The following is a 141,337-nucleotide window of genomic DNA, read 5'->3' as shown; positions in this document are numbered from 1 at the left end:
ATATTAAATTGCGCATTATATGCACACATGTCACGTCACTTGTCTGACTGTCTTTAAGGCTCATGGGCACCACAGTATAAATAGGAGGCAACTGACTCGCAACTGGGAAAATTTGGTGGTTGAACAGTGATTGCATGTTTTCACATTCATATGATTGCAACTGTTCACCTAGAGGTTGAGCAACACCCTCAAAGGCAACCACTTATGCTCACAAGGGGACTGCACAGCTTACCTGGGGCAGGTACCAATCATGGTCTGATGTGGTAGCTGCACATCTTTTTGCAGTGGGGATTCAACTCAACTAATTACTAACCTGTTTGCATTCTGGTTATATTCCTATATAAAAGCAGGGTTGCTGAGCATCTATGAGATTTTGTTGTTGCATCTCTATTATAAAGGAATTACTATGAAGTTCTGGCTGCACTCACAATCTATGTAGTTTTTATGAATTTCTATGTATGTCACTGGCAATACTTATTCACCAATTTATCACAGTTAATTACCATATTACAACTATTGTTGGTTCTATGTAAATAAAACTCAATTGAATTATGATTACTCAAGAATCTACAACCATGTTCTTGTGTGCATTTCTCTATTAAACCGATGGTTGTAAATCTCCTGCCTGCTTTTTCTTTCACCATCCCACTGTCACATTCAGCTTGTCTTGATGCACTGCCTGGCCTTTTAACATCATTTTGTCAATATACAGGGTATGACCAAATGTGCCCTGCTGGTGTTGTCACTGTGGCAGGATAGATCACCATGGTAACCAAGGAAATAGCTGAAAAGCTGTTTGTTGTAGGTGGGGTCAAGTGGTTAACACTGCGAAGAGGTGATTTAAAATGAAACCTTGTAAAAATGTAAAACCGAACAAAAAGAAATGGAACAAAGATGACAATCGTGTCACAGCAACACCTGCTGTTTTATCTGCACTCAGCTGGTATGGAGGTCTGTGAACATGTAACACCAAGTGGTCCTGAGTAAGCATCAGTACAGGTGCACTTGTCATGTAAGTAAATGAAGCAAATTTAAAACTATAGTTTGTGAGTTATTGCAGTTATGGCTGACAGTCCATCAAGTAAATGTTCAGACATTTTAAGGAACGAGTGAAAATTCTGACCTGCTGTGGAGCTGACGGGGTCTCATTACAGCCACTATGATGTGAGTTACAGTGTGTATGTGAGGTTGACACTGACTCAAGCATTGAACATGTGTACGGTGAAGACTGCAGTTTTCTTTTACAGTTTGCTATGATGTGTTGTTTTAATAGATAAACCGCTAATGTGACTAAAAACATGCTAATATGAAACCACTCTTACAGACTAAGAAAGACCATTTGTCAGGGTCCTGAGTTTGGTGACTCGGTGTTTATGTTTTTGATCATTAATATTCTTTGTTTCGGTTAAATTCTTGTTATATCTTTTGGAGTTTTCTAATTCTTTGGTTTTGTCTCAATGCCTCCCCTGTGTTTCACGCCCCTTGTCTAGTTTCCTGTCTAGTGTCTCCTGTGTCTTTAAAGCCAGTCGTGTCCTTGTGTTGCAGTTTGTTACTCCTGTCTCTGTGCTCCTTGTTCGCTCTGTCTTCCCCGTCAGCCGTGTCCCCTTGTCAAATCTGCGTCTCTGTGCCTATCTCCTGTTTCCTGTTTTACTTTGATAGTCTGTGTCCTATATCAATGTATCCTGCTTTGCTTCCTGTGTCTGGTTATGTCAGATTAGCCCCAGCTGTGCTTACCTCCTGTTTTCCATTCCATCGTTACTCCCTGGTGTATTTAAGCCCCGTGTTGTCCTCTGTTGTTGTCTTCTATGCTTGCTGTGTTTTTCCGCTGTCATTCTGGTAATGTTCTGGTTCTCTGTTGCCTGGTTATGTTTTCTAGTTTGAACTTCATGTTTTGAGTTTCAAACCACCTCTGTTGCCACCCAATATGACCCAATTCCTGCATGCATGCCAAAGAGACGAGCTGCCTAATTGGACTGTTTTGTAGATGAGCGGTGATGCAGATGAACATCAAGAAACCCTTGACAGGTAAACAGTGACAGTGCATCTTTGTTACAATTTTTTGAGCTAGTTCTCATCATAATAGTGGCCAGATTAAAAAAAAAAAAAAAAGTATGGAAAAACAAACAAAGAAAAAGACTTGAGAACTGAGATTTGAGAACTTAAAGCTTACGAGTGGTACAAACAGGACTTTATGACTTTAGGGTGAAAATTGATGCATTTGCACAGAAGGAAACCCAAACGCAGCAAGAACATGATTTGTAAATAAATTCATATGAATAATTCATGAATTAAGTTTGTGTGTATTGCACTCATGTTGCTGTCGGGTTTGTCACTGTGGCTGCATATTAGAAATACATTGTTCTGTTCGAGCACTTGGGTGTGAATAATAAAATTTCCGAATATCGTTCAACATTTCGTGTGGAAAAATATGACTCTCCAGCTCCAGTATGGTGTTTTTCTAGTTGTAAACACACCTATAAATAACTTCCTTGCCTTTGTAGCAACCTAGAACCACATAATACCCTGTGTTAAGATTCAGCTGTGTCATATTTGTGAGTTCTTTGACGTCTACATCATCAGTGTGATTCTTTTTTTTCTTTTTTTTTTAAATGAACTGCAAAAAATGAAAACACATATGTACAAATTTATAATTTTTGTCATAAGATTCATTAAATAGAATTTCAAAAATATTTAATTTGCTGGCAATTATTTCATTGGTTCAGGCTTTACAGGGTTAAATACTCAACTACTCTTCAAAATGACAAAATCATACTATTTGACTTAAATATATACAGCTGTAATCACACAGAACAGTGTTGCTGAGTGATTTCACTGCTTAGTTTAAAGCAACATTTTCCTTGACGATTTACTTCTTGGTGATGAGGGACTAGTGTTGGTAACATTTATGAATTAAATTATTACAAACCAGAAATGAAGCATAGGACAAAAAGTATTCTGAGCTCATACGTTACACACATACATTACTTTGTTACATATTATACTCAAAAATATGGGTTCCAGTGGTGGTCGTGTACCGTAATGGTATGAGGGATATTTTCTTGGGTCCCTAGTCAGTAGTGTTGGTCACTTGAAAATAGTAATTAGTTACTGATTATTTCTCTAAGAAAGTAATCCAGCTACTTTACTGATTACGTATTTTCAAAAGTAATTAGTTACTTCATTACTTACTTTTTAAAAACATGATACACAACCTGAATACCTAATGAAGCAAAACCTTTCAGCCCAATTCTTTTTTTTTTCTGCATTTTCCATCAATTAAAAATGAATCAAATGAAAATGTCTCTTGTTAAAACTTTTTAACAACTTTTTGTGTTTTATTAGTTTTAATCTTTTAACTTTATGCACATTGCATCAAGTAAAAAATTAAATTATATGCAACAGTCTTTGACTTGAAGAAATTTGTTTAACATTTAACCCTATTTTCTGCATATCCCAGCATTTATTTTTTATTCCTATTTATTCTATTTATCCCCTTTGTATATTTTATTTATATTTGTCTCTGTATTTATATATATGTGTGTGTGTGTGTGTGTGTGTGTGTGTGTATATATAACAGTTCTGTAACTGTAACTTTGGTCGTTGCTGTGCTTTTTTTGGAAGTCGAATTTCCCAGAGGAACCCACCCGAGGGATTAATAAAGTTCTATCTTATCTTATATGAAATGAAATATTTTTGTATTTACACTCACTCTTTCAAATAGATGCAAGTAAAACACAGCGAAAAATAAATAAAATCAAAGATTCAGCAGCACTGAGTCCTGTCTCTCTTAAGTAGATTTTCACCTGTTTAGCAGGAGTGGGGCTGTTGGAGGTTTGCCGGGTGCTTGGTCAGATTTGACGTTTTATTTTTCGCTGTAGAAAGAACTTTTCTTCCCACACAGAGTGTACAACAGACACTAGTGTTTTTGTCACTTTTTACGGAATCAAACTCAGAGTAATGTCAGTACTTCCCAGCTTTAAACGCTGCATGGTCGTACTCTCTCCAACACTCCATATTATCCATTGTTGATCTGCACACGTCTGTTGCTGCCAGAGACGTCGCACGCTCGCACGTCATTGTCATGAGACACTCTCATAAACAAAATCACGGTTTAGTAACGCAGTAACACAGCGTGTTTATGGAAAAGTAACAGTAATCTAATTACTTTTTGTAATAGTAATCCCTTTACTCATTACTTGAAAAAAGTAATCAGATTACTGTAACACATTACTGCCCATCTCTGCTAGTCACCTCAGCCTACCTGAGTCCATCCCTTTGTGACCACAGTACACCCATCTTCTGACAGCTCCTTCCAGCAGGATCACGCAGTGTCACAGAGTCAAATCATCTCAAACTGGTTTCCTGAACATGACAATGAGCTCACTGCACTCAAATGGCCTCCACAGTCACCACATCACAATCCATCAGAGCACCTTTGGGATGTCGACGGAACAGGAGATTCGCATCATGGATGTGCATCTGTTGAATTTGCACCAACTGTGTGACGCTGTCATGCCAATATGGACTAAAACCTCTTAGGAATGTTTCCAGCACCTTGTTGAGTCCATGTCATGAAAAATTAATGCAGCTCTGAAGATAAAAGGAGGTCCAGCTCAGCACTAGCAAAGTGCACATAATAAAGTGGTCGGTGAGTGGAGTGTCTGTCAGAGGCACTTGGGTAAAAACTTCAGTTGCACAATTTGATTCGATTTAAGTCTCTCGTTGTGTAATTGAAGTGCAGTTGATGTTGTTGTTAAAGCTGGAGTCATTGCTGAGTGAATTAGAGGCTGCACAGTAAACGATGATGAGCTGCCAGAGAACAAACGGTCACGTAGCATGTTGATAAATCAATAGGTGAAGATTGGTTCACGACTATCTGTTAAACAATGGAGGTAACTTGTAAGGATCACTTTCTCCACAAGGACTTTCTTCAGCTACAGGACGATAATGACCCGTTCATTCCTCATTACTGAATCAATATTTACTCTTTCCGCGCACCCCCAAGAGATACATAATACTGAGAAGCTTTTAAAGTTGTGCCTCATTACTTCATGACCTCTGAGTTATTGCCTTTCCACGCAGCTCCATGGCCAAATCTTATTATGGACTAGCATTTACATTTAGTCTTATTTATACTGAAGGCCACTTTCACCTATCCACATGCACATTAAACACAGTTTTATGCTGCAAAAACAGCACTTTATATTTATCGATCTCACGCCCACCCGCCATCAATGAGCACGCGTGCCATCTTCCTCCACAGTACTCTCAGCCAGACTATGACGGGGACGGGAATATTAATAGGCTGTAAGCGCTCTGAGTATGACAGTTCAAATGCCTTCTTTTACAGTCAGCCTGATCCCCAGCTAAAACCTGGAATTTGGTTACACCGCTTCACTTCAAGGGGCACAAAAATCGTTAAGCGCTGAGGTACGACTTCAAAAAACCTCAAACGCCTTACTTTGTGTCACCGACATTATGTTGTTCAGCAACTCTTAATGATTCTGTAACTTTCATATTGAATCATAAGTACAAGCATTTTTGTGTACTGTACCAAAATGTATTACTGGGAAAGGACTCAGCTTTGACTGACATTAGCAGCCGAAATCTCGTGATCATAACAGACCGAGGAAAGCTGGAGCAGCGCGTGTGACTGCGATGAATTGAGTAAGGATGTGATTTATGTAAAATTTCATTTGTTAGGTAACAAAAGTCGTATGTCTTCTCTCAAAAGTTACAGCGCTAATGTACTTTTAAATGTACTTTAATGAGATAACTATTTTACTTACCCTGAGAAAGCTCACTTAGTGTGTTGCATGGTGGGAATTAATATCCATTCATTTTCTGTCCTTTCTTATCTCATGCAGGCTTACAGGGGGTTTGCTGGAGCCTGTCCCAGCATGCATTCAGCTATACCCTACTACACTCTCAACAGGTTGGCAGTCTATTTCAAGAACACATACGCACGCACACACACACACACACACACACACACACACGCTATTTCTCTACTTCACCTAACCTTCATGTTTTTAGACTGTAGGAGGGCATATTATGTCTCTCTGTGAGTGCCTATGCTTTGTTTCCCAGTCTTTCAGGTGTGTAAAGTGTCCCCAGTATTCCATGGTCAGCTTCTGAAGGACATATTTAAGGGCACTTTGCTTTCACCATTACTCCTTTTCCCTTCTATTCACATTCTCATGTCCTCACCCAATTGAGAGGCTCCAAATCCTCATGCTTCCATTTAAGAGCCTCATTCTTTAACCTCCAGCCAACTGTGCCTGTATGTGCTTTATTTAAAAGAACTTCTTCCTGCCATACTCAGCTTTACTCCAGCCTTGAAAACAGCAGATTTTTTAGTATCAAACGCAGTGCATTATCAAACTGGAGGTGCACTGCACGCTGTGTGAAGATGCACAAAGGGACGGAATAAATGGCATGAGGTAGAAGTGGCGAATATTGCACAGACAGAAAGTAGCTTTTTGTGTCATGGTTATATATATTCACATCATCTCTTGGTATTTAATTAATTAGTTTTGATTTCAAGAACATTTACTTGTAAAAGCTAAGGAAATGAAAGCAGAAAGGTCTTTTTAATATTTAATGTGACTTACTGAAAACGACAGGCTTACACATTCTGCGCCTCACCGCGTTCTTGAAAGTTGCTAATTTAAACAAATTAAACGGAGTCATATCTAACAGCATTAGTGTCAGGTCAGTGACTATTTAATACTCGTAATATAAATAAGAATATATTCATATTTGACAGGGCCGTGGATATGTACACATGGTAACCATGGTAATTTGCAAGCATTTTATTTTAATGAAAAATCACAAGTCATTAAATCTGCTAATTATTTTCGACACACACTCTGAGTCACAGTAACTGAATCTATATATTAATGACCACCACCGCAGTTTTTCTTTCTTTTCCCTTTGTAATAAAGTTTTTAAAGCTATTTGCTTTATGTAGCATATATTTGCAACACGTCAAATTGTAAATGGGCCATATTTAACTTGGTGTGGTTTTTTTATTTTTTTTTTTTTTGAGGGTTTTTTTTTTTTTTAGGTTTTCCAAACAACTTTGTCCAGATTCATGATAATCAGCCAGCATCAGCCTACACTTTGATGGCTGGTGATTCTAATGATGTTCTAAATCATTATAGGTCACTACCGGAGCACATTAAGTCAGTTCTTTATTCATCAAAAACACTTTAATGAGACCCAAATGAATTGTGCTAACTAGAGCACGAGCTATTTGGAATAACTAATAAGATTTAGGACTGTATCATGGGCTGGAAAAAGCCAACAAACTACACTGTAAACATTATGATGAGCTCTATAACCTAATGAGGTAAGCTGCTATGTGGTCTTCGTGGTGGACATTAAGGTTTACAAGCTCAATGTAAACACCACTGATGAGCTTTGAGCGTTCACTTTGATGAAGGAACCATTTTTCCCCATGACTTTTTATTTCAGTTTTGATTTGTGAACTCAATTCAGTCTCCCACACATAAGATGATTGCTGTTATAGATCACTTTTTATTATTTATTTATGAATTTTTTAGGCAGACAAAAGCAGCATCCTTTGGTTTTTTCTGACGATTGCTAATTTTGCTTAAGTATAGGAGATTTTTTTCAACATTCAGCTGTAGCTAGGTAGTCAGCCAATCTCAGAATAGCCTCTCTGAGTTCATTCAAAGGCTATGTCTGGTTTTGAGATTATGCTGCAATACAAATACAAAGCAGGTCGAAACAAGCTCATTTAACCCAAACGGCATCCAAGTGTGCTAGTCATTGTGCTTTTTTAAAATAAATAGGTAGTGAGATGGACAAGCTGTTATTTATTCTTATTATTCTGTTATTTATTTATTCTTATATTTATATTTTTGCACTTTTCTGTTTTCATTTTGGTTCACAATTAGCTAAGATCTGATGGAGCTAGACACAGCAACTACTGAGATGCTTTGTTTACAAGAGCTGGTTTTCACATTAGGTACTGAAACAACCTCTCAAGAGTGAAATCTAAAGAACATGTCCAAGTAGAACTGTGACTCCAAAAAGGCCGTACAGAGAAGCCACACACCGAGGAAATCCTCAAGACAGTGTGATGAATAATGGCCGTCAGGTGTGCGCATCCAGCTCTTTCATGAACTTAATTACTGTCACGCCTCCTGAGGCGGTAACCTGCCATGCACATACCCATTCTCACGAGATAAGAGAGAGAGAGAACACAAGAAAGGTGACACTGAAGACATGCGGACCACGACATGGACCTGCTTTTCCTCATTTATCCTGTCACTGTCATATATACACTGACTCACTGGCCACTTAATTAGGCACCCCTCTTCAACTGCTCATTAACGCATATATTTTAATGAGCCAATCACATGGCAGCAACTCTACATTTACACATGCAGACATTGTTCAAACTGAGCGTCAGAATGGAGAAGATTTAAGTGATTTCAAATGCAGCATGGTTGTTGGTGTCAGACAGCATGATCTGAGCATGTCACAAACTGCTGATCTGCTGTGATTTTCCCACACAGCCATTTCAAAGGTCTGCAGAGAATGGTCCGAAAAAGTGAAAATATCCAGTGAAGGACAGCTCTCGGAGCAAAAATGCCTTGTTGCCAGAGGTCAGAGGAGACTGACCAGGCTGCTACAAGATGATAGAAAAGCAACAGTACCTCAAATAACCACTCATTACAACAAAGGTATATAGAAGAGAATCTCTGAACACAGAATAAATGGAACCTTGAAGCAGATGGGCTACAGCAGCAGAAGACCAAACCAGGTGGCTCTCCTGCCAATTAAGAACAGGACAGAGGCTACGATTCACACTGGCTTACCAAAATTGGACACTAGAAAACTGTAAAAATGTAACCCAAATGCTGTGACATTCGGATGGCAGGTTCAGAATTTGGTGTAAACAACATGAAAGCATGAATATTCTTTGCCTTGTATTTATGCTTCAGACTGTTGGTGCTGTAACAGTGTAAGGGATATTTTCTCTGCACACTTTCAGTACAAACTGAGCATCAGCCCAGCTGAGTATGTTCATCCCTTTATGAGCCCAGTGTACCCATCTTCTTATGGCTGACAAACCATGTCACAAACCTGAAATCATCTCAAACTAGTTTCTTGAACACGACAGTGTGTCCATTGTACTCAAACAACCTCCACGATCACCAGATATCAATCCAACAGAGCACCTTTGGGATGTGGTGATTCACATCATGGATGTGCAGCAGCTGCGTGATGCTATCGTGTGAATATGGACCAAAATCCCCAAAACCAAAAATGTTTCAAACATCTTATTGAATCCAGGCAGTTTTGAAGGCAAACAGGTTCAAATGCATTACGAGCATGGTGTACCTAATAAAGTGTCCATTGAGTGTATGTCTGTGAAGGTTCTCAGTCATCCAGGTCATCGTAGTCAAAGGAGCTTGCAAAGAAAAGCGTCTGGACTTCTTTAAGTTGCTTGAAGACGTTTCACCTCTCATCCGAGAAGCTTCTTCAGTTCTAAGGTCAAATGGTGGAGAGTCCCAGATATAAACCGAGTGGGAGTAACCCCCCACAGAGGGACAAAAGGACCCCCTGATGATCCTCTAATCGCCTGAGCCAAGGTGTGAAACTGGGTGTGGGTCCCAATCAGCCAGAGTTTCGGGTGTGTTCATTGTGAGCGACCATCTTTGAACAGAGGCGGGGTTTACGACACCAACTCTCTGCCATCTATAATCCAGTTTTGAGATCCCTTCCCAGACGCCTTAACGCCCACTCACATCCTGGGCCATCTGACCTCAGGAATTCGCATGATAAGGTGGGGCCAGGTTTCACAATGAACACACCCGAAACTCTGGCTGATTGGGACCCACACCCAGTTTCACACCTTGGCTCAGGCGATTAGAGGATCATCAGGGGGTCCTTTCGTCCCTCTGTGGGGGGATACTCCCACTAGGTTTATATCTGGGACTCTCCCCCATTTGACCTTAGAACTGAAGAAGCTTCTCGGATGAGAGGTGAAACGTCTTCAAGCAACTTAAAGAAGTCCAGACGCTTTTCTTTGCAAGCTCCTTTGACTCCATTGAGTGTAGATTGTATGGTGGCTGCTTATTTTCTGCTTAATTTCAGATCAGCATATGTGCAAGTATTCACAACGAGCCAGAATCTCAGGATCCATATGACTCTCAATCTGGAAGTTTTTTCCATCCTTAAATGTGTTTGATTTTAAAAAAAGGGAATTAATATGGTCTTGTATTGATCAGCAGAGTATATATAATAGCTTACTATGTTATATAATAGACTGAAAGCACAGCATAAAAGATGTATTTAGCTAAGCTGTAATTTATAATTCTACACAGGTTTTCAAGCTGTTTTGTATTTGAGAAAGCTATTATAAGCCACAGTACAGGGAGCTACCAGTCACCACCACATCAGATAATATTCAATATTTCCAGACAGCAGAAGTTCTCAATTTTAACCTTTTTGGTGCATTTCCCTCGTGTGTGCTGATTAACTGAGATCATATCAATACTGTCTAAATGTAATTAAAAGACTAAATCCAACATTAGCTCTCAAAATAAGCAGGTAATGGGCCTCTGTAATATTAATTGCTGTGGATGTTTGGGCTGTATGCTCTCATAGTTTGGATCAGATTTGGTAATGTAGTGTATTTTGAGAAAGGTGAAGAGGTACTCAGAAACACCAGGTTGTGTTTGGGGCCATGATGAGGATGGGCACTAAAAGGGCTTATTTCAGGCAATGGGTGAGCTGATGACCTGAGGGGGCTTCACCAGGGCTTTGTATAAGTTCAATAAGGATTTTGTTAACTGTGAATAATGATTCTTTTTTAGACACAGAATAAGAATCTAGAACTGGAAATTGGTGTAATTTAAATGTCAGGGATCACTCGAACTACAGCCCCATAGACATGTAAGAAGTCAAGGGCTTGACTCACCTCTGAAGCAGTGATTGGATGATTGGATGATGACTGTTCAGGGCAGGCAGCCAGCAGACATTAGCTGAATGACTCCTGCAACACAACTCCAGTAATAGTGTTTACTGTAATAGAAAGATGACTTTTATCATTTGTGGACTAACTCCTAAAAGGTGCAGCCTGGTGACACTAGTAATACTAATTTTCATAAGTACACCACAATGTTTAGTTGGGCCATATATAAATCATATATATACCACATATAAATCAAGACTGAAGAAGGAGGGTGTTACGGCCAGGATAGCCGGTGTGTTTGTGGTGCGGACCCAAGAGCAGGAAAACAGGAGAGAACAGGATTTTAACAAAAAGCGAGCTTTTAATTATGGCTGATAGAGGAACATAGAAAGGCAATGGCGAAACTAAACTATAAGCTGAACTGGGGAAGCTATAGGATTAACTATGTAAACTGTGGCTTGAAACAGAAACATGAATATGAACCTAAGCTTGAAAATAATCCTGCGACTTGAAGTACATGACGCTAGACAACCCGACACTGAACAGAGGAAGACAGAGGACTTAAACACACAAGGTTAATGAGGGAAGTGGAAACACCTGGGGAAACACAGCTGACACAAATTAACATGACACGACAGGGGAAGTAAAACTAAACACACTGAACATGGAAGGCTTTCAAAATAAAACAAGAAACATAATGGACATGACAAGACAAGCTTGACAATAGACATGGAAACACACACACGTGACACAAGAAACACAAGGAGAGACACATGGGAACAGATAAGGGAGGCGAAAGCACGGGCATAACTAAACATTAAACATAGAGGACAAGACAGACTAACACAGAAGACAGGAAAAGACTCATAAACACGGAGACATGAAAGAAACATAAACTGGAATAAATCACTCAACTAAACCTTAACTAATTGACACAAAAACTTAACATAAATGCAATCTAACATGAGAAAAACAAAAATACAAAATAAACTCAAAACGCCGGGTCACAGACCTGGGCCCTAACAACAAACAGGAATGGCATCATAGTTAATGAGTCGTTCATTAACAGTAATAACTCCTAATACAGGAATTTCAAGCATACGCGCATTGTTTAACAAAAGATAATACTGTAGTGATCATTAGGGAAAAAATTACAGCTCCATTTACACAACAACAAAAAAAGTTGTCACATTGCTGCCTAAACAAAAACAAATTGCAGTAATGTTAAAATCATTAAAGTCTTATATTTAATTGAGAGTCACTTAAAAACAACACAATAATGGCTGAAATTGATACATTTGACAGTCTATTTTTTTTGTTTTGGAAAAATATATGCTTATTTTATGAAAGATGGGGCAGAAGCATGTCTATCATTGTGTTGCATCACCTGTTCTTAAGGAAATATTCTCCTTTATTTCTGAATGTGTGAATGTTTTCAGCGGGCGAGAGGTCTGCGGTCAGGTCAGGTCATCTCCTGGACACTGTTTAGACGGCATCATGCTGCTGAATCAATTCATAAGAATTCCTGATTAACACTGATGTGTACTATTTATTCCAACCATTACTCTTTTTGTGCCACCTGAATCATCATACTTTAATTCGGTCATTATTTCAGAATTACTCATCATTACCTTCTGTGTCTGTGTCCCCTCAAGTAAAGTGAAGCATGACATTTGTATCATTTTAATCAGGAGAGACACATGAAAAAAAGGTGATGAGCGATATCGATTTATGTTAATTATGAACCGATAATTACCCAATGATTCACTAATGTAATATCCTCCAGCTGGTTACTTAGTAAATAATCATTACCGGCTATAACGTCCCGGGTCAGGCGTTATTAGGGAAGCGCTGATGAATGACTAATTAACCGTCCTGCCCATTTGTATTTCACTCCTCCCTCGTTCTCTGGTCACCAAGTTTTTGTGTCGTTTATTGCAAAGTTTGACTGTAAATTCAATGTTGGCTGTTAAGCCATCTTAACTAATTCTCTCCTTCAGTGACAGATGGTGAGGTTTTTTCTAAACAGATGGTTTCTGTTACTAAATCAAATGCAGGATTCATGTAATCATCAATTAAACACAAGTACTATACAGTCTAATGTTTACTTACTACAGTGTAATGTTTCTGTATAAAATGCTATCCTTTAATGACTGAAAAAGACTTCTTGTATTTAGTAAAAGTAATATCCTGAGAATAATATCAGCTAAAGTACCAAAAGATGTAAATTAACTGTGAGATGTGGGATGAAAAAAAATGCTTCCAAATGAAAATGCAGAGTACACAGTCGTGCCAGTGTAGGAGTCTACTCTTTGGCCAGTGGATAGTTTTATCTGTGACCTGGTTTCCTTGCATTTTAATTATGCTTCCATCTCCATGCACTCACAAGCAGAGGGATTTCACTGATAACGGTCTGTTTGTAGTGCACCGATCGTGGCCGCAATGTGCTTCACAGACCATTGGCCAAATAATTCAACGTAATTAGACTTGCGTCATGCAAAGACGAACAGGAGGGAAGAACTTTTTAGAGATTGTGTGTTCTTTTGCAGACAGGATGAGATGCAGAGAGGACTGGAGAAAGGGAACGAATGAGTCATGAAACATTCAGACCTGACAATACTTCTGACAGAGACATGGGGAGAGAGGATGGCAAGAACGCAGGTGGCATTTCATTTTTTTCTTTTTCTTTTCTTTTTTACCATAAATAGTCTAAATGAAAACATGATAATGTGTAATTACAGATACAATAACGCAGAATGGGATGAATGTGACTCGCATTCTCCAACGTGACAAAGAACAGATCGGGACTCAGAGGAGAGCTTTCTGCACAGCAATAATGTTCAATTAGGCCTTGTATTGATTTACAGCTGACATAACAACTGCTATAGGAATGAACATTACCACAGATACTTTGCAAAAGAATTTTTGTATTATTACTGTTCATGCATTTTATTTATGCTGTCTGTTTGGAGGACATATTGGGCTGCGAGGTAGCACATTGAGCAGGTTACTGACCTTTGCATCAGAAGACTCGGCAAGAAACCTTCTTACCATAACGTCCTTGAGCTTGACACCGAATCCCTACCTGCTCCAGGACTAGCGGCCTGTAGCTGACTCTGACCTCTGACCTTCCCACAGAGGTAAGTAAGTGAATAAAAAACATTTTTTTAAAAATCTCCTCGCCTTCAGGCGTTAAACACTATCTCCTTTTTGCCCCTGCATGAGTAAGATAGCAGCGCCAGGAAAAAACTGATTTGGTAAGAAGTAGGAACGTTCAATCAGAATTAAATATGTGAGAGATTAGCATTCATTTAAAAACAGCTAAAGTGTGTCTGTCTGTGGAGGCTAAATTGAAACGCATTAGTATTCATACCTAAAGTAAAAAAAAATGACAGACAAATACAAAAAAAAATATCTGGCTACAACCAGTCCAACTTAGTGGTGTTACATTATCATTCTAGGAAGGCACATGAATATGTTATTTTTACATAAAAAGCAAATGGTACATGTAGGACGGCAGAGGACTGCACAAACTGACGGTCCAGCAGAAAAACTCTTCGCAACTTCAATCTGAGTCACAGCATGAGTCTGTTCTCTCATCGTCAGGCAGTCAAACATGTATTACATTTCTAGCCATGGAGATGTGCTGAGGTCGCATGTGAAATATCAAACATCTGACTGCAAGGATTTAGTAGTCCAGCAGTGTCCAGGCATGCTCCAGCATCTGTCATGGCTGAAATAGGAAGGCATCCTCTTCATCCAACCAAAGCAAGCCCTGCCATTTGTTGCTCCTCTCTCCGGCTTAATCAGTGAAGCAAAATGCTCTCAGTTAATTGATTAAAATGATCTCTGTCTCTTAGGAGCAATGTCATCAGCATCCTTGTAATTTGTGTGTCCCTGCCAGAATTTGCTTTAGGTCTGATTTCATTAGCGCCCTATGTAACAGTTTGGAGTCAGGTTAACGCCACGGCATCCTGAGGTGAGAAAACCCTGTTCTGTTTACGTACACTGACAGAAAGTACGTGACAAAAGTACTGAGAGGTCACCCCATTTATGCATTTTCTCATTTTTCAATACAAAAGGTTGATCTGATTACGACGACAGGCTCGCAGATGGAGACTCTCCTCAGGAGTAAATGTTTATTGATCAAGAAAGACTTGGGCATGTAAATTCTGATTTGTATGTGCGTGTTGTCTGCAGGGTAGCTGCAGAGCAGAATCCATCACTATTGGCATGTGGACCTGATTACTGGAGAGACTCTGAAAGTCTCATAGACCTATGATAAAGAACTCTGTCCGGGCCTCTTTACAACCGCATCACTCAGAGTGTCTGCACAAAGGAACAGTGCATAGCAAAAAAATAAATAAATAAAAAAATCTTACATTCAGCACAATTGCCTTAATTCAGCTCTATGCTGGCACAGTTTCTTGTATCTGGACTGCAGGAATACATTTAACGCCCTCAGTAAAAAGGATGGCCACAGAATATTTTTAACAAAGAAAATCAGCTTGAATTGGGGTGGGGGGGTGGAGGGGTATTTAAATTTAAAATCACATTAAAAGATTAATGGCTTCAAAATGTGTTGCCGTAAACAAAACAGATGTAATATTTATGGGGCGGCAAGTGTGGTGGAAAGTGACTTGCATTTGATTGTCATTTGAAATGGTAGAAGGATTCAGCAGAGACTTGTTGGTGAGAGTAGGTGGGATGATCCATTTTGATTTCAAGCACCACACCGGCAAAAGAGAAAAAGAATATATAATGTGAAAAACAATCACTCCTGCAGCGTGTATGATAATCGGGATGAGGTTAGCATTTTGCAGCTGCAGGCAGAAAAACCCCGTCTGACTAAGTTCCTGGTGCACGAATATTACATCTTTTATGTGTCATGTGATAAACGGTAACTTCTTCAGTATATCTACCAAGTGTGTAGCAATTTTATGTTTTTTATATAAAACAAAATGTTAGACTTTTACATGTTGTGATGATGCTCAGCTGGTTTTATTTTGATTCCCCAACACATCATGGGGAGGCAGCACTGAGTCTGCTTTGACAGTCAAAGCTCTTTATGTTGCGCTCATGTGCAAACTGGATGCAAGATGATGGCCTGTGTTGGCTAGCAGGTAAACAGATGCCCGTCCAGTGGCCAACAGATAGGTGGGTGTACATTTTTTTAAAAGACTGACTTTGGGTAACATAGTAATTATTTCCTTTTGTTTGAAAAATAACTTTACTGAACATGATCTGATCATACAGACACAGACACAAGTGCTTTTAATCACGTGAGGGTTATAGCTTCATATTACTTAAAAGTCAGCAAAATGGTGATGAAGTCATGATGTAAAACTTCCAAGCTGGTTCAAATTAATTTTATGAAAGACTTACAGTAATGTTTAAGAAAAAAAGCGAAAACATTACCAGGTAAAATCCTCATTTAGATGCTGTTTCAGGCAAACATTCTGAATTTCATGCTGAGAAATTTCCCTGACCACAGCCGCTTCATGTTAAGCTACGTAGTGTCAAACTTTTTTCTCACTTCTGTACATTCCCCTTTTACTTACCGAGGCAAGCCAGTGATTTGCGCTGAAACGCAGTACGCCTTTCATCTGTGAAGAGCGCACCTGTATGACTCACTACAGGAAAATTATGTCACCAGATCAGAGCGCTGTTCCTGTGTACGGCCTCTGTTGCCTTTGCAGCTAATTTCCCGGAAACTCACAACGTTCTTGTAAAGTCTAATAAGGGAGATCCCACGCCTTCATAAAGCTGTGAACTGCGCAGACTTATGAAAGTGTTTTAAAATGGACAGCGTGACTTTATCCTGTGAGTCTATATCACAGCGACTTAGAGCAGATAAAAACAGATCAACAAAATCTGAGCGCACAACTGATCTTATTATTTAGACTAAAAAGCATTTATGAGTTGATAAGGATCCCTACAATCTGCTCATACACAAGCTGTAAAGCTAAAAAATATAAACAGCATTCTGTAATAGTGAATTAACTGAATAATGTGACATATGAACGTGCAGCCCATTATTTTATAAATCTTGAACCTTTGACCCCAACTGTAAGAGGAAAGAGTTCAAACCTTTACTTTAATATGTCACATGTCTGTACTTTGGAGGACACTGTATATTTAAATAAGACCCCTGAGGCGCCTTATTAGATCCAGCAACTGAAACTAACATGTTCATGTGAATTGTCCCATCTGTAAAGTGGCTAATGGCCTGGACAAGTTGGTTCCAGAGGCACTATCAAGTGGGTCGCATGGACCACGTCTGTGTGAATTTAATTAAACTCGTGAGACAAGACAGGTTCAGTTTTGCCCGTCAGGTTATATATATATAACCTGTGACTCTTTGTTCTGCATTCACTGCACAAGCAACCCTGCCACCCAGCAGGAGTGATTAGTGCAGCAAAGCCATCTGCACAACTGCAAGCGCAAAGCTGAACAGCACCTCAGCTGCGTATTGGATTCAGTTTTCTGCAGTGGTGGGCAAATGCTCTTGTTCCACACCGCACACAGGCGCCAACCATAAGAAGGCTGACTATTACTCAGTAATCGGTATTAAATAACATACTGGATGGGAGTGGCGGGGAATTGCAAATAATGACTGATTTACAATTTAGATTCAGCTGCAGGCCGGCTCATGTTTAACCCACACAGTAACCAAGGGAACCCGCTAACTTAGTCGTTAGTGACCCACATAGGAAAGAAGACGTGTATGTTTTTATTAGGTACATCTGTACAGCCTATCTGATGCATTTTTTTAATATATCATAAAGCCTACTTGCATTATGCTTGTTATCTTTACTTCAGACACTGTTACTGAGATGGTTATTTAATAGTTATATTAGAGTGAGGTGTTAATGGTCTTCTTAAGCCTTTCATCTATATAAACATGTAAGAGCGACAGACAAAAAAGAAAAAGAAAGCTCTTTCATTTTTATGTAATCAAATGTAACACCACCTTTACATGTGGGTCACCTGATGTGTAAAATAAGTTACCATGTGAATGTACCATATGTACAATTATTGAACTGGATCTAAGCCTGGATCTAGGTGCTCCCTGTGTGAAGGGGGAAGCTGATGATGACTTTCCTGCTAGGGGAATTGTAGACTTAATGCCTATAGGAGGATTTGGCCAGTGAGTGTAGCAGCAGACTTCATTTATGAGGAAAAGGGGGAAATCTGTCTCATTTAAATACATTGTTGAACAAAAGCTTTAATAGTGGAATAATGCACATTCTGCACTTTTGTTCCATATCTGGAAGTACAAAAAGGTTTAAGCACAAGGAAAGATTGTGGTATCGGCAAGGAAAATATATGCAACTAACTACGCTTTCCTTAGTTATTATCAGATATAAATCAGATTGTGAGGTGCTCAATATTGCTCAGTATCAACAAGGCTGCATTTGTTCTCAGCCTAAATGTCTTTAGCTTAAAATTTCTACATAATCATTCATAATCTCATTCAAAAAATCTACTCTGTTTGGTGTAACCAGGGCCGCCAACACCAGAGGGCAAATTAAACTCATGGTTCTCTAGTGATTTTGTATAGCTAATGTAAAGGTGCTTCCTTGTCTGCTAACAATGAAATGGCTGAAAGCTGCTGTGCGGTGGGATACAATATTACAGATGCTACAAAGATTGAGATAGCTTCGGAAAAATAAAGCTGGCCTCAAACCTGCATTCTGTCTGAAGACCAGCAAAAAGACTGGATTATAAAGAAGTCTACAAAACAGCTCTCTAGCTTGATCACTGTAAACACTTTCCTGATGAGTTTATGGGCTCAGGCACTTTTTTGTTTATGATTTGTGACATTAGCCACTCGCTCATTGGCTAACAACCTATTCAGTCACAAGCCACTGGCCAATAACTGAGCGGTTTTACAGTCAGACCGGCCTCTACTTGTCACATCGGTTACCGTTTTTGCAACAAAGGCAGAGATGGCAAAATCGCTCATCTTCATATCAGAACTACAAAAACAAGCATGTGGCATCACAGTAGCTACCTCCATCTGTTATATGGTCTATGCACATTTACCAACAGCCAACAAGGTGGAAGTAACTTTAGTATTTTACCCTGTGTGTTTTACATGGTGCAGAAAACTTTTATTATTCTATAGTTTACATATTTTTATTTACTTTTTATTTGCATGTTTTTATTTTGAAAGTTTAGTGTTAACTTCCGATCCATATCTCTCCAGTTAAGACAACGATCTATACCTACTCAATGACCTGCTATAAAAATGCAGGGAGACACAGCAAAGCAGAGAAACCAACAGAAATATATGGCTGCAAATATTACTTAGAGCTCCTGTGAGCAAACCATGCTGTTTGTCTGTTTTATAAAATACTCAAGCACTGCAGGCAGATAGCCAGAAGCAATCGGGTCCTTGTGAAGTGCAACAAGAACGGTAAAAGAACGACTGGCAGACAGGTGGAACTCGGTTTCAGTCGTTCTTCTGCATGGCACGTCAGAGTGGGAAGTGTTAGAGTATTTTAGAACTTGTTTGTACTTGTTTTTGTGCCTAGTCTGGCTTTTATGTAGTAAATTCTTTTTTTAATTACTAATCAGTCACCCCTCTTCCTTTATATTCAGGGGCATAATTTCCAGGGGGGTTAGGGGGGTTATTACCCCTCCCATAATCAGACCCAACGAATATAACCCCCCAACCCAATAAAATTATGAATTATCTTGCATAAATAGGCTGTAGATTCTCTTAACTCATTTCAGGTATTACCAGCAAAATAGTTGCATGTTTAATCATCTAGGAATTTATTTATTTAGACAGAGATCTTGACCCCCCCAATGTTCAGCACAAAGTTATGCCGATGTTTATGTTCTCCACCCGATTAAAAAAGTCCTCATTCAAAATGTAGAATTCATTTTTGTTTGCATTATTGTTTTGTTTTTTCCTTTTTTTAAAATTATTTTTTAAGCTGCAAATAGGAATGTGGTTAGCAGTGTAGCTAATGTAGCTTGCAACATTAGCTAGCTAACAGCTAATAACAATTGGAGCTAAAAATTCCTTTGATGTAAATGAATCTAGTATTTTTAACCTGCTAGAGGCATTTTGTCACAGTTTTATCTCAGGGCCAAGTATTTAAACCTCTAGTGTGCGTGCTTTTCAGATTATGACATGTTGAGCTCTGTGCTGGTGAAATATGAGTTTTGAATTCCATAAAATGAAACTTGGCTCTTATCTTTTTGTGAATGATTAATGAAATAATGAGTGGCTAGCACAATTCTGATATCACAAATGGGAAAGAAGAATAATGATTCAAAACTGATGTCATTAAACAGAATGTTTTATATGGTAGATGATGAAAAGAAGTGGAAAGTCTTCAGTCATCTGTCCTGGATTGACATATTGTACCCTTGTAGAAAAGATCAAGGCCTGGCCTCTCCTCTCCAATGAGCACCCAAATGTCTCTTTTCCTCATTCTTGCATGCCCTATTTTTGGATAAAAGCAATTCCAGTGAGGCATATTGTTATGAAAATAGGAGCATGACGAGAATGTTGAAAATAATTTTCAAGCCTTAGCACCATTGTTGTGTTTGTTGTGCTTGTTTGCGGTCTGTAAGGGGGTTCCTGCTGATTCACTGAAGTCCGTTATACTCTGACACGTCTGTTGATTCATTTTGTTGTCTGACTTCGCTTTGTTTTCAGCCAATGTAGAGACACAAAGTACAGACTGAACTTGACGTGAAAAGGCGCTTTCAGGCAGGAAGTAACAACACCCCTTCTTCCCCCCTCACCCATGTCAGCACTTTGCAGTTTCGGTTCAATCGCTTCCCTTTTTACCAAGCATCCAAAATGCACTCTTAAATGTCAATTTGCATATCATCATTGTCCACACATGCACAGCTCTGTATGTTTGCACTGCAGCACAAAAACAACAGGTGGGGGGAGACTCTTGCGGTGTTGGGTGTACGTATGAATTTTGCCAAATATACCTCAACCAGACATCACGTGGTTTCATATCAGTTTCGCCGCTGTGAGCCGATAATGTTATTTGTTTAGTTCGGTGATACTTTAAACACTTCTTCTCTGACAAGAAATACAGAAGCGCAGTCTTCCCCCTGTTTATTAACAGATCACTGCATGAAATAACTGCTACAATACTCCGGTGAACCAGTTACATAATTACAACTGTAAATAGGAATATTATTTCAAAATGATCAAATGAAACAGTTCTAATCTTTTGTCTCCAGCTGGCAGCAGAATCTTCTTGGCTCAGTGTGTGTATTGATTTTGTTGGTTCTCTCATCTGGTATGTTGACAAGAGGCAAATGCATACAGAGAAGCTAAATGACAGCTATTTAATTTGGTTTCAGTGATTGTGCAGGCTGCTGTTACCTGAAGAGAAAGGATGCTGCAGGTTCTATTTATAGGACTCATATGCATTTCCAGAAATTGTGTCTTTCATTCAACAGGTTTTCTGTTGTTGTTTTAGTTGTTTTGGGGTTGTTGTTTTTTTAATGTGAGAATAGAAAAAGGTTTTGATATAGCTTGGTGCAAGTTTCAAGGGTTTTACAAATAGACTGTGTTTACCATTGCGTTCCTTTGATTTCTTTCTAGGCTGGATAGTTAAACCTTAACTACAAACCAAGTATCAAGGTTGAATGTGCCTTTATTGCAACTTTATGCAGGGGCAGAGCTAACCGGTGGCTAGCGACTGAAATTTGGCTACCGCTTTGGTCAACCTACACCACCAATGCTGAAACATGTTAGGGGGTTTGCACCCACCACAGAGCTGCTAGCAGAAAGGCTGAACACAGAATATGGGGGAGATCAACAGGATGTAAACAATGCCACTTTTGCCAATTTGCTGCTGTGGTTTCTGCGAAATGCTGACAAAGTCATCACAGACATGTGATTTTCATCACACCAGAAGGAAAACAAAGCCAAAAGCATGATCACGGCCGGCCCCTGTGACTGATGTGTAGTGAGTAGTCATGACTTTGGGGTGTCACTGTTGCCGGTGGTATCAGTAAATTCTGGGTTGTAGAGGCTCTTGAGAAGATTTATCGCGTCACTTGTGCAGGAGGAGCTGAGTCTACTTTTCTGCTCGACAGATGTGCAGTTTACATCTGCAAATTTTGTGGTCTATCAGAACTTGTCCGGGGTCCACAGTTCCCGCTAACTGTCAGCTGTAATTGACATTTGGAAGCTGGAAGCGCTTTGATATCTTTGTACAGCCTTGCCGATCAAGTAGCTGCAGTTTAGACCCTCAGACAGCTACTTAGAGGGGCCCACGATGGGTGGGAGATAAGGTTAGAGGATTTATCAGCTCTGAACCTGTTATTGACTGACAACTTCAGAAGGCTTGTTCATTTTCCAATTACGTTTAATTAGGACCTTGTTCTTTCCTTTCAACTTCTGTTCAAACTAAAGAAACACATACGCATTTTATTATTCATTACATTGTATTCTTTCCAGCACTGCAGTGTCTGGCCTTGCTGGCGGTACAAGTGGAATCACAGAACAAGTGACCTCTTTTATAATTCACACTCTTAAACGTTTTCTATGTGTTCAAGGTTGATATTATTCATGCAATGTCGAACACGTAATCAAACACGAGACAGTATAAACACAGATATTCAAATTGATATTGATATTCGGACAACATCAGAGTTTTTCTTAAATATTGGGTCCAAATTGCTTAAGTGCAACGCGTCACAGTGTGAAAACGATTGTTACAAAAAATCAAGACAAAAATATCACCTCAAGTCAAAACAAACAGAACTAATGAATGATACAAGTGAACGTAATGAACATAATCACAGGTGTCTTTTTCAAGTTTCCTAGTAAATAGTTACAGCAGGATGTTGAACCCAGAGGGGTTTTCTATATCACAGATCAAGCTGATGGCAGTAAGCTGTTATACCGTTACAGGAAGTAGAGCGAGCATGGGAAATGAAACGCGAGCGCCGTTTATAAAAGACGAGGTGGTTCAACGAGTGATGGGTTAAACATTTTTCAGAGAGTTATTTGTGGCCTGCTGCTTTGCACGCCACAGACAGCATGGAGACGCTTCTTCTTCTATTTCCTCAATTCAGCTACATGCCCCCAAAGGAGGAAGCATATTTCAAAATGTTTGGTCCAGTAGGCTTACAGACACCAAAGATGAAGGACGACAGTAGCAGGTTGGTGTGTGATTTTCCGTCATTTTTAAATGTTTACCTGTTTTCTGAAGTTGAATATTTTCAGGGGGCTTTAGCAATTTCTAACAGCTATTACAAGAAATTGGAGCAGTACAACTTTAATCAACCAGAAATAGATTCAGCAAGCGTTTTTGTACAAAGAAGAAATATTTTAATCTGTAATATTCACGACATGTCTCCGTACCTTGTAGATTTGCCTTTTCTGTGCTGCTCAAAGCTGCTATAGCTGACACCATATAAGGCTGTTGAACTTAAAAGCTGCCGTCTTCCCTCATAAGGGTCTCCACGCTTTTCTTAAAAAACACGTCAGCTTATGTGACTGAACTTGCAATCTGTACTATGCTGCAGAGCTGTTGTGCAATTCATATTGTGCCATGAAAGCCACTTCAGAAAGTGTGCCTTTAAGGAGAAAAGTTTGCTGCAATTGTAAGTGCACCTTCTGGTCTTTTATATTTGTTCTCCCTTGTTTGCAGGCAGAAAGAGAAAGAGAGGAAGAGTCGGCTTAGCCTTTTTCTCACCAAGTCAGGCTCTCACGAAAACGTCAGTCCCAGTAAAAAGACAGCTACGACACCCAGCAAGTGAGAAAGAAAAAAAAAAATCCATTAACTTCTCATGCAGGCCGTGGTATTTTGCACAAGCGTTATCCCTTTTTAACCTCAGATTTCTGTACCCTCCATGACTCATTACACACTCACAGATAAATGACATCTAGTACGTCTCTGTGAGAATCCAAGACATTTTTTTTTTTTTGCTGCATCATTAGAGGAGAGCTGACCGCATCTCTGATTTGTTTCACAGCATCTCAACGGAGGCAGCTTTGCAATGGAGCGACTCCTTTGAAGAACTACTAAAGCACTCAGGTCAGATTAATGCCTGAAACTTTTCAAAAATGTTGTGTCGAATTGCCGTCTAAAACCGTTTCTTGTGCTGTCAAACGCTTTGCTTCATTTGAATTGTAAACTGTAACACAGTGTTCGAAGCGCTAAATAGTTAATGGGGAGTGCTGTGAGAGTTTCACTACATCTTTTAATGTTTGTTAACACAGATAGTAATACAGAAACTGTGCAACTTCCTCCCCTCGTCACAGATGCCGCACAGAAACACTGTGACCTGCTGTCGTTTTGGCACGGTTAACAGATCCATGTAATAACATCCACACTTTTGAGCACACTCACACATATTATGGTTAAGCTGTTTCGGGATAGTTAAACTGACTATAGAGCTGAGACTCATAGATTATGAAGTTTTGGCAGGTTTCCACAACACACTGAAATGTGGAAGCTACATGTCCTTAAACAGCTGTAGTTACAAGAGCGTGACTAACAGTGTTTCTCTGTTTCTCTGTTTCTGTTTCTTTACATCAGATGGGGTGGAAACCTTCTCTCAGTTCCTCAGGACAGAGTTCAGTGAAGAAAACATTGAGTTCTGGTTGGCCTGTGAAGAATACAAGACCACTGATTCTGAGACAAAGCTGCTGTCCAAAGCCAAATATATTTATACAATTTTTATTGAATCCGATGCCCCTAAAGAGGTATGACATATGCCTTTTTTTACATCACAAACGGCATGGATGTTGTGTTGCTAAGCTGGGCTTCAAAAGCTTAACCCCCCCTGGAGTGCAGTTTACCGTTTTTCTTGGCTTATTTGTCAGTGAGGGCTGTTGACAACTTGAAATATTTATATTATCGTAATAAAAAAATAACAGTAGGCGAATTCTAAAGTGCTGTGTAGACAGGAGCCCGCAGCAACTTGACCTTTGCGAACAATCATTAGGAGCAGCAGCTCGTCGAGGTCATGTACACGGCTGCAAAGCAGGTTGAGTTATTTCTGTGCGAGACAGTTGTGGTTTAAAAGGTTTCCACTCACTTTGCAAAGATGATGCGACCACCATCTGATATGCTTTCAGGGCCCATAGCATATTTGACCGTTAAAGAGTTCTGCGTCTGGTTTGAGGTTTTCACATTCCTCTGCAAGAGTGGAGAGAGCATCTCCCACACACTTTCAGTCTAAGATGAGTGCATATGTAAATCTGAAAGAGGGTTTTCAGAGCAGCGCTGCAGTGGCATTATTGCACACAAGTACACAGCTCGAGCGATTTGAAGGGAGAAACAAATGTAAATGAATGCAACCTTCAATACTGATGGTAGACGATAGCGTAGTTTCACACGCATGCATATTTATTTTGAAAGCTGCTGGTAGTTTTTCAAAGGAAAGTATCTTAAGAATATTTCAGTCTATAAAGGGCATAAATATGGTTTTGCCGCCAGTAATTAAACATTAAAAAGCCAGTCACGAGAGTAGGAGGCAGAAAATTAACCTCTATCTGTGATGATATCTAAGAAACTGATGTGTGTCAGTGACTGTTTAAACTCAGATTATCTAGAGTTGAAATATAGTGTCAACAAAAACACGCACGGGGAAAGAAAACTCACGCTCTGAGCGCAGTTATGAATAACTCACATTTTGGCTTTGGAAAGCGATCCATTAATGTCAAGGTGAGGTTTGACATTCTTAACCTTTTTTAAAAGATCCTCAAAAGCAGGCACAGCAGAATTATTTTCTCTTAAGAAGAGCATCTTGACATTCTGAAATTGACTTTTATTTGGTGTCGCGTGTGTGTGTAACCTTCTGAAACATCGAGATGTGGAGTTTCTCCATTGTTGTAAACGACTCCACGCAGCGCTCACTGCGGGTTTCGGGGTTTCCCCTCTCTTATCAGTAACTTGCATATCTACTCAGGCCTTTGTCTAACCCACTGTCTGCCCCTGCTGCAAACCTACGCAAAAATCCCAAACTCGGGTTGAAATGTACGTGGGCAAGTGTAGAGTTAACATGTGTCCCTATTTTTCATTCAGATCAACATTGACTATCACACCAAGACGGCCATCCAGAACAACATGGCAAAGCCCACAACGAGCTGTTTTGAAGCAGCTCAGATAAAAGTCTACAGCCTGATGAAAAAGGACTCCTACCCCAGGTTCCTGCAATCTGACATTTATCTGCGACTCACCAGGAGGAAAGGGCCCGGAGCCACCATGTTTCGCAGAAGGTCACGCTCCTGTGTATTCAACGACAGAGGGGAGGCCACGACCGAACCCTCAGCCTGGTAGCTTGGAGGAGCAGTAGCTCACTCTGTGCGATGGATTAATTATTATATTGCAGCACAACTGCTGAAATATAAAGTGTGGTGCGGAAGTTTATTATTTTCCACAGGTTTGCTTCTGCAGAGTGCATTATTTTTTTATAACCACCGTTGCCACAGTGGATTACTCCACATGCACAGCACTGTGACAGCATGCCAGCAATAGTAATCTGAATAACATTTTGGGAAGTACATTTGTTTGCTTTCTTGAATGCACAGACTGCTACAAATCTTAAACGCGTGTGCGGTAAATGCGTGGCTACAGCTAGAAGCTGGCTAGTTTAGCTTAGCATAAAGGCCGTTAACAGGAGATTATAGGCACAGAAGCTCTGTTTCAGAGTCACAAAATTCAAGCGCAGTTCCTCTAAAGCTAATTTTGAAAGCTTTAAGCTTTATATGTTAACAGTTCATTCTGTGGAGAGAAAAAAAGATAGTATTTAAAGAAGTTTCACTTCATTCTGAGTCTTTGTGATGGGATACGCTAACGGGCTGCGGGCGGTAGCTTTATGTCATGCAGATAGGAGAGTTCACAGGATTAACCTTCAGCTACAAGAATAATCTCAAAGGTTACGTCACAGCCATGTGGTTATCTGAAAATAATGGACGCCCCCTGGTCAATCAGAATTGAATATTCTCAGTGGCCATTGTATGAAACCAGGTTACTCCGCAGCATCTGTGGATTGATCTATTATCCATTCTTTTCCTCAGAGGCGCTTTACTTGTGGATTCAATCTTTATTGATGATTTTTAGATATATTTTTTTTAAATCTCACAAAACTTGAATGACAATGTGATAGCTAGCTGGAGACAGAATCTCAGATGAGACGCCTCCTCCCCACTGACAGTATCCAGCCAGCCGTACAGGCAGCCACACTGAGGCAGCCCTCGTGACTTCAGACTGGGTATACTTCATTTGGTTTGTTTTCCGATCCAACAACAGCACCTTAAAACACCATTAATGCAGTCAATGCAGCATACGAGCCAATTTGAATGTGTCTCATTAAAAGGAATTCATGAATTTATCCTTCTATCGCACTGCCCACCTGTCTCAATACTAACTTGCAGTGACAGCCTGCTGCAAAAGTACAGAAACCTTTTGTTTTTTTACAGATCTCTTATTTCTGCTGTTAATCAAAGACTCATTTTTTTCACACCAAGAAAATGTATCTGTGCTATTTGAATACTAATATTATAAATTATGATTGCCTTTTTTTCCGTTTGCTACCACCTAATAATTTATGTATTATTCATATGTCATCATACGTGTTGACTTGCTGTAAATGATGTGGAGTAACTCAAATAAACACTTTCTTATAAAGCACTTTTAATGAGGCCTTCAGTGGCATTAATTACTCTGAATGACCGCATCTAAATGTGAAAAATCGAGCTGTAGCGTGTGCATATTACACTAGTGGGGGAAATTGTGATCTTGTGTAGCTCCCTATTCCAAATCACTGAAAAATTAACAGTCCGTATCAGGTCCCACCACTCTAGCACGAAATTATTCATGTTACTGTATATGTATGCACAAGCTATACTTCTTGTAAAGACAAATGTGTATTAATTCAGAATTGTTGCCCCTGAACTCTTGAATATGCATGCAGGGGCAGGGATAGCTCAGTAGGTAAAGTGGTCGCCCCATGATCGGAAGGTCGGCGGTTCGAATCCACTTAACGGCTACCCTGAGGTACCCCTGAGCAAGGTACCGTCCCTACACACTGCTCCCCGGGCACCTGCTTAGTGGGCTGCCCACTGCTTCACTGAGTGAATGGGTCAAATGCAGAGAAAAACAAGTAATTTCCCCATGGGGATCAATAAAGTATCCATTATTATTATTATTAGACAGACTACATCTAAGTACTTAAAGCGGTACATACACACATAGTGCTGGTTTAGCTCATTAACACAGATGTCAAGGATTCAAGAATGCTTTAAAGGGATAAAGTCAATCTCAGCCCAAGTACCTGTCACTCTATAAAACCTGTGCAGAATACCTCACATTTCCCATTAATTATGCATCCATCTAGATGGCAGCAGCAGCAGCATGCATACACTGCAGTTCCTGCTGTCTTCTCATACCAATAGTCAAAGAAGGAGTGTGGGGTGTGGGATTTATTGTAATGGTCTTTTAACAAAGGTAGTAGCTCTGCTGCCCTCCCAAATACATCACAGCATAAGATTAGTTGCCCGCTAAGACTTTGCTGGCAGATTCCGTGTTTCTTTCCCCATTGGCATTTAAATTCGAAGCTCTGTCTATGCTAAAAAGCCTCTAAAGTCACCCACAAGTTAAAGATGTATTGTGGAACTGCTGAAGGGAAACAAAAGAGTAAGAAAGCAGTTTGCCTGGAGATATGAGGCTTGTAAAACACAATGAATACCAGTCTAAGAGGAGTTTAAAATGAAAAAGATGTGTTATAAGGTGGCTAACAGTGGATTTTACAGACACTTTCTCCAGTATGTTTTTGTTTTAAAAGATTACTCAATGTAGACCGAAGAGCGTCAGCAGTTTATGTACCTGCCGGGCTCTTGTCTCCTTTTTGAGAACAAGTTTGTCCCGTCTCCGGAGCCTGTGTGGCTCAAATTTAGCAAGAGATTTGCTGACACCCAGGCTCACATATTGAGTTGCGAAATCTTCCCCCGTTAGAAATCCATTTGCACTTGATGTGGTTGACCTGCAAAGATATTGACACACTTCAGTATATTTCACTGCAAACAGAGGGCCATGTCGAGTTTAAAAATCTTGAGGTGAGAGTTTGTATTTTGTATTAAACCTCCACTGAAGTAACAGAAGCAGCGAGGCACCCATTTATGCTGGGAAAAATCAGCACTGCTGATTCTTAAAGTGGCTCCATGTTTATCAGTGGACTGGGGGCAGGTTTCTGGAGGAAGTAGCCTAAATCGTTTTTAGGAATAATGTCAGACTGAAGGCAAAATGAAACATTGAAACACACGTTGTCAAAAAACATGTCAGTTGCATAAGATCTATAGGAGCAGGCTGAAATAAGTAGCAACTGTACGTATAAGTGGGAATGTAACATTTAACAATTAATAAAAGAAAAATACATAACATGTTTCACCAAGGACAAGTCGATGCTCTGTCAAGATTTTTACTGTTGTTTATAGAACAGTTACATTTGAAGGTACATGAGCAAGAAAGAAAGGCAGAAAGCCTGCTGCTGTCTTTTAATATCATGTAAGTCAAAAGTCATCACCTTCAAGAGTTCGAAATCTCATTTAAATCAAGTGCTGATCGCATCTTCGCTCTGCACCAATCTCTACCCCACAGTCTTGAGGAGAACAGACAAACCCCCCGTTCGAGTTCAAATGAATAAAGCAAGCGGAGCGCACAACAAAGGGAGACAGGCTGAATCAGAGCCGTCAGTAATTATACAGGATGGTTGACACAAATGTAAAGATAGGACAACTAGAGTGCCCCCATGTGTATGGTGAAAAAACTGCATCTCTACTTGCTGTGGGAGTAGTGAGACGCTGCATACATTCTAGGCCAATTTATTAGGTACACATTACTACTGGTGGGTCAGGCCCCCTTTTGCTTTTGGAACTGGCTTACTTCTTTGTGACGGAGATTCAACAAGGTGATGGATGTGGTCAGCAATGGTACTCTGTGATGTTTAAAAGATGCTCAGATGGTACTAAGGGACCCAGAGTGTGCTAAGATCTCCTTCATCACCCTCAACCGCTGATACAAAGCAGGATGGATCCATGCTCTCATGTAATTTATGTTAAATTCTGATCCTACCATCTGAATGAAAGACTCACTGGACCAGCAACAGTTTTCCAGTCTCCTGTTGTCCATCTATCCAAACTATAGCCTCTGTTTCCTGTTCTTAGTTGACAGCAGTGGTACCTGTTGCGGTCTTTTGCTGCTGTAGTCCATCTGCTCTTCTGCATATCTTCATTGTAGCCAGTGGTCACTGGGATTAATGTTGCCTTTCTATCAGCTCGAAGCAGTCTGGTCATTCTCCTCTGACATCTGACATCAGCAAGTCATTTTCACAGAAAGAACTACTCCACACTGGCTATTTTCTCATTTTCTATAAACCCTAGAGATGGTTAAGTAGGAAAATCTCAGTAAATTAACAGTTCCCGAAGCATTCACACCAGCCTAGCATCACCTTTTAAGTCTATGTTAACGAGCAGCTGAATAGGTGTGCTTAATAAAACGGCGAGCTGGTGAGCTAGTCAGTATTGCATTATTGATGAACTACCCATTAGTACCTATTAATATCTTAACAATAACATAGGGCACATTGAATTTCTTTCCCGTCGATGCCTTTTATTCAGTCATCTATCCTCTGGGTTAATGCTGCTGTCAAACAGCACCTTTGTATTTACATGGTGATATATTAGATTTATAACTTTGGATTTAGATTTTATTATGTTTTGTTTTATGATATTTTAGTGATTATGGTTATATTCTAACACGGAGTGGAAAAATGTCTTTATTTTATTAAGTTATTTATGTAAAAATTAGACAGAGAACTTCTCTATTGCACCACTGCATTTTCCTTTTCAAATATAAACTTCAATTTAAAAAGACTTTTCATGTTTTAATGGATACCATTTCTCAAAGAGTTTTACTGCAGAAATGAATAGTCCACAGTTCCACTGGCTCAGGATGAAATGTACCTGTTTTCCTAAAGGATGGTACCAATCTAACTCTTCGTCCCATTGCTTCAGTTTGCATGTTTTCCTCCATCTGTTCTAGTATCTGTATCTCTGTTTTGAAAAAAGATTTGTTTTGTTAAATATAATTGCAATTTTTGTGTGGTCCATACTTATAACATATGAATATTCCAATTTAAAATCCTGGTTTTCACCTTCGGGGCTCTGTATGGTAATCACCTGCCTGCTTCACAGGGTTAGGGTCTTGCAGCCTGTGCTTGTTATCATCTCAAAATCCAGACTAAAAGCTAAAGTAATGAAGTCTTCGCAGCTCTAAGGACTCGTGAATGTGAAAACTTGTCTTGTTAAACCAGCATTTTTGTAGCTTTTTACTTTGTTTCTGTCTTATTTCAGTTGTTTTTTTTTTTTTCCTTTTGATGTCCTGGTGTTTTTTTTCTGACATACAGCATTTTGTGATTTATGTCTTGGAAACTGCTCAATGAATATAATTTACTTACTTCCTTAGTTACATGTAAATACTGCAATGTAATACGTCAGCCTTTTTTTTAACTGTTTCCTTGCTTCGCTCCTTCCTTCTTTGATATGTTTTCTTTGCAGCATGTAAGGAGTTTTAAAACATCTCACATTTTGCTTTTTGACTTAATTAATAAAATACAATTTCAACAAAGGAATTGTTCTTTGTAATAAAAAAGAAAAACATTTGAAGACTTCTCCACAGCGTTATTTCTGGCCGCATTTTGGACCTTTTTTTTTTTTTTATCCTTTCTGTGTCTGGTAATTATTTATCAGTAACTAAATCACTGTAGCTCACGGCAATTGAAATGGCTTTTCAGCACAAGTGGCCAACTTTTTAAAAAATCTCATCAACACAAGAGGGTGTTTTTTTTAGCATATTGTAACAAATGCGTTCTCTTTTACTAAAAGAGCCTTTTTAGGCTTGCGTTGAGCCCTTTTATTCTTGGATTCTCTTAACTTTTCAGAACTAGAAAAAACATCCTGGATGCAGTGAATGCGCAACGAGAGCACACCTCAGTATAGTCCACACGTCTTTCAGGCCATGGGCTCTTTTGAAAAACAAATTCCTTAACCTGGTGTGTCTACACACATGCAAATAAGGGCAGCCTGGGTGTTTTCCATCACCTGTGTGATCACCTTGTCATTTACATTCTTGGTTTGTTTCGGCCCATCACATTTGAGCCAGTGGTCAACAAGGTCAGCAGGCTAAAGCATTCTAGAAATACTTATGATGACATCTATATGTATGACTTGTATGCAAGCAACAAAGTCAAATGAGAAGAGGACTCCTCCATATATAGCTCCTGGTCCGTCATGCTGTTCTTTGATGCATTAGAAAGTGAGAATGACCGCCCTGGGGTTGATGGGTTTGAACACACAGCAAAATACATTCATACAGCTGCCAAATGCTATTATTTACATTAAGTGAGATGCATCATGGAAATGTAAAATATGAAAAACATTCTCCCTCAAACAACAAAGTAGATATTAAATGAAAAGCTTAAACATTCTATTTGTGAAAGACGAAAAGTATGTAATGGACCTAATGTGAAAACAAACCTCTTGGGGTAGTTTATCACACTGTTAATGTGTGAGGGTGAAAAACTAATTAGAATTGTTTGCCCCCGATTTGTTAATTGGTTGTTTTTTAAGACTTCTCCAAGTTTTAGAGCTAGAAACGTCAATGCAAACTTGCACACACGGTTGACCAAATTAGTTACATCCCCCCAAAAATGTCTCTAAAATACGACACTGTTTGCAGTGTGTAAGTCAATATTTTGTATAGCCGTCTTTATTCTTCAACACAGCCTCTTCTTTGGATGTTGGCAGGATGTGGGGCTCGTGTTCCAGATGAGATAGAAGACAACGTTCTTTTAAACCGTGTTAAAAGTCATTGTGGTTTTGATTTGACGTATGTATATATTCTGTCGGTGACGTATGAAGGGGCGTCATTAATTCAAACCCTGATGCTATAAAAATCTGTGTATGCTTTGATTAAGTCGAAGATTAATTCCTGTCTGCGTACAGAGTGGTCTTCCCACGCGTGTATTCATTAAAATCAATTGTTTGACCAAGATCTTCTGGACCAATGGTTGTTTGTACTCTCCTTCCTCAATATTTGAACCTTAACACTGTCTTTTGTATTCTTCCCTGTTAATGTGATCCCACATTGCTTCAATAATATTGAGGTTCGGGCTCTGGGGAGGCCAATCCATGACTGTTAGTGTTCCACTGTTTTTCTATCCTGTTATGCTTTTTCTGCATATACTGTGTTTGTCATGTCATTGTCATGCTGACAAATGAAGCTTTTCAATCAGTTGCTTTCCAGATGCTATTTTTGTGTTAATAATTTTAATTTTGACAAGCTCTCCAGCACTCCTGGCTAAAATGCAGCCCTAAACCATGAGACAACCTCTGCCACATTTTACAGATGGCTGTAGACATCCCCAAGAGTTGGGAGTTTGCCTTGTAATCAGAAGGTTGCCAGTTCGAGCCCCAGCTCGGACAGTCTCGGTCGTTGTGTCCTTGGGCAAGACACTTTACCCGTTGCCTACTGGTGGTGGTCAGAGGGCCCGGCGGCGCCAGTGTCCAGCAGCCTCGCCTCTGTCAGTGCGCCCCAGGGTGGCTGTGGCTACAATGTAGCTTGCCGTCACCTGTGTGTGAATGTGTGTGTGAGTGGGTGGATGACTGGATATGTAAAGCGCTTTGGGGTCTTTAGGGACTAGTAAAGCGCTATACAAATACAGGCCATTTACCACCATTGTATCTCTCTCCTGACCTCCTCTGTCACCAATGATGACAGTTTAACCAAAATTTTCAGTTTTGGATTTACCACTAAATTTTCAGTGCAGGTCTTGTGTGATCGTTAAAAATGGCTTCTTGACAGCCACCCTTACACTTAGACCTTTCTGATGAGGTTTCAGTGAACAGCAAATGAATCAACTGAAAGGCCAGATGACTCTCTTGGGTCCTTTGTCAGGTCTTTATTGGATTGTTTTCCTATTTCTTAAGGACACAGCTCTCAGATACTTTTCATCTGCCACCTCTTCTTTTGTCCTCTACTTGTCCATTTTCCTCAGATTTTTAAGTAAACACTGCACACCATGCTCAGATAGGCCACTTTTTGGTTAATAGCTCTTTGGGAATCATTTTTTTATTGCAAAAATACTATTTTATTGCTGTAAACTGTGTTATCTTTGGCATTTTTTCACAGAAAGTAATGAAAACAAACTGTGTATTTTGGCTCTTTGCTAAATATGATAAGTTATGTTATGTAATATGTTAAGTACCTCTTTCATGGTTGAATGATTCATAAGTCAGTGTTATGTACTGTAAAAAAAAACAAAAAACAAACAAACAATGAAAAAAATCCTCTGAAAATTATCAGGTAAAAGGAGTGAATTGAAATATCCAAAGAAAAATTTAAAAGGCCCATCATAAAGCCTGGAAATGTATTTCTCGGACTGCATTGGGAAAATCACGCGGGACTCTGGCTTCTTGGAAGCATAATATGAAGAAATGAGGGGTAGCTCAAGACTTTTGCACAACACAATATAGTAATGGTTACACAGCATCTGCCCAACACCAGCATGTTAGCGTTCCCACTGTTGGCATTCCAGGCTAGCATTAGCATTTAGATTGAGACTTTAATTTTCTGTCAGCACAGATTGGCTCTTGCGGTAGACTAATCTAAGAACATAAAACATTTCTATCACAACACTTGAAGGCATACCAATAAATCAGAGCTGACTTGTGCTATTGTCACATAACACTGCTAATATGCAAATGGAAGGATGACGAGGCTTCTCCTTAACAGCAGATTTGTTTATGGATATTTGCATATGGCCAGGATCTTCCAGAGCTTCCTGATCACCGATCATTAGTTTAGTTAAATCATATTCTAAATCTCGCATGTTGTGCTTTGCCACAGCAGGCCCTGTATCCTATATTCTTAATTAGGCTCATTTTTGGTTTTTTGGTTTTTTTTGTAAAGAAAAGAAAAGAAAAGAAAAACAACTTGATTGCAGTTCTTACTAAGCAGCAAATAAATGACTGTAAGAAATTCATGTGCTGGAATTATTTATTTATTCAGCCTTGGTGTGATGCAAGTATCTCCCATGTCTAGGTTAATGTTGGTCAACAGTTAGTAGAATTGAAATCACAGTCAAGCTCTCTCTTCCTCAAGGTACCGCAGACATGGACGGATGCCCTGTCTCTCCCAACAATAACACTTTGCATACAGATTTCCATATATTCCACTCGTGCTGGGCGTGGGTCATTTAGATTTGTTCACTCACTCGACTCTCTCATTTCCAAACAATCACAACCCCATCTTCAGTCTGGCAGGATCTTATCTCTGTCTCCCTTTGTAGAGGACGAGGAGATGGCGATAAAGTGAGTTACTGCATATTTGATTATTCGGCCTTTACCATTTTCAGCAGGAAACAACTTACAGCAGCCATGTGGAAAATGCCAAAAGGCTTTCCATTCACTGCAAGTCTAACTTTGGACTGTGTCTATTTCTGAAGGGGTCTTGTATTGATAGGAGGTTGCTCTCAGGTGCTTGATGCATTTAACAAATCTTTGAGATGTCTTAAAAAGACCCTTTGCAGGTACGGTTTGCAGGCGGGGTGTTGTAATGTGGGGGGTCACAGACATTTGGGCTAGTGATAGATCTTAATGCTCTTTTCAAGGGTAGATTCTGTTGCTTTCCCACGGATCCACTTGGGGATGTTGAGACTTGGAGTGAGTCTGTGGACAAAGTCCTCAGCTGTAAAGGTGAGAGTCTCTTCTGATTCTGTATGATATATATTTGCTTGCATGTGCATGGTTCCCACTCGCTTACTCTGGTCTGTGACTTTTAGCCGGGCAGATAGCTTTCCGGGAGTTCCTGAAGTCAGAGTACAGCGAGGAGAATATACTGTTTTGGCTCGACTGCGAGGAGTACAAAAAGATTAAGACAGTCCCAGAGATGATCTCCTCCGCCAACCGGATCTACTCTGAGTTTGTCCAAACAGAAGCACCAAGACAGGTAAATAATCTGAGCATATAAAACAGGATTTTGCTGGAATTAAATTTTCATATTAATTTTTTAGCAGTTAGTAGATCTATAGTCGCATAGCATCTGCAATAAAACTGTGCATTTCATGGTGGTAAAATTGCAGAAATGTAAGCAGATTTCTGTGCAGACAGACAGCAGGTGATGATGGAAGGAACAGCTGTAATGTAGTTTTTGTATGACATTGCTTGATTCCAGATCAACATAGACTGCAGTACAAGAGAAAGCATTACAAATAACATCTCCAAGCCGACCCTGACTTCGTTTGATACAGCTCAGAAGCACATTTACAGTCTGTTGGCCAGGGATTGCTACCCGCGGTTCCTAAAATCTGACATCTATCAGGGACTCCTGAGGAGAAACGATTCAAGGTGACTGTATTAAAAATTACGGCCTCTCAGGCCGAGGCTCATGATGTCTTCAGCTCAATTCTGATCTGCTGTAGCACTCTTTGATTTCAGCGTGGATAACAGGTTTATCCTATACAATCCAGATCCTTAGTCTAGTGGAGGTGGGGAGTTTTCTTAGTCTGTGTGATTTAGTAGCTTAAGTTGAATTTACAGCTTGTATTATACTTTATCCCTTAATTAAGTAAAAAAAAAAAAAGTGCCTATAAGTCTTTTCTTTTGTTTTCTCCCCTCCCACATACAGTTAATAATGAAGATAATTCCTTTATTGTAAAGTATTATCAACGCTTTATATAACACTTCGTGCAAATATAAACTGTCTTACGCTCTGAGAACTTCCACTTTCTTATGCGAATAAATATTGTTACATTTCTGCCTCAGTTTTGTGTTCTATGGAACGTTTTCTTGTCTGCTTTGCATGCACTTCTTGAAATATCAAAAAACAAAACCTGACATCCGGGTGTGGTCTTTTTGTATGCAATGCAAATCACCTGGGTTACTGTAATGTGGTCATTTGTCACACAAACAGCAGATGGCAACAGAGTTCTTTACATCCTTCATTAAACAAGAAGCACAGCCTGGGGACAATGAAATACTTGAGACTTCCACTAAAGTTTGTGTGTCATCTGCTCGGCAGTTTTAAGAAGTCAGAGCGTTTACGTGAAGAGGAACTGCATGAATCAGGAGTCTGAATCTACATTTGTCTCATCAGACGCGGGCTTGTGGGTGTGCACTTTCAGTCACAACTAAGTTAGTTTCATGTTATCCCTAAAAAGTATTTTATATCCCTTCAAAATGTTGTGAGGCAGTACAGTTTTTAGAAAGTATGACACAGTTCTCCTCTGCGTTTGTTTATTTCTGGCAGGGACAGGGTGAACTTTACTAGCTCATATAATAGTCTATGCAAAAATAATGCAAATGGAAGAGAGCACACTAAAAAACAGGCTCTCTATTACTTTGTATTTAGACATAATGTTCAGGTCCACAAAAACAAGATAAAAAAGAGAAAATGTTCATATGAAGGTAATATGAATCAACATAATGAATGTCAAGTACAAAATACCACTTTTTCACTGATGTCCCTTTTTTTGTTTGGAAAGTGGATGTGGGCGCAGCATGGTTTCTCCGTGTGACTACTCAGTGGTGGATGGACATTTTTTTTTCAGTTTCTGTTGGTGGTACTGAGTGTGAGGGCTGGCGGGGGGATTTATTTTAAGAGCTGTTTCAGATGTTTGAAAGACAGCGTTCTGTTTTGTGCAGACATATTGCCGCAACTTCCTCTTCTTTGAGACAACGCTGGTGGCTCTCACCTCTTTGTGGGAGGAAGACTAAGTTCACTGCGTTTGAAAAACAGGGTGTTTGCTCTACACACGCATTCATGAAGAAATGTGTAGCCGAGCAAAAACTGCAGGAAACTGAGCGCAGGAAGTGATAAAGACAAAAACGAAAGGTTCTGAAGAAGGTTTGGGTTCTCACAGTCACAACATTTGGAGGAAATTCACGGATGGGTGTTGCGACCGGTAAAGAAAATGAGATAACAATAACAGTAATGTCACCACAGGCACATCTGCATTTTGACAGAAAGTGTTTCCTGTCACTCACAAGAAAAGTACAGACAAAGCACTGTATACCTCAGGAGAAACTGATTACATTTACCGCTACACATGAATGAGGTTATGTACAGCTCCTTTTTTTTTTCACAGACAAGACTGTTGTTAGTTGCTCTTTTCCCCTCCATGCATTCTTAACATGTTCTTAACATTTGTTAACTCTTCAGCAGCCAGCGGCTTTCAGTTGATTTCACAACAGAGGGAATCTTGTGAAATCGTGCGAACATCTAATGTCAGCCTAATGTCATTATGGCTGCCATAAAGACATTAGGATTCATTCTTTTAGCTGAGAGCGTAGATTTACTGAAACTTTACAGGAAAACATTACAAGTGAGTGAGGTGAAAGAGTAGTATGACGCTGAAATCAAAAGCAGATGATGAAAACAAATGAAAAGTTATCGTTAAAAATCTCCAATAGCAGACTACCAGGTACAGTAAAGCAGCTGAGAGAGGCTTTTTGCTATAAGCCAGGCTGCTACATCAGTACTAAACTAAAATACTTCAGCAACTGCTGGGTGATTTTTTATTTTATTCATTTGTTGATGCTTGTTGATGATTTCCAGACAATAAATTCAACTCTATCTTTCTTCCCACGTTAGCTTTCTGTCTTAAGAACACACGAACGACAACAGATTAAAATTAGCTTGTAATGCTAACCTTTTCTTTTCTTTGGCGCTATCATTAGTCATATGAGCAAATAAATGAACTTAAAGTGCCCCAATGGCACGGCATGTTTTTCAATACTGCTAGACAGACTGCTGTGGGAACAGACAAGAGCCATATTTGTAGCATACTGAATAGCATTAGCATTGCAGTCATGCTAGGATGCTGAAAGTGGCACTCTTGGTTCAAACACCATGGGTCCTGATGACTGTCACTTTGTCTTTGCCCTTAAATGTGGCTTTTAAACAAGTGAAACAGCAAAGGGGTGTACCAAGAAACTAACCAACAGTGTTCATCTGTGAAGCACGCTTATATCTGCTGAGTCATTTTACAAGATACAAAAGGAAGACAGAGAGCAACGCTGACCCATTTTTTAGAGCAGCTAGAACCCTTAATAACTGGTTTCCAAGTAAAAAGGATTTTAGAGTCAATTAGTGAATGACAGCTGTAAGGAAACCTCAACTCTTCTCAGAGATGCAGGGTTAGCAGCTGTTTGGCCTTCTCCTTGTTGAGGATTTAGTTATACACTACAAGAACTATGATGCAATATGATGAGGCATAACTGGAGCATAAGTGGACAATCTTCATTCATACATTTTTTGTACATTTCACAATAAAATCTCATCTGTTTAATGATAATAATAAGCTAATAATAGAAAGTACTACTATTTAATATTTGACACACCAAGTGGCTCCAGAAATTAAAACATACATGAATTGTCCAAAGAAAAAGAAAGAAAAACAGGAAACAACTGTTAAAGCAGTTCATAAAATGTTATTAAGGTCTCATAAAGGTGTAACCTAACTGACTAGTATTTCATTGTAAAGTTAACAGTCATCAAAAAGGGGGGGGGGGGGGGGGGGGGGGGGGGGAAGAAGAAGAAGAAGTTGACCTACATCTCCCACATGAAGTGCTTATCTATGTTATCTGTTGCTGACATCACTGGGATTAAACTGGGGCACAAAAAGAGAGGAACTAAAACTGAAATGTATATAAATTTATGAATGCAAAGGGGTTACTGGAATTTTAAAAACACTTTAGACCTCCAGAGAACAGATGAAAGGTTCCTGTCAACAAAGAAGCAGGAAGTAAAGAGTGAAACAGTTTCACGACTTGTTGTCTCTTAAGAGGTTTTGTTGGAAGACAGGGGAAAGCCAAACTGTCACAGCTCACAGGCCTGGGGAAGGATTAAGGATGCTAATCGAGGACGTTAGTAGTTTTTCCTCCATGATGTTGACCGATGTCAGGTTTTAGATCAAAATGTTTCCCGAGCTTTACGTTTCTAAAACAGAGATTGTGTTATACTTTCTGTGCCTGAGCTTCAATTGTGTCTAAAATGGAAACACTGAGGGGGCTTAGTGGTCTAAGCATCACACCACATAACCCACACTGTCCGTGGTTTGGTTCCGACATGTGACCTTTGTCGTCCCCCTCTCTTTCCCCCATGTTTCCTCTCTGCCTCCACCGGCAAGAGATTGTAAACAGAAACAAAACCCGTATTACAAAAGTCTGCCAAAAGACACAAGAGAAATTTACCACAAAGTGGTGCATAATATATGAGGCAGTGTTTGAGCCGCAGTTAAAGTAGATACAAAAGAGGCAGCATGTCAGCTGTTCTTGCATCATCTGACATTGAATCTTGAATTTTTTCACCATATGGGCGTTAAAATACTCATTTATAGAAAGGTTAGGTGTCATGTGGGAGATTTATGAAACCATATAACATAGCTGGTTTGATTTGATTGCACAATCAGCTGCAAACACCAAAGGGGGGGGGATAAACTTTTACTAAGTAACTCCCACAATGGCAAATTCAGTTCAGTTTGGTTCAGTTTAATAAAACTTGCTTTAAGGTGCTTTGTATTGTAATATAGAGACCCCACAATAATAGAGAGAAACCCCATCAATCAAGCGAGCCCCTCTGTGCAAGTATAGTGCGAGTATAATAACTTCAGTTTTATCTGAATTTAGAAGCAAGTTTGCTTAGGCTTCTGCCCCCGCAACCCAGCCTCGGATAAAGCGGATGAAGATGGATGGATGGATGGATGGATGGATAGAAGCAAGTAGCAAATGCTACTAAAGAACGAAGGTCTTCAGTTAGCTTTGACAAATTTACAAATAGCCAAAGCAGAACTATGATATTGCGTCAGGTCAATTTATGTTTATTTAAGATTTAGCAAATAGAGCCGTGGTGTCAAAGTCACTTTAGTTCCTGGTTTAGATGTACCCCAATTTGATATTAAGTGGGCAGATCAGTAAAAGAGCTGCACAATAACCTAACTTTCTTTTCATGTGATGCAGTACAAGGAAAGTTCACATTTAATAAGCCATTCATATTAAATGTGAGATATCTTATTACCTGTAGTTTAAGGAGCTTGAAAAAGAGAGCAACTTGACTTCTTCAAGCTTTTGTGAAGACATTTCAGCTCTCATCCAAAAGGCTTCTTCAGTTGTAAAACAAAAGGTAGAGGGTCACAGGTATTTAATACCTAGTGGCGGCTGTCCCTAAGAGGTACTCACTATTAATCACATGAGCCAAGGTTTGAACAAAGGCGTGGGTGATACCACTGGAGGTTTCAGGTGTAACCACTGTGAGATCTCGCGCTTCTCTATCATGTGACCTGTTGAGGTCACCTGATGCAAGATGTGACTTGGGGTTGAGACACCTGGGAAGCGAGCTCATGACTGCACTGTAGGTGGCAGGCAGTTGGTGACATAATCCACTCCTTCTGTTCAATAATGGTCGTTCACAGGGATGTAGATGGCCTCTTTTACTTGTCTTTCTCTGTCCAAAATGTGAACGTTGGCGTCCTTAAAAGAGTGACCTTTGTCAGTTGGGTGCAGATGTTCAACTGAGTCTTGTACTGTTGAAGTGGCTGACCGCTTGGTTTCTCCAGTGTAGAGGTCCGAGCACTCCTTGACGCACTGCACAGCGTGGACTGGATTCCTTAACTTGTGTTTGGAAGTTTTGTCCTTGGGATAAACCAGTTTTTGTCTGAGTATGTGGCTGGGTCCGAAGTGCACTGAGACGTCGTGCTTAGAGAAAACTCACCTGAGTTTCTCTGATGAACCTGATGCATAAGGGATGACAACATTGTTCTGCTTGTCACTCTGTTTCTTGCTAGTTGTTGTCTGACCTTTACTGTGGATCATTACTGATTTGATGAAGGCCCAGTTGAAATTACGACATGTTGTAAGTGTTTTCTTTAGGTGTGTGTTTCTTTTTGTTTCCTTCGGGCTCAGAGGTAATGTTTTCTGCCCGGTGTTGCAGGGTCCTGATAACCCCAAGTTTGTATTCCAGAGGGTGGTGGCAGTCAAAGAGTAGCTACTGGTCTGTATGTGTGTTGGCTTCCCGTAAACTTCAGTGTTGAGGCTTACATCCAACTTTTTTCACACCTTGCCTCATGTGATGAGGCAAGGTGTCAAAAGGGACAGCCCCCACTTAGAACTTCCATGTCCTGGATGACTGAGAATCTACAGAGACTTATTAACCATACATAAGAAAAGTACAAACCTTCACATGTGTTGTAAAACTATTCTTTTACTTTTTATGATTGAAACAGTTTGTCAAGATCTAGACATATCTTTTTATTCTTTCCATGCATTTTCATAACCATGCTACAAGATCATTTTTACACTTGCAAAGCCAATGGGCTGAGTTTCACTCTTTGTCCATGTTTGACATTCCTGTATTAGAGGCTAGAGCTCATGGTGGTGTACGCACAATTGTAGCGCCAGACTCTCTGACTGTAGTGAACTCAGAGGTTATCATTTTCAAATGCAGGAACGTGTTTCTTCTTTAAAAAATACAATATATATTTCAAGAGAGCAGAGGAATTTCTGCATTTAACTGGACACCGCTGCTTTAGCTAATGCAAAGATGCAGTCTTTCGTTATCTCAGTGGATTTTTTGGCCCATATAATGCAAATGACCAACAAGGCTAAGGAGCAAGAACATGCTATGTTTAAATTTGACTGTGAGAGCTGAAATAGCCTCAGCATCTAGTTCACTAATGTTTCCAAAAGTTAGAACAGTGGTACTGGCTCTCGAGGCAAAGTGGAATAGAGATTAAAGCATTTGCTTATCTGCTGCAGAAATTTCCACTGGCCTATTTGCATCCACTGACTTTAAACCAAACAAGTAATGATGCACGTTTGAGTACAGTATGAACAGAAACCTGTAGCTATTTGCTGTCTGTCTGTTTGCTCGTTTGCGTCATTCCCCAACTTCCTCTTTGTCGTGTGGTTGCTGCAGAATGTGACGTTCGTCTCTGCAGATATATAAAGGCAACGCTGCGCGGGCTCGTCAAACAGACGCAGTTAGAGATCTCATAACTCTCTAAGAGCCCAACATTTAGTCATACATGTGCAAAGAATTGTTGCCATGCCAGGTTTAGTCACATCTCCAACAAAGGAGCTTCAGCAAATCAACATGGACACTGACAACAAGAAGACAGAGAAATACAGGTAAAATTTATTCTGGCCAATCAATATCATTACATCTTGTCTTGTTTTTGTTTGAATATAAGTAAAATAACTTTTGTTCATTTCTGTTTGATTAACCAGAGGGGGAAACCTGAAGTATCGGCTGCAGCGTAAATCATCCCAAGCCACAAAAACTGAGGGGTAAGTGAGAAAAAACTCAACTACAAGCTAAAAGCAAACCCTGCTCATATTTTATGCTTCATGTATGGATAACTGTGCTAACTTTATTCTCCTCGTTTACAGGCTTTGTTTTGAAGATATGTCTCAGTGGTCACAATCACTTGAGAGGCTTCTTTCATCCAAATGTAAGTTAATCAATACACTGTCTCAGACTCATCTTAGTCACTAAATGTCGAAAAACAATGGCTAACTGCAGATCTTTTTTTTACCATCTTTAGATGGAATGAAGATATTCCAGGCATTCCTGAAGTCGGAGTTCAGTGATGAAAACATTGAGTTTTGGGTGGTTTGTGAGGAGTTTAAGAAGATAAGAAATTCCTTCAGGATGTCATCCAGGGCGAAAAAGATCTTCAAACGCTACATTCAAGCTGAATCTCCCAGAGAGGTATGTAGCTCTTGATAATCCAGACAGATTTATGGCACTTTACAGAACAAGGAGCGCTGGCTGCTTTAGTTTTTCTTCATTGGTCCTCATTATGTTTCCTCTGCTTCCAGATCAACATTGATCAAAAGACGAGGGAAAGGATCCAGCAGAACATAGAGGCGCCTTCTACAGTGTGTTTTGATGACGCTCAAAAGATCGTCTACGGGTTAATGGAGAGGGACTCTTACCCACGTTTCCTCAAGTCTGACATTTACAGGACTTTAACGGACTCCACATCACAATCGGTGAACATGTAAAAAGAAGTGGAGCCTGAGACTTTGTGTGTGTAAAAGCTGGACTTTGACGCTACGCCCAGTACTGGACTACCTGAGAGGAGCCGTGACGTCTGCTTGTTTGTCCTGAGACTGGTGGTGATGGACACCAAAACTAAACCCAGTTTATTTCCATTACATTCATACTTTTCTAAAGAGTTGGAAAATAAATTGGGAGTGGCTAAGACCTCATCTGAACTTGTTAAAAAGACTTAGCCGGCACTTTAGTGAAAATCTGTGAGAAGAGTTTGCTAAGAAGCAGACAGTGTGCTTGGAAATGCTGTGTACAGGTCACGACTGCTTTCCCAAAATGCCACAGTTCTCTAAAGAGAATGCTGGGGACTTTCTGAGTGAGGCACCAGGAAGCGTGTGGTCAACGCCATCCACACAAAATGAAACTGCACAATCCGATATCTGCACATGCACATCATCTGAAGTTTATTGTTATTTCACTAAAGCAATAAAAAAGTAGATGTATCTAGATGTGGATATTATGCACAGCCTTGTGAATTTAACATTTTTTACATAGTGACATCAGTGCTGACACAGTAAGCCGATACATTGTAATGATAGTAATCTATTATAAGCTATATGTTAAAAAAAATGTATTCCAGTTTGCGAATGTGAATAATAAATGGGTTTGTGACAAATAATAAAAACAAACTGTTTTAAATGTACATTGTGACTACATGGTTTTTTTGAGACACAAAGAAGAGCTGCTTAAGCTTTAGTTAAACACCTTTTTAAGAATACAGGAAGTGACTTAGTCAGCAGTTCATTCATTTCTTTTTCTCAGTCATTCATAAACTGTCTCACAGTTATAGTATTTACTACCCAGTGGGTTTATGATATGTAGAACAGCACAACGTACCAGGACACCTAATCTTGAAACTGTGGCCTCATTTCTTTTCCATGTTATATAAGTAATTCTTTTTAACTGTTTTTAAGAAAAAATCCTTTGCACAGGATGTAAACAGGAAGCAGCTGGCCTCATATAACTACGTTAGCTTAGTTTAGCTCAATGCAAACACACTGAAAATTAGGAGGACCTCGAGAGCCTAATCGTTTTGTTTGTTTCCTTTGTTTTGCTTTTTTGACAATTATTTTAAAGTAGCAAGTTTAGTAATCATGTTTTGCTGAGCCAGCAGGGTTTTTAAAAAATCCCTTTAAACTCCTTAATATACATTTTTCCCCAGTGAAAAGGGGATACCATCACAAAGAACTATTCATTTTAAACTGTCCATATAAAAAGCATTCTATATTGTATCAGCCTGTTGCAGCTGCACTATGGATTGTTTACACTGACTGAAGAATGCCGGCCATGCCATTAAACCAATAGAAGCCTTGCACGTTTTTTTGTGCAGCCGAGGATCTTTGGTGTCTTTGAGACTGCCAAAGTTACTACTATAGTTCAAAATCATGATATGCATCGAGCATCAGTGAGGTTTCAGCAATTTCGAGTGCTACGTGAGCAGACAGGTTGTTACAAAATTCTTCCACCTACACACGGTCTGTTCTTACATCAGCCTTTCATGTGTCATCGGCCTTTCATGTTCTTAAACGGGTTATCGTCCCACCATCCTGCAAGTCGCTCAGCCTTTCGCCACCCAGTGTCTCATTCCTTAGTGTACCAGATGTTGCCGTTGCATGTTCCTGTTAATGCAGCTAAAAGTTTTAAACTGAAACTGGATTTGTCGGGGCTTTTTTAAAAAAAAGAAATTTTGGCTTTTTTTCTTTTTTTTTAAAAAAAAGGAAGTTTATCTGTGAGAACACATCAGGTATCACTCTGCTAAAGGTTACAGAAATTAGGAAGATCTGTTTAGGCCTAACTGCTCCACCACATCCTCTTTTAATCTCACTTGTGTACTTTTGAATTTGCGCAGACACACAATGAGAGAGAGAGAGAGAAAGAGAGAGAGAGAGGCATATATGTAAGCAGTCATGACCCTGAAACACCTTTTGGGTTGTCAGGTGAGTAAAACACAACAAACTAAAGGTTAAGCACCACTAATGCCATGTTGTGTTTTTGTCAAATAAACTTTCAAAAGGATCTGAACTTTTTGAAAAATTCTTCTAACTATTATTTTAATCTTTAGTCAGTCATGGCTGACATGGATGGACCGCTGTCTGCTAGTCATTTCCCTTTTTACACTGGTCTGTGTGTTGGCAACAAGATGATCCGGTGATACGTCAGTCATATGATTATAAGCCACTATCAGAAAAAGTGAGTTAGGGTGCTTTTTTAACCACCCTGAGATACTAATCACCAATGCGTTATTGATGACTATCTACTACCCATTAAGAATACTACTCAGCAACTAAGACTAAAAGTCACCAATGAAACTCTTAGCCACCATATGTGTCATTAGATGGAAGCGATCATGCTTTCAGCACGTGACAGATCTTGCTCAACCAGTTCAACAAAGAAGGCTTTGTTTTACATCTATTTTAATGACATGTAAACACGTTCCACAGAGGAAACATTCTGCCAGGTGCAAAAATTTGCTTTTACCAAACGTGATGCATAGCCCTCCTGCCATCCTTTAAAAAACTCACACCCATCACCCTAGGGACCATTCTCAGCCACGCCATAAAAAGACCATATATCCATATTTTATTCCACTTTAAATTAGCCAACCTTGTAAAACTACTTCTCCCTGAAATATTCATGTAAAGTTTTAATTATATTTTCGTTGTTTTAACCCTTCAAATCCCAGTGTTATTACATGAGCGCCCTGTGTTATAAGCCCCAAAAACCAAAAAACGAAACTAAATATTTCCACAAAAAACCAGTTGAAGTAATATGTGATTGTCATTATAAGTAGGCCTTTAGATGGACCAAAGATTGGCACCAACATACATTTTGACCTGCCATTATTTTTTTTGCATTTTTTTTGCAATTTAAAAATTAAAACTTCAAGGCCCTGAGTCTTCATTGACATCCAAGAAAAGAAGAAAAAATAAAATCATATGATGATAATTTGGGGTTGAAAAATAGCGTTTATAATGGAAGTCAATGGGCAGAAAATGGTCCCCAGGGTGATGGGTGTGGGGATTTCTGCTGCTCAGCCATTTTAGGCTGATTTAAGGAATTCACACTGGAATATTAACATTGACAGGTAAAAACTATCCTGTGGCAAGTTTGGTTATATTCCACTGAACACAGTGGAAATGGCAGCCATTTAACACATAGCAGTGGCACAAAAAGGTCCCAAGAAGGCAGGAAGGTTAAAAATAATCTGCGCTTGGAGGACGACAGTGAACCTCACGGTACAAAAGTCAACTCACCTGAAGTGGCTTGCAGACTTTAATTAAAGCTAATTCAAAAGACAGTGAGCTGAGCTGATACTGGCCTCCTTAAGATCATGCTGCTAACATGACTAAAGGACAGAAGTATATGTTCAGCTCATTTTTCATTTTTTGTTTAAATCCAAAGCAGGCCACACTGTGCATATGCACACACACATTCATACATATTTATATATATATATATATATATGTGTGTGTGTGTGTGTGTGTGTGTGTGTGTGTGTGTGTGTGTGTGTGTGTGTGTGTGTGTGTATGTGCTGTCAGCGTTAATCTCGTTAAAATGACGTTAACGCCATAACCGCATTAACGCGGCAAATCTCCGTTAGCGAGTTAGCGCGGATCACCCCGTATGTGGGGCTGCACGGCGTCAACGCGTTAGCATGGTTAGCTTGTTAACGCGTTAGTGCCGTCCAACCCAACGCACCAGGTGATCCGTGCTAACTCACTAACGGAGATTTGCCGCGTTAATGCGGTTATGGCGTTAACGTCATTTTAACGAGATTAATGCTGACAGCACACACACACACACACATTATATAAATTTAAAAAAAAAACACCCAGCACGCCCCTGCGGGTGGTTTATCCTTCAAGCTCGGGTCCTCTACCAGAGGCCTGGGAGCTTGAGGGTCCTGCGCAGTATCTTAGCTGTTCCCAGGACTGCGCTCTTCCGGACAGAGATCTCTGATGTTATTCCCGGGATCTGCTGGAGCCACTCGCCTAGCTTGGGAGTCACCGCACCTAGTGCTCCGATTACCACGGGGACCACTGTTACCTTCACCCTCCACATTCTCTCGAGCTCTTCTCTGAGCCCTTGGTATTTCTCCAGCTTCTCGTGTTCCTTATATATATATATATATATATATATATATATATATATGTATATTTCCTCATCCCCACAAACATTGCAAATCTAAAGAATATAAACGTAGACACAGACAGTTGATGTGATAGGCTTTTTTAAACTCAGTAACAGTAAGGGTGAAGTCTTAAATCTATTAAATCTGCCCTAGTTCGCATCAGCCAACTCATACAAAAACCAAATTTGAGGCACAAAATGTCTCAGGTTATTCTGACCTGCAGGTCAATGGACCGCGAAAGAAAACAATAACCCACCGCTATCTCACTGCGCTGATGTGAATTGCAAATAAAAACTTGTAAAACTTTTTTCATCTTCCATACTTTCCACTGCTGCACTATGTAAAACAATAACAATTAAACACTGCTGACCATGACCCTGCCATTCAAATGAAGGCCCCATGTTTAGATCTGGACCATAAGAAGGTTATATATAACTTTTTTTACAACAGGTGTTAAAGAAATTTGCAGAATTATCTGTGAGTGGCTTGCACAACAGAAAAGCTTTCAGGGACTGTGATGTCTGTAACTAATGGAGTTTTACTCATATGTGAAGCAGTCACAGTTTTGTGTATTCTGCAATCAACGTACACATTTGTGTCCTAAATACGTGTGAATTAACTGCTTTTATGTAGATAATGGTGTAACACGCAGGCGAGGGCAGACCTGGTTATGCTGTTTTGCTCGCCTACTCTGCTTCTGTTTACATACTTCCCCAGTAATGACCTTAATAAAAAATCATCTGCCCCACAAAGCATCCATATTTAGTCATGTGGTCCTGTTCTTGATTTTCATGTCAACCATGTAAGTAGGAAAGATCATTTAATCTCTCTTCTTTTGGGTTCTTTTATTAAAATAAATGTCTATTAGTTTAAACAAATTGTTGAAAGCACACTGAGTTAGCTGCTTTCTCTCTGTCAGCTACTTCCTGGTCACAAAAGCACACTCTGGTCAGGCAGACCACACGCAGATAACGTGCATCATGTCCTAGTTTCAGTCACAAGTTCAACTTTAAACTTGTCTGTACCGGTTTGTGTTTGATATGTCTGGTCTTTCAGGTCTCTTATTTACAGCGTATTAACTGTTCATACAATCATTCCCTGATAAACAAATGCAAGCTGTTTTTTTATTATTCTCTGTTAAAGGAACCTTTACATCTACATTTTATCATACTGACGGCTAGTTGAACTTAAAGAAAAAGTTAAAGAAAAAAAGAGGAGCTAATTAGTTAGAGATAGCTAAGTTAGTTAAAGGGGACATGAAATGCTACACATATAACAGCTAATATACACCATTGAGCCCTGCTCTCAAAAACTGACATAGATGTTAGACTGTCTGTGAAGCTGGATTTAAGAAATCAGAGCTAGAAGTTAAAGTTTGGCTGTCTTCTGTCAGTACTCAAACTAATAGACTCAAACAGGCTCTCCTCTACACAATCCTCATTTATAAAGTGCTTTACAAACAGCATTTTGATTTTTAGTTTTAGTGTTGTTATTTTCCTCTGAGTCAGCGAATCTGTCTCTAGTTAGCTAACATAAGCTAATGTAAGTCTATTAGCTGCAACAGACCAACCGCATGACGTTACGTACCGTACTGACAGAAGATGGCGCTAAACATGTTTTTCAAACTTGAACTTTGAGCCTCGATTTCTTAAATCCAGTGTTACATCTATGTCAGTATTTGAGAGCAGGGCTCAGTGGTGTATATTAGCTTGTGTGTGTCTAGCATTTCTTGTTCTCTTTAAGAGTCAATGTTGTAGTTTTTGTTAGTAAATGTATTTTCATGAAACCTATTGTGTACTTTCACTGTGTCCATATGAATGTGTTGCTCTGCTCTGACGTTTCCTCCACCAGCAAACCAATATTTCTGCTTTCAAATGTAATGCCTGTTAAATAGATTGTAATGGCTAAAATGATGTAAACATGCTACAATCATGTTTTCACAGGATTCTGTGCAGTCCTCTGAATAACTAAGTGCATCCCTGTCATGCTCCGGGGTCTGTTTTCTGATCTTGCTGCGTTTTGGGACTTACCGATTTAGTTATTTGAATATTATGAGATTCCTGCATTGCCTAGTCTTAATGTGTTTCTTATTTTTGTACTATTCTGTGAACATAGTCTTGTTCTTGGTTTCCAGTTGGTTTAGTTTTTCCTCCCTTTCTGTTCCTCTTTCTCTCATGTCACTTCCTTTCGTATTTAGTCCTTTTGCATGTATGTTTCCCTTATCTACTTATTTCCCTTCCTGTTTCCTTCGTCTCTTCCCTGTTTTTCGCCCTTTTGTATTTCCTTGTGAAGTCAGTCTCATCTCCCTGTTGATTCAAGACCAGAGACCTGGAGCTGCAAAACATGCCCAAATCAAATTTTGAATGCATAAATGTGATCACAGAGTTGTATAGTGGTGCATGTTTCACACCTCAGTGGTTGTCATCAGCAAACCATCTGACATCCAGTAATAGAAGAATATGTCACACCAGTCATGCCACTGCTGTGTTATTCTGACTGCGCATGTAAACTTGAACCTGCATGTAAGGAAACGTTCCAGCCAATATGACATCAATGGTTTAAATGCATGCATGCCATCATTTGCTGTTTGTACATATTTTGAAAAACATGTCCATTTGAGAATTCAAATATTATTTGAATGACTAAGCAAGTTTAAAACAGACGTATCCAGAGTAACTTGCTCCCATGCTGTCAATGAGTATACTCTATTCAAACTCAAAGTCATATTGTCCTAATTAGAGTAAGTACATTTTAAAAGCAACCCCCTTGCCTGCTAACAAACTTCTACATAATCACAAAAGAAGGCATCCCCTGCCTCAGTATGACAGTATGATATACTATATATATTAGACTGTTCCCCCCATTCCATGCAAGGCCACCTGGGTTGGCTGGAAGACTGTTTACTTAGCCTGGCAGGGCGAAGGGCACTGTCTCAGCTGAACTCTGGACACACACACACACATACACTGATATGCACACACTGATCCCCCCTCCCTTTCCAAACGTCTTCGATGCTTGTGCCCTACTGGGGAAGATGGCAGTTGACTGGACCAGCGCAGACATGCTGCAGGACCGGATGCGCTGTCTACACCGGCTCTCTCTTACTCCTTACCCGCCCCTGTTGCTTGTCTTGTGTTTCTATGGTGTATTGATAGTCATGTGCTTTTTGTGCTCAGGTGTTTTTTTCTGTTATCAAACTGTTCTCCCACTAGGAGCTCAGTCTGAGTGGAGTTTTTTTTTCTCCTCCTCTTACCTCATGTTATGTATTTTCGTTGTTTTTTTTCCTATCAGCCTACCTTTCTGACATGTCTCCCCAATGTGATGTTTGTGTAAAGTTGGTCAGAAGGTTCCTTTGTAAGTGTGCATGCGCCATTAGCGTGCTGCCTGCTGTAACCCTAATTTCCTTCGGGATTAATAAAGTATTCTGATTCTGATTCTGATGATATGGCAGCTGCACAGCACAGGACAGAAAGGACTTGGCCCCGGGTAGTGAGAATAGTACAGGGGATTTTGGGAATTTCTTTCCGAGATCTGAACTCAAACTATGCTCGCCGTGTCCAGAAAAAGGCTACCTGTGTTGATGTGGACTCCATCCACCTGGGTAATAAACTGTCCCTCTGCCTTCTGGAAGAAGTTATAGGACTATAAAAACAAGAACCACCAGACAGCATAAATACACACCTTTAAAGAGCAGGCGTGTGTCAATTTCACCATGTGAGTGCACAATGACATTAAGGAATCTTTGAACCTTTATCAGTATAGCACTGGTATCACTCCAGGACTTGACAATCAGTGCATCCCCAGTGCTCTGTGTATATTATCTGTATTTGTTGTTTATTTATGATAAATGTGATCATTTTGTAAAGGAAATCATCACTTCCATTATCCTTTCAGTGTTTCTGATGCACATGCTTTCAGCCGAGTTCTTCCTCTCTGCTTAAGTGATGCTATGCTTTAAAATTCTAAAGAGGTACTTCAGTTCAGTGAAAAAGTAATTTGAGTGTTCCCATACTAATTATTCTGGTGAGGAAGAGCGTGCATTGAAATATAAAATCTCTAATTTAGCTTTTTTTTTCTGTTCTCTGCTAGTTGAAATAACACCAGTTCATTCCATGTTATTATTTTACATATATACCAAATAACCAAGATTTTATTTTTATTGAAAATATTAATTCAGCCCAAGTTTCTCCTGCTGATATTAAAGCGTCCCTTCCAAGTTTTAATCTCTTGATCATCTGATGTTTCACTCCAACTATGTCACTTCTTTAATCTTTTAATCTTAAAGTTGTCTCATTTGTAATACAATGAGGAGGGTTTTTAAGGCTTTTTCTGCAACTGATACCGAGTACACCATTTAAATATTCCAGCTGTTATCCTCTCTAGTTTTTCCTTCATGACCTCAGACTGCATTTTAATATTGCCGTATCTGATGTTTTCTTTAAAATGCAAACAAATCCAAATCATGTGCTGTTCTCTTGTCAGCAGACAGGAAACAAATGAAGTAAGCCTCTCCTGGGACACTATTTGAGCACAAAAGTAATTCTGACTTGCATTCAAGTCAGTTTTGTTTGTAGTGACTGTTTTGTTTATAATGAAGTTATGTTTTCTCCGTAAAATTTGGACAAATAGCATTTCATTCTGAAGTCAGAGCTCTTTGAAAAAGGCCTGGACATCCAACCCGCCTGTCAAGAGTTCCAGACGTTTGACAGTCCAGAGGAAAGACAGAAAGCAGCCAGTATTTACCGAATTCGTCCAGGCTGAGTCACCTAAATCAATAAAAACCGTGTTCATGAAAAGCCTGGAAAGCAAGCGTGAGCACTACCCTGTATAATCTGCACGTACAACAACCGCAACACCTAGAAATTGAAACTGCAATCACAGTGTAGGTGGCTGGATGCGATACATTATCTTCTGCATGAGGGAACACTATGTTCAGATATATTATCCGTGTGTTATTGCTATCCAATTTTTGTGATTTGGATTTCTAGTCAATGGAAGCCATTAGTCATTGCTTCCTTCTTCCTGTGGCACATGAGATAATCACAGCCCACTAGAGAATGCTACTTTCTCATGTTTCATTCAATCTAAGCAATACAAAGACCTTTTTGATGCAGCCTCTAAACAGAGAAGCTCTGGAAAGCACTGCGAGGCCTTGAGGATAAAGAGCACTGGAAACATAATACAACATGATTCCGGCCCATCTAGTCTGCAGAGTGACCTCTGTGTCTAGCACAAACTGACATCATTTGTGTTGTTGACAGTGGAAAGTGTTGCACAGACAGACTGGGGAAGTGTTGCTGATGGGCACCATGCAGACACTTCCCCTTCTCTCAAAATATCCCAACAGACTGATGGCCGTGCCACTGAAACTTCCACACTACAGGGAGTACCATCTGGTGCACAGATAACACTTGGATGGAACTAAAAGTAAAACTCTGCTTTTCAATAATGTGATGCTTCTGGGTGAGATAGCCATTGTTTCAAGTGTGAAATTCAATATTTATTGATCGATACAAGTGAAATGTAGATGGCCAGAGGGCTGTTGCATGTATTCTTGCACAATCTTCTCATGTGTGCATCATAAAGCATTGCGATCCCCGAGAGTTTATTGTGATAGCGATATATTTAAATTGTTCAAGCGTTGCAAAAACGGAACAAAAACCCCCATCTGTGTTTTCATGGGTGTAAAAAGTGCATCACGTCTCTTTGCAGTTGGTGTGCTACTGCCACACAGTGGCGACTTGAAAGACGTGCAGGCAAAATTTAAATTTGAGCCACTGAAAAACACCAAAAATGATGCAGCGAAGAGTAAACATTAAATTAATCTTTATGTTTAAACTGTAAATGATTATATATCATCAACCAGATCAGCAATTTTGTTATAAAAAATGTGCCTCCTTCCATGCGGTGTCCGGTTGGTTGCAATTCAATTAATTTTGGAAATGATGATTAGAATTTGTCCATCAGCAGAATAAGTTGTCAGGAAATCATTAAAGTGCATAAAGGGCCAGTTGAAACACTTGTTGGAGGATGTGGAAGAATCCAACTGCATGTGATAACCAGTGATGGGAGACAACAGGAACGTTTATGTCAGGCGCAGTGGCCCGTGGACATGGGATGGACTCAAGTGCAGATTCAAAACCGGAGGCCAGGGGTGAGGTGTAACGAAAAGAGATTTATTTTTACAATGCTCAGAGGCTAACAGAAAGTGCAGACTGAATCAATGAACATAAACTAGGTGTCTGAGGCGAGAGAAAAATACTGTGGTGATAACTAGATGGCAGGGATAACTGGGTGCAGGTACTGGGCAGGGGAAACTGTGGCGGGCCAGGGCACTGAAACAGAGGACAGAGCAGTCAGGGGAATCCCACAGAGGTTTGCGAGTGAATCCAAGGATAGTACACTGAGCTGTCTTACAAGCTTGCAGGTGGGGGTTGCGTGGAGGGGGGAGGCAGGAGAGGTCCAGGCGGGTGCTGCATGCAATGCAGGGAGGCAGGCAGCAACTGGTATCCAGGAGAGCTTGGTAGGTGGGTTTCAGAGGCTGACGAGAAAAAACAGAGATTCGGTTAACACACACGATTAGTCACCAAGGAACGGACGTGAGGCCGAGAACTGACTAAAGTTGGCAGATAATCTGGCGAAGACCAGTTGAGTGCGCCGGTCATAAATACTGCTGGTACGATTGCCATCAGGTGAGGAGCAACAAAGACTCCACCCAGTGGGGAGGAGCTGATGCTGTGGAAAACCACCCAGACCACGACAGTTTAGGTATCTAGGCAAACATCTGTCAAGAAAAACACAATTAGTGTGCCAAGTGGTGGGAGGTATTCTATCTTGTTATTTCTATAGTACACAACTACTGTACTGTGCAAAAGTCCTGGGCCACCCCTCATTTATATTTTGCTTTCAAGGTGTTAGGTTTTCTGAAGGTCTTTTGTTGTGGATTTTCGGATGACATGTATACCTATATACACTATATATCTATCTGGACTGAACAGATAGATATATAGGGGCGATCGTGGCTCAGGGGGTTGGGAAGCGCATCTGTAACCGGAAGGTCGCCGGTTTGATCCCTGGTCGTTGTGCCCTTGGGCAAGACACTTTACCCTACTGCCTACTGGTGTTGGCCAGAGGGGCCGAGGGCGCGATATGGCAGCCTCACTTCTGTCAGTCTGCCCCAGGGCAGCTGTGGCTACAACCGTAGCTTGCCTCCACCAGTGTGTGAATGTGAGAGTGAATGAATCGTGGCATTGTAAAGCGCTTTGGGTGCCTTGAAAAGCGCTATATAAATCCAATCCATCATTATTATACTGTAATGTTTGCATAGACTCTTAAGCACAAGACATTTTGCCCTCACCATAGTTTATTGAGGTGGTACAGTAATAGGGAGGTTAATGCCAGGGAGAGTCCTCCTGAACAATTCACTCTCCAGCTCCAGTAACTAGCTCTCCCTTAAGGATCATGACAACGCTATATAATCACATATACACACATACATTATAAATCTACACTGGAATGTTTTTATATATGAGAATCACCATGTTAAGCATTTAACTTATATAGTTGAGCACCTGTTGATGCATACTGCTTGTTGTACGATTTAACAATTAGCATTAATGTGCAAATTTTGACCGTTTTGTGACCTATTGTGATAAAGCAAAGCAAAGGGTTAATCCAGAGCTTCCCAAAGTGTGGGGCCCGCCCCCTAGGGGGGGGCGCAGAGCCATTGCAGGGGGGGCATGGTATGAAAAGGGAAAAAAAAACAAAAACGCTTGGACACTGCTAGCACAGGGCGCCCACACAAACGCAAAGCAGGAGATGCAGCAACTTCATTCTAAGCCAAAGACTAGGAAATATGGTGAAGCATATCTTCCCTTTGGCTTCACCTGCACAAGTACCAAGGTAGGTCTCCCCTGCAGAATTGGTTTTCCCTGCGTCAGGAGCACGCGCTGGGCAAAAAAAACAACTGCACGTAAATAATTACACTGTGACGCCTCTGCTTTTCTTGCTTTGTTTGGACCCGGAAAATGCCGCATCAGGCCAAAATCCTTTCCACGCCCACCCCCGTGACATCACGCTCCAAAGCCCTATAAGCAGTGTTGGGAAGGTTACTTTTAAAATGTATTCCACTACAGATTACCGAATACATGGCCCAAAATGTAGTTTTTAATGTATTCCGTTAATTTGTGTATTTACGTTACACAATGTGAGTAACGTATTCTGAATACTTTGGATAACTTGTTATATTGTCATGCTTTTTTAAAACTACATGAACTACAGTGATCTTGTAGAGAAAACTATTTCTGTATCAGTAATATGTTTTCTTTCTGTCTGCTTTGAGAACTGCGCATGATTATTTGCAGCTAGCAGGTTGTAACGTAGCCCTCAGTAATAGTAATAAATCACACAGCAACAGTACATCGAAGATACTGAAGTGGTACATAACCCAGGTAGCTACCACTAAAACAAGGTAGCTGCAGTAGGCAGTTTTTTTTTTTTTTTTTTTAAAGAACTTACTTCCAGATGTTTGTTTAGGTTGGAGGTGGAGTCTTTAGAAGCTGAGAGCAGCTTGGTTGCTGGCAAACAGAGTCTGGATTGAACAGTCAGATTTCGCCCATCCCTTTCTTTAAATGTGAAGTGGTGTCGGAATTTCCAAGTAAGAAATGCATTCCTGCCCGTGCACTGCTGGATCTGTTGTGCTGGCTCCGGGTCCATTGTGCAACTGACGCCACCAACATTAATAGGATGCCTACATTAGAGCCTCTTATTTTGTTTGGGTTTCCAGCAATGCGTGAAATTACCAAAATTAGAGAGGGGATAGCCTAACATATGAAGCAGAAAATGACCGCTGTGTAATCCATTAATTTCAAGAAAGTAACTTTATTCTAATTATCACATATTTAAGTGTTAACTGTAAAGGAATACAGTTACTCATATTTTGTATTTTAAATGCATAACGCCGGTACCTGTATTCAGTTACTCCCCGGCACTGCCTATAAGAGATGGGTCGGAGGGGCCACCGGGGCTCTTCTCTGTCTCTGTGTGGCTCTGCTGTCTGTGCTTAAGGCTCTACATTCCAGGGTTTGCTTTGTTTGCTTTGCTATGGGTTTTCTTGCTGTTCTGTGTATGAACTATCTTGCTGTTCATATGTATTAAACTCTGTTCCAAGAATTCTACTGTTTTCCCGAGGATCTTTTTGAGTGAACTGATTTAATTGGATCTTAAAAAAAACTGGATCTCCACATCGTTGGTGGGATAAGGTTATCATATTGGCTTTAAAATTTACAATCCAACACTTTCAGTGTGATTTGTCTTCTTGAAAAGGGACCAACAGTGCCACCTAGAAAACCAGAAAATGTTAAATGAGCAGGTGATTCAAATGCTGTAAGGTGAACCAGAGGCACTGCTTAGAATTTTATTTTATTTTTTTGCCTGTCCCATTTGGTTCTTTTGCCATCAGAATTGTTGTCTGAAGGCCAAGAAAGATGCCATTACATTACAAAAAATACATATATATATATCACACTGATTCTTGAGATAAGGGACAAAACATGTCCGGCAGATAAAACCCAATTTTGTGGTTAAAAATATGCATACAAGTGTTAATCCAACTGCCTAAAAGACAAACCAAGGCAATGTTTTTACAACAAAAGCATGATTTTGCATTTTTTATACACATATATTTATTTTAAATGGTACAGTACATTACCAGTACCTTAAAAATCCATTGTCCTGAAGCAGGTGTGATAATATTAAAATACAGAAAAAAATTAAAAGTAATGTAAAATTAAACATCATGGCTCTCGTCACTAAGTATTTAAGTCAATACCTGTGTCCAGAGTTTTTGTCAACACCATCAGATTTTTTTAAAAGTACAAAAAAATCAGGAATTATTGTGGGCGGCTTACACTCTGAGGACCCCTTTACCACTTCCTGTTTGATACACATGCCATGAGGTCACTGCTGTGATAACTTTTTTTATTTTTATTTCATTTATTGCACACCTTTCTGATAAAACTGTGTCACAACCACAGTGCGTCAACACCAAAGTCGATGTAATCAAAATAAATTTTTGTAAAAAGAGCTTAATTTAGGTAGATTGTAGAGGCCATAAGCAACTGATGAAAAACAAGATGGCTTCTGTCAGAAAAACATGTAATTATGAGAGAAAGTAGGGTATTTTGTCAACACCATCAGATGTCAACACCATCAGGATTTTTGTCTGACGGTGCTGACCCTTTTTCTAATGGTGTTGACAAATGCCACAAAAGTGTCCTATTAATCAATTATATTAAGCTATTTTTATTAATATTTCAGTCATATTACTTCCTGTGTATTTTAATGATATTTCTGCTTTACACATGTGTCAAATTGTCACAGGTTGCCGGGGCAAGCCGTGTGTGAATTATTAACGGACCCAAGATGCAGACTGTGTAGTTGTGAGCGAGCTTTATTAACAAAAGGTGAAACAAACAGGAGCAAAGTGGACGAAAACCAAAACCTAAGAGTAACCTAAACTGGGAAAAACTAAGCAAAAACAAACCTGAAACCTTGAGACGTGAAACAGAGCTGCGGGGAGATTACACAGAAAAATGGAGGGGAACGACACAGACAAACCAGCAGCTACTACGACAGAAGACACGACTAAAATACACTCAGAGAAACACAGGGAGATCACACACAGGTGGGGGACACAGCTGGGAGTGATTAACGTGAGGAGACCAGGGAGGCAAACTGAAAACACTCACATAAGACGCAGACCTTCACAATAAAACAGGAAACACATACACGTAATGACACAACACACAAACTTAACACTGACTGGGGGACACAGAACATAGGAACATGGGAACATAGGAACATGAAACGTGAAAAAGGAGCGTACAAGAAACCCAGAATAAACAAAACCACAGAATAATAATAAACTAAAACATAAACACAGAGTCACAGACTCCGGACCATGACACAAATATTATCAAATTTGCCTTATCTTGAATCTCATTGTTTATGTATACATTATTAATCCTGTAGGAAAATGCTTAGTCCTCTGCATTTAACCCATTCACTCAGTGATGCAGTGGGCAGCTACCAATCCAGGATAGCCGCTGTTTGTTGGATTTGAACGCCCAACCTTTCGATCATGGGGCATCTACTGAGCTAGCTGTGCCCCGAGAGCTGTTCTTTAAGTGATGATGTATGAATCCTGTTTCTGGGCCTAAACTACTCTGTGTTTATTAAGCCTGTTGTGCTGTTAAAATGTTTTAATGCTTTTTATCGTATTCTATTACATCTGAACAAGCCCCTAAAAACAGCCAGTGATCACTGTCAGCCTAACCATCGGGAACCCTCACGTTAACTTTTATCAAGTGGAAAAAAAGTTAGCATTCATCCTCCAGCGTCACTGTGTTTATATTATGCTAACATAGCTGTGTCGCTAGCGATCATGTAGCACATCACTATATACCAGCTAGCCCAACTTCAGTAACTCTACAGAAGTCACTGCTGTTTAGTTTTCTGTCTTCATTTATGTTGGAAGTGGTAGCAGAGCTGGTATGTTTAGGTGGAAACAAGCAATCTAACTTTAACTCTGTTAAATTTCATATATTCTGTTTTCATGGATGCCTGGATGTTACACCTGGTAGAGCCACACTGATCATTTTATTAAAGATGAAAGAATTTAGACAGTTTGTAACTCTCAGTGATGCCGCAGAGTTCCTTTGGCTTTGGGATCTGCAGCGGAGTTTGGACCTGGAAATGGCTAATGACATCAAACTTAATGGCAGGATAGCATTTCTATTGCTTATTGCATAATTGTGTTGTGAATATTCATCCTTAATCTGTGAAAAAGCATAAGGTTCAGAAAAATTATAGTAATTACAAAATGGTACATTTCAGGCTAAAATAGCAAAGGGGAACCTGTCAGTAGAGGAACGAAAGAGAAGGAACAGGAATGATCGAAAAAGAAGGAGAGAAAAATTAACAGCCAGCCTGAGTTGAAGAAAGAGTTTCTCATAAAGGGAAGGGAAAGATGGAGAAATAGAGTGAAAGAGGGAAAAATAAAGAACACCAGTGATCTGAAAGAAAGAGAAAAAAGGCAAAAGAGAAGGTTTTGGAAGAAAGCACAGAGAGACAAAAGGAGAGAAAGTCCAGCAGGGTCTAAACACACAACCACAGAGAACTTTAGGAATCAAGGAGTAGTAGGCAGCTACTTGCTGGTGAACTATTAAGATGTAGAACCTGAAATGTGCAAAAACAGAATTGTTATGATGTGTCTTGTGATATTACATAAGGTGTTAAGGTTAAATGGTCATTTTGAAAGAAATAATATCTTGTTTTCTACTAGTGCGTCACCACCGTCAGACTTGCGTCACCACCGTTAGCACCTTGTCAACTCCATAATATGGAGTTTTGGTTTATTTTTCTCTTTTGGAGAACCATATAGTTTCCTCCCTCATGATCTTCCAATAAAAATATGTAATTTTCTCAATAAATTTGTAATTTGCATGCTGCTAAATATGAATGTTTCTTATAGAGATTAAATACAAGCTTCTGAAAATATGTATGACTGTAACTTTAATAATAAAAAGCCAAAACAATCTTACTTTTAAATGTGGTATAATTTGAAAACATATGTGCATAAACAATTGAACAGAGAAGCTGCTAATAGTCAAAATAGCTGAAACAACTTAATTTAAAATATAAATTTTTGCATTTCTTTGTGTCTGACGGTGTTGATAAAAACCTTGCACTTCTCCAGCAAAAACTTTGTGTAACAATTATATGTAAATATGTTTTTGAAAAATCAAAAAATATATTTTAGAAAATTAAAACCTGTTTTGTCCCTAATCTCAGGAATCACTGCTCAATCACCTGGATCACCTGTTGAGAGAAAAAAAAGAGAAAACAAGAAAAAAAGAGAGCAATATAATAAACAAGATCATCACGATAACCTATGTGAATATAACAGTAAATACTAAATATTGAATATTATTGTGCAGCACGTAGGATCAACAGCGCACAGTGTGCTTTGAGGTAGCAGCCAAAAGAGGTGTACAGGGTGGACCATTTATATGGATACAACGTAATAACATGGCAATGGTTGGTGATATTAAAGTCCTGTTTGTGGCACATTAGTATATGTGAGGGGGCAAACTCCTCAAGATGGGTGGTGACCATGGTGGCCATTTAGAAGTCGGCCATCTTGGATACAACTTTTGTTTTTTCAATAGGAAGAGGGCCATGTGACACATCAAACTGATTGGTAATGTCACAAGAAAAACAATGGTGTGCTTGGTTTCAACGTAACTTTATTCTTTCATGAGTTATTTACAAGTTTCTCTTTGTTCACAGCCATTGACATTTCGAAGAGGTTAACACGTGAGGAGCGGATCGAAATTGTGTTGATATCTGTTGAACGCAGTAACCGGGTCATTGCAGCAGATTTCAATGCAAGACACCCTACGAAACCACCCATCTACCATGCTACAGTTAGCAAACTGCTTGCTAAGTTTCGTGAAACTGGTTCAGTGTTGGATTTGCCAAAATGTGGACGCAAGAAAACTGTTATTACTGAAGAAACATCAGTGGCTGTCCTAGCTTCATTCAGCAAGAGCCCACAGCGTAGCACTCGTCGCATGTCACTGGAGAGTGGCATTAGTCGAACGTCCCTTTGGCGGATATTAGCTACTCACAAATGGCACCCTTACAAACTCCAGCTACTGCAGCATCTCAACGAGGATGACCCAGATCGGTGCACAGAATTTGCAGAATGGGCAAAACAAAAATTGGAACAGGACCCTCAGTTCACGCAGAAGATTTTGTTCAGTGATGAGGCAAACTTTTATGTGAATGGTGAAGTTAACAAACAAAACCACCGCTGACACTAACCCACATTGGATGGATCCCTCCAAGACTGTTGGAACAACAAAAGTGATGGTTTGGTGTGGTATGTGGGGTACAACGATAGTGGGTCCATTCTTCATCAATGGAAACCTCAAGGCCACTTGATATTTGAAATTGCTACATGATGATGTGTTTCCCTCTTTATGCACTGAAGCTGGCACGTTCCCTGAGTTTTCCAGCAAGATGGTGCACCACCACATTATGGGTGCCAGGTCCGAGCATTCCTAGATGAACAGTTTCCTGGAAAGTGGATTGGTCGTTGTTGGCCAGCTGAATACCCCCCAAGGTCTTCCGATCTGACCCCCTTAGACTTTTATCTTTGGGGTCATCTGAAGGCAATTGTCTATGGTGTGAAAATACGAGATGTGCAGCACCTGAAACTACGGATACTGGATGCCTGTGCTGGCATTTCTCCTGCTGTGTTGCTATCAGTGTGTGAAGAGTGGGAGAAGAGGGTTAGAAGAGGGTTGCATTGACAATCCAACACAATGGGCAGCACATTGAACACATTTTATAAGTGGTCAGAAATCCCTATCTCCGCCAGGTCAGAGGATGTTTGGACTTATTGGCCAATTTGCATGAAGCCCGGGAGGCGGCGCAAGCTCGGAAAATAACGGACAGACAATGGCCACCCCGGAGCAGCCGCGTCAGCCTCACTTGCCGGATGTGGTTTTGCCCGGCTCGTCTGAGCCATCTGCGGGGAGGAAACCAACCATTCCCATTTTATTACGGTGTATCCATATAAATGGCCCACCCTGTAGTTTGTGTCTGTGAGCACCCGTGTGTACACCTGTGAGCATGAGCGCGCTTCATGTAACAATCTGCTAGAGGGTGTGGGGAGCCATAGCCCCGCCCCCCAGGGCATGAGGCAGGTATGGAGGAGATCCAGGCTCTAGACATCCAGAGACCCCCAGAGTGCAAGAGTCCAACGAAAACCAACTGCGGGGCAACCGTGCCACTCTCTCGGAAAGAGCTGAGGAGAGCCCCAGATGAAGGGTCACCCAGCAGCTGCGGAGCTGAATCCAGAGCGCCGGACACCAAGAACCACCAATGCACCGATGTCTGACGGCGTCAGCCACTGGCAGGGGGAGTGGTGGGGGGAGATAGGCCTCCATACCTTGGGGGGCCTGAGATGTCCCTAGAGAAGTGACGTCTGATACCCAACCTGACATATAGACACAGACAAACAGGCACACACAGATACAAACATCCATTCCCACCCTCATGCTCTCATATCAAAGTCAAGTCAAAGTCAAAGTCAACTTTATTTGTCAATTCTGCCACATGTACAGGACATACAGAGAATAATTTCGTTACTCTCAAACCCTAGATGAAATAGCAAATGAACATTTAAATATAAGAGAGTGATTAAAAAATGCAAATAAAATAATTAAAAAGTAAACATTTTAATAAATACAATACAATTTAACAAGAAAGCTATGCAATATACAATATACAATATTCAGGTAAGGGTAAATGACATTGAGTGTAAACCAGGCAGAGTAGTGCAAATAGGCAAATAGTGCAAATGGAGATTTAGTAATATACGGTAAGAGATAGTATAACAACAAAGTCTTATGAGGTAATGGCAGTCCAATGCTCCAATGGCAGTCCAATTTGCTATGCAAATACTCAGCACTCACCCAACGTGAAGACAGAGATAAATAGACACTGTACACACAATCACACTCCCCAAACGTACTCTATGCCCCAGGTCTAGGTACCTTTGCCCCTAGAGGGGGAAACTGCACCCAGACCCATGTCATTATAGAGCTTGCTTTGAAAAACTGGTGCGCAGTCATGTTGGAACAGAAAGGAACCATCCTCAAACTGTTCCCACACAGTTGGGGGCATGAAATTGCCCAAAATGTCATGGTAAACTGAAGCATTTACAGTTCCTTTCACTGGAACTAAGGGCTCACACTATAACCCCCCCCCCCCCCCCCTCCCCCCCAACCAAACTTTATGCATGCAACAGTGCAGTCAGACATGTACTGTTCTCCTGTCAACAACCAAAACCAGACTCGTGGGTTTTTTGTCAGTGGATTACATCTTTAACAGAAAATTTGCAAAACATGACAAAAGAACCCACAAAATCTGTTAAAAGACTGTGATGTGGTCATTTTCTGTGCTATAGAATAAAAATAAAGATGAGCTAAAGTTAATCTTAACCAGGTCAAAGTAAACAAAGTGGTTGTTTTGCATCAATCCTAGATTACCAGAAGAAGAACAGGAAAAGATGGTGGAACGGGCTATTTGTCCTTATGACTTTCTGCTCAAAGCGTTAGAAAGACTAAGAAAGGTAAAGGTTGGAAGAAAAGACTAAAGTGGACTCTAGTAATCCATTAAAAATACTCTCTGCTACAATTTAATGTACATATGTGCATAAAATTAAGTTTAGGGATATTGTGCTCACAAAATAGTTTTGGACGTTAAATCCTTTTGCACATCTGATGGAAAATCCAGTTCTTCCCTTCTCTGTTTTAAGTTGACCTACCTAAGTGAATGGCTCCATAGACTCATGTTTGTCTTTATCTCTATTGACTTTTTCTATTTAATCCTCTATTAAAAGATATTTAATGCAGTTTACCAAATGCCAATGGACACTTCTCCCATTCTTGTCTTTCTTCTTACACCTTTCCCCCTCTCCGAGTGAAGCTATCTCACAGTCTTTTCTTTGTGAAATGAAACACACCAGTAGGCTTTTAGCCAGCAGCAGACTGTGTGGCCAACATACAAACAGTTTATATGTTTGCTGATGTTTGCTGAGCTGATAGAAACGCTGTATTTGTTCCTGCCACTTTATGCAACATTTAATCACGACCAACCGCAGCATCGCACACAGTGCAAGAGTGATGACTTCAGCACTTGTGATGCAGTTTGCTTTATCCTCATCTTCCATGTCACCAGCTGCACCATACAGTGGTTGTGGTTTCAGTTTTAATTGCCTCCCCTGCATTTCTCAGCTTTTGTTACAAGCAAACCTCAGAGCGACTGCAAATTTCCCCCAGCCTTGCAAACCGTAACATTTCCATTACAATCTCTCTATAAAATTTGTAATGTGAGTAATAACTTTATGGTTTGAAACTGTTTTGTGTAACACATCTTTAACTTCATTGACTCTATGTGTCATGGTCCGGAGTCTGTGACTCCGTGTTTATGTTTAGTTTATTATTATTCTGTGGTTTTGTTTATCTTGGGTTTTTGTACTCTTCTGTTTCACGTTTCATGTGCCGATATAGGTGTCCTCCAGTCTGTGTTCAGTCGGTGTGTTTCCTGTTTTACTTTGAAGGTCTCTGTCTGATGTCAGTGTGTTCTGTTTACGTTTCCCCTGCCTCGTCAGCTGTTATGTCTCCCATGTGTGTTTCCCTCCTGTTTCCCATCCCCTGATTACTGGTGAGTGTATTTATAGTGTGTGTTCCCTCGTCCTCGTTGCTGGTTCGTCTGTGTTGTTCCCCTCCATCTTCCTGCGTATCCATCTCTGTCCATCTCTGGGTTTGGTTTTCGGTTTGTTTTGTTAGCTGTTCCAGTTTCGTTTCTTCTCGCCATGCTGTTTCTGTTTGTATGTCATCCTCCTTACTAAATAAAGTTCACTCTCATCACAAGCCGCATCTTGGGTCCTTATCTACAACTCCACACGTCTGCCACGCTAGACGTGACACTATGGCTTTTTTCATTTTTGATACATTACTTATCTTAAAAATACAAATGTAGGGTGGAGGAGAGAGACTTTGTAACACCCAGCAAGTAAGTGCTGGCAGAGGCTCCAGTACCCCTGCCAATAGATAAGAAATTGCATGAGTGGATAGAAATGAAAGTATAAGTCAGACCAAAGTATAAATGTTTATGTGGAAACTCGTTTTTATTTAAAGAAAATTGATTTTTTTGATGTTTAACTTTCACAGGGCATATAAGAAGAAATAAATAATGGTATAAAGAAATGTGACTCAGACAGAGTTTAGAAACACTTCCTCTTCAGCAACAGAGATGACTCCATACACATACACATAGCTGTTTGCTATGTACCAGAAGTGAAAGTACAAGATACAAGCTTTTGTTCTTTACATCAAAGCAAAGCACTGCAACATCAAGACAACATCGCCAAGATGATTGACAATGACATCGTACTTGAAGCACTGGGGGTGATCTGCAATGCTAAGATAACTTCTGTTCAACAAAAACAAGGAGAAGTTGGCATCGGTTCTGGTCTTCTCGAAGCTTTCAAAAATTTGTTTTTCACAGCTCCTGCTACGCAGCTGCCTGTTACGCAGTTCATTTCTACAGTTGTGGATGGAGATCAAACTTGGTAAATGTTATACTAAACCTCTGATAACAACTACTTTAAATGTCATTACTGAAACAGGATTGTAGGTTTTTAAAAGGATTAGGCTTTAGAATAGAATTACTGGTGCAAAAAATGTTTCAAAAATAATTTAGATGACACTAGTAAAACTGTGACTGTGCCGAGACTCAAAGTCAGGTTGTAGTTTCGAAAACCCAAAGAAGTTTAATCGTTTCACAACAGGATAGAAAAATATGTGTGCTCATTTTTACCTGCATTTCACTTTATATAGTGTAAAAAAAAAGTCCAATTAAAATCCACCATTTTCATTTTCAACAGCTAAAATTTCAGATTGTTCAGACTTCTGAGACATAACTCATTAACTTTTGTAAAACAGCATGACCTATAAGCCATGCATAATCTGATTTAAAATATATTTAAGTCGATGACATGAAAAGACAGCTTATCTGCTTTGGAACTTTATGCTTACAGCTCGGTGTCACAAAGCAGTTTGATGAGGATTGATGGGCACGTGTCTTCTGGATTGCCCGGGAATATAGGTATTAAAGGTTTTCCAGCAAATAAACATGTATCAAAATTTGAAATAGAGGAAAGAAATGGAAGGCGTTTCATCATCAACGAGGAAGAATTCTTTGACCCCAGATTTCACTACGACTTTACTGGAATGAAAGACACAGATACCTTTTACAGAGGTGACGAAGAGTACTGGCGTCCCTATGGTTGGCAGCGTTTTGCTATCAAGGTAAGTATCCCTTTGAAGCAGCCATGTTATTCATGTTCAGCATTTAAACTGCTATAACTGGTCCTTAAACACTATCAAGCACTGGATGATACTGATACTCACTGAAAAAGACGCATTATGAATTCAATGATACCACCGTAAAAGTTACTTATAAAAAATGAAGTGTATAATGAAATGAAGCATATAGTATATGAAATATATAGTAGAATAAAATCAAAAGATGGTTCACAATGTTATTAATAGATCATTTAGAAGCATTACAATGACATTGATATCAAAATATAGAGTTGGTTTTGTTTTCTGTTGCTGGCTTTATTAGAAACTTTCAACTAGCGGCTGTGATGAACAAATAAAATGCAGACTTTTTTCTCTTGGTAGATACAGTGGAAGGAGGGCTGTGACTTCAATAGATTGTCAAAAGAATTTATATTATATTTCACGGGAAATCAGAATAATGACAATAATAATTTTACTTTTACTTTTATTTGACTTTTTAAAATTTGTGTGTAAAACACGTGTTTAACTTTTGCAAAGATAATCTATGGACTGTCTGAAACAAACAAAAGCAGTTTTGATGACCTCAGACCGACAGACTGTGTCTTCGTACTCGAGCTGCGCCCTCTAGATAGCATCCTCTGCTCTTATGTCCCACTGCCCCATCCATTCCAGCCTCTAGATACAAAACAAACAAACAGATGCAGAAATAACTACAGATAAAGAGATAACTTTTGGCTCTTTGACCTATCAAAAGCGATAGTTTTTTTGTTGTTGTTTTTTTTTTTGACTGTGTTCTGCTATGAGTTGTGCCCCTCAGCTTACGTAACTCTATGAAGCTATCATCTGTTATAACATCATAACAGATTTTCTTGCATGAAAACATTTGATCACAGGTCCTGGATAAGTATGATGGAAATGAATGGCTCGGCACAGCAGGCTATCGCACTCGGTCAGTGTCAGGGGAGTGGCCTGTGTCCTACCATGGGACATCTTATGACTCTGCTTGTGACATCATCAAAGGACGTTTCAAGGTTTGATTACATCATCTCTGGTACTGCAGTATTTTAACCAGTGAAAATATGATACGATGCTTTAATATGGCAATACTTTTTTACATGCCTAGTAAGCCTCCTCTGTCAGGAAGTCTGTGTCTCCATCATCTCCATGATGACTTCCCATGATGCAATGAGCATTTCATCTCCACTCCAATTGCTGTATAGTTATTTGACACAATATCTTAAAATATTTCATGAATGTTTATCTTCTGTCTGTCTGTGTTTTTGTCCTCTTGTTGTTTGTTGGTCTTTCTCTGCTTCTCTTTCCCTCAGCCCCTGATCAGTATCTACTGAAATTTCAATAGATTTCATCTTCAGTAGAAGCAGAACATAACAGAAAAACACAATACGTGTTAACAAAGACTGTGATGTGCTCATTCCCTATGCTGTAGAATAGAAACGTGATCTACTGTTAGTTATTGTACATCTTTAACTAAATAAATAAATAAAATGGTTAAAAATGACTTAAAGTTTATCTTATTCAGGTCAAAGTAAATAAACTGTAACATTCTCTAAATTATCTAAATCTCTAAATTAATTTCTAATTCCTCTCACTTTATTTAACAGCCAGGTCACCGTGACGTCTATGGTAGAGGGGTTTATTCTACACCTGACATCGAAGTGGCCCTCAAATACTGTAAAGATTTCAAGTCCAAAAAAAACGGCAAGACGTACAAAGTGATTCTGCAGAATCGGATCAACCCCAGATACAGAGAGAAACACCACAATGATAAGTACTGGCTGGTTCCCATCAATGATAGAGTATCAAAAGAAGAAGAGGAAAAGATGGTGGCGCGTGCCATTCGTCCCTATGGCCTTCTGTTGAAAGAGTTCTAAAAGACCAAAACGGTCACTAGAGGTCGCAGAAAAGCCAAATAAAGACTAAAGCAGACTCTAGTAATGCTCTGTGCTGCAATGTAATGTGTAGTAAACCCTAAAATTTTTTATTTACCCGCATGCATAAAAATGTTTGTGGAAAGAGAAGTGAAGTTAAGGGGTTATTATTATGCTCACAAAACTGTTCTCACTAAGAAATTCAGGTAGACGTTCAATCCTTCTTTGTTCTTATGAGCTCTGAAGAACTGGTGGATGATTTGTAATTCCTTGATGAGATCTATTACCAGTGTTAGTCAAGTTACTTGAAAAAAGTAATTAGTAACTAATTACTGATTAATACTCCATAAAAGTAATCCATGATACACAACCTGAATAAATAATAAAGCAACAGACCTTTCAGCCCAATTCTACTTTTTCTGCATAATCCATCAAATAAAATTGAATCTTTTAAAAACTTGTTTTATCAGTTTTAATCTTTTAATTTTATGCACATTGCATTAAGCAAAAATGAAATTATATTCAACAGTCTTTGACTTGAAGAAATTTGTTTAACATTTAAACCTATTTTCTGCATATTCCCACATATAAAATAAAATAATTTTTTGTGTTTACACTCACTCTTTCAAATAGATGCAAGTAAAACACGGCAAAAAATAAATAGAATCAACGCTCAGAGTCACTAAGTCCTGTCGTTCTTAAATCTATCTTCACCTGTTAAGCAGGAGTGGGGCGGGTGGAGGTTTGCCCGGTGCCACAGTAGTCATGTCAGTGGGGGTATCCGGGGGTTTCTCTGTGAATTTCACATTCCTGTGGCAGCGTGCTCGGTGCTTGCTCAGATTTCAAGTTAAATTTTTCGCTGTAGAAAGACATTTTCTTCCCACGCAGAGTGTACAGCGGATGCTCATATTTTAGTCACTTTTTACCGACTAAAGTAATGTAAGTACGTCCAAGCTTTAAATGCTGCATAGTCGTACTCTGTCCTGCACTCCATACTATCCATTGTTGATCTACACAAGTCTGTTGCTGCCACAGGTGTCGCACGTGCTTATGTCATTGTCATGAGACACTCTCACAAACAAAATCACGGTTTAGTAACGCAGTAAAGCGGCGTGCTTACTGGAAAGTAACAGTAATCTATTTACTTTTTTTGCGATAGTAATCCCTTATATTACTCATTACTTGAAAAAAGTAATCGGATTACAGTAACACATTACTGCTGTTAATTCCAGTTCTTTGAATTCTTAGGGCCAAGAAAGACACGGCTCAAAAGTGGTCCTTTTACTTTAAAAATGATCTTTAATTAACATATCCTGGATATGGAGACCTGAACACACGGACACACAAGCTCAGGTCTGAAGCACAAAACAGGAAGCCTAGTCATTTATATACTTGCTCTCTACATCATACCACACTTTAAGTTTCAATCAAACAGCCTAGTTGGTTTCACTTTCACTTCATTCTAGCTGCAAAAGCAGGCTTCTGCAAAAGCATGTAATTTCCTGTCAGTCCTGTCGGCACAAACTGTACTAAGAGTTGGGCCTCTCTTATCCAGAAAAAATATAATAGCAGATAAGCCGATTATATTTTTAAATTCCAACACTGCCCATCTCTGTCTATAATAGCTCTTAATTGCACACGATCACACATTTTTACCAAAATATGTATATATCTAGTTGACCTGCTCCTTTTTTCTCATTTCTCATTTTCACAATTTAAATGCATTAAAAATGAAAAAAACTCCCCATCATTTATAATATTGCACTTTGATTCATGCTAATTTTATAAATAATGTGTTCCTTTGCTTTACTCTTTTTGAAGTGTGAAAAAAAGCATCTCCAGAAATTATTGTTTGTACTTTTTGCTGCAAAAGTGTTTCTTTGATGCTTGTTGTTCTTGCATGAGGGGAGAGAAAATCTAAAGTGTAAAAATTGTTTAAGATGAAATTATGTACGTTTAAATGAAATGCAAGCTTAGAGCAGAAAATTGTAAAAGGTTTGATATTTGTGCAATTTTACTTCTCAGATTTTGAAGATTTTAGATGTTTGTCACTAGTAAATATGCTTTTAACTATGTATATTGAGTTCCTTTAAATGTCCCAACATTCTAATCAGTCTAATTTGTAAGTGGGAAGTTACTGAGCTCTTTTTTGTCACAATATCTATATAAATATCCAGTAAGCAGGAGTTCACTGGGTAAAAACAGCTTGAGCTAGAGGTCAGAGAAGAATTGCCAAACTGCTTCATGATGATAGGAAGGTCATAGTCCCAAGTGAGAGTGTGTCAGGAAGCGTGTCCTGTGTGATATCTTAAGTAAGTCAAACATGTAGATCATCGAGAAGAACATTTCGATAACGGATTAGTCAGATCTGTGGACAACACCAACAACCTCTGATGCTGTTGAAAGGCATGTTCAGAGGCATCAAGAAAGACGGAAAGGCAAGGATGTAAGGAGAGGTAGAGACCAGGTGAAAGGGGAGCAAAGCCAGGCGCTACTAATGCTCTAGTCCGCTGTCGCTAGGAAGAGAGATAGAGCAGGTGTCATCTTGAAGGAAAAACTTGTGTTTTGGAGGTGAAGAAAACAGAGGTGAAGAGGAGGTGTTGGTAGGTATGATGTTAAGGAGAACAATGCTGAAGAACAGAAGGTAGTGGATCTTGTGAAAAAGATGGAAATGGCCGTGATGAACACTGATGGGGTTTGCAGAATGTACTCCACCATACAAAATACACTGAATCCTGGCAAAGGTACTTCTTGACACTGGGCTGTTAGAAAAATGCTACATTTTCATTAGAATTTCTTGCTTTGTACAAACTAAATATAAAAGTGAAAAACAAGTACATTTTTGCCACCCGCTGGGAAACTAGTCAGGTTTTTAATATATAATTTGGTTACTAGATTGTTACTAAATTTGTTAGTAGATAATTGATGAGATACTAGATTATTAACAGACAGTCAAACACCTTCTCCATATACAGATTAGTATTACAGAAAAAATATAACATTTTAAAATATAAACAAGCCAGAACATCCAGACTGGCCAACAGCCTGTATCCACAGGCTGTGAGGCTCCTGAACTCTCTGCCCCCCTCTCACGGACAATAACCATATCCAACTTCTTAATAGCAATGAACTGGTCTGCATTGGTGCATCATATCTTTATTCTCTTCCCCCTCCTGCCCCCCCCCTCTTTCTTAAATAGATAACTATCATATCTGATATCATATCTCACAGTACAATAATATTGAATGGGTTGCATTGTTGTATTTTGTCATGTTTCTCAGGTCTTTGTCTGAATTTCTACGAACATTATTGCTAAGGATTGTCTTATTGCATTGGAGTCACACTGGGTTAAATATGTACACTTGGGTTTTAAGGGGTATTTATTATTTTCTTCTTTTTTGGGGGGGTTGTATGGAAGCCCCAAATGCAATTTCATTGTTCTTGACAATGACAATAAATAAATAAATACTAAATACTAAATATACTATTAATATATTTATATTAACAATATATATTAGCAGTAGATGTGCAGGGAATGGGAGGGAAGGTGCACGAAAAGCAAAAACATGTCATCGTTTCTGTCACTCACAAACAGGTGAAATATAAATTTAAAAAAAGAAATATCTGCAGGGTGAAAGGTATCGGATTTACAGAAATGTTACCAAGAGACAATGGGAAGGAAAGAAAATGCCTTAAGCCTAGGATAGAACAAGTTTGGAAAGTTGGAAAAGTGTCCCGTTTCTGTGGCCCTTTTGGATACATTGAAGGTCAGTTTGGAATTGATGGATGAAAGTGTGTTTGTTTTTTGAAAAGTGAAAATATGTGATGGTAAATCTATCTGGAAGATTGGCTATATGTTTTAATAGCATTCTTCTCATCTGATAGAAATCAAAATCATCCAAATGTATGATTTATTCCTCATGACATAGACATAGACACATAGCACTCCACTCTTTTTGGCCTCAGGCTTGGAGGTGCTGATTCTCGTTCCTGCTGCTTCACATTAGGCTGCAAACCTCTCTAGTGTGAGCTGGAGGCCACCACCTGATGAAGTCAATGGAACCACATCATCTGCAAAAAGCAGAAAGCTATTCTGAGGCCAACAAAGTGGAGGCTTTCTGCCATCTGGCTATGCCTAGAAATTCTGTCCATAAAAATTATGAACAGGAGTGACAAGGACAGCCCTTTGTTCCCATTTATTCTACCTGAAACTATTAAAATTGCCATAAACATTCCTAACAGCCTGAAAGAAGATTTGAAACAAGGAGAAAATTTCATGAGAACGCTGGGCTTAAAATCTGTTGAAACAGGTCTTATGGATTGATGATTCAAAAGTTTTTGATTTAAATCAATGTAAGTATGTACGGAGGAGGTTAGAAGAAAGGTACAACAGTTTTTATACCCATCCAATAACCATGGTGTATGTCACAGTTTGTGGCTGGAACCTGGAGCCTGGAGAACTATTCCTAAAGACATTAAAGAAAAAATTACAAGCTTGTAAAACAGAGTTCAGGCTGTGCTGAAAAATAAAGATGGTCATACCAAATATTGACTTTGAAGCTCAATAGAATAGTTTTTGCCTTTTACTGTACATGTGTATTCCCACCTATGTTTGCGCATGTTTCAATAAATCACTGCACTTATTTTCCGTTTTACTGGCAAAATATAGAAAAAAGAAAGGAGGCTCAAGTCTTTTTCAGTGGATTGTGAACCACTAAAAAAAGTGAATGTGAACGTACGGAGAGAAAGCGAGAGGACCCTGGGTGAACGTGCCTGTGTGATTTTACTCCATATCCCGGCATCCACCGCGGCACCGCCCTGTTATCTCATTGACGGTCAGCGGGGAGGCCTTTCCACATCTAGCTACATTAAAAAAAAACCAACAACAACCCAAAAAACTTGAGCACTGTGTACATACCTGATGGTAAGTGGATATCTATGTCATGTTATTTCAACTCGCAAACAGTATATGTGTTGAGTAAAACCAACACAGTTTTGTTAGGGTTAGCGTATGTTAGTAGCAAGCTGCTCATCCTGGACTAGCTGTATCAAAGTGCTTTCCGGTGTCCCAGCCAGAGCTCAGATTGGGGAGTTGATAGTTTTGTGCTGACGGCTAACATTAATATCATTACTATGCAGCCAAGTCACGGCTGGGGAAACTGAGGAGACTTGGTCTGGCTATGAGTTGCTACATGATTGGTCATATTCCTAACTTTATTGTTAAATGATTAAAACCGCGTAACTTAATTCACCTTGCCCAGACCGCCCTCCTTTGCTAGCTTAACTAGTTAACTTAGCAAACGAATCTCTACCGGGAGTGTTAGCTAAGGCTGACTAGCTCATTCCGCAGCTAACTTAAAATGACGTGCAGGTAACTTCTCGTACCATCTCCTGTTAACAGACCAGCGTGTCTTCTCTGTCTTATGCGTATGATCGTCTTCTGTAATCGGCTTTAAGCTATTTCTGACAGCGCTCTGAGGCAATGAGTAAGTCATGTTTGCTTGCGAAGTTAACATTTTCATGCTTGCTGGCTGGCCTTGAACTCGAGAGGCTGTTGCAGGGACTCAAACATTTTAATGTGCATTTTAACAACGTAGCTGGATAATATATGTTCAAAGTAAGGTGTGCTAAGCGCCACCTTAGCAAACGCTGGGTGGTTTATTAACACTTGCGTAATCCTGTCAAATCCGAACCATGGTTTGATTAACACTGGGGACGCTTTACGTCCCATTAGTGTTGGTAGTTAGCTTTTATTTCATTTCCACTATACTATAAGATAAAATACCACAATCAAATTACAGTGCCATTTCATTATAAAGTTTACAATTGCTTCATTTTACTACAATCTGTTTCAGGACACCTCAAGTGTTTCAATGGAGCTATCAGGAAGTACCACTAGCAACCATACCCTGAACTCAACAGGTGGTGGTTCATGGGAGATCAGTGACAAGGCCAAGCTTTGTCGCTTCCTCTGCTATGGCTCAGAGGGAGCCTTGTACAGTACCAGAGAGAATGGTCACATCAGCGTGGAGAAGACTGGAGCCCTGCAGTCCATGCTGCAGGAGAAACAAGGCGCTGAGGTGTTGGAGGAAATAAAAAGGTTCGCTCAGGATGGGCAAGCTGTCAGACTAGAGCCCTCCATTTTTGCCTTGGCTTTGTGCTCCCAAAACCCAGATGTGAACACCAAACAGGCAGCGTTCAAAGCCCTGAAGGATGTTTGTCGTGAGCCTGCCCATCTGTTTTCTTTCATCAAGTACAAGAAGGAATTAAAAGAGCACATGAAATGTGGGATATGGGGGCGTGCCCTGAGGAGAGCACTGTCTGACTGGTACAATGAGCAAGATGCCATGAGTCTAGCTGCTGCAGTGACCAAATGTAAGCAGAGAGAGGGCTGGTCACACCAGGATCTGCTCAGACTCTCCCACACTAAACCAGCTAGAGATGGTAAGTATAGAGACCCACGTCATTTAGCCTGCAAAATGTTATTAGTAATCAGTTGAATAAACGTCTGCAGTTATCCAGCTTTCTTCTTTGGGGTTTTATTGGATGTTCTCTTTTCTGAGCATATATGTGCATATTTATAAACTCCCCATGCTGAATTTTAATCAGTACAGTGTAAGTTTTTATTTTGTTTCACTTTAGTCAGTGCTAACATGCAACGCCCATCTCTTTGTGTTTTCAGCTATTGCCTTGATCAGCAAATATGTAACAAAGGGGTGGAAAGAGGTCCAGGTTGCTCATGAAAACAAAGAGAACGCCGAAGAGGTTATCAGGGTGCTTTCATATCTTGAAGTGGTGGAAAAGGTAAAGCACAGTCGGGATGAAACTGAGGTCGTCACTTTAATAGAGGAACACAAGCTTGAGAGGGAACAGCTGCTGACCGAGCATCTGAAGTTTAAACAGGCGAGTCTGTTAAATCATTTTAACCTGGTTGCTGTTTATAACATAGACCGTAGTGATAATTGATGAGATGAATCAGTTTTTACACTTGGGATCTTATTAAGATTAGAAATGCACACGAAATAAGAAGATTTTCAGTGTTCTCAGCCCAAACTGGTGACTGACTCGGCTGAGAACACGTAAAGCAGCGCACACTCATAACCACAGTTTGACAAGTGGGGAAACTGCTCACACTGAGTGACTAGACCAGTGTCCAACGCAGAAAACCACGGGGAGATGACCACAAAAATGTTTAACAACAAATCTAATCACTTAAATCACTTTCACCCAGCTGAACATACGAAGCTAGAAAAGGCAAAGTGGCTAAAGGAATACAGAACTCAGAGAAGGTACAAGCTAGCAGCGTCTGTATGAGCAATCAAAGCTTAAAAATGATTATGAGGAAAATTATGAAGGCAAGTGAAAAACAGATAGGGCGTGTGAAGTTCAAAACAAACTGGGTAGTAATGAAAGCAACTCGTATAGTTTTGTTAAATAAATATATTGTACCTGCTGTTGTTTGGTAAAGTAAAATATGCCATGTAAAGGGGGGTGTACAGCAATTTATTTTCAGTTTAGTTTTTAATCTGTACCTCCTTCCAGTGGTGGCTGTAGAGCAGGTCACTGATCAGAAGGTTGGTGGTTCGATTCCTGGCTTCCCCTAGTCTATATGCCAAATATCCTTGGGCAAGATACTAACCCAAAATTGCTCTCCGATGCATCCATCAGAGTATGAATGTGTGTGAATGTTAGCTATAAAACACTTAGAAAGATGTGCTTGTGCGAATGTGTGTGAATGGGTGAATGCACAAGTTGTGTAAAGCGCTTTGAGTGCTCAGATGAGTAGAAAAGCGCTATATAAGAACCAGTCCAGTAGCAGCACAAATGATAGAAAAGTTTATTTTTTCAGTTCTCAGAAGCTTGTAATCAGCAAAAATCTCCCTCAGCAGTTCACACTAAAAAAAATAAGAAAATTGCATCTTTAATTCAAACAGAGCATTTAGAACAGGGGTGTCAAACATGAGGCTCGAGACCCTGGAAGAGCCTGGCAAAAAGTCCAATCCGGCCCACTGGATGTCTTTGACCCACTGAACTTCCACCTGTATTTTCATAAATTTTACAGCTTGTCCTGCTGATGAAGCCCTCCTACTCACAGTCTTACACACTACATCAGATTATTAAATGAACAGAAAAGTTCCTTTTTTCTTTTTGGGTTTTCAGTACTGATAAAAGAATTCCTGTTTTTTACAGTGTGTCCACAGTAAAATAAATAAAACAACAAAACTTTCTGCTTTATAATTACAGGACAGTCTGGTAAATGAGCTACCAGAATTTCTTTATCATGTAGTAAAACTGAGATGCCCTGTTGAAATTGCACCTCTTTATTTATATTGGAGGGATTAAATGTGCAGCTACACGTAGTTACACTGACAGAAAGGGGACTTTCCTAGGTCTGGCCCACTTAGGATTAAAGTTCTGTTTATCTGGCCCCTGATATAAAATAAGTTAAACATCCCTGGTTTAAAAAGTAACTGCTTTCTTGTTTACTACCTAAACACCAAATATCATAAATGATCTTTACTATCTCACGTCCTGAACTGCTAGGACTTTTTTTTTTTTTTTTTTTTTCCAGTTTTTGGCGGTTGGGGTGAGCCCCTTGTAAGTTCCTGCTCACTGCGGAAAAGTGTTCCCTGGAGGGGGAAAAAATCAAAACATTTCTTATCTGTAAAACTGCAATGTTCAAGTAGACTGAAGCCTAATGTAAAGAATGTGGGAATGTATTTTTCTACATCTAACAGGATGTGTGGTGGTTGTTTTCTGCAGGTATGGAGCGCTTTGTTGAAGGAAATGCCTCTCCATTCGGTGGTAAAGATGTTAGGTAGGCTGACATCTGGCAAAGTTCTTGAACCGGGAAGCTCAGAAACACAGTTTTTATGTGACAGAATTCAAAGTGAGACGGCACTAAAACAGGTAAGGCTCACAACTTCTACCAGAAATGTTATTTTGTTTTTAATTATGCAGAGTTCAATATTTAGGAATTAAATGTCTCCTAAAATCACCAGGCAAAGATCCACCCTTTCAGTATACTTTTGGCTACAGAAAACTACAAAAAAGGCCATGGCTATCAGGGTAAACCGAAATGGGAAGCAGACCGCAACATCCTTAAAGCTATGGACTCTGCCTTTTACAAGAGCTTTATGGTATGTTGTTGTAATTTTCAAAACTTTCTCCAGTTGTTGCAGAAGATGTCAGCAGCAGTTCTTTAACGTGAATGTCCTGTTCTGCTGTAACTCTGTCCTCAGAATGTGGAGCCTGTGGGTAAATGCTTTGTTGTGGCAGTAGATATGAGCGGGTCACCGAGCAGCATTGTCCCAGGAACGTCGATCAGCACTGCTGCTGCTGCAGCCGCTATTGCCATGGTAAGACTGTACTACAGCCAGATGATGCTATCTGGTTAGTTGGAACAGCTGCATCTTCAAACAGGGCTCAGGCTGCCCCATCTTTAGAGAGATCCTGGGTGATGGCATGGGACTGTTGACGCATACTGTGAATTCCCTGAAAATTCCTTTCTCAGTATGTTAGCGCATAGGCCCTAACAGTGGTGTACTGTGTGTGAATGTGCATGCAGGATAAAGGCATTTTAGTCAGGGTAACTAAATGGCTTTCTTTTGACCTTGGCTTTGACACAGATTTTTGCAAGGACGGAGGCTGACACACATGTGCTTGTCTACTCTGAAGAGGCTATGGTACCATTCTCTATTTCTGCTGATATGACTCTCAAAGAAGCAACCGATGAACTGGTTAAGGTAAGGCTTTACAGAACATTAAAGGTGACGAGATAATACGAGCGACTGAACAGTTCCTTTCAGGAATATACAATACAATATTTGTTGTAGACGAGCAATTAGAGGCATTTTTTTTTCTTCTTCTTCTTCCACCTTCACATCAAAGTACTGCAAAGCAGTGCTGGTTAGCTCAACTACCACCTGTTTATTGTCCTCTCACATAGAGCACGAGAGAAAGGGGTGCACAGCCATCAGGTAGTGCCTTTATGTTGCAGTTCCAGAGTGAGAGCAGAGACTGCACCGTTCCCATTCAATGGGCCACGGAGAACAGGAAAGCTGTAGATGTGTTCGTCACTTTGAGCAACAACCCACTGTGGACGCTTACTGCCAGCCTGGTGGAGTCTCTGAAGAAGCACAGAGAAGTATGTTTGTTTTTTCACATCTGGGGTTGAATTAAATAATGGCCTTGTGTGGTAAAGATTGTTTTTGAACATATACAATACCAAGCAAAGATTAACGGGATGGGGTTGTTGTGCTATTTTTATTCACATTGTTCCATAGATGGCTGATAGGGCACAGTTAATTTTACAGCATTAAAAGTTCTCCTTTAAACTCCTTTATCTAAAAGGTTACTTAAAATATGTACTAAGTGACGATGACAAATGTAACATTTTTACAATAAACATGGTTTGTGTATATTCTCAACAGACATCAGGAGCTAATTCGAAGCTGGTGATGTGTATCCTGACTAACATTGGAATTGCCATCCCAGACACAGAAGACCGGGGTTTGCTGACCATCTCTGGCTTCGACCTTGGAGCTTTTAGTGTCATTCGTAATTTGGCCCAAGATCTGATCTGATAAGATTTCTGGGACTTTTCTTGAGAAATGTAATGAGTGTAGAATATGAAGGCAAAGAGTGGACCAATGAGGCTCATTTAGCATGTAGAGTGTCCCAAAACAGCACTAATCCAAAAGATGCTGACAATTTCAATTCCAGTTTTTCTTTGTTTTCTCTTGCTCACCATTCAGTCGACAAAGTGTCCAGCAGGCTGGACAACACTTTGGAAATGTAAAATGCATCTATATTTTGTGAAAATTGAATAGCAAGTGATTAAGACATGGTATGTGTTTGCATATCATGTTTTTAAGAGTCTCTATATGATCAGCTGTTCAGTACTTTGGTGGATTTTGATGGATCGTGATTTAAGTGGGGGAAAAATGAACCAATTCAACATTTGTAGCAAGAGGTTGGCAGGTTAAGGGGAACACTGCAAGAGTCAGTCATAGGGTGTTTGCAGATGTAGGTTTACTTCGGGGGGATTACCTGTAGTTTTCAACATGCATGCAGCAACATGCAGTTAGCAGGTTTGATGTAGAGATACTTAACATCAATGAAAGAGAAACCTGACACAAAGCACACAAAGTCAATGGTAAAACTTGGAGTTGCTTTTTATTCTGTTAATTTCACAGATTTCTTAGATCAGAAAAGTTTTTTCAAGTATTAACATCTTGGATTCCTTTTACACAGTCTTTGCTTTAGCTTAGCCACAAATTTTAGTTGTTCTAACATTTGTTTGACCCTAAGCCCAGTTTATTGTTTTAAAGCTGAGTTTTCCGTTTTCTTCTCGTGAGGTTATACTTTAAAAGAAATGTGGTGACACTTTTTAGAAAGTAAATTTGGATTCAGTTTTAACAACGCACTAATGCCAATGTTTGGGGTTTTTTGTTTTGTTTTTTGAAAAGTTTGTGTTTCAGTCTAAATTCTATGCATCAGAATTTACATTTTACTGTAATAAAGTATCTGGAAAGGACCAATCATAGCTCTCTGATACCCGTTACCTTATCTTTAATGTGACATTGTTCATTCTGAAAACTGCTACCTTTCCAGAAAACTTGATATGAATGAATTATTGTGAAAATTATTTGAATGTACTTTTATAAAACCTGTAATGGTCAATTTAAAAAACGTTTTATATTTCTCCAGACACAGAATAAACGTGCACAGCTTAGAGAGTTTTAGAGACAGGGCCTGTTAATTTTTGAGGAAATGTAAACAAATGATTACAGTGGTGCTTTTCGTTTTAGTCAACAGTAATAATTACTGAGAATATTCAGTAAGCTTTACTTATCACGGTGTCATTTAGTCTTCATAGAATTAAAAGAAAAATACACACTGACCATGTAACTGTGAAGGATGTTTGTCCCAACATGCTGATGTTTTCATTTTTAATTTTAAAGCAACATCCACAGTCTTTTTGGTCAACATATAAAATATTTATAACATGACTGTTGACACAGCGTTTTAGGAGATGGACATGAGATTTGGTCGTTCTCAAGTGTTTCACAACCATTCTGTTGTATCTGTCCTGCTTAACATGTACCTACTGTAGCGGCGATGTAAAGCCCTTCCTAATAAACAACTTGCTGCTCTGGAAATGCGCTTTCATTTTACCAATAACTGCCTGAGTTGTTGAACTGATACATCACTGTGATCAAAGTAAAGTTTACAGTTTAACCTCCTAAGACCCCGAACTCTTCCACGGCATGCATCTTTCATATTTGGGCATATTGGGGCCCAATGAATGTAAAAACAAAGAATTACCAGATTTTTTTTTGTTTTTTAACAAAAATAAGAGCCACATATGAGGATATTCATTAAAATTTCGATAGAACAGTAGCAGTATTATGTCCTTGTAAGTGGATATCAGGCCCTTGTAGAGCAAAATTGAATATTTTGGTCTAAATACCCCAAAATGTGCCGTCCACACATGTGGACGCCAGGTCCTAGGAGGTTAAAGCGGGTCAAGATCAGGCATCTAGAGAGGCCGCACGACGTTGATAACTAGGGGCCTCGCAAACACACTGCTCTACACACATACAACTGAAGATGGCGGATGTGTTGAGTGTTCTTCGTCAGTATAACATCCAGAAAAAGGAGATTGTTGCTAAAGGAGATGAAGTTATATTTGGGGAGTTCTCCTGGCCCAAGAATGTCAAGACCAACTACATAATCTGGGGGTATGTCATAAAACACAAAATCTTTAATTATTAGTGCAACAGGAAGGTCTTTCCCATAGACTATTTTACTAGCTTTCATGAAAGTTAATGTATGTCCTTTAAACTTAGCTCGAGAGAGGAAAAGCCAAACTTGTAGTGTTGTGTAATGCTAATTAATCATGGACGTAGCTCAGAGTTGTTTCACGGAGTCAGAAATCCAAAGAGTCGAGTTGAAACACCTGTGTGTTTGTTTGTTTTCTCTTTTAGTCCCTACAGTCATGACTATAAACGTCTTTCTTCACCGTGCAAAAACCAAACTTTGTGCATGTGACGCAGAAACTGAAGTTGCAAGGAGCAGTGCTTTAGCTAGCAGGAGAACCGTTGACAGTGGTTGATAAAGTGACTTTGGCTTTATATTCAAGCCTTAATGCGGTTCACATCAAACCACCTTAAGTGTGCATCACGCAGTAATTCACTTAAAGTTTGTTAGTTGTAAAACTGGACGCCTGCATGCGTTTTAATGTATTTTGCTTCTTTTGATCTTTAGTACTGGTAAAGAGGGGCAGCCCAAAGAGTACTATACCTTGGACTCTATCTTGTTCTTTCTCAACAATGTGCACCTGCCGCATCCATCCTATGTGCAAAGAGCTGCAGTAAGTGCTCTGGAGTTCATGTGAAACAGCCCAGAATCTGTCAGTATCAATCCTTCATTGCTTACCAACGTGTTGTTTGAGGACAATCCTGATTCCAGCCCACATTTTGTCATACATGCAGCATCTTGTAAACTTTAAAGAGTGTTGACTTTTATGATTGTGTGTTGTTTATAGACAGAGAACATCCGTGCTGTCAGACGACCTGATCGAAAGGACTTGCGTACATATCTTAATGGCAAGAGCTGTAAGTAGCGCTTGGGCGCTGAGGAGGGTGCTTTCTGTGGCATCTAGTACAGGTGTTGTCATTCCAGGTTTTGGTTCGCTGAAAATTTGCTTCAAATGTTGTTTTTGTCCATTTGCAGCCACGTCAACGAGCATCGACAGAAGTGCGCCCATGGAAATAGGTCTGCAAAGCCGGACACAAGGTAAAGTTACAGCATTTTTACAACATGATGTGGAATTACTACCGTATTTTCACGACCATAAGGCGCACTGTGCTAAAAGGCGCAGTCTCAGTTATGTGTGCCCTTACTGTATTTAACACACACATAAGGCGCACTGGATTATAGGGCGCATACAAGTACCGTATGCGTATTTAAAAATAAAGCGGGAGCAAACCTGAATTCGGTACCTTACTCACATTTCTGTTGCCGGTAATCGTCACATCAACAACACACAAGCATACAAGTGTGCAGGGACGTTTTATTTAGCTGGATTTAAAAAAATATTACTCATGATATAACATTGTGCAGACATGGCTGGTAAGGATATGAGGAGGAGGAGGAAACAGTAGGAGCTGTATGAGGCTACTAAAGGCAGGGCTATAACATTTTGCTGTCATCATTTTATTATAGATTAAGTGCAAGAGTTGTTAGGTGTGGATAATTAGATTATAGTTTATTGCAATAGCAAGTTGTGCAATAGCAAGTTGTGCCTTGTTCTCAGATAGACAGCAAGTGGAGAGTGATATATGAAATGATGGGAAGGAAGGAAGAAGAGAAGCAAAGAGTGATTCACAGGCAGAGCCGAGTTTATGTCACAGTTTTTCGTTGCCTTATGGTTCCAAGCGCTGTCACCAATCTTTGCATTTTGTTATTATCTCATGAAACTTGTTTAATCAGCTACCATCTCTCCTGTGGACTTTTTAATGTCTACAGTCTCAGATCAACACAGCCCTGCCCTTCCCATATTAGATTCTTGATGAATGTGTGTTGTTGTTATTCAGCATGGTTCAATGTGCCCCTTTTTAACTTTGAGCACCCGCCCCTTTAAACCTCTCTGCACGTCCCTGATAGAGACAGGTTTTAAAGACTAGAAATGAAAACATGTGAGTCCTGTCTTTAAATAAAAATATATAATTCCCTATATTCCTATCTATTCTTGACATTGAAGCTTTACTCTTCTTGATATTGTGACAAAATACTCTTGGGTTAACCACGAGCTTTCTAAAAACTTGCATATAACAATTGTGCACCATTCATTCCTCATCTTTGCTGCCCATCATTACAACTTTGCTAATGATGGGCAGCAGGTTAGTGTCATGATGTCACCTCAGACATAGTTAAAAGCCCTGTTAACGTAGCTGCTTCTCGCCGGGTGCGGTGGCGCGTGCCTGTAATCCAAGCTACCGGGAGGCTGAGGTTGGAGGATCGTTTGAGCTCACGAGCTCTGAGCTGCAGCAGGCTATGTCGATTAACACAAAATAATTATCCTCATTCAAAAGTCATGTAAGAACCTCATTGGCTTACGGAATGTTGATGTTATTTAAAAAATTCATACAAAAACATGACCTCATTCTAGAATGTCATGTGACAACCTCATTGGCTTATGGAATTGTGATGTCACAGGCTTCTGAATCCATAAATAGGGGTGAGGAGGTACAACTTTCAGTCCGTTATTTGCAGCACTTATGTTAGCAGCATTCAAACGTTCACCAGTAAAGCATTTTCAAACATCTGGATACTTTTCGTACTCACGGTATACAGACTCCAACATGTCTCAGAAAGAGCAAGAAAGACAAGAAGCTGACCCCAGCTCTATTCCATGGTATGAGTCCCTAGACCCTTACATCAGCTCTCTTCCTTGGGATGAACAGGTGGAATTAGAGGAAAAGCGATTGGAAGAAATGGAGAAGGAAAATCTCATGAACAGAGAAAAGATTAAGATCCTGACAGAAGAAAATGAGAGAAAGAGCGCTGAATTAGAAAAATTATCCTACCAGCTTCAGGAAAGGGAAGGTATTATTGAGGAGAAACAATGGGCTCTCCAAGATAAGAAGAATCACGAGCTCCAAGAAAAGCTTGATGAAGCTCTAGAAAAAATTAAAGATCTGCTCCAAAATGAGAAAAAAGAGAGCATTAAAGGGGATAAAATGCTCAAGAAGAATCAGGAGCTCCAAGAAAAGCTTGATGGAGCTCTGGAAAAAAATAAAGATCTGCTCCAAAAGGAGAAAAAAGAGAGCATAAAACAGGAAAACATGGTCAAGAAGAATCAGGAGCTCCAAGAGAAGCTTGACGAAGCTCTGGAAAAACTGAAGGAAATCCACCAAGAAGAGAAGCAACAGTCCACACAGCAGAGAGACATGCAGAGCAAACTCCAAGCCATGGAGGAAAAATACAAAGCTCTGCATGTGAAACATGACAAAACTCTGCACAAAAGTCAACAGTTGCTTCAAGACAAGAAGCAAATGGAAATGAAACAGAAGGAAATTGACTCCAAGCTTGACGAGATGGAGGAAAAACACAGATCGCTCCAAATCAAGCTTGAGAAAACAGTGCACAGAAATAAAGAGTTCATTCAAGAGAGAGAGCAACAAGAAATGCTGGAGAAAGAAACAGACTCCCAGCTTGAAGTCTTGGAGGAAAAACTGAAAATGCTGCAACTAACTCTTGAGGAAACACTGCTCAAAAATAAAGAGCTGCTTCAAGAAAAAGACCAACAGAAAATACATCAGGAAGAAATGGATTGCAAGCTGAGGAACATCGAGAAACAAAATGAAGGCTTGCAAGTGATGCTTGATGAAGCTCTGGAGAGAAATAAAGAGTTTCTGCACAAGAAAGACCAACAGAAAATAAAAAAGGAAGAAATGGATTGCAAGCTGAGGCACATCAAGAAACAGAATGAAGGCTTGCAAGTGATGCTTGATGAAGCTCTGGAGAGAAATAAAGAGTTTCTTCACAAGATAGACCAACAGAAAATAAAAAAGGAAGAAATGGATTGCAAGCTGAGGAACATTGAGAAACAAAATGAAGGCTTGCGAGTAATGCTTGATGAAGCTCTGGAGAGAAATAAGGAGAACCTCCAAGAAAAGAAACAAGAGCCCGTAGAGCAGAGAGACCTGCAGAGCAAACTCCAAGCCATGGAGGAAAAATACAAAGCGCTGCAGGTGAAACATGACAAAACTCTGCACAAAAGTCAACAGTTGCTTCAAGACAAGAAGAAACTGGAAATGAAACAGAAAGAAATGGACTCCAAGCTTGACGAGATGGAGGAAAAACACAGATCGCTCCAAATCAGGCTTGATAAAAAAGTGCACGGAAATAAAGAGCTTCTTCAAGAAAAAGACCAACAGAAAATACAACAGGAAGAAGAAAAACTTCATCTCCAGAGGAAAAATCAAGCACTCCAAGAATTGTATAACGAAACAAAGTACAAATCAACTGTACTGGAAGAAGAAAAGAAAAAGCTGGAAAAACAATGCTCAGCGATGCAGAGTAGCATCAATGAGATGCTGAGAAAAAATACCGAACTTGAGGAACTTTCTAAGACCTTGAAGTACAAAAACACTGAAATCCAGGCGCAAAAGCAAGAACAACAGAAAACACATAAAGACCTGCAGTGTAGACTTCAAGAAATCCAGAAGAGAAACCAGCAGCTGGAAGACATGCACACAGATGTGCACAAGGCAAAGCGAATAGAGGAGGCAACAGTTAAAGAACTGAAAGACAAGCTTAAAGAAAAACAAGAACAATTAGAAGACATGGTGAAAAGATGCAACAAACTTGAGAAAGAAAACGCAGAAACAATCGATGAGCTGAAAACCCTCATCATTGAGAAAAAAGTGCTGGTGGAAGAGTATCTGAAAAAGAAGAAAAAACGCTTCCACTGGTTCTGGAGGAGGGGCACTGCAGCTTCTCACCTGATGTAACCTCGTCTTCCTCCACCTCTATTCCATCTTCATTTCCCCCCTTCCCCTCCCTCCTTTTTCTTTTTTCACCCTCACCCCCCGACCAGTCCCGGCAGTTGACTGCCCCCTCCTGAGCCTGGTTCTGCCATAGGTTTCTCCTTTAGGTGTCTTTCACTTTAAAAGGAGTTTTTCCTATCCACTGTCGCCTGCTGCTTGCTCAGAGGGGATTGTTGGGGTTTTCTCTCATCTCTCTCTTTCATTCTTTCTATCCTTTCCCCCCCTTCTGCCTTTTCCTTTACCCAATAAACACAATTGCCCACATTTTACATTTGTTTGAAAAATGTCTTCATTCAACAATAATTCATCTTAGGTATAAAAACAAGAAATAGGTAATAGCTGCATGTGTGTTTGTGTGTGTGCATAATATACATACTTGTTTCCCAGAAAGATTTAATACTAGATGGATAGAGACCAGGGACGTGCAGAGGGGGGGGCTAGAGGGGCTTGAGCACCCGCCCCTTTCCTGATGAGTGCCCAAAGTGCCCTTTTGTTGAGGCAACTTTTAAATTTTTTTTATTTATTTATTTTATGTGTGTGTGCGTGCGGAGTCCTGTCTGTGCCCCTCAACAATAATATTTAACTATTAATCATAGTTTTGCTAAATAAAAGGATCTGGCTTGCATCAGTCACATGATCACATTTAACCAATGATCGCCCTCGACGGCAGAACGCGCTGGTTACGAGCCGGGAACGAGCTCACAAAGAGCACGCGCATTTGTTGCGGTCCGGAGCTGTAGGAGAAACACAAGTTAACTCAGAGACACAGACTGATGCAACAAACCCAGTAAGTAGGTGTACAGCGCACACTGTAGTGTATAGCACCCAGGAGTATTAGCTTATTACGTACACGTTGGTAAGCTGTCTTGTTGCAACTGACGAACTGAAACAAACGAGCGTGCTGTGTGTGCAACAGCGTGACAAACATTACCTGTCCTTTTATTAACTGCACAAGTAGTGCTGGTCATAGCTGCTGGCTACCTGTGTAAGGCTGTCATGGGTCTGTAGCTCTGTCACCGTTTTAGGGAACATATTTAGTTTTAAAGTAAGTTACAGAGCATTTCCTGCCTTTCTGGAGGGATTATATTTCACTAAAAAACGATCTAATATGCATGTCCACATAATAATTATTATAATTATAATATATTAAAAAACACACGCTGTATTTTAAAGAACATACATTAAGAAGCAGATTATATTAGATTTATATTTTAAATAAGACAAAAGTTGGATTTTACAGCAGTAAAATGATTGTATCTCTACAGTTTAAAAATGTAATAAGCTTTGCCCTGCACAGAGTGGATAGTGAAACAAATGGAATCATCATAAATACATTATTTCATATTTATTACTTCCCCCTCCTCATTGCTTTATTATTGTAGCTCTAGTAATAAATAATAATGTAAGGATGCCCATAGTATATACAGTATTCTGAAGAAGGTCTAAAATGTCACTGTGTGTGCATGTGTGTGTTTTATTTAGCTGGATTTAAAAAAATATTACTCATGATATCACATTGTGCAGACATGGCTGGTAAGGACATGAGGAGGAAACAGTAGGAGCTGTATGAGGCTACTAAAGGCAGGGCTATAACATTTTGCTGTCATCATTTTATTATAGATTAAGTGCAAGAGTTGTTAGGTGTGGATAATTAGATTATAGTTTATTGCAATAGCAAGTTGTGCCTTGTTCTCAGACAGCAAGTGGAGAGTGATATATGAAATGATGGGAAGGAAGGAAGAAGAGAAGCAAAGAGTGATTCACAGGCAGAGCCGAGTTTATGTCACAGTTTTTCGTTGCCTTATGGTTCCAAGCGCTGTCACCAATCTTTGCATTTTGTTATTATCTCATGAAACTTGTTTAATCAGCTACCATCTCTCCTGTGGACTTTTTAATGTCTACAGTCTCAGATCAACACAGCCCTGCCCTTCCCATATTAGATTCTTGATGAATGTGTGTTGTTGTTATTCAGCATGGTTCAATGTGCCCCTTTTTAACTTTGAGCACCCGCCCCTTTAAACCTCTCTGCACGTCCCTGCAAGTGTGCATATTTAAAAATAAAGCAGGAGCAAGACTGAGTTTGGTACTCACATTTTTATTACCAATAATCGTCATCATCAACAACACACAAGCATACAAGTGTGCGTATTTAAAAATAAAGCAGGAGCAAAACAAAGTTTGGTACTCACATTTTTATCATCAATCAAACCCATCGAAGTCCTCATCCTCTGTGTCTGAATTGAACAGCTGCGCTAAATCTCCATCAAACATGCCAGGTTCACTGTCTTCACTGTCAGAGTCACTTTCCGTGCCGTGCGGCTCCTCGGAAACGATGCCAGCTTTTGCGAAAGCTCGAACAACAGTGCCAGCAGACATGTTAGCCCAAGCATCTACAATCCATTGGCAAATTGTGGCGTAACTCGCCCGGCGCTGCCTTCCACTCTTAGTGAAACTGTGGTCTCCACCGGTCATCCATCGCTCCCAGGCCGCTCGCAGCCTTACTTTGAACGGGCGGTTCACACCGATGTCCAGCGGTTGGAGCTCCTTTGTCAGGCCTCCCGGAATGACAGCAAGCTCACAGTTCATTTGTTTCACTAGTTTTTTCACATTGGCTGTGAGATGGGCACGCATAGAGTCACAGATCAACAGCGATGGTGATGCGTGGGAAAAACCACCTGGTCTCCTTACATACTCCTCCCTCAGCCACTCTTTCATCATTTCCTCATCCATCCAGCCCTTTTCATTTGCCTTAATGATGATTTCTGCTGGAAACTTCTCTTTAGGCAAAGTCTTTCGCTTTAAAATCACCATAGGCGGCAGTTTCTGTCCATTAGCATGGCAGCCAAGCACAACAGTAAAAGAAGACTTTTCATACCCCGTTGTGCGTATCGCTACCGTGCTGGTCCCCTTCTTCTCCACAGTGTGACTCACCGGGATGTCAAAAGTGAGCGGGACCTCGTCCATGTTTGTGATGTGGCTGGGCTGGATGTTTTTGTCGCCGATGTGTTTGCTGCAGTAGGAGCGGAAGATGGCCAGCTTTTCCTTATACCGTAATCCGCTGGAAGTTGCTGCGCTACCGTAGTCCTGGTCCGGATGGAAAAATGGCACCGTTTCATAAAACGAAAGCACCAAGACGGACCTCCTTGGAAATGTTCAATGTTCATCTCTTCAGCTAGTGAAACTGCTTTTAGCCGAATGGTGACCGTCGAAACGCTTCTCCCGCTCGCTCTTTGCTCGATGATCCACCGCTCGAGTCTTTCCTCCAACTCGGGCCACCTCGCCTTATGTCCGCGGAAACTCAGCTGCGTTTTCTTGACCTGCCGGAGCTTGTTTTCCAGCTTCCTCCATTTGCGAACCATCGATTCGTTAATCTTAAATTCTCTCGCCGCTGCTCGATTTCCATGTTCCTCCGCGTAGCTGATGGCCTTCAGTTTAAACTGTGCTTCGTAAGCGTGTCTCTTTGCCATTTTCAGGGTTGTTAAAACAACGATGTCCTGCATAATGCACATACCTGTTCTTTTATACAGGTATGTGCGATTGTCCCGGTATATACGATCAACGCCCACACTTCACCCTTTAACGTTCTCATGGTGTTCTCTACTACGTCCTCCTTACAACACATAGGGCGCACCGCGCTATAGGGCGCGCCGCACTTTTTGAAGAAAATCTAAGACTTTTAAGTGCGCCTTATGGTCGTGAAAATACGGTACTTATAAATGCTAGTGCTGATATTAATAATGGCACTGTCCTGTCGCTAATAGTCATATTTTTGCAAATATTTTCTATTGAATAAGTGAAGGAATTTATGTTTCGCACAGTGAAATAATGTTTTTTTTTGTTTCCTTTCTCTTTGTTATTGTTGTTTGTTTTGTTTTTTTTAGTCAGAAGAGAAGCTGATGAGGCATTTTCTGAAGCCAAAAAACCAAGAGTTGAGGTAAATTATGTTACTTCAGATGGCTTATGTGGTTTTTCTGTGTGGTATCATTAGAAATGTGATGCTTCAACCCTCCTTTGATGGCTGTGTTTACCTTGTAAACCTTGCATACATACAACTGAAGATGGCGGATGTGTTGAGTGTTCTTCGTCAGTATAACATCCAGAAAAAGGAGATTGTTGCTAAAGGAGATGAAGTTATATTTGGGGAGTTCTCCTGGCCGAAGAATGTCAAGACCAACTACATAATCTCGGGGTATGTCACGAAGCACCTTATTAATTATTATTAGTGCAACAGGGAGGTCTCTTCCATAGACTATAGAGCCAATTTTACTAGCTTTCATGAAAGTTAATGTATGTCCTTTAAACTTAGCTCGAGAGAGGAAAAGCCAAACTTGTAGTGTTGTGTAATGCTAATTAATCATGGACGTAGCTCAGAGTTGTTTCACGGAGTCAGAAATCCAAAGAGTCGAGTTGAAACACCTGTGTGTTTGTTTGTTTTCTCTTTTAGTCCCTACAGTCATGACTATAAACGTCTTTCTTCACCGTGCAAAAACCAAACTTTGTGCATGTGACGCAGAAACTGAAGTTGCAAGGAGCAGTGCTTTAGCTAGCAGGAGAACCGTTGACAGTGGTTGATAAAGTGACTTTGGCTTTATATTCAAGCCTTAATGCGGTTCACATCAAACCACCTTAAGTGTGCTTCACGCAGTAATTCACTTAAAGTTTGTTAGTTGTAAAACTGGACGCCTGCATGCGTTTTAATGTATTTTGCTTCTTTTGATCTTTAGTACTGGTAAAGAGGGGCAGCCCAAAGAGTACTATACCTTGGACTCTATCTTGTTCTTTCTCAACAATGTGCACCTGCCGCATCCATCCTATGTGCGAAGAGCTGCAGTAAGTGCTCTGGAGTTCATATGAAACAGCCCAGAATCTGTCAGTATCAATCCTTCATTGCTTACCAACGTGTTGTTTGAGGACAATCCTGATTCCAGCCCACATTTTGTCATACATGCAGCATCTTGTAAACTTTAAAGAGTGTTGACTTTTATGATTGTGTGTTGTTTATAGACAGAGAACATCCGTGCTGTCAGACGACCTGATCGAAAGGACTTGCGTACATATCTTAATGGCGAGAGCTGTAAGTAGCGCTTGGGCGCTGAGGAGGGGGCTTTCTGTGGCATCTAGTACAGGTGTTGTCATTCCAGGTTTTGGTTCGCTGAAAATTTGCTTCAAATGTTGTTTTTGTCCATTTGCAGCCACGTCAACGAGCATCGACAGAAGTGCGCCCATGGAAATAGGTCTGCAAAGCCGGACACAAGGTAAAGTTACAGCATTTTTACAACATGATGTGGAGTTTAATATTGAATAAGTGAAGTAAAGGAAGGTGGTATGAAGGCATTTGTTTTGTGCTGTGAAATTGTTTGTTTTTGTTTCTTTTTTGTTTGTTATTGTTTTTTTTTAGTCAGAAGAGAAGCTGATGAGGCATCTTCTGAAGCCAAAAAAAACAAGAGTTGAGGTAAATTATGTTACTTCAGATGTCACATGTGGCTGATATTGTTCTCTGTGTGGTATCATTAGAAATGTGATGCTTCAAACATCCCCCACCCCCCAGTCAGGACACTGAAATTGACAAAGTCTGAATATCATAACTTTTAGAATTTTCTGCAGTTTGGGCAGTTAAAGATGTTTGATATTATATCACATTTTATCCTGTAATTTGCTAATAATGTGAAAACTGCTTTCACCCCAAGGATGAGGAATGTGTGTGTCTGGCTGCCCGTCTAGAGGACCATAAAGAAGGCAATGTGCAAAGCTGGTGATGTGTGGCCTGACTTACATTGGAATTGCCATCTCAGACACAGAAGACCGGGGTTTGCTGACCATCTCTGGCTTCAACCTTGGAGTTTTAGTGTCATTCGTAATTTGGCTGATCTGATCTGATAAGATTTCTGGGACTTTTCCTGAGTAATGTAATGAGTGTAGAATATGAAGGCCAATTCAACATTTGTAGCAAGAGGTTGGCAGGTTAAGGGGAACAATGCATGAGTCACAGTTATAGGGTGTTTGCAGATGTAGGTTTACTTCGGGGGGATTACCTGTAGTCTTCAACATGCATCTATGGTATGAGTTAGCAAGTTTAATGTAGAGATACTTAACATCAATGAAAGAGAAACCTGAAACAAAGCACACAAAGTCAATGGTAAAACTTGGAGTTGCTTTTTATTCTGTTAATTTCACAGATTTCTTAGATCAGAAAAGTGTTTTTCAAGTATTAACATCTTGGATTCCTTTTACACAGTCTTTGCTTTAGCTTAGCCACAAATTTTAGTTGTTCTAACATTTGTTTGACCCTAAGCCCAGTTTATTGTTTTAAAGCTGAGTTTTCTGTTTTCTTCTCGTGAGGTTATACTTTAAAACAAATGTGGTGACACTTTTTATAAAGTAAATTTGAATTCAGTTTTAACAACGCACTAATGCCAATGTTTGGGATTTTTTTTTGTGTGTGTAAAAAGTTTGTGTTTCAGTCTGAATTCTCTGCATCAGAATTTACATTTTACTGTAAGAAAGTACTGTAATAAGCTTTACTTATCACGGTGTCATTTCGTCTTCATAAACAAAAGAACAATAAACTGACCATGTAACTGTGAAGGATGTTTGTCCCAACATGCTGATGTTTTCATTTTTAATTTTAAAGCAACATCCAACATATAAAATATTTATAACATGACTGTTGACACAGCGTTTTAGGAGATGGACATGAGATTTGGTCGTTCTCAAGTGTTTCACAACCATTCTGTTGTATCTGTCCTGCTTAACATGTACCTACTGTAGCGGCGATGTAAAGCCCTTCCTAATAAACAACTTGCTGCTCTGGAAATGCGCTTTCATTTTACCAATAACTGCCTGAGTTGTTGAACTGATACATCACTGTGATCAAAGTAAAGTTTGCAGTTAAAGCGTCATTCAGATCAGGCATCTAGAGAGGCCGCACGATGTTGATAACTGGGGGCCTTGCAAACACACTACACACATACAACTGAAGATGGCGGATGTGTTGAGTGTTCTTCGTCAGTATAACATCCAGAAAAAGGAGATTGTTGCTAAAGGAGATGAAGTTATATTTGGGGAGTTCTCCTGGCCGAAGAATGTCAAGACCAACTACATAATCTGGGGGTATGTCAGTGCTAATAACATCTACAAAGTGCTTCAGTAGGCCTGCAGCTGATGCTCATCTGTGCCTTGTGCTGCTAGTAACGACGGAAGGCTCGCTAGCTACGAAATGCTAACCCAGCTACTTTCCTCAAAAGTTAAAGCACCCTTTTAATTGTTGTTAGTGCATCAGGGAGGTCTCTTCCATAGACTATAGAGCCAATTTTACTAGCTTCCATGAAAGCCAATGTATGTCTTTTAAACTTACCTCGCGAGGGGTTCAGCCAAACTTGTAGTGTTGTGTAATGCTAATTAATCATGGACGCTAGCTAGCGAGCGAGTTGTTTCACGGAGACAGAGATTCAGAGAGTCGAGTTGAAACACCTGTGTGTTTGTTTTTCTCTTTTAGTCCCTACAGTCATGACTATAAACGTCTTTCTTCACCGTGCAAAAACCAAACTTTGTGCATGTGACGCAGAAATTAAAGTTGCAACTAGCAGTGCTTTAGCTAGCAGGAGAATTGTTGACAGTGGTTGATAAAGTAACTTTGGCTTTATATTCAAGCTTTAATGCGGTTCACATCAAACCACTTTAAGTGTGCTTCACGCAGTAATTCACTTAAAGTTTGTTAGTTGTAAAACTGGACACTTGCATGCTTTTTCAAAAATGTTTTGTGCTTGTTTTGATCTTTAGTACTGGTAAAGAGGGGCAGCCCAAAGAGTACTATACCTTGGACTCTATCTTGTTCTTGCTCAACAATGTGCACCTGCCGCATCCATCCTATGTGCGAAGAGCTGCAGTAAGTGCTCTGGAGTTCATATGAAACAGCCCAGAATCTGTCAGTATCAATCCTTCATTGCTTACCAACGTGTTGTTTGAGACACCCCTGATTCCAGCCCACATTTTGTCATACATGCAGCATCTTGTAAACTTTAAAGAGTGTTGACTTTTATGATTGTGTGTTGTTTATAGACAGAGAACATCCCTGTTGTCAGACGACCTGATCGAAAGGGCTTGCTGTCATATCTTAATGGCGAGAGCTGTAAGTAGCGCTTGGGCGCTGAGGATGGGGGTGTTTTGTGGCATCTAGTACAGCCTTTGGCATTTTCCAAAATTGTAATGATTTCTTCCAGGTTTTGGTTCCCTGAAAATTTGCTTCAAATGTTGTTTTTGTCCATTTGCAGCCACGTCAACGAGCATCGACAGAAGTGCGCCCATAGAAATAGGTCTGCAAAGCCGGACACAAGGTAAAGTAACAACATTTTTACAACATGATGTGGAGTTTAGTTTCATAACTTAATCCTGAAATGTAAATTTCAGGAATAATTACTACTTATAACTGCTAGAGCTGATACCAGTGATGCAACATACACTGTCCTATTTTTACAAAAACAATTTTGCATAAGTGAAATAAAGGAAGGTGGGATGAAGGAATTTGTTTTGCATAGTGATACAATGTTTTTTGTTTGTTTTTCTTTCTTTGCTATTGTTGTTTGTTTTTTTGTTTTGTTTTTTAGTTAAAAGAGCAGCTGATGAGGCATCCTCTGAAGCCAAAAAACCAAGAGTTGAGGTAAATTATGTTACTTCAGCTGTCACATGTGGCTCATGTTGTTTTCTGTGTGGTATCACACAGGACACAGAAATCACAGTTTTCCTATTCTGACATACTTAACATTGAATTTGTTTACATATTCTTACTGTAATAAATGTGGACCACTCCCAACACCTGAAAATACTACCACTACTAATCATGATGATGATAATAATTCATTTTTAAAAATAATTCCATTAGGAAAATATTTAAATGAATTAACTTAGTAAACTAAATAGTGGGAAACGCAGCTCATTAAATATTCTTCAGTGTTTAGTGTAACTGAATATAAAATGGGTAACTGTGTCATGCATGCAGGTGACACAGTGAGTATTTTAACTTTTACAAATTTCAGCAGTGTGGGCAGTTAAAGGTTTTTGATATATCATTTTTTATCCTGCAATTTGCTGCTAATGTGAAAACTGCTTTCAATCTCAAGGATGAGGAACGTGTGCGTCTGGACAAGGAGCGTCTGGCTGCCCGTCTGGAGGGCCATAAAGAAGGCATCGTGCAGATCGAACAGATCAGGTATGATCAGGTTATGAGCTTTTCCTTATTCTGATTACCAGTTCCTCCTAACAGATAGTTCAGCTTATCAAAACGTTTGTCCCTGTCTTCCAGATCACTGTCTGAGGCCATGTCTGTGGAAAAAATTGCAGCCATTAAAGCAAAGATTATGGCAAAGAAGCGTTCAACTATCAAAACAGATCTCGATGATGACATAACACTGAAGCAGAGAAGCTTTGTGGATGCAGAAGTGGATGTCACCAGGGATATTGTTAGCAGAGAGCGGGTCTGGAGGACTAGGACAACCATTCTCCAGAGCACTGGAAAGGTTAGTGTACACTTTATGCCAGACTGTTTTCTGATGAAACTTTGAAACTAATGAAACTTTCCTTCAGAAGCAAGAGCCTTAAGACAAGTGTGTTGTCAACTAGCGCTGTATAAATGAATTGTAATTGACTTGACACTATAATGCCAGATGTATCATATCATGTAACCAGAAACCCCTTTTAACCCTACGCCATCACCTGACGTGCACCTCCCTAGAAGTCTGTCTAAAACTTGGGTCGACGCAGAAATAACTGAATGGCCTGGAACATAAAAAGGGGTTTCTAGTTACCTTGTGAGTTATGACATAGATTTCCCACAGAAGTCTAAATTATACATTAGCCTCCGGAACCCTAAGAGACAGTGCATTGGGTTGAGAAAACATTCAAATGGCCCAGCCATGAAAGCACCATAAATGTGTACCAGTACATGGACCAGTGTGAACCACTAGATGGCAGCAGAAGCTGAATTTAAATGTTAGGAATTAACTGATAACTACAGATTGTTGAAAAGATGTGCTCACCTATCAGTTTAAATTTGGCTTATCAAAAACGAAACCATCTTATTTAAAGTCCAGCCATCTTTGTTTTGTTTGTTTTAAGGTTGTCAGATATCTGATCTTATCTTAGTTTAACCTTTTTAAAGCTAAATAGATTTGTTTTGTCAGTCGCTCGATAAACTAATTTATTTAATGTGTCTCATTATGTCTAACTGGAGAGAGATATAGGGATAGGGAGGTAACAGTGCACAGTATTCAGTTAAGTATGAATGCCTGTTCAGATTCCACATGTTTAATATTTTTCTTATGATATCCAGAGTATTAAATGATAAAAAATCTAAACAAAAACCAAATATTCATGAACAAGAATTTAGAGTTCACAGTTAAATTAAACTAATCTTTCACACCAGTTGTGCCGTTGAAATTTTTTTTTTCTTTAATGAAATGTTCAAAGTAAGGCAGCTGTCTCACTTTGTAGACACTGAGGGCAAAACTTGGAATTCCACCTGAACATCTGTTCTGTGGATGGATCGCTTGTTAGGAGAGAAATTGCAGAATCATGCAAAATATTGATTTTAATTATTGTACATATTTAATGAACCTGCTGCGTTGTTTATATGCAACAGCGAATGGACCATAACTAGTGAAATTTGAGCTCCTATTTGAATGTTCTTTTTGTTGTTTACATGCAAAGACTTCAGTTTTCTTGGCTCACAGTTCAAACTTAACCTGGGAAATTCCGTACTGAGGTGGGCATGATACGCACACATGACGCTCATCGTTTCTAAACCAAACTAAAGATGTAGACAGACTGTTAACTTAACAGCACACAGTAATTAACTCATTCACTGCCAGCCATTGGCAGTGAATGAGTTAAACCCATTGACTCATTCACTGCCATTGACGGCTATAGACGTCAATGGCAGTGAATGAGTTAATAACTTGTACATTTTAAATGTGTTTTAATTGAATCTCTTCTGTGAGGGAAGTCTCGTTTTTGTTTTTAAAAGGAAACGACTCCTGCTCAACCTATTTTTGTTCCTTTTTCAGAACTTTTCCAAAAACATTTTTGCCATCCTTCAGTCCGTGAAAGCTCGAGAAGAAGGGCGAGCTCCGGAGCAGAGACCAGCACAGAACACAACTCAAGCGGTAAACTGACAAATATCCACTTCCTACAAATTACGTTACGTTATTTTTATTTTTTATTGGACCTTAATCTTTTTTATTAAGTGTTTATTTGCACATGGTTTAGATCTTAATCACACTTTTTTTGTAAATTAATTTCTTTACAATTTGAAAATACAGGAGTAATAAGGACGATTAAGAACCAGTTGATGATTTGTTGGTTGAATAAGCACACACCTTTAATTTGATTAGCTGTTAGTCCTGTTACGTTTGCATCTCATAAATAAATCAAAGTTAAAACTGACATATATTCATCTTATAATGAATTTGTCCAAAGTTATGTGTGCAAAAATAGTCTGTAGGTGTTTGAGTTAGTTGCAAATCCACTATAGTTTAAACTGAAGAGCGGTGTGTTTGTATATACAGGTATTTATTGTTTCGTATCTTTTCCAGGACCCGTCCCTAAGGAACAAGCAACCTGTCCCAGCTGCCTATAACAGATACGATCAGGAGCGATTCAAGGGAAAAGAAGGTGCGTTTTAGAAATGCTTTACTGATCATTTTAGTATCAATCCTTTTGCAAAAGAGTGCTTGTTTGTTTGAGTTAATATAAGTTCACTGATCCACAGTTTCCACATTTAAACCCAGCATCAGTAAACAAATGTGGTCAGAGTATGGAGAGAAATTTGCCACAAATGCATGCGATATGATTCACAAGCGTAAACGAAAGATTCACAAACGCGTACAATGATATGTGTGTAACTTTTGAGAACTCAGACGCACGTGCTTTAATCCACACACACACAAATATCAAGCAATCTGACCACACGTGAAACAATTTTACAAATGCGTTCATCCAAACTTGAATAAATACTGATCATTTATGATCATTTATGCACACTTTATTAAGTTTAGCTTCACGAATCAGATAATGTTCTCTTTCAAAAACATTTCTGTGCGCGCACACATCTAAAAATAATCATCTCTCATGTCCTTCACAAAACCATAAATGCGTAAGCACCAGTCACCTGATACTCACAGACCACGTCACATGCCCACTTGAGATTTTAAGGCAAATTTAATGCTGCTAGCTTCACACAGATTCACAAATGTAAGCTGCTTTCAAGTCCCAGTGTAAAACTGGGACATCTGGGCTTATAAGCGGCGAACACGTTGCATAATATGCAGGTATTAGATTTCATTATACTTATAAAGAAAAAAACCCTCTTTGTTCAGCCAGTGAGCTCCAACTCATAGCATGTTGTTGTCCTAGAAACGGAGGGCTTCAAGATCGATACTATGGGCACGTATCACGGCATGACCCTGAAGTCAGTGACGGTAAGAAATAACTTTTTGCACAATAACTACTAACCAAAACCTCAACCTGTGACGCATGTATACAAGCACGGTTTTCCACAGGAAGTTGAGTAATAAAGTCTGTCAAGTAGTTAAATAACACATTTTAAATGTGCTTATGTATGTAACAGCATTTGAAAAACAGATGCCTGCTGTTCTTTCTAAATAGATTTTACTGTTTCAAAGAAATTCAGCACAAAGTACAGATAACTGGAGACATGTCCTCTGTGTAGGTAATGATGTCGCATCCTTACACGTCACCTGTCACAGCCATTTTTCAAAATAACTTCTTGGACAGTTTAATATAGGGCTGAACGATTATGGAAAATAATCTAATTGCGATTTTTTTGCCCCAATATTGCGATTGCGATGCGATATGCGATTATTTTTTAAGGTCTTTGTCTTCTGTATTATTAAACAAAGACAAGCAATACATCATATAGTATGGCCAATACTATATTACATTAATTTTAAACTGTTCTTTCCTGGAAGACAGACCTCTGTTATGATGACATGAGGTGATGCATGAATTGATGACTGACATTTTTATCTAACTTCTTCAATCACAACAGTATATTTGAACATACACAATAGTTTATTTTTAGCTTACAAACATCTGAGCATAAAGTGCTGACAAGGAACCCTGGTGTAAACATTAAAATGAAAGTCAGTACAATGTGCAGATTGCAGAAATATACATAAAAAAAAATCAGTGGCTTTACCACACTCAGTTTTTCGACATCTGTGAACTACTAGACAGTCATTCAATTAAAAAATAATATTAAATAAATAAAACTAATAAATAAAAAATACACACATCTTACTGATCTCTGCAGTCAGTAACATTACACATAAAGTGCAAACATAATAGCAATTGTATAAACACACACACAAACACGCCTTTAAAGTTTAAAGGCGTGAAATTGGACGGTCTAGCCTTCTGATTAGCGTCACCGCTGTCTCGGTGGAGTTTAATAAACTCGGCCGTCTGCTTCTTGCTATCTAAAATATAACCAGACACTGGTGTAAATTCTCGACTGTCTCATACTTCTGTTTAATAAGTTTTCTGTTTGACGTTTAGTCAGCTGTGTGAAAACCAAGGAGGAACCCACCCGGGGGATTAATAAAGTTTTATTTTATCTAATCTAATAACTTTAATCTCAGCCAAACCGATTTACTCACGAACAAACAAAACACTGAAAAAAGCCCAACAATAACATTTTTAGGTTGTCTAAGTGACTTATATATTACGTTTAACCCGAGCAGCGAAACTCCGCGGTGATCTGAAAATGATGTGCCGGGAGTTGTGCCGTTCTCGGCCGCATCAGTAACCCTCGAGCTCCCGGCTAGCTGTCGAGCTGGTGGGTAGCAGACGCCTCTGAAAACGTCGAAGCACTTTTGCAAATATGCGATATCTTGATAAACCGAGCAGATATTTGATGTTTACACAACTACTTTCTCGCCTGAAAATATGTTAAAAGTTTATTTTGTGACCCAGAAAGATTAGTATGAGTAATTTTAAAACTTAGTAGCGGCCGCCATTGCTGGAAACTGGAGTTTGGCTGGGCCGCGCTATGAATTCTGGGATATGGTAGTAATTTGGACAGCCTTATAATCGCAGTATAATCGCAGCCTTTGCGGTTAGAAAATTGCACTTGATCATGTCGCGATATTATCGCAAATGCGATATATCGTTCAGCCCTAGTTTAATATGTGGAGATGTTTACTTGCACTGTCTGCTTCAGAAATCTAAAAGTCATACAGTAGCTCTGATTATTACAAAAAAGTACTTTATTTCTGTACAGTGAAGCACAGCGTGTTCTTTCATAAAATAAAACTCCAGTAGTTTGACTCAGACGTAGAAATAGTTCTTATCTCTTTTGTACAAAGTTGGCTAGAGCACTTGATTTGATTTTTACATTTCCAACATTTATGCACATTTTGTGTTGTGGATAAAGTGGGTTTGGATTATAAGTAAAGTCCCTTGATATGAAGTTCAAAAAAGAGGATGTGCTGAGATATAAATCTCTTTTTATTTTGTTTTTATTTATTTATTTATTTTATTTTTAACAGTGAGCATGTGAGTGTAACAGTGTCCTTTCACTCAGCTGATTTCTCTCCAGTCACTCTGTGTAAGTGTGTCCTGCCTGCTCTCTCTTTAAATGCGTTGATGCAGGCGTTTCGCTTGTTGCTCTGAAGGTGATGCCAGTATTTCAGGAGCTCATTGGGATGAAACCCATGTGATGTTATCAGATGGCTGTACTTGCAGCTGGAGTAAGATACTCGCCAGTGGTTGAATAAGAACTCATTTGGTGGTGGCGTGGGTTCGATTCCGAGGCTGGCCAGACATATTCCCACAAACACGTCCTCCAGATGCAGATGGCGGATACGTAAAGACACTTGATAGATTTTCCTTGCGAGATCCCCAGAAAAGACGTAACCAGTCCCAGAGCAAAAGGTGGGATACTTGTCACCTGGGTACAGCTCCGGGGGCATGTACCACTTGCTGTTTTTATTTCGGTTGGGTGCGTAGCCTCTCATGTTGTTTCCTGTGAAGTAGTTCCTCCTGGGCTCCAGTTCAGGCCTGAGCAGTTTAAAAATGAGGTACTCTGTGTTGACGAACATGTCGCTGTCTGTCTTCATGACGTAGCTGGTGTGCGGACAGTGCATTGCAACCCAGTTTAGTCCCATCAGTGTCTTTATGGTGAGGTTTTTGTAAGAATCCAGGAAGTCCTGCTGAATGATATCATGATGCCTCCGGCTCTCTGCTTCTAGCATCCTTTGTTGTAGAAGTCCCAGTTCTCCATCTTTTTTCCCCAGCAGAAAGAGCCGGATAAATCCCAGAGCTGGAGCAACACTCTCGTTCCCCCACGTCTGCCGTATAGCATTCCTCGCCTCCACCTGCCGAGCTTCAGTGGCAATCAGCAACACCAGAAATGGCGCAGCTGTGTTGTCTGCACATTTATCAGGCTCGTTAATGATGTAAGGGTACGGTCCGTGGGTTATCACGGCGCTGAGGTCTGCGTCGTCTCTTTGGCTTGTGTTTGCTGCCAGAACGTTCTGAAAATTTGGGTCTGGTTGAGTTGGGTAAACTCCCTGATTTTCACGGGAGCTGATGTTGGCGTCAGCCTTGAAAGTCTGTTGAGGAATGATGACGAACCTCCACTGTGAATGGCGGGTGCTTGTGTTCCATTTGGCTTTGGTGGTGTGAGCTGCTCCACCTCCATACACCAGAGGATGCCCTCTCCACCATGGCATACCAGTGAGCCTCGGCAGCCACACCTGGTGGACTAGAAAGAACAGCACACCCAGCAGAGAGAGCAGATACAGAAGTTTAGCTGTGTGTTTACAGCAGTGGCGTCGTTTCCACTGCATGGTGTCGACACTTCTAGTCTTGACAGTTGTTACGCTTCAATCCAGTTGTCAGCAGGGTTTCAGCTCCTGTTGATGAGTAATATAAATCACTTTGTTGATACCCAGTGATGGCCTAGGAGACAGTGGAAAGAAGAGTATACATTTTCATTGTGAAAAACGAAATTATACTCACAGTTTTCATTCTGATAAGGCTGCAGTTTACAGTAAATAAGCTTGTAAATACCAGCCAAGTTAAGAAAACTTTGCAGCAATCTGGTGAGCACGTTTTCATTTCTTGATTTGGAGAAATACACAACTTGATTGGCCCATCCTGTTGTTTTTAAACATATTTGATATCATATTAATGTAATGAGGGTACATTTCTATAGTCTAAATATAGTTCGTAGGCTTTTATATCGACATTAAAATCTACAAATTACCTGCTTTGACGTCTTCCTCTACCACACTCGTTTGGTTTTAGTTTTCATGTAATAATGCTAGAATGCTAGTTGTGGCTAATTGTAGAATGTCAACAGACGGTGTAGTTTTTGCAGATGAGTTTTCTTTCTTTTTTTTTAAGAAAATTACAAAACAAAGGAGCCTAACATAACAGAGAGGACTTTGAGAGAGTTTAAATTCTCTCCACTGTTGCATGCTTCAGTAGAAATAAGTTTTTCTCCCTTTAGAAAGACACACCCTTTACATCCTGTAAGTTAAACCACAACCAGAGGAGTGAATTATATCAGTCATCTGTTATGACTGTTTTTATGTCGATGTTCGTCTGTATTTTCAATTCTTCACAACATAAACTCACCTTTTTTAGTCTAAAAACTTGTCTCTGTGGTATTCATCGCTGCTGGATAAATTAGTCTTCACACATTCCGACTGGCCTCTCGGTCTCTGTTCCTGCGGTGCTTTTGGCCACATCATAAATGCACACAGCCCCATGTCCTCACTTTTTTTTTTTTTTTTTCCTGCAGCATATGTCAAATTGTCCTCTTCTTTGGCTGGTAAGGTTTCTGTAGTCAGTCCAGGGAAATTAATTTTTCCAGGTAATCCTAGCTTTTTGCCTCATGCGTGCACAAATGTGCTGCTAGTTCATGCGTGCATGCCTGGCAAGAGCATGTTTGAGCGCTCCGGTGTTGCAGTCTCTCAATCTGCCTTGGCGCATTGTCCCTAGAGGCTTGATTTTAGCTGTGGTGTGCTGCTTCTTTTGCTCATGGCCGAAGAGAGAGGAGACACGGTAGTTGACAGTAAGCTGCAGCCCTGGGTCCTTTTACTGTCCCCGCTGTCATGTTGTGTATATCAAAGCAGGCACGCAGAGATGGGATTCACATCTGAATGATAAATAAGCCTACATGTCTCCGTTCAGCTTTGCTCCCCCTTTCTGTGCTTATCCTCGTTTCCTCTTGTTCTTCCTCTTTGATTCACATGCCCGCTGTCCACTGTGTTTCTCAGATCGTTCAGATTTCGGTTTTTATGCTTATCCCCCCTCCCTATTCAGCTGCCTCTCACGCACTGCTCCTTCTAGCTAGAGGGATGAAAGCAACGGGGGAGGAGGAAGATGAACGGAAGGAAGAGCTGTGAGTTGTGAGCTCGCTCTGAAAGGCAGCTCTAGGCTCGGTGGCATTACGCTCTCTCACCACGTCACGCCGTCTTTGCTGCTGTTGCTGCCTGCTCTGTTAAAGGGGAGGGGGTTGGGCTACTGACCTATTTGTATTCACACCCACTTTGCAGAATGAGGAATAAACCATTGTCTCAATTGGCATGCTGTGAGAAAAGGGAAGAGAGGCCATTGTGTACACACTTCCACAAATCTTAGAGGGTTGCTGATTTAAAAGTGGCAAACATCAGCTTACATGTTGTTGACTGAAAAACAGTGGACATTACCACCCAGACCCCAGCAGTCTGTCACCCCCAGCTGTCATCTCACACAAACGTCTTGCATATAGTTAATTAAAATTATCTTTACACTAAGCTCACTAAATCTAATATTTCGCATCTTTGCCCATGTTACAATACATATATTTTATTTGTGTCTGGTAATGACAGAAAAATAAAAAAACGGTGACTTTTCAGGTGACAAACCACAACTGTGATTCTTAGCAGCACAAAGGCACAGAGATGACTGAAAATGCCGGCATAAGTACTGTTGCTGAAGCGTGAACTAAAATTGTAAGTGACCGTTATGTTTTTATGACTGTTCCAGCAGTAGAAATCCCATTTCTGAATTTTACAACATAATCACAGTTTTCTCATCCTGTGAGAAAGTTTGACTCCACTAACTTTTGCAGACTTTTATGTTTCTTTTTTCTGGTTTCATCTAAACATATAGGCCTTTGCCATAGCTTAGTACAGTGGTGGTGCAGATTGAATTACAGAATAGATCGATTTATTGTAAGCTATGCTTTAATGTACAGTTATCACCCATCACACCTGCTCCGCTCCACATTTCTGAAGCAGCAGAGCTCCTTCTCCCTCAGACTGATTCAACCTCACTGCCACAAAGAACCCTTGAGGAAATCATTCCTACTGTTCTCTATAAAGCTGTGTTTAAAACTCTTCATGCTGTGACAGGTGAACACACCTGTCAGGCATAAAATCCCAAATGTACTTTGTATTAAACCTTCATTCAGCTGTTTTTTTGTTTTTTGTTTTTTAAATTTGCTTTTTTATGTAATGCACATATTAATTAATGCAATTTTCACTTTTCTCTCAGGCAATGTCAGTCTTACTATTACTGTTTTTAACTACATTTTTACTTTTTTGTTTTTAATCACTGCTATAACTCTATAAATTCCTGCATAAGGCTTTTATCGTGTATTTCTTTGTTTAATGCGGTCTCTACTATTTTTACTTTTTATGTTTCTGTTCTAACACCCACATTTCCCTTGTGAGGTCAGTAAAGCAGCTATCTGTCTTGTTTTGTAGGTTAGCCCTGACAAGTTTAGCTCTCTTTCACAAGGGTAACTTGTGAACAAACAAATACTAGTGCTAAGAAAAACTACAGCAGTGTAATTAGCATTTGAGAGGTTTAAGGAACTTGCACTCGCACTCAGATGGGGCCTTCTAGTTAACATTAACCCACATTCAGTTCAAGCAGATGAGCTCCAGACATGCAATTTATCTGTAAATGGCACACTTTGTTGTAGAGCTTCAGTTAGATGTTACCTTGCAGATCAGAGGAGTTGGAGTATATTTGATACTTGATGCCCACTAATATTTAACTGTTGGTTGATTGTAGTTGTGTTAAAATGCTGAAAACTTTAGAAAACAAATAACAGATCACGATAAGGATGACTACCAGCTGCTTCAAGAGCAGCTGCTCCTGCTAGGTGGCTATCTAAGCCTAAATATTCAACACTGTTCAGTTATTTCACTGATGAAACACCTTGAACAATTTATTTCAAGTGGCCTGTTGGGCACAACAATCGAAGCTGCACAATTTTTATATTTCTTGTTAACATCAGAAGTTTCTGAAGACACTGTATGATGGGACTGTATATAACCTTGTATTTTTAATCTTGAGGTGTTGCTTGTTTTCTAGGAAGGAGCATCTGCTCGAAAGGCCCAGACCCCTGCACTGCAGCCTGTACCTCGTCCAGGTTAGTGTTGAATTCTAAATGTTCATGTTTAATCATGCATAAAGAATAAATACAGAGTAAAAACCTTTTTTTAGTTTTTGCCCATCGTGCCACAGAGTGTAAGGACTGTTTCTGTTTGAGAGTTTGTACTGGAGTGATGTTTTTAACAAAGACAGACTTGCACTCTGTACTACTACAATATTCTTTTCTGTGCCTTATTTTTCATATAGCAAGGGAAAACCGCTAAAAACACCCTATAGTCTGTACATGCTCCAGCTGAGCCTGGGCTAGTTCCTTTTTCATTCATTTCTCAAGGGTTAAATTGATTCTGTCATTTTTTTGTCCTCCTCCCAAATCCTGACGTAGTCACATCATGACTGTTTTCAGTTTTCAGTGCTCCCAACACTGCCTGTTAGTATGTGTTGATCAGCTCTTTTCATATATCAGTCACTCGGGTCTCTTACCAGCAATTTCTAAAGGGACTGTATCAGAGCGTTGTGTAATAATAACGGTATTTCTTTTATTCACAACGTCGACTGTTTCCAGGCGTGGCATTTAGACACATGACTGTACTAATAAAAAAAGAAAAGAATATTCACATGATTTCTGAATGAAGCTGCATCGCTAAAATAACCTTTTGTCTGTAGAGAAGAATCACATGTTTGTTTGACTCTTCTACAATGGGTCAAACTGGTTCTACTTTTTATTTCTTCCACACATGCAATGGGAAGTTGCTAAGCGTTTGTAGAAAACGCTTAGCAACTTCCCATTGCATGTGTGGAAGAAATAAAAAGTAGAACCAGTTTGACCCATTTGACCTGCAGCAGAGGTTTTAAGCTAAAACTTTGTCTTTGAGTGTGACTGCAAGTCTGACAAAAACTGTCTTTTCTGCTTTATTTAATTATACTCCAATTAGCAAAAGACTAAACGTTTAAATATATTTAGTGGTCTTTCTTTAATTTTTGCCACTACTTTTATAAACTATCTAACGGTTCTCCAGTTGCTCACTCCATGGTGGTATTTCACATGGGATTTATGCATTTGTGTTGCTTTCAGTTTTATCTCCAGCTGCTTCAGCCGGTTGGTAGATATTTATTACTTTAACACATTGCAGAGTTCTTGCAAATCCACAACATCATGAAACTGAACCACAGTTTGATGAAATGGGGAACTTGGAGAATCGGCTACATGTATTTTTAGTCTAACACTTTTTTTCTTTTTTTTATCATTTGACACACTCCGTGTATGCAAGCTTTAAGAGGCAAAGTCGGGTTTCCGTTTTCTTTTCTTTTTTCTTTTTCCCCTTTTGGACCTAAAGGGTTCATTTATTTCATTGGTTAAAGTTAGCATTAGGTATACTGATAGACACCAGATTCTTCCAACTATCATGTGGAAGTACCTCCCCTTTTCCAAACAGTTTTTAAGGATAAATTCCAAAAAAAAAAAAAAAAAAGCCTTTCTGTGTTCAGGTTTAGTGATGTTCGTTCAGTCGTTGGATATTGTAAGTCTTACTATTGTTAGAGCTTATGAAGAAAATTTCTTGTCAAGGAAGTGACTTAACAAATACTTGACGCATAGGAAGCAGTTTTACTGAGGATTGTTGTTCTTGTCTTTGGACTCAATATCCACATGTTTGTATTTATTTAAAAATATATTCTTTTAACTGTTTTCTCTCTAGTTTCACAAGCCAGACCTCCACCAAACCAGAAGAAAGGTACATCACATTTGATCAGAGTTAATCACTGTTTTTTAGTAGTACTGACCAACTGAGCTGTAGTTTTAAACCATTTTTAATGTGGCTTTCTCCACAGGATCCCGAACACCAATCATCATCATCCCTGCTGCCACCACCTCCCTCATCACAATGCTCAATGCTAAGGATCTCCTGCAGGATCTGAAGTAAGTACAAATCATTAGTGCCCTTCTTCTTTCTCTAAAGTGGAAGACAGTGCAATGAATCAATTGCACTGTCTTCCATGCATTGATGTTATTTGGTGGTTGATGTTCTTCAGACACGCAGTAGTGGATTTTTTTTTTGTCAAGTTGCTCAACACTAAGTTTAGGGCAGAGATTGAAAAAGAGCTTGGCGTGCCAGCGGTGACTGTCTGTGGTCGTTGCCATAGAGCAACAACTGTTTGGAGGTTTAATGACTGGATTTAATGTTGGCACCTCTGCAAAATGGGCAGTGCTGGCAAGAAAGGTAAAAATTGTACCCTAAGGAGCAGCAGTGAAATGACTTCCAGACTCTGGCCTGTACCAGGTTTATCACATCAGAAGAGAAGAAGAAGCAGGGCATCCCGCGGGACAATGAGGTTCTGCTACAGAGGCGCAAAGACCAGATCCAGCCTGGTGGCACAACACTGAGTGTCACCGTGCCGTACCGCGTCATCGATCAGCCGCTCAAACTGGCTCCCCAGGATTGGTCAGTATATGTATTTTCTCAGTTATATTAGCATTTTACACCATACAGGAACACTATGGAAACAACAAGCCTGTACTCCCCTCTGTACCTTTATCATGAAATGACCATTCATCAGATGACTCAGCTGTTAACGGGGATATTTGAGTGTTTAGCAAATATGACTCATTATTATGCATGCAGCCTGTGTTGAAACCACAAGATGATTATGTTTCAGAGTCTGAGTTATCATATAATGGGTACACAGTACTGGCCGATTGTTGAATAATTTCAGAGGGAAATGGGGGGGAGAGGTGTGTGTTTCCTCTTCCTCACTTCTGCTGGAGCAAGTCTTAAGCCCATGTATAACACCCACTGGTATTGGCATATATAGCACATTACTGGTACTTGTGTAGCACCTTTCTACTTAAGTTGAGTACTCAGTGCTTCCTACTGCAAGCTGCACACAATCATACTCTAGTTGCTGCATTGGATGCAACTTTTCAGTAACCTGCCCAAGGACATGTGGAGCCGAGGATCAGTCCACCAGTTTTCCGAACCACTCCATTTGACCTACAGCCGATCAAGAATTTCAGCATCGGGCATCCTTGGTTGTAAATCCAACATCAGGAAAACACATATTGTCATATTAATGATACCTGAGATCCTTGCCCTCTGCTGCAGTGTTCAGTGAATGTGTTTACAGCTTATTGCACCTTCTTTAAATGCAGGGCTCTAGAGTGTGACCAATTTGGTCGCAAATGCGACCATATTTTTCAGTGGTGCGACTAAAAAAAAAATATTTGGTTGCACCTGTGCGACCAAATGTTCGGTTAGCAAAAAAAAAAAAAAAATCTGCAACCTTCCAACAACAGACACATATTATGCCCCTATCGTGGACTAAACCAATGAGAGATAGTAAGGGGCGGGACCTCTCTGATGAGGCCTGATCCTTCTGAAATTCATAGCCAGTGCTCTGACACGGTGTCATCAATCTTTGAATGCTGAAAAAGCACAGTGTATCCAGAAAAACACATTATATTATATAAATTATTATAAAATTTGTGTGCGCCTAACTTTTGTGCCGGTACGCCTAACTTTTTAAAGTTAGTCTAGAGCCCTGAAATGTTTAATCCTGTTTTTTTTTTTTTTTTTTTTTTTTTTTTTTTTTTTGACAAGCCTGTTTCTTCCTTCAGGGATCGAGTGGTGGCTGTGTTTGTGCAGGGTCCTGCCTGGCAGTTCAAAGGCTGGCCGTGGCTGCTGCCCGACGGCTCTCCTGTCGACATTTTTGCCAAAAGTAAGTAATATTGTGAAGTCTAAATAGACTATTTAGTCTATTTAGTTTCACTGTGTTGAAACGATAGCAGTAAAAAATGGTTGGAGTCGTGATGTTTGGTTTTCCACTCATTCAAAGAATCAGCAAATTGTGAACTCTGTGCCTGTTGTAGACATATTTATCTGTGGACACCTTTCAAAGCACTCAGTGTTACCTTACAACAATAAAATTAACAAGTAGATCAATATTAAAGAGAGATTTAAGTTTGAGATTCAGAAATGTAAAACATAAGGCGTTGATGGTTATAGGTGATATGCTGATACTAACAGGTAGGTTTTGCGCTGTGCTTTTAAGCTGTGTCATAGTTTGGTTGACGGAGTTAGAGGCAGTGAGTTCCAACGATGAGTCTCAGCTAAAGCCTCTAGTGTTAAAGTCTGAAGCGAGGAGCAGTGAGGAGAGCGTGGAGCACGGGCAGAGGTGTGAGGAGATGAGGGTGCCAGGTCATGGAGAGCTTTGAAAGTGAGGAGCAGAATCTTGTATTGGATGTTCTGGGAAATGGGGAGACGGTGAAGCTGGGTGAGAATAGGTGTAATATGATAAGTGTGGGTGATTATTCTCTCTGCAGAGTTCTGTACAATTTGGAGCCAGTTAAGAAGTTTTGGGTGGAGATCAGAGAGAATAGCATTCCATTAATCCAAAGGCATGGATTATTGGAATGCTGTTCAAGGGCATGAACTAGAACTTGTGTGTAGCCTGAAGATGTTAGGTGGACTTGATGTGGGTGACAAAGAGAGTATTGTCCATCTATAGAGACATCAGATAGTGTGTCCTTTCATTCAATAAAATAACTTCATGACGGCTTGCGAGCAGGTAATGAGGAAAGGACGGGCAAAGGAGTTGTCAACGTAAAAATGAAACTATATTTCTGAGAAGAGATCATTTATAAATAGCAGGGGGTCCAGTACTGATCCTTTAGGGACCCCATGTGTGACCGAGGCTAATAGAGAGCGTACAGTCTTGCCTTGAACTATATCCTGTCAGAAAGGAAGGATGTAAACCATTCTCGTGCTGTGTCCTGGAGTCCAGCACTGGCTCGTCATTCTAACAGAAGAGGGTGGGAAGTGGTATCAAAGCAGCACTGAGGTCAAGGAGGATGAGGATGGTGAGAACAGTGCCATGTGATGTCAGGAGGGATGTCAGTGGTCTGTCTAGAACGGAAATCGCGTTGAAATGGCTCGTAGAAATTATTGTTAACTAGAGCTGTGGTGCCACCGTGTCTTCCAGGATTTTAGAGATGAGGTTGGAAAAGGATTCAGAGGGTTGAATGTGTAGAATAAACTAAGACGTTGAGGAGATATTACTGAAAAACATCCTTACGGTTGCATGAATGCATTTTCCCCTCCAGTACGAGCTTTTCATTTAAAATACGATGAGGCAACGACTGATCCCAATGTGCAAAAGTGGGATGTGACCGTCCTGGAGCTGAGCCGCCACAGACGCCATCTGGACCGGCCCGTCTTCCTGCGCTTTTGGGAGACCCTTGACAGGTACTTAATTTTTATGCACTTAATTAAATTTCTTAATGTAATTTAATTTCACCTCGATGCACCTTTTTTATTTGTTTTTAATATGTAGTTAACGAAACTTTCTGTAATAAACTCTTTTCTTCACTCCCTTTTCTTTCTTGGTGAACAGATACATGGTGAAACACAAATCTCACCTCAGGTTCTGAGCCAGGATCACAGCCACAGACACCGAAAATCCCACAAATCAATTCGTCAGCCTTCCCCTTCTAATTGGTCCAACTCCCTCATCCAAGCTGCCAATCCATCTTCCAACATGATCCCCATTTTAAGAGGAAGAGGAGGAGCGATCATTCCAGGGCTTCCTCCAGGACTCCTAATGCAGTCTGCTGGAATTGTTACTTTGGACATCAGAAAGGAGATTTTTGTGTTTTTGTTGTAATTGTTTTCTAATGTTTTCAGGTAGTTAAAGACAAATACCAAAATAAGTTTTATATAAAAGGTAACATGCTGCGGAGATGATTAAAACACAATACTAAGCAACATGAGCTCAGAGGGAGATGCTTGCCTTTTGTCAGCGGTAAACAGGAAATGTGAGCGTTTTAGTCTGATGAAAACGTGAGAATCTCTGGGTACAACTGAGGCAAGTGCTGAGTTTGAGGAAGAGACTTTCTTTACACTTCTCTTTTTTTTTTTTTTTTTAAATTTTGGGTGTTTGTGGTCTGAATGTACATATGTGATCAAATTTGTGAGAGCCAAAACTCCTTGCGCAGAAAGGGGAGTGCAGGTAAATGTGTTCATATGTTAGATTGCTCCTCTGCTCTCACTCAGTTAAAATGATCTCAGTCAAGCAGTCAATGCCTAGTTCAGTTTTTGACAGCTCTGCACACGTCTTGGTCATGCAATGACCTTGTTAAACTCCTTTTTTGTTGGTGTTGTGCTAGATGAGAGAAATTATGGAGAGTATTGCTTTAAAACATCACATGAAAATAGACAATAAAGCCTCTGAGAAACAAGTGCTTGTGTGCAGTCTGCTGAACGTAGGTAGTGCTTATTTGATTATTCTTCTATCTCAGTAGTTTAATGTTAGTTTCATTTGTCCATGTCACCTGAAATACATTGTGTGGTTAATGAGGCTGAACACAGATGCAGCGGAGCCCTAAAATATCTCTCCAGTTTTACTGTGTGGCTCCAGCACTGTTACATAATGTCTTGTGAAATGTAGCTACTATAAACAATTCTAACACATTTTACTGTTGCAGTTAATAATCTGCTCGTGGTTTGATGACTTCATAATCAAAATACGAACTAAAACAAATCCACGAGTATCAGAACAAGTGATCTGTGACGGCCGTGATTGGCTTCCTAAGGATTAGGAATAACCTCATTGGGACTGGAGGATGTTTAAACTGGATAGAGTGCATGCTTGCTCATGTTCCATCGTATATAATCTCCAGACGCTTTATTAGGAACACCTTAGTACTTCAAGGTTTGACCCCCTTTTGCCTGCAGATCTGCCTTAATTCTTCATGGTATAGATTCAGTGAGGTGCCGGAAACCATGTTGATATGACAGCTTTGCACAGTTGCTGCAGATTTATCAGATGCACATTCATGATGTGATTTCCACATTCATCCACATTCTCCTACATGCCTTCCAGGACCAAGGAGCCGACAGAGGAGCTTTATTAACATGTGAAGAGCCCAACATTTCTGACAGTGCTTAAACAAAGAGCTCAAAGGAAGAGTCGGTATTGGACTCCACCAGGTGGGCAGAAACACAGCAGCACATGAGAAAACAGTGACATAAGTGCTGGTTTCATTTTATTTTACATTAACATTTTAACATAAAAATAAACACGTAATTAACAAAAATCCTGTTAAACCCACTCAAACTCCTCCATAAATGAACTCAAAACCCCATCTCAGGTGGGACAAACACAGGTTCATTGATTTATTTTTTTGTGACCTGAGTTGTCGCCTCTTTAGGCTCTGCCTGTTAATCGTGGTCCCCTGACAGTAAAGCACTTTCGTTCCCACGGCCCTCGGCCTTTCAGACTTCACATAGGGGAATATGCAAGATGCTGTGGCAGGTAATTTCAAATGCAATGTTTCTATCAGATCAATAAACATCAGCAAACACACGAACAGTTTGTGTGCAGTTTGTAGCACAGTGTTGCAAGCTAAAGGTCCAGCTGCTGTTTTCACGGGGAGAGAAAAGAAAGGGCGCGAACTTCACTCAGAGATGGAGAAAGATGACAAAGACAGGAAAGAAAGAAGAAATGTTTATATTTAAAGATAAGGACTGATCAGTGGTGTTGGAAATTTAAAGCTTACATGTAAGTCCTCGTTTTTTTAAATTGGATATCGGGTTTGTGCATGTGACAATATGCTTTTGTTCATGTTGTGAAACCTGCTGCAAAACAAACTGAAGTAGACTCGCTGTGGTTTGCTGCACTGTGATGGGTTTAAAGTAAAGTACAGTGTGTGACCGGTGCACAGTGGCTAAGGTTTCATGAAGTTAAACTGATGATGCTGAGATGCAATCACTGAATTCCACCTTCATACCAACTTTATAGTGTCTAATATAAAGACAGCATAAACTGTGTATTGTATAGAGAATGGAAATTAGCCAGAACAACTCACGAGACATCTGCTGACACCTTGTGTCAGCTGATCACAGCCTGTACACTAAGAAAATCTACTGGAGCTCTCAATAGAATTATTGTGTGCTGTGATTCTTTTGCCCACACTGAGCCATTAAGAACGATTTTAGCATTCCCTCACGTGCTCAATCCCACTTCAGCCCCTGACTGTGCTCATTTTTTGCTTCGATGCAGAGTCATCCTCTACAACGTAGCCAACAGAAAACAGATTTCTTTTCTCTGCTCATGTTCTGCTTCACTGATTCAAACTGAGAATATTTACTAGTATTAAAATTTAGACTAAAATAAAGTTTGTATTTCCATTTCCTAATATTATTTTATTATTACATTAATAAAAAAACAAGGTTCAGTTAGCTTTGCATAGAAGCAGCTGGTAGAAATGTGTTTCAAAGAGCTACTTTTACTCTGAGTACATTTCAGTACTTTTTCACTTTCACTTGAGTAAAGAAGTGGAATCAGTACTTCAACTTTTACTGGAGTATTTTTAAACACTAGTATCTGTACTTCTACTTAAATACAGAATCTCTGTACTTTTTCAACGTCTGGCTAGCTGCAATTCATTTACAGCAAATCCCACTAAGTGTGGGCCTGTCTACCCCAGTATTTCTCCTCCAGCTGTATTGGTGGATGAAACCTACATAGAGGATGCTTCCTAGGTGAATGAGAACCAACGGGGACTTTATCAGCAGCGGTCAGAGTACCCAGTGCCCACACTGTGAGCGATTGAAGAGCTGCTCCAAAGGTTTCTGTCTGACTGTGGTAACACAACATCAAATATGAGGCATCTGGAGTCAATCTGCATTGACCACTTTGTTAAACTTCCTTCAAGGCCGTCTTACATGAACACAAGTTAGAATATTTAACTTTGACCTTTGCCATTCAGTAAACTTCCCTTTCTTCCTTTTGAGCCATGGATTTAAGATTAGTATTATTATCCTACTGAAAGTCTGATTTTTCTCACATAACTATCCAGAGGGAAAAATCCAATGTTTTCTTATATGTTCATTGGCAAACAATTGTTTTGCTGTGCACAGGAGTAGAGTGGCTCCTCCACCTTTTTGGAGGGTTGGTGATTTGATTCTTCAGTCTGAAGTGTTCTTGAGCAAGACACTGAACATCTTATTTTCCTGCTATTCGACTTTGAACATGTGTGATAGTTAGTAAGCGCCTACAAGGCAGAGAATAGAGTGCTGGCTGAAGGAGTGGATGCAACTAGAAGGAAAAGGATTATTGAGTCCGTTTATTCCACCCTAGTGTTCGTTTTGGACAGCAAAGGCTGGAACACTTGGAACACTTCCCATCCCAGTTAAATTTGTCTCTTTGTGACTGGAAATGCATGCAATTTGGCACTGAGATGCAGATTTTCCAGCAGATCCTTGGATCAAATTGAAGTGTCTGGACTATTCTTTCCATCAAACTCTACTCGCAATTTATTTTCTTTTTTCCACAGTGAATGATTTTTATTTATTGATTTTATAAAAGTGACAATTAAATATGAACTGGTGATTCTAAATTGGCAAGATGTGAACATCTGAGCGTGTTGGCCCCTCTGTGGCCTTGTGACTGGCTGGTGACCTGTGCGGGGTGTACCCTGCCTCTCGCCCTGCGACAGTTGCGATAGGCTCCGGCCTGTCAGCGACCCTGAATCGGATGCGCAGAAGAAAATGGATGGATGCATGCAAAATGTTGTTTTTGAGTGTCAGCCCTTTCCGCTGGATACAAATATATTTTTCACACATTGTCGATGCTTCTGTGCAACTGGTGTTGTTTTGTTCTCAGCGTCTGTCTGCAGCTTTGAACCCGTTTCAGGAACTTAAAAGTAATGTTCAAATCATAGCAGAGCTTTTTCCATGAAATAAATAAATAAAGGAGTATCCCAAAAAAGCAGCTCAGAGAGTGAAGTTGTGCTCTTTCATTTCTTCTCGTTTTGAAACACCATGTATGCCATTTTCCAGCCCTGAAATTAGAAAGTTACAGATTCATTAGAATCAAAAGTAGTAACAGAAATGTTGCCTGAAGATGTTCCCTGGATCATCAACAGGGAGAAAAAGGGCGATGCGAGAATACAGTTGCATTTAAAAACACTCAAATCAACCAAGAGCATGACATTATGATACATTTATTTTCCTGCCTTTCTTTGAGAATGTACCATCCTAAAATCTCCTCATTAAAATGTAAAGGTGGTAAAGTGCTTTCATTCAGCCATTGTTTTCTATACAAATCCTATCATTGCATCTGCAGGGTCAGCTAACATCAAGTGGCTGATGCTGAGCCTCAGTTTTTGTACTAATGTGTGCAGTTACAGGTCAAGCTCTAGCATTGCTATGCTTGTCCTGAGCTAAGTATTACAGCATTGCACATATATAATATTTAACTGATTAATTTGATGACATCAGTTGAATTTGTTGGAGCAGAAGCAGCGAATAAGGTCAAAGCAGGACAACCTTTACATATGTCATGTGACACAAAATGATTTCAACATATTCGCTGTTAAAAATATTTGCTCTTTTATGGGATGTTTTATGTTTTCTTTGCCATTTGAAATTATAGCCAGAAATCCAATTTTCCCACCAGCACTTTAATGCAGAGCCCATGAAGATCCAGGAGATGGTGATCACACACAAACTAAAGGATCGCATTACAGTCATCAGTAATAATCTAACTCTAAATCATTATTCCTCCTTATTTTATAACATGTTTTCACTTTTTTGCCTTTCACCTGTGTTACTCCAGCCTGACCTTTGGCTTGGCTGTGTTTGGTATTTCAAAACAACAAAACCGTGACCTCTGATCACGGCAGTCCGGGAAATCATTTTGAAATGCGCACTCTAAACAAACTGTTGTGAGAGCTGTTCCAAACAAGGCTGAATCCTGGACGATATATAGAGCAACCCAGCCCACCACACACACACACATACAAACACAGACACGCTGGCATTACAGTTATAAAACCAAAAGTCAACATTAAATTAGAAATTAGAAGCTCAAACTAAAGGCGCACAGAGAGTCTGCAACTATAATTGTATTTTTGCAATGCTGGTCAGTACATTCCTCCTCGTACAGTTTTCCTGTGCGTCTGAAATCAATTTGAAGGAAGAAAAAATGTAACTCTACAGGTTTGACTTTTCCCTCCAGTTTACTGGATTTTAGATGCTTGCTCCATTCGGGCATGTGGGCAGAGTTACGGCATGATGCCAGAGGCATGGTTAGATTTTGGGGGAATTTCCTTAAATAATTATTAACCACCTCTGATTTTATCTCGTCTCTGTGCTCTCATGTTTGTTGCGTTACTCTGCAGTATTTGAGCTCCTGACAGGATGTGTGCGCGCTATCTTGGATTTGTGCTTCTGATTTGGTTTGCAGGAGTGACGCATGGTAAGAATATTAAATTCACTTCCTGCTATTTTCATACTTAAAAACACATTTTTAAAAAGTGCATTTTCCTCTAGTTGCTTACTTGTTCATCACTTTTTCAGCACAAAATGAAAATGTCTGCAGGGCTCCTGTGCTGAATGGGGGTTATTATGTCCCTGAAAAAGAGACTTACCTTAATAAAGCAGAGCTCACTTACGCTTGTGATTCTGGACGGAAACCGGTGGTGGAGGGTTGGTGGGCGACAAGCAGATGTGAAGATGGGAATTGGGTTCATAAACCACAGTGTATAGGTAAGTGTTCAGTAATATCTCAACAAATTTGTTTCAGTTAGACGCTATAAATCTGCAGGAGTGCGAACTTTATTCAATACCATCGGTTAGCTGTTCATTAAAAGAACAATGTGGAGTGATGCTGTTGTATGAAAGAAGTAATGCATTCAGTTTGAAGCCATAAAAAATTATCCTTATTTGTTATTTGTTTTATTAAATTGTACTCTAATATGTAGTATAATATTTAAAAGTACACAGTAATGTAATGCATACCAAACCCAGCAATTACTTGACAGCTTAGTGTGAGTCTGACGGGTGATATTACTTTCTTCTGTTTACAGAACAGGGTCCTAAATCAGAACAATCGAGGAGCGTGTCAGGATACATTTCACTGCGTGTTGTAGTCGTATAACTATGCATGTGACAAATAAAGAATCTTGAATCAATTAGAGGACAAGAATAATATGAAAACAAGTAAAATACAGTTTAAAGAAAGTCATCAAATGAGTTTGTTGTTTTTTATCTTCTTCAGATCAAAATGCCTGCCTCCCCCCAACAATATCTCATGGGAAATATGATAAAGCAGAAGACGGTTGGTACAAAGAATGGGACTCTATTTTGGTACAATGTGACGATGGATATGAACGCAAAGACAACAGTAGGCCCAGGTGTAGAAATGGAACCTGGAGCCCTTTGCCTGTCTGTGAGAGTAAGTCTGCCAGATCCCACACAAACAAATCACTTTCTCACCACCTTCGTCACCATCATGACAGGTTTTTTTGTTCCTCACAGGAAGGAGAGATTCATGCAGTGAGCCTCCAAAAATCTCTCATGCAGTCATAATTCATCAATACAAGGAAGTGTTTTCTGAAGGTTCAGAAGTGCAGTATGAATGTGAAGAAGGTTATACTCGAAAGGGCAACAATATCATCATTTGTGAACGTGGACAATGGACTGCAGGGCCAACATGCAGTAAGTGTGTAAAAAATACCCTTTAATTTTATTTTTTCTCACCTTTCTAAAACTTAAAACAATGTTACAAAAGTTTATAAGGAACCAGTTTCTGTATACGTTCATCAGAAGAGATTCATACACAGCATGTGTAGAAACTGAATTATTGGCTTTTGAAATTGCAGTTGCACTTTGGGACAGTTTTTTGTTTACTTTTTCCTGGTGCAGGTTGATCAAATGTTGCAAGATGACAAATGACCTGCAAGAATATTTATTTCTGCTTATGACAATAAAAATGAACCCTGCAATCCAAAACAAACAAACAAAACAAAAGCTGCATAATAAATACAACAAGGTCTCACTAAATTGAAAGTGGAAAAAATAAAAATCCATATAATTATCTAAATGCAGTCCAGGTCTGAGAGACATTAAACTTTACTTTGGCAACAGTCTGTCAGCATCATAACAGGGAAGATTTACCTTTTTTTGGGTCTTTTTTCTTCTTTACATGGGCTGCTTAGTTTTTATAGGATGACAACCACACCTTTTATCAGCAGTAACTGAAATTATGTAGGACTTTTGTCTTGTTTGAAAATTTGTATAAAATTTGAGAATAAATCTGATAGGATTGCCACTGTTACTTGAATTGTGCTCTGAATTCATTTGCAAGTCAGCAGGTAAACAACAGTTTATGTGACAGAGCACGTTAGCATTAAAGCTGCTTTTAAGCTGAATAGTCTCAATAATATCTTCGGTTCTGCAGACAAATCATCAGCAGATCAGGGACACTCTGCATCAGACACAGACGTCCAGCCTGAGGGGGGAGGTACATTTTTAATCTTTTGTCCGTGCACGTCATCTCTGTGTTTGTGTATACTTTAAATCTAAAGCATGTTTTTCATTTAGACAGAAGAGAAAGTGGAGCTGGCAGTGGTAAACAACCGGAGGGTAAGTGAAGCATATTAATTAGTGGATCCAGTCATCTCATCTCTCAGATTATTGCAGCATTTTTGTATACAGATACTTATTTTTGACTCTCATTTTTGATTTAGAAACAAGAATTGCAAGAAAACGGAAACTAGTAAATTTCAAATGCTTTGCAGATTATTTGGCTTCAATTTTCACCCCAACCCTTATCACAGATCTGAGGAAGCTCTAAATTATCATGTCATTACTCTCCATCTGTCTGTGAAGGTTCTCAGTCATCCAGGTCATCGTAGTCAAAGGAGCTTGCAAAGAAAAGCGTCTGGACTTCTTTAAGTTGCTTGAAGACGTTTCACCTCTCATCCGAGAAGCTTCTTCAGTTCTAAGGTCAAATGGTGGAGAGTCCCAGATATAAACCTAGTGGGAGTTTCCCCCCACAGAGGGACAAAAGGACCCCCTGATGATCCTCTAATCACATGAGCCAAGGTGTGAAACTGGGCGTGGGTCCCAATCAGCCAGAGTTTCGGGTGTGTTCATTGTGAAACCTGGCCCCACCTTATCATGCGAATTCCTGAGATCAGATGGCCCAGGATGTGAGTGGGCGTTAAGGCGTCTGGGAAGGGATCTCAAAACTGGATTATAGATGGCAGAGAGTTGGTGTCGTAAACCCCCGCCTCTGTTCAAAGATGGTCGCTCACAGTGGACATAGATGGCTTCTTTCACTCCTCTTTCAAACCATCTGTCCTCTCTGTCCAAAATGTGAACATTGGCATCCTTGAAAGAGTGTCCTTTATCCTTAAGATGCAGATGGACTGCTGAGTCTTGTCCTGTGGAGGTGGCTCTTCTGTGTTGTGCCATGCGCTTGTGAAGTGGCTGTTTGGTCTCTCCAATGTAGAGGTCTGAGCATTCCTCGCTGCACTGTACAGCATACACCACATTGTTAAGTCTGTGTTTTGGCATTTTGTCTTTCGGGTGAACCAGTTTCTGTCTGAGTGTGTTGCTGGGTCTGAAATGCACCGGGATGTCATGCTTGGAGAAAACTCTCCTGAGTTTCTCTGATACACCGGCTACATAGGGGATGACAATGTTGTTGCGTCTCTCCTTCTTATCCTCCCTCGCTGGTGTCTGGACTTCTTTTCTGTGCCTCTTTGCTGACTTTAAGAACGCCCATTTAGGATAGCCGCACGTTTTGAGTGCTTCCTTTACATGTGTGTGTGTTCCTTCTTTTTCCCTTCAGGCTTAGAGGGAACATGTTCTGCCCGGTGGTGTAGGGTCTTAATTACTCCAAGTTTGTGTTCCAGAGGGTGATGGGAGTCAAAGAGGAGGTACTGGTCCGTGAGTGTGGGCTTCCGGTAAACTTAAATGTTGAGGTTGCCGTTCTCTTCAATGTGCACAGCGCAGTCCAGGAAAGGCAAACAGTCGTCCTTTGTGTCTTCCCTGGTGAACCTGATGTTTTTATCCACGGCGTTAATGTGCGCAGTGAAGGATTCCACTTCTTGTGTCTTGATTTTGACCCAGGTGTCGTCCACATATCTGTACCAGTGGCTGGGTACTCTTCCTTTGAAAGAGCCAAGAGCCTTCCTTTCCACTTCCTGCAGGTAAAGGTTGGCTACAATAGGTGACACGGGGGAGCCCATGGCACAGCCATGTTTTTGTCTGTAAAAGCCTCGTTGTATTTGAAATATGTGGTGGTGAGGCAGCTGTTAGACCTCTCTAACAGTGTGCAGATCTGATCGGGTGTGAAGTTGGTCCTGTCCTCCAAGGAGCTGTCTTCTTGTAGTCGTTTTCTGATAGTCTCCAAAGCCTCCGTGGTGGGTATGCAAGTGAAGAGAGAGACTACATCAAAGGACACCATGGTTTCATCTGGGTCCAGGGTAAGTTTCTGGACTTTGTTGGTGAAGTCGGTGGAGTTCTTGCTGTGGTGTGGGGTGTTCCCCACGAGAGGTGCAAGGATGGTAGCAAGGTGTTTTGCAATGCTGTAAGTGGCTGAGTTTATGCTACTGACTATGGGTCTGAGTGGGACAGCTTCCTTGTGGATCTTAGGAAGTCCGTAAATGCAGGGTATGGCATCCCCTGGGTAAAGGCGGTGATATGTAAGGCGGTCAATGATTCTTGAAGGCAAGCTATAACTTTCTTTTTGTAGCTGCTTGTGGGGTCTCGCTTTAAGGCTTCGTAGGTATTGTTGTCACTGAGGAGAGTAGTGATCTTTGTATGGTAATCTGTAGTGTTTAGGACCACGGTGCATCTTCCCTTATCAGCTGTTAAAACAGTGATGTTGTGGTCTTTGCTCACGCCCTTCTTTTCCTGTATTGTGAGGTTGGACGGAGGGACTTTGGCACTGGAGAGGGTGGCGGAGACTTTCATCCTGATTTGCTCTGCTTCTGTCTGTGATAATTTATTAATCCGTATGGCGGTTTCTGTGGCTGTGATGAGGTCCACTATGGGCAACTGTTGCGGGGAAATGGAAAAATTGAGTCCTTTGGCTAATACTCTCTTTTCAGGTTCAGTGAGATTCCAGTCTGAAAAGTTCTTTACCCATTTCTCCTGACTGTCTTCAGGTGTGTTTTCTTCCCTGAGTTGTGTAGGTTCAGAATCAGGGATGTGTGTTTTTGAAAGCAAGGTGTGAAATTTCCTGCAGTTGAAGGCTGTTTCTCCCAAAATGTACGGCAATATGTCTGTGAAGGTTCTCAGTCATCCAGGTCATCGTAGTCAAAGAGTGTCCTTTTGTCCCTCTTTGGGGGGAAACTCCCACTGGGTTTAAATCTGGGACTCTTCGCCATTTGACCTTAGAACTGAAGAAGCTTCTTGGATGAGAGGAGGTGAAACGTCTTCAAGCAACTTAAATAATTCCAGACGCTTTTCTTTGCAAGCTCCTTAGACTCTTCTTATGTTTCTTTTTACTTGTTGTTGTTTTTGCAGGAGCGGTCTGTTTGGTGGATCCTGCTAGATATGCTGGTTATGGTTTTGCAGCAGCTCAACCTGCTTACATGCGGGAAGGAGAAGAAAAACATTTTTCTTGTACTGGAAGAGACAGACATATTTATGTTCGGTGTGCTAACAGAAGAATATATTTGGGCAGATGTAAGTATTTATCTCTTTACATTTTAACTCTTTCAGTTTCTATTTTCCTTTAGCAGCAAACATGTATGAAAATTTCTTCTCTGGGACCTGATACACAAACGAGAGGAATAGTGAAAGAAAAATAAAAAAATAAACATTTCCCACACAGGAACACACTGAAAGAGCATTGCTGATTTGTTAAAAGCTGCAGCTGATGTTTGTGTATAGGAATGACACATTCACTTCATGTTGTATTATGTAGAGTTGTCCCCAGCTTCCAACAGCCAAACTCATCTACCTGCCTTCGTCCCAGCACATCACACAAAGCAGGAGATTCACTCTTTATCACAGGAACAAAGTGATTTAGTGTGCAGCATCCACACTTGTTCCAGTTGCCCCCAAATCACCACAAAACAGTTTGTTATGGTTACAAAACACACAATGAAGTAACTTCAACAAATGTTAATATGGAATAAAAGTAAAACATGAGGAATAAAAGCAGTCTGGCTCTTTAAGAACAGAGAGGATTTTCCTCTGTAGGTTTATCTTTGAATGCAGTGAATCAGTCCTCACTGATAAAGTTTATGGATATGAGCTTCTAACTGACAAACTATCTGCTTCTTGTTTAGGCTGTGATGGATATGGATTTCAATATCTTGTAAGTGTTATTCTTTGATATATTTTCAAACAAATATAGTTTCTTTGAAATAAATGTGCTTGATGTTGTTTACTCAGCTGTTGTTTGTTTGTGTTTTAATCAGCCTGATTGCAGCAGAATGACCCTACTGACAACACAACCTTTCTGAAACACTTCAACCAGAACCTGCAGAGCAACAATGAAACATGTTTCTTTTCTTTGTCGAGTTTTGGGGCTGATTGTTCTTTAAACACCAAACTGTCCATAAATGATTTGAACTTTTCATGCACTCAGTACATGATGTGTACACTGAATCCATAAAGTGTCGATGGCTGGCTGAGGTCTGAATAAAATGTTTCATCATCAGAGACGTCTTTGTATTGCTTTGTCTGCTAACTGTGTAGAACAGTTCTTTTATTATACACATCAAAAATGTTGTTCAATAAATAACAATAACGGAAACATTATAGTAAGCACACAAGCACAAGTTTATTGATTTGTTTTACTTCATGATGGTGTTGGCTTTGGTTAGTGACCGAGAGAATGAGATTGTGGATACAAGCTGCAGAAAACAGCTTGGTCTGAAGGTTGGCTGAACTCATTTTTACAGATGAGGTGATGATGAGTTGATGCACCACAGTATCACAGAGAAACGTGTCATACACACACTGATCCACTGTTACACAGTTAACAGTTGTCACAGGTTGACATTTTCAAACAGTCTGTGACGGCACAAAAACCCTCATTTGGTGTCCTGGTCCAAGAAACACACAAAAAACAGGGGCAGAAGATTTAAAGAACTGACCATCAGACACAGAGAAAGTTCTTATATCCAACCCAGCATTTGAGCCAAGCCCAAAGATTCTTGTGCTTCACAATATCAAAAGCAGAAAGCAGCTATTGTCCAAAAGAATGAGGGCTGTGATATCTCCTGAATCTAATGTGAGTCACAAATAATTGATCACCCTCAACAAATCTTTTTCAGGAAAAGCTCTGAAGTCTGACTGAAATAGTTGCTGTATCTCATTTGAGAAGAATTCATAACAAAACCACTTTTCCCAACACTTTTGACATTAATTTACAATTTGTAATTTATGTTAACAGGACAATGATTTCTTAGACTCAGCATAAAGGTTACATTTTATTAGAGTAAACCCTGGATTACTGTATTGTTAAAAAAAAGCAGGAACAGTGGTTTGACAAAGTATTTTTGGTTTTTTGTAATATTCAACAAACAAACCTGAATAAATACAAAATCCAGTTTGTAAATGACGATTTCATTTATTAAGGGATATAAAGCTATTCAAATCAATCTGCCCCTGTGTGAAAGAGTAATTGCTCCTCTTGTTAAACCATGAAACAGTAATTAACCACATTTTAACCACAAAAGGTGAATTCAGTTTCAAGAAGCCACAGCCTGCTTACCTGATTACTACCAGGTCGAGAAATCACTGAAATAGAACCTGGCTGACAAGAAACATGTCATGTCCTGATCTGATGAAACAGCTGAGAAACAGATGTCAGTGAATTTGTTTCTCAGCTGTTTCTTCTAGAAAAGGTTTGTCTAGAAATTGAGAAACGGGTGAACCTTCACAGGAAAGATTTACTCCAATTTGGTGGTTATTGGTGTCTGGGGCTGGGCGCTCAGGTATGTACCGGCCTGCCGCTCGTAACTTGGCCAGGCCTCTTCTGGGCTGTGGGGGCCCTCAGGCCTCTGGGCCTGTGCCTCAGTTCACTCTGGCAGAGCCTGCGGGCACGCCACTGCAGCCCCCTCTGACTTCTACTCCGTGGCTGCTGGGTGACCCCTCGTCTGGGGCTCTCCTCAGCTCTTCGCAGGAGGGTGGCACGGATGCCCCTCCAGTGGTCCTCCTTGGGCTCTCGCGCTCTGGGACCTCTGGATATCTGGGACCTGGATCTCCTCCATACCTGCTTCAAGCCCTGGGGGATGGGTCTATGGCTCCCCACACCCTCTAGCAGATCATTACATGGAGAAACCTTTTGAATAGAAGTGTGCTGATCCACACAGGTGTTCACAGACACAAACTACACCTTTCTTGGCTGCTACCTCAAAGCACATTGTGCGCTGTCAGTCCTGTGTGCTGCACTACTCTTATTTACTGTTAGCTAGATTAATGCAATAGTGCTGTGTTTATTATGTTGTTCTCTTTTTTCTATCTTTTTGTCTCAACAGGTGATCCGGGAGATTTTTTTTTCTTTTTAAGTGTCCTTTCTCACTGTCCCCGTTCCCCTCTGTTTTTCTGTTCCTTGCAGGAAGTCACACGAGAACCCAGAACAACATCTTAAGAACTTCAGGTCTCACTTCTCAGTTGAGTTCAGATTCATGATTCAACAATTAGGAACAACAGCAACTCAAACACAAAGTGGTAGACCACGTAAAAACACAGAAAGGGCCGGCAAATGCTGAGGCACACAGTCAGCAGAGGTCACCAATTTTCTGTAGAGTTTATTGTTACAGACCTCCAACCTTCATGACGGCTTTAGATCAGCTCAAGAACAGCACGTAGAGGTTTCATGGAACAGGCTTCTTATTCGAACAGGACTGCGCACCAGTGCAGAAAGCAAGGTCCATAAAGACATAGATGAGCAACTTTGACCTTCACAGTCATGACCTCAATCTGACAGAACACCTTTGGGATGTATTAGAGCAGAGAATATGAGTCCAGTCTTACACCTCCATTCACCACAATGCTAGCCTAGCAATTTAATGATGCTCGCTTAAAATAAAATGGTGGAGTAATGTGACTTTATTTACCTCACCAAGGTTCAACTGCATCACTTTGACTTCTTGCATTAATCCTCACATTAGAGTCATGTACACAGTGAATATATCACCCACATTATCGTTGCTTCTTACTACACAGATATGTTTCTTACAGTCATTTCAAGTAGTGTGTAAACTTTGATGGAAACCATAAAAATGTTAGCAATGTTAGATATACTTTTAGAAGCAGCTGAATAAATTGCACAATCAGGTCAAACATACAGCCTCTGATCCATCGAGTCCGGGAAGTGACTTTGAAATTTGGACAGTAAATAGTTTCATTGATTTGATGTTTCAAAGTAAATGATTCTTGTTGGCTTCAGGGAAAATGCTCAGAACTGCTCCAAACATACGAACCAATGTGTAATGAATAAAATCAATGAAAAATAGATGTTGCTGAGATTTTTCCCATATTTCTTTTATTCATGTTTAAAAAGAACCTCAATAAAAAAATGTGACCACATATTTGAGTAAACAGTATTTTTTTCCACGTTCTTTCTCAAAAGTTGTTTTGGATGTGTACGAACTTTTTTCCATCCCACAAAATGGGAAGGGCCAAGATGATTGCACAAACTTTCGGGTGACAGTTGTGATAAGTAGCTGGTTCTCATGTGGATTACCTTTAACTGCTGGTGCTGCTTTGTTGTTGGACGATTTAAAAATGTGCATCAAATATTTTGCATTTGCTCTTCTTTGGTTTCCTGGAGTGCTGCACGGTGAGAACAACAAGTAACTTCACAGACAAACATTTACACTGGTTGATAATGTTTTGCACTTACTTCAGTGTTGTGTTTCAGCACAGAGCACCACACAGGCCTGTGATGCTCCCACACTGGACGGTGGCTTCTTTGCCCCAAAGCAAGAGACTTACTCTCAGGGCACCAAGCTGAGCTACACCTGCAACGAAGGACGTACGCTAGCAATGAAGGGTTGGTGGGCAACCAGCACATGTCACAATGGAAAATGGTCTCATCAGCTACAGTGTATAGGTAAGTCCTGCCAATAGCTCTTCTTTCTTTGCCTGTTTTTCTTGGTTGAAATATTTTTGCACAGATTTCATGAGACAGTAAGGTAGAATGAACTCCTTTTTACTTTATGTGACTTTTAATTTAATGCCAACATCAGTTTAAAATTTTAATGTGTCAGATTTTTTTTTTTTATGTGTTTCACTAATGTAAAGAAATCTGGTCGCCTTCTTTCCAAGCTCCTTAAACTGCCATAACCTGGATGACTGAGAACCTACACAGACACGATGAGCCTGTTTTTACTGTCAGTGTGATAGAGTGTCCTCACTGAACAGGAGATAATAAAGATATAACTGTCAGAATTATGACTGTTTCTATGACTGTCACAAAGACTACATTTTATGTTAACTTTTAAAAGAATATAATATTGATTACATGTCAGAATCAAAAGAAAATTCCAACATTGCTGATTTTTCAGAATCTGATTGAAACCTATGTGAAATTTTAAAGATAATTCACCTTGTTTAAAAAATAATAAGGTGTGGCAAACATTCTTCAGAAATTGTGGCCATATAGTATCACCTAACACAACTGCTGCAGATTTGCAGATTTAACATTGAGCACATTAACCTGCTGGAAGCAGTCAGTAGAAAGTGGTCGGCTGTGGTCCCCAACAATAGTAGGCTTTGGTGTTTAAATGATGGGACCCAAAGTAGGCTGAGAAAACATCAGTAGACCCTACCAGCCTGAATCATGGATCCATCCTGCCTTAGATGGAAAATTAGTGATGGATGGATGGCTTCAGAACAACAATCAGATGATGAGCAGCGAGCAAGACTTGGGAAGGAAGAATTCATTATTTTACTGGAATGGTGGGGGGGAGAAGAAAGGACGACATAAAGAGACAAGGACAATGAGAGAAAAAACAAAAGATTTAGTACTTACAGCAGGAACAGGGAGCGAAAAGTGGTGACAAAAGAATAAAAGTTCACATCACATGAAATTCTCCAGCAGCCTAAATCTAGTATGTGAGGAGAGGAGTTTCAAATTTAATTCTGCATTTTAAAGGAGCCAATAAAGTGAAGATGATACAGGAGAAGTATGATGGTTCTTTCTAGTCCCTGAAAGTACTCTTGCTGCAGTATTTTGGATTAACTGTAAAGTATCTGTAAGTATCCGGTTGGACACCACAGTCTGCACACTATGATGAAAACTATTGGTCAACCAAATTAATACTGGTCAACACAGAACAAATTCGAGACCAATGCTGTTAATAAAGGCATTTTATGTAGTTTTTGTTTTCAGGTCCTCACAGTTTTTTGATCCATGACTCAACACGCAAAAGTTTTTATGATTAGTGTTTAAGGACTGTAGGTTTTGTGGGTTTGATCCTGTGAATAAGCTACAAACAAATGGCCCTGCTCTGGGATTAATAAAGTCTAAATCTAATTTTACAGAAAGCATGAATGCGTGCAGCGTGCCTCCTAAAATCCCCCATGCAGTCATCGTTCATCAGGACTACCAGGAAGTGTTTGCTGCAGGTTCAGAAGTGCAGTATGAGTGTGAGGATGGATACACTGCAGATGGAGCACACAACAAAAAATCTGTTTGTACACAAGGAAGCTGGACACAAGGCCCGACCTGCAGTAAGCTGACTGTTTACTGAGATCTGCATTTATGTATTTACTTTTTATGAATTGGCAATAATCCACAGTAAGTTTAAAAACAACTGATTACATGACACTTGTATCAGTGCACAAATGAATGAGAATGTTTAGTGAATGATCAGGTGGTCAGAAATATAATAAATAAAAAATAATAAGTAGTCTGCAATCAATCGAAGTTTACAGTCTACAAATGATGCACGTTTAAACAGGAAGTGGACTGTCAGTGTCTGTTTACAGTCTTTTCTGCTGTTCATAGTGAAATTTAATAAAATACAAAAATAAAAAAAAACAGATATTTAATACATATTACAGTGACTTTATCCTTTTATTTCTGGGTGTTTTTGAGCAGTAATAGTTCTTGGATGCATATGTAGTGTGTGTAGAACCTTGTTAACATAAAAATGACTGACAAACTTTATAAAATAATAATAGAGAAAATGTTCAAATTGGCCTAATCTCAAAGCAAAATAACTGTTTTGTATCTTTCAGGATCTTCAAATGAGGGAGACACACGTCTTCGTTATACAACAAGTAAATAAGTACATTATTTTCTCCTTGAATTTATTCATGCTGACCAATCAGAATGTTAAGTGCATTACCTCAGCGACAGTTTGGTATGTTTTCAGAAATATTCCTGCGTTTTCATTTCAGTTCAAAATTGCGGAAACGTCCCTGTTATTGAAAATGCTGTTGCTCAGCAAACTTCACGATACTATTTGATATACCAATGCCAACGTTTGTACAGATTAGTGGGTCCAGAAAGAGTGAAGTGTATCAGCAGTGGCATGTGGTCAGACTTACCTGAGTGCAGAGGTATAAACACATCAATGATAATCATTTTTAAGGATCTCTTAAAGCGTTGGGGAGAAATTTTAATTTAATGGTTGTTTCTTGTGTCCAGCTAACTTCTGTGCTGTCAACACCAATGACAATCCTGAATACAAATCTGTGGGAACTGTGCACATAGAAAATGGTGAGGAAGAGAGAGTGGAGTGTGTGAAACCACACAGCTGGTCGTCTGAATATTATTCTAAGATTCGATGCATCAATGGAAGAGTGGAGGCAACTGAATGTAAGTATTACTGTAAACTCTCTATGTTTGAACGTGTCAGTCAGAAAAGAGTTTTCAGTGCTGTGTTGCCTACATGTTAACAAGTTTTTATTACCTATAAGAAAGATTTTTTTTTTAACAAATAATAAAACTGAACATGAATCATTTTAATAACAACTACTTTTAAAAGATCTGAGCACTTAATGTCAAATCCAACCAAGCTTTTACAACTTTAAACTCCTTTAAACACACACAGAAAAAACTACAGCAACTCTGCTGATTCACTGATTCCTTGTAGCACGTGCTGCAGCCCTGACAGCTTCCCTTTCCCTGCACTAATGCCTGTGATGATTTAAACCTGAAGTTATCCTTGCCTTTTCCACTTGGCAATTTCTAGTGGAATCACAATAGATCTTATAGACCTGATGAATATGTATTTCTTTAAAACATGCAAAAAAGCTTTAAACAGAGTTTACTGTGTGATCACCTTTAATGAGGCTGATAAATATGTTGTTTACTTTGTGCCTCGTGTAAACACAGGTGACTATTTAGTAAACAACCATATCCACTTATATAGAAACTTCTGCCTCATGCAGTGATTTAAACAGTATCCCAGTAAAGTCGATTAAACAAATTATCAAACCTGATAAAAAACTGTCAGCAGCTTGTAGACATGTAGAAAACTGAACACACCTCATCTGCAAATGTTAAGTAACTGAAGTGTTCACACTGAGCTTCTGCATCACTGTTTACAGGTTGTGACAGGGTGGAGCATGCAGTGGTGAGTGTTCCTCTTTAAAAGAAATGCTGTTATTGCTCTGATCTGTCATTTAAAGAATAAGAATTGCATCTTGATTTTTTTTTACACTCGTAAATTATTCATAAAACATATTTTCTTCTAACCAGAGGTGCAAAGCACAGCTGTAGCTGAGGATTTGATCACCACCTTGGAGCTTTTAAAGGAGACACCTGACATATGATCACATCACACCCTGTATCAGCTTTTCATTTTCATCTTTGAAGGTGTCAGAGAAAATGATTTGTGTGTGTGTGTGTGTGTGTGTGTGTTTGTGTGTGTGTGTGTGTGTGTGTGTGTGTGTGTGTGTGTGTGTGTGTGTGTGTGTGTGTGTGTGTGTGTGTCACATATATACAAAAACACCAGTGAAAAGAATAAAGTCTCAGATTTTACCATCAGGACTCCTGCTGCTCTTTATTGTTCTTGTTTGTATCTGAAGAGCACTGATTTTGAAGTGTCAGGGTGACAAGTTGCTAAAGGTTCTCACATGTCCTGTCCTACCTGGAGCCACCAGACACTCAAAGATCCTACAAACTAAAACACATCTTTTGTTTATTTATTTTTCAGTTGTCATTTATTGATTAAGAAACAAAGTTTGGAAAGAAAAAAAAACATTACCACTTTAAAATATTTGGAATATTGAATTCTCAAACAATTCTGATCAAAGTTATAGGAAAACAGTGAAGAAAAGAAAAAATCCCTCTATTTGTTTTACATTTCTTTACCGTTTAACTTTCACTTTCTGAGTGTTTTTAATAAGGTTCTTACACATTTTATTACACTAATAAAAGGCCGGGCGGTCTTTATCCTTCAAGCTCGGGTGCTCTACAAGGGCTTGAGAGTCTCGTGCAGTATCTTAGCTGCGCTCTTCTGGACAGATCTCAGATGTTGTTTCTGGGATCTGCCGAAGTCACTCGTCTAGCTTGGGCGTCGCTGCATGGACTGCTCTGATTACTACACGGACCACTGTTCACCCTCCACATCTTCTCGAGCTCTTCTCTGAGGCCTTGGTACTTAAAGGCAGACCTTCACAGTTTAAACGATCTGTAATTGAAACTAGACCATTTAAAGCTGCTGTCCACCTCGTCCTCATCAATCAATCAATCTTTATTTATAAAGTGCTTTTACATGGTTAAAAGCAGCCCACCCCACCCTCCAACTCACTCCCCACACTCTCATTAACATAAGCGATGTGAATGCACACATACCCCCCCCCCCCCCACACACACACACACACACACACACACACACACACGCACACATGCACACTTAAAGAGTAAAATTGGGCTGGGTACGCATGAGCCAGGTGAGGAAACACTATAACAGGGAGCCGTCTGCACCGGGAGCTGGTCACAGACCGCAGCCTCCAGGCTGGGCACACAGCAGGAGGGAGGCAAAGAAGCCCCCCAGCCAGGCTGAAAGGACCCCAGAGCCACAGCAGCCACGGTCGATCACAGCCCCGGTACAGAGAGCGCCCTCCGAGGAAACACTGGAGATATGACACAATAGGATATATACAGGGTAAAACGATAAAATAAATAAGAACGGGATACAATATAAATATAAATAGAGTAAGAAGATTAAAAAATGAATAAGAATAAAATCAATAAATATTAGGTAAAGCCTAAATTAATCATAGAATAACAGGATAGAATAAATAAGCATAAAATAAATAAACGTTAAGTAAAAGCTAAATTAAAAAGGTGGGTCTTGAGCCTGTTCTTAAAAACATGTACGTTCTCTGCGGCCCTGAGCTCCTCCGGCAGGCTGTTCCACAGACGAGGACCATACCACTGAAAAGCTGCCTCTCCGTGAGTATGTGTCCTGACTTTAGGGACAATCAGAAGGCCAGTACCAGAGGACCTCAGGGTCCGCGAGGGTTCATATGGTAAAAGCAGATCTGAGAGATAAGAAGGCCCAAAACCATTAAGACATTTAAAAACCAATAAAAGAACTTTAAAATTGATCCTGAAACACACGGGGAGCCAATGCAGCGATTCTAAAACCGGTGTAATGTGGGCCCGCCCTCTGGTCTTCGTCAGCACACGAGCTGCAGAGTTTTGTAAAAGTTGTAAAGGTGGAATATTCTTTTTAGGAAGACCAGAGAGCAGGGCATTACAGTAATCAATGCGACTGATAATAAAAGCATGCATCAGCATCTCCATGTTGGCCCGAGAGAGAATAGGCGGGACTCTGGCTATATTCTTTAGATGATAAAATCCAATTTTGGTTACATGTTTAATATGTGGGAGAAAAATGCATTTAGTCAGACAATAACAAACACTGGGTGTCTGTGACAGATTCTGAGATAAAATACATTTTATCATCCATTACATGGTCACATGAGGTCACATGATATTTTAAATCTTTATACAATACTTTATATATGTTGACAATAAACCAAACACTTGTATGAACTATAATTTTTAGGTTAAGGGGTTTTTTTTTGTTGATCCTGGTCCTATAAATCATTACCTCAGTTTTGAGTGTCTTGGCAAAGGCAGTAAACACTTATGTACATGTTGTGTTTTTGTTTTGTATTTTTTAATAATAAATCCATTTTGGAATAAGAATGTAGCAGAGAGCTTCATTTCCAAAACCAAGCAAAACGTTAAGGATTTAGTTCAAGCTGTGATTGGGGTTATGTCATATCATAATATTAATGATGTTTCAATAAGGAGAGTATTGAGATTATCAGCGTGGGAAAGTGGTAGTGATGTAAAGAATAAAAAAAGCAGCCTAACAATGACTAATGACACTTTCCACTGATTCCTTTGCTTCCTTACCTGAGTGAGTCCTGAAGTGCATTTCTAGACTTCCTTTAAATTCTTTCATGCAGACTTGACATGTAAATTCTTTCCTTTCCTTCACATTTTAGCACTTAACCATCAATCAGGTCAATTAGGTGTCAAAACATGTTTGTGTGTCCCTATATGGAGGACGAAAAGAGAACATTCAACAGGTCCAGAGACCATAACCCTGTCCACGTATATATATACACACACAAACATCTTATTTCCTTTCACTGTGTGCAGCTGTCACAAAGCAGCAATCAGTGGCTTTGCGATCTTTGTTTCTTGGACCCAACTGGCACCTCTTTCTCTTCTGCTGTGTGCTTCTTTCCTGTTGCCAGATCGGAGCACTTTTTGTCCCTCCACACCTTCCCATTGCTTTAGTGATGTAGGTTGGTAGGGTCGGGGTACCTTCCAGTCGACTGTTCATGTGAGGTGTCACAAGCGACATCAATCATGTTGTACCAAAGCACCGTGGGCCACCTTTGCGTCTGGCATTTGCAAGTGTAGTTGCCAACCATCTGGTCCATAGTATCTACTCCTCCTTTGGTCTGGTTGTAGAAGAGAACTGCTTCTGGTTTTTGCTTCGGGCTGTTTTCATCCTCCATCTCGCTGTGGTGCATTGTGCTGAGCAGCAGAACAGCCGTTCCCTTTTTTCTCACATAGCTGATCATGGTCACACTGCCATTGAACCCATATTCAGTGGACCTCTCTAGACCTGGAAGCCTTCATAACTGGAGGAGTGTCTGGCTTGTTCTGTCGCAAAGTTCCCACAATAGTAAGACCCTTCTCCAGGAGATGCTCTGCAAGAGGCACACTGGTGAAGACGTTGTCAGTGTTGATGTTGCGACCTGTGTGTCTGAATCCACTACACAACTGATGGACAATGTTTTCCCCCAGATTCTTCTGGATGTCTTCCCCTGGTTGTCTCCCTAGGTACATGATCCCATCAATTGCATATGGGGTGGGTGCATCACACACCCAAAAGATTTTAATGCCATACTTGGCAGGTAGATGTCTAAGGGGGACAGTCAGAGATGCGAAGAATTAAAGGTTCATAGAAGATTCCATAGGAACTGCTCCGGGTCATTTTTGACACCACTTGTGAAAGAGTGAGGTAGTGATACAAAAACTGCAATTTACTTAAATTAATGAAAAAAATACATAATTATCAAAATGGTCTCATGTCACAAACTCATTTTATGAGGAATACCTGGAATATGAATATATTACACTGGACTGAGGTGAAGCTTGTCCAAGGAACAGTTTAGCAAATATAGAGAAGTATAGCTATAACAAAGGCAGATTAATAATAGAGTCTGAAACTTTTGTCATCATCAAGCCTCTCCAACAGTCACTGGACCCATCTGTAGCAGTTGTCACTATGGAAACTTCAACCACAGATGCCACAGAGGTCAGGTCTCTCTCCAGAGAAGAATCAGTCTACTTGTTCTTATTATTAATGATGCAGAATAATCATATAGAAATAAAAAACCTGAAGTTGTGCGCTATTTGAGCATGTTGCCTGACTGGAACACTAAAGGACTCGGCAAGAGACGTCTGTCTCTCCCTAGCAGCACCTGTCCCTCTCCTCCTCTTCAGTTCGCCTCAACATAAGCTCATCATATTCTGTGATATGATTTGAGGTGTTTGACGAGGTTAGTGGTGTTGCCACCGCATCTTGGCTGTTTGTGGAGGTAAAATACGTCCACACATGACTCCGTCACACACACATTGTTGTGAGTGCGCACGCCAAGGGGCTGCGACACATTTATACAGCCATATTTTGCATATGACTGTGAAATGTGTAAGAAGAAGTAGTTCCTTCTAATTTAGACGATCCGAATGATATAGTTTCTTTCCACTGTGTTCCTGTTAATGAAAAACTACAAATTTTCCCCAAAGTACTAAAATATCAATATTTTAATACGAGAATCGATTCTAGAACATAAATTACTGGTAAAAAAAAAGTCAATATTTCAATATGCCACTAACGGGCAGCTGACCCAATCAACTCAATATGGAAAATGATAAACGCACATTGGCCCTCTCAATGGGAAATTTGAGTATTTAAAACATAACAAGATGGAACAATCGACCAACATAAAGTATTATGCACGTTGTGCAAGAAGGAATTTTCTTTTCACCGAAGCACCTCCAGCTTAAAATATTAGTGTATACTTACTTATTAGTACATAGTTTTTTTAAGGTATATTTCACAGCAGAGAACCTGTGCTAAAAGATTGAAGAAAACTACACAAATCCTCTTTGAATTTAAGCATACATTCTTTGTGTTTATTCTGCATTTACTTCATTATATTGCATAAATGTCAGTTACAAGCTTAAATATAAAGTTGAAAAAAAATGTATATGCAACCAGGCTGTTGATCAAGTATATGCCATTAATCGTGATTAATTACAGAAAATTGTGAGATTAATTAAGGTGTTTTTTTTTTTAATCTACTGACAGCAATAGTTTGTTTATACAACATATGTCTAAGAAATATGGACCAGAGCCAGAGTTACTCAGCGCAATGTTTACTGTGTCCTGACTTCTTAGTTCTTTGGGGGAAATTCCCAACAATTATTAACTCGTCCAGCAGAACACGGCTCTTTACTCTGCCTTCACATCGTGCTTTCATTGCTGCAAAATGTGTCTCAGGACTCTTGGATTTGTCCTCGTTTTGTTTCCTGGATTGCTTCAAGGTAAGAAGATTCAATTCTGTTATAGTTTGTAAATGTGAGACTTATGTGGGATTTTAAACAATTTTCTTTATTGTACATCAGCACAGGGTTGTGATCCTCCCAGACTGGTTCATGGTAACTTTCTCCCCAGACAAGAGACTTACTCTGACAGAACCACGATCACTTATTCCTGTGATAACGGATATAAACCTGTAGTGGAGGGTTGGTGGGCAACCAGTACCTGTAAACGTGGGAAATGGTCTCATGAACCGCAATGTATAGGTAGGTCAGTCCCGGGAATGGTGAATTCTTTTACCATCTTTTACCAAAGATGAAAATGAAATTCTGTTCTTAAGGAACAATGTAATTAGTTTAGATTTGCTAAAAAAAAAAAAATCAACTCAATTGAGGAAAAAGAACGATGAAATCAGATTATTTCAGTAAATAAATATAAAAAGCAATAAAATCCAATTGAAGAATTGTGAAGTTTAATTTAATGTTTTTGTGTCAAGTATAAAAAAATTTTATTATCGTATTTTTTAAGAATTACAAACTAGGAATTTCAGTCTCTCACAAGGAATAATAACAAAAACTTTCTTCCAGTAATTCCTTGAATTAGCTATTCACAACATTTAATGCGGCATGTTGCTGTTCGCAATCAGAAAGTTGTAATTATAGTTACTCTGTAAAATCTCAAAGTGTTGATGGTGACTCTGGTCTGTTCTTCCTCAGATGAAAGCGCCTGTTTTGGACCAACTATTCCCAATGGAAAGTACCCTGAAAACTCAAACGGCTGGTATGAGGATGGAAGTACACTAACGATAACATGCGATGGAGGATTTGAGCACCAAAACCAGTTCACCACCATTACCTGTGGAAATGGAAAATGGCCCTCTGCACCAGTCTGTGAGAGTAAGTCTGCCACATGTTTGACTCCAGTTAGCTGTTCAACACTTTTTTTCTGCTTCTATTCATGACTTTTTATTTTTACAGGAAGTATGAGTGCATGCAGTGCACCTCCTAAAATCCCCCATGCAGTCATCATTCATGGATACCAGGAAGTGTTTGCACCAGGTTCAGAAGTGCAGTATGAGTGTGAAGATGGATACACTGCACACACCGAGAAATCTGTTTGTATACAGGGAAACTGGACACCAGTGCCAACATGCAGTAAGTGGTCATGAGTTAAAATTCTTGACTCACTATAACATAATATTATAATAATATAGTAGCCACGTAGTACAGCTCAATGGTGTGACTTGATCTTCACGGAAGAGCATTTAGGCACCATTATTGACAAGTTTGTACCAATAACTCCTCTCAACCTGCAGACAGAGGAAGTATTAAACCATTTATTTATTCTCTTTATAAAATATAGATATACCTTGTAGCAATGTTTTGAAAACACTCATTCACACATCTTTCTTTATTTTGACTGACAAACAAGACTTGCAAATCATTAGTTATAGAACAACACCAGTTAGTAAGCCACAAAAGAAATACAAATGAAAATTGGGGGTGGACTCAAACCATGAAGTAGCCTGGGAGAGAAACAGAATAGGAATGTCCTTAAAGCAAGCACATGTGTATAGTGTTGTGGAGGTGAAGAGAGTGTCAGACAGGGTCCATCCATCCATGCATCCATCCATCTTCTTCCGGGGCCGGGTCACGGGGGCAGCAGCCCAAGCAGAGAAGCCCAGACCTCCCTCTCCCCAGCCACCTCCTCTAGATTATCCGAGGGAATACCAAGGCGTTCCCAGGCCAGCCGACAGATATAATCTCTCCAGCGTGTCCTGGGTCTGCCCCGGGGCCTCCTCCTGCTGGGACATGCCTGGAACACCTCACCCAGGAGGCGCCCATGAGGCATCCTTGTCAGATGCCCGAACAACCTCAACTGGCTCTTTTCGATGTGGAGGAGCAGCAGCTCTACTCAGAGCCCCTCGCGGATGGCTGAACCTCTCACCCTATCTCTAAGGGAGAGGCCAGCCACCCTTCAGAGGAAGCTCATTTTCGCCGCTTGTATCCCCGATCTCGTTCTACTACCCACAGCTCGTGGCCATAGGTGAGAGTAGGGACGTAGATCGACCGATAAATTGAGAGCTTCGCTTTTACGCTCAGCTCTCTCTTCACCACGATGGACCGGTGCACCAATCCGTCTGACAATCTCTCGCTCCCTTCTCCCATCACTCGTGAACAAGACCCCGAGATACTTGAACTCCTACACTTGGGGCAGGAACTCATCCCCGACCCGGAGTGAGCACTCCACCCTTTTCCGGCTGAGAACCATGTTCTCAGATTTGGAGTTGCTGATCCTCATTCCTGCCGCTTCACACTCGGCTGCGAACCGTTCCAGTGCATACTGGAGGCCTTCACCCGATGAAGCCAACAGGACCACATCATCTGCGAAAAGCAGAGATGAGATTCTGAGGCCACCTAAGTAAAAGCCCTCCGCCACTTGGCTGTGCCTACAAATCCTGTCCATAAAAGTTATGAACAGAATCGGTGACAAAGGGCAACCCTGGCAAAGCCCATCACCCACGGGAAACAAGTCTGACTTATTACCGACTATGCAAACCAAGCTCTTGCAACGGTTGTATAGGGATCGAATGGCCCATAGCAATGGGCCAGACAACGCGTACTCCCGCAGCACCTCTATGTCTCAATGAAATATATGCAGCATGTACCATATAACTAATGAGTTATCTGTTCTCATCAAGTAGAGGAACTACTGGACATCAGGGAGGTACAGCTAGCAGCAGGACTCATTTATAAGTCAAAGAAGTTTATAAAGTGATTTCACTAACAAGGACCACATCCTTGGTAACAATGGGCGATGGGGGATAAGGAAGTGTGAATAGTGCTGCAGTTTGGGGAAGGCCTTTTTTTTTTCTTTTTTTTTTGGCCTGTCCCGTTTGGCTCTTTTGCCATCAGAATTGTTGTCTAAAGGCAAAGAAAGATGCCCAACGGATTTACTTTACCAAACTGACCATCCCAGCCTTGCCGTAATGGTCCATTTGATTCACCTTTTATTGTTTATTTTATTTTCACTTACTGAATACGGGACAGACTTGACTGGGGGAAAGGAGGGGAGAAAGAAAGAGGGAAAGAGAAACAGCTGAGAAGAGGGACGGGGGAGAAGGGCAAAAGACAAAAACCAACAGAACGGGCAGAGAAAAAAAATGCATATATCAATCACCTGGATCACCTGCTGAGAAAGAAAAAAGAAAACAAGCAGAAGAGAACAAGAGTAATAGAATAAACAACATCACAATGATATATGGGAATATGACAGTAAATACTAAATGTTAAACATTATTGTGCAGCACATAAGATCAACAGAACACAGTGTGCTTTGAGGTAGGAGCCAAAAAGGGTGTAGTTTGTGGGTGTGATCACCCGTGTGTACACCTGTGAGCATGGACGCGCTTGTTTTTTGTTTTTTTAAAAGGTTCCTTCATGTAATAATCTGCTAGAGGGTGTGGGGGGGCCACAGCCCCGTCCTCCAGGGCGTGAAGCAGGTGTGGAGATCAAAACTCCAGACATCCAGAGGCCCCCAGAACACAAGAGACCAAGGAAGACCAACAGAGGGGCAGCCGCGCCACTGTCCCAGAAAGAGCTGAGGAGAGTCCCAGATGAGGGCTCACCCAGCAGCCGCGGAGCAGAAGCCAGGGGGAGTTGCAGTGACGCGCCCGTGAGCTCCGCCGGCAGCCAGCCGCGCCTGAGTGACCGAGCCCCAGGCCGGGAGGCCGGGGGCACCCCCCCTCCGAAGTGGCCCGAGCGAGCCCCAGGCTCCAGGCCCCGATAAGCGGCCGCCAAGGAGTGAGCCGGTGTGTACCTGGACGCCCATCCCCGGACACAAAGAACCACCAACGCACCGATGTCTGAGGGGGTCCGCCACTGGCAGGGGAAGTGGTGGTAGGGGGAGATAGGCCTCCAAACCTTGGAGGGCCTGAGATGTCCCCAGAGAGGTGGCGCCTGACACCCAACCTGACATATAGACACAGACATACAGGCACACACAGATACAAACATCCATTCCCACCCTCATGCTCTCATATGCACTTACTCCACACTCAACCAACGTGGAGACAGACATAAAGAGACGCTGTACACACAATCACACTCCCCAAGCGTACTCTACAAACCGGGTCTAGGTGCCCCCGCCCCTGGAGGGGGGAACTGCACCCAGACCCAGGTGGTGTTTCCCTTTTCCCTGCGGTGGGGGGAGGCAGACCGCCCCGACTCCGCAGCAGCAGGAAGGCTCCACACTCCAGACCGCAGTCGGACGGCCAACTCCTCCCCTTCAAGGCCTTTGGGGAAGGCCTTGAAGGGGACTGGCGACGGCTCTCGGACCGGGCAGATCCCCATGTACTAACGAGAAATAAATGGAGGAAAGGAAGAAAGGATAGGAAAAGAGGATAAGAGAGGAAAGAAAAGGGGGGGGGGGGGGGGCATGAAAATGAGAACAGCAGGTAATGGAGAAGGGGGGTTTTATAGCCTGAGGCCGGAGGGGGCATGAAGGAGGAGTGGTCCCGCTCCTGAAATTCAGATGATATCTCCAGTCTAACTGATCTGTTGTCTGTTTTTGTACATTATCTGCTCTGAATCCTGCAGCATCTTCTAGCACCTCTGACTCAAATAACAGAGACAACAGGCTTATACCAATAAACAGTAAGTTGCTCACAACCTTTTCCACTTAATCAGCATATACATCAAATTCAGTTTATATATTCAATTTAGCTTTTTTGAATGACAACAAGCAGCTGGATTGGAATTAGAAGCCAGTGTTAATGAATGAATGAAACTGGTTGATCCCTGCAAAAATTTATTAATTTTGATTGGTTGGCTAAGTTGTACAGGAATTGATAGATTTGGAAAACTAAACAGCTGAGTACACAATGATTATTTATTTACACTCACTTTCTTTTATTTTAGTTCAGTCATGTGGAGCCCGCCCAAACATTGAACATGCTGCAGTTGTGGAAGAAGGTCCAATGTATTTAAAATACCAGTGCAATGGCTTTTACAAACTAGCTGGTCCAGACACTGTGAATTGTTACGGTGATGGTAGCTGGTCCAAACTGCCCACCTGTGAAGGTATTAAAAATAATTTTACCTCCAAAGGTTTATTAAAAATGTTCCTAAAAATTCTACTTATGTTTGTTTTTACTTGTTGTTGTTTTTGCAGGAGCGGTCTGTGTGGTGGATCCTGCTAGATATGCTCGTTATGGTTTTGCAGCAGCTCAACCTGCTTACATGCGGGAAGGAGAAGAAAAATATTTTTCTTGTATAGCAAGAGACAAATATATCTATGTTCGGTGTACTAACAGAAGGCTAGATTTCACCAGATGTAAGTATTTATCTCTTTACATTTTAACTCTTTGAGTTTCTTTTTTTGTTTGGCAGCAAACAAAATTTCTTCTCTGGGATCTGATACACAAACAAGAGGAATAGTGAAAGAAAAGTAAATAAAATTTCCCACACAGGAACATATTGAAA

At 40.1% G+C, this 141,337-nt stretch overlaps 12 protein-coding genes across 15 annotated transcripts in view; 11 read left to right on the top strand and 1 right to left on the bottom strand.

The window, feature by feature from the left end:
- Positions 1-22,911: 22,911 nt before the first annotated feature.
- Positions 22,912-27,589, top strand: rgs18 (regulator of G protein signaling 18). Its single transcript, XM_085389821.1, has 5 exons — positions 22,912-23,113; positions 23,605-23,709; positions 23,930-23,991; positions 24,496-24,662; positions 25,987-27,589. Exons 1-5 carry the CDS (start codon positions 22,992-22,994, stop codon positions 26,239-26,241), a joined length of 711 nt encoding a protein of 236 aa, XP_085245947.1. The 5' UTR covers positions 22,912-22,991; the 3' UTR covers positions 26,242-27,589.
- Positions 27,590-35,266: 7,677 nt separating this feature from the next.
- Positions 35,267-36,489, top strand: rgs1 (regulator of G protein signaling 1). The gene is made up of 4 exons (XM_085389499.1): positions 35,267-35,330; positions 35,635-35,714; positions 35,801-35,967; positions 36,193-36,489. The coding sequence occupies exons 1-4, from the start codon at positions 35,320-35,322 to the stop codon at positions 36,367-36,369; spliced, it is 435 nt and encodes a 144-aa protein (XP_085245625.1). The 5' UTR covers positions 35,267-35,319; the 3' UTR covers positions 36,370-36,489.
- A 6,507-nt stretch (positions 36,490-42,996) lies between these two features.
- LOC146648465 (regulator of G protein signaling 13-like) lies at positions 42,997-44,701 on the top strand. The gene is made up of 5 exons (XM_085388668.1): positions 42,997-43,142; positions 43,242-43,301; positions 43,404-43,465; positions 43,559-43,725; positions 43,836-44,701. Exons 1-5 carry the CDS (start codon positions 43,060-43,062, stop codon positions 44,019-44,021), a joined length of 558 nt encoding a protein of 185 aa, XP_085244794.1. The 5' UTR covers positions 42,997-43,059; the 3' UTR covers positions 44,022-44,701.
- A 21,509-nt stretch (positions 44,702-66,210) lies between these two features.
- LOC146648464 (uncharacterized) lies at positions 66,211-69,225 on the top strand. The gene is made up of 4 exons (XM_085390425.1): positions 66,211-66,410; positions 66,879-67,149; positions 68,040-68,177; positions 68,769-69,225. Exons 1-4 carry the CDS (start codon positions 66,211-66,213, stop codon positions 69,036-69,038), a joined length of 879 nt encoding a protein of 292 aa, XP_085246551.1. The 3' UTR covers positions 69,039-69,225.
- A 4,611-nt stretch (positions 69,226-73,836) lies between these two features.
- ro60 (Ro60, Y RNA binding protein) lies at positions 73,837-80,286 on the top strand. 4 transcript variants are annotated; one of them, XM_085390324.1, is made up of 9 exons: positions 73,837-73,959; positions 74,891-75,479; positions 75,718-75,938; positions 77,799-77,945; positions 78,038-78,175; positions 78,278-78,394; positions 78,665-78,781; positions 79,036-79,182; positions 79,469-80,286. In XM_085390324.1, the coding sequence occupies exons 1-9, from the start codon at positions 73,957-73,959 to the stop codon at positions 79,619-79,621; spliced, it is 1,632 nt and encodes a 543-aa protein (XP_085246450.1). In that variant the 5' UTR covers positions 73,837-73,956; the 3' UTR covers positions 79,622-80,286. The 4 variants fall into 4 exon arrangements, with proteins under 4 accessions (XP_085246450.1, XP_085246446.1, XP_085246449.1 ...); XM_085390320.1 differs by having other exon boundaries at positions 78,985-79,182; XM_085390323.1 differs by lacking the exon at positions 73,837-73,959 and adding an exon at positions 74,116-74,406 and having other exon boundaries at positions 78,985-79,182.
- Positions 80,287-80,441: 155 nt separating this feature from the next.
- LOC146648461 (parafibromin-like) lies at positions 80,442-92,397 on the top strand. Its single transcript, XM_085390327.1, has 11 exons — positions 80,442-81,781; positions 82,308-82,413; positions 82,588-82,657; positions 82,776-82,838; positions 90,478-90,530; positions 90,655-90,785; positions 91,321-91,426; positions 91,601-91,670; positions 91,789-91,851; positions 91,995-92,048; positions 92,284-92,397. Exons 1-10 carry the CDS (start codon positions 81,651-81,653, stop codon positions 92,045-92,047), a joined length of 846 nt encoding a protein of 281 aa, XP_085246453.1. The 5' UTR covers positions 80,442-81,650; the 3' UTR covers position 92,048; positions 92,284-92,397.
- LOC146648462 (uncharacterized) lies at positions 84,315-86,560 on the top strand. The gene has a single exon (XM_085390375.1). The coding sequence runs from the start codon at positions 84,323-84,325 to the stop codon at positions 86,558-86,560; it is 2,238 nt and encodes a 745-aa protein (XP_085246501.1). The 5' UTR covers positions 84,315-84,322.
- A 1,138-nt stretch (positions 92,398-93,535) lies between the features above and the next one.
- cdc73 (cell division cycle 73, Paf1/RNA polymerase II complex component, homolog (S. cerevisiae)) lies at positions 93,536-112,468 on the top strand. The gene is made up of 17 exons (XM_085390325.1): positions 93,536-93,706; positions 94,376-94,481; positions 94,655-94,724; positions 94,867-94,929; positions 95,200-95,252; positions 95,713-95,801; positions 95,895-96,108; positions 97,654-97,752; positions 98,182-98,260; positions 99,002-99,066; positions 105,986-106,043; positions 107,701-107,736; positions 107,834-107,921; positions 108,283-108,444; positions 109,617-109,717; positions 111,102-111,243; positions 111,392-112,468. Exons 1-17 carry the CDS (start codon positions 93,576-93,578, stop codon positions 111,426-111,428), a joined length of 1,593 nt encoding a protein of 530 aa, XP_085246451.1. The 5' UTR covers positions 93,536-93,575; the 3' UTR covers positions 111,429-112,468.
- Positions 99,619-104,060, bottom strand: LOC146648460 (beta-1,3-galactosyltransferase 2-like). Its single transcript, XM_085390326.1, has 2 exons — positions 103,253-104,060; positions 99,619-102,571 (listed from the first exon to the last, which is right to left on the bottom strand). The coding sequence occupies exon 2, from the start codon at positions 102,457-102,459 to the stop codon at positions 101,185-101,187; it is 1,275 nt and encodes a 424-aa protein (XP_085246452.1). The 5' UTR covers positions 102,460-102,571; positions 103,253-104,060; the 3' UTR covers positions 99,619-101,184.
- A 4,696-nt stretch (positions 112,469-117,164) lies between the features above and the next one.
- On the top strand, positions 117,165-122,970 carry LOC146648458 (complement factor H-related protein 2-like). The gene is made up of 7 exons (XM_085390208.1): positions 117,165-117,259; positions 117,361-117,549; positions 118,061-118,237; positions 118,321-118,500; positions 119,243-119,305; positions 119,386-119,427; positions 122,323-122,970. Exons 1-7 carry the CDS (start codon positions 117,202-117,204, stop codon positions 122,535-122,537), a joined length of 924 nt encoding a protein of 307 aa, XP_085246334.1. The 5' UTR covers positions 117,165-117,201; the 3' UTR covers positions 122,538-122,970.
- A 3,511-nt stretch (positions 122,971-126,481) lies between these two features.
- LOC146648457 (complement factor H-like) lies at positions 126,482-130,740 on the top strand. The gene is made up of 8 exons (XM_085390211.1): positions 126,482-126,598; positions 126,680-126,871; positions 128,305-128,493; positions 129,004-129,045; positions 129,166-129,327; positions 129,416-129,586; positions 130,321-130,346; positions 130,472-130,740. The coding sequence occupies exons 1-8, from the start codon at positions 126,544-126,546 to the stop codon at positions 130,490-130,492; spliced, it is 858 nt and encodes a 285-aa protein (XP_085246337.1). The 5' UTR covers positions 126,482-126,543; the 3' UTR covers positions 130,493-130,740.
- A 5,018-nt stretch (positions 130,741-135,758) lies between these two features.
- The window catches only part of LOC146648456 (complement factor H-related protein 1-like), a 6,410-nt gene continuing 831 nt past the window's right edge, over positions 135,759-141,337 (top strand). Inside the window, exons 1-7 of the mRNA XM_085390206.1 lie at positions 135,759-135,859; positions 135,941-136,120; positions 136,571-136,750; positions 136,832-137,008; positions 140,453-140,509; positions 140,774-140,935; positions 141,027-141,188. Coding sequence (XP_085246332.1) covers positions 135,805-135,859; positions 135,941-136,120; positions 136,571-136,750; positions 136,832-137,008; positions 140,453-140,509; positions 140,774-140,935; positions 141,027-141,188 — 973 coding nt within the window. The 5' untranslated portion in view covers positions 135,759-135,804. The remainder of the gene's footprint in view (positions 135,860-135,940; positions 136,121-136,570; positions 136,751-136,831; positions 137,009-140,452; positions 140,510-140,773; positions 140,936-141,026; positions 141,189-141,337) is intronic.

This window comes from Rhamphochromis longiceps, linkage group LG18 (genome assembly GCF_057381845.1).
Source record: "Rhamphochromis longiceps isolate RC_006_pf linkage group LG18, R_longiceps_female_GT1.1, whole genome shotgun sequence".
Classification (NCBI taxonomy): domain Eukaryota; kingdom Metazoa; phylum Chordata; class Actinopteri; order Cichliformes; family Cichlidae; genus Rhamphochromis; species Rhamphochromis longiceps.
The sequence above is the reverse complement of the archived record's forward strand: the minus strand, read 5'-3'. Positions and strand labels throughout refer to the sequence as shown.

Excerpts from the sequence above, each read along its gene's own strand:
- LOC146648458 (XM_085390208.1), top strand. The coding sequence starts at position 117,202 with ATGTGTGCGCGCTATCTTGGATTTGTGCTTCTGATTTGGTTTGCAGGA. Across the intron at positions 117,550-118,060 it reads TCATAAACCACAGTGTATAG|ATCAAAATGCCTGCCTCCCC; the intron begins GTAAGTGTTCAG and ends TATCTTCTTCAG. Across the intron at positions 118,238-118,320 it reads CCCTTTGCCTGTCTGTGAGA|GAAGGAGAGATTCATGCAGT; the intron begins GTAAGTCTGCCA and ends TGTTCCTCACAG.
- LOC146648461 (XM_085390327.1), top strand. The coding sequence starts at position 81,651 with ATGGCGGATGTGTTGAGTGTTCTTCGTCAGTATAACATCCAGAAAAAG. Across the intron at positions 91,427-91,600 it reads CCTATGTGCGAAGAGCTGCA|ACAGAGAACATCCGTGCTGT; the intron begins GTAAGTGCTCTG and ends TGTTGTTTATAG. Across the intron at positions 91,852-91,994 it reads TCTGCAAAGCCGGACACAAG|TCAGAAGAGAAGCTGATGAG; the intron begins GTAAAGTTACAG and ends GTTTTTTTTTAG.
- rgs1 (XM_085389499.1), top strand. Across the intron at positions 35,715-35,800 it reads CAAAGTCCTCAGCTGTAAAG|CCGGGCAGATAGCTTTCCGG; the intron begins GTGAGAGTCTCT and ends TGTGACTTTTAG. Across the intron at positions 35,968-36,192 it reads AAACAGAAGCACCAAGACAG|ATCAACATAGACTGCAGTAC; the intron begins GTAAATAATCTG and ends GCTTGATTCCAG.
- LOC146648460 (XM_085390326.1), bottom strand. The coding sequence starts at position 102,459 with ATGCAGTGGAAACGACGCCACTGCTGTAAACACACAGCTAAACTTCTG.
- LOC146648464 (XM_085390425.1), top strand. The coding sequence starts at position 66,211 with ATGATTGACAATGACATCGTACTTGAAGCACTGGGGGTGATCTGCAAT. Across the intron at positions 66,411-66,878 it reads GTGGATGGAGATCAAACTTG|CTCGGTGTCACAAAGCAGTT; the intron begins GTAAATGTTATA and ends TTATGCTTACAG. Across the intron at positions 67,150-68,039 it reads GGCAGCGTTTTGCTATCAAG|GTCCTGGATAAGTATGATGG; the intron begins GTAAGTATCCCT and ends ATTTGATCACAG.
- LOC146648457 (XM_085390211.1), top strand. The coding sequence starts at position 126,544 with ATGTGCATCAAATATTTTGCATTTGCTCTTCTTTGGTTTCCTGGAGTG. Across the intron at positions 126,599-126,679 it reads GTTTCCTGGAGTGCTGCACG|CACAGAGCACCACACAGGCC; the intron begins GTGAGAACAACA and ends GTTGTGTTTCAG. Across the intron at positions 129,046-129,165 it reads ACGTCTTCGTTATACAACAA|TTCAAAATTGCGGAAACGTC; the intron begins GTAAATAAGTAC and ends TTTTCATTTCAG.
- LOC146648465 (XM_085388668.1), top strand. The coding sequence starts at position 43,060 with ATGCCAGGTTTAGTCACATCTCCAACAAAGGAGCTTCAGCAAATCAAC. Across the intron at positions 43,143-43,241 it reads AAGAAGACAGAGAAATACAG|AGGGGGAAACCTGAAGTATC; the intron begins GTAAAATTTATT and ends TTGATTAACCAG. Across the intron at positions 43,466-43,558 it reads GAGGCTTCTTTCATCCAAAT|ATGGAATGAAGATATTCCAG; the intron begins GTAAGTTAATCA and ends TACCATCTTTAG.
- LOC146648462 (XM_085390375.1), top strand. The coding sequence starts at position 84,323 with ATGTTAGCAGCATTCAAACGTTCACCAGTAAAGCATTTTCAAACATCT.
- rgs18 (XM_085389821.1), top strand. The coding sequence starts at position 22,992 with ATGGAGACGCTTCTTCTTCTATTTCCTCAATTCAGCTACATGCCCCCA. Across the intron at positions 23,114-23,604 it reads ATGAAGGACGACAGTAGCAG|GCAGAAAGAGAAAGAGAGGA; the intron begins GTTGGTGTGTGA and ends CCTTGTTTGCAG. Across the intron at positions 23,710-23,929 it reads ACAGCTACGACACCCAGCAA|CATCTCAACGGAGGCAGCTT; the intron begins GTGAGAAAGAAA and ends TTTGTTTCACAG.
- ro60 (XM_085390320.1), top strand. Across the intron at positions 78,176-78,277 it reads CCTTTTACAAGAGCTTTATG|AATGTGGAGCCTGTGGGTAA; the intron begins GTATGTTGTTGT and ends CTCTGTCCTCAG. Across the intron at positions 78,395-78,664 it reads CTGCAGCCGCTATTGCCATG|ATTTTTGCAAGGACGGAGGC; the intron begins GTAAGACTGTAC and ends GCTTTGACACAG.
- cdc73 (XM_085390325.1), top strand. The coding sequence starts at position 93,576 with ATGGCGGATGTGTTGAGTGTTCTTCGTCAGTATAACATCCAGAAAAAG. Across the intron at positions 94,482-94,654 it reads CCTATGTGCGAAGAGCTGCA|ACAGAGAACATCCCTGTTGT; the intron begins GTAAGTGCTCTG and ends TGTTGTTTATAG. Across the intron at positions 96,109-97,653 it reads TTCTCCAGAGCACTGGAAAG|AACTTTTCCAAAAACATTTT; the intron begins GTTAGTGTACAC and ends TTCCTTTTTCAG.